At 32.5% G+C, this 121896-nt stretch overlaps 8 protein-coding genes and 3 long non-coding RNA genes across 20 annotated transcripts; 4 read left to right on the top strand and 7 right to left on the bottom strand.

The window, feature by feature from the left end:
- Nucleotides 1–289: 289 nt before the first annotated feature.
- LOC148234584 (uncharacterized) lies at nucleotides 290–5327 on the bottom strand. Its single transcript, XM_088188409.1, has 3 exons — nucleotides 3915–5327; nucleotides 2585–3841; nucleotides 290–1249 (listed from the first exon to the last, which is right to left on the bottom strand). Exons 1-3 carry the CDS (start codon nucleotides 5325–5327, stop codon nucleotides 290–292), a joined length of 3630 nt encoding a protein of 1209 aa, XP_088044535.1.
- Nucleotides 5328–6566: 1239 nt separating this feature from the next.
- Nucleotides 6567–12939, top strand: gammaSnap1 (gamma Soluble NSF attachment protein 1). The gene is made up of 6 exons (XM_088187445.1): nucleotides 6567–6629; nucleotides 10837–10904; nucleotides 10977–11287; nucleotides 11478–11548; nucleotides 12177–12555; nucleotides 12626–12939. The coding sequence occupies exons 1-6, from the start codon at nucleotides 6577–6579 to the stop codon at nucleotides 12677–12679; spliced, it is 936 nt and encodes a 311-aa protein (XP_088043571.1). The 5' UTR covers nucleotides 6567–6576; the 3' UTR covers nucleotides 12680–12939.
- A 3842-nt stretch (nucleotides 12940–16781) lies between these two features.
- Nucleotides 16782–35814, top strand: LOC148234580 (uncharacterized). The gene is made up of 8 exons (XM_088187835.1): nucleotides 16782–16907; nucleotides 30343–32524; nucleotides 32929–33092; nucleotides 33173–33309; nucleotides 34357–34674; nucleotides 34752–34888; nucleotides 34957–35131; nucleotides 35266–35814. Exons 2-8 carry the CDS (start codon nucleotides 30345–30347, stop codon nucleotides 35335–35337), a joined length of 3183 nt encoding a protein of 1060 aa, XP_088043961.1. The 5' UTR covers nucleotides 16782–16907; nucleotides 30343–30344; the 3' UTR covers nucleotides 35338–35814.
- On the bottom strand, nucleotides 17275–18050 carry LOC148234582 (uncharacterized). The gene is made up of 2 exons (XR_015810099.1): nucleotides 17916–18050; nucleotides 17275–17849 (listed from the first exon to the last, which is right to left on the bottom strand). It is a non-coding gene; the product is annotated as an uncharacterized LOC148234582 (long non-coding RNA).
- On the bottom strand, nucleotides 21108–28815 carry LOC148234581 (uncharacterized). Of its 5 annotated transcripts, none has more exons than XR_015810095.1 (5): nucleotides 28239–28813; nucleotides 25271–25391; nucleotides 21772–21988; nucleotides 21582–21712; nucleotides 21108–21501 (listed from the first exon to the last, which is right to left on the bottom strand). It is a non-coding gene; the product is annotated as an uncharacterized LOC148234581 (long non-coding RNA). The 5 variants fall into 5 exon arrangements; XR_015810094.1 differs by lacking the exon at nucleotides 28239–28813 and adding an exon at nucleotides 25473–25611; XR_015810096.1 differs by lacking the exon at nucleotides 25271–25391 and having other exon boundaries at nucleotides 28239–28815.
- A 5799-nt stretch (nucleotides 35815–41613) lies between the features above and the next one.
- LOC148234579 (uncharacterized) lies at nucleotides 41614–47785 on the top strand. Its single transcript, XM_088187840.1, has 3 exons — nucleotides 41614–41877; nucleotides 46437–47218; nucleotides 47296–47785. Exons 2-3 carry the CDS (start codon nucleotides 46439–46441, stop codon nucleotides 47365–47367), a joined length of 852 nt encoding a protein of 283 aa, XP_088043966.1. The 5' UTR covers nucleotides 41614–41877; nucleotides 46437–46438; the 3' UTR covers nucleotides 47368–47785.
- Nucleotides 47786–55160: 7375 nt separating this feature from the next.
- Nucleotides 55161–61444, bottom strand: LOC148234578 (uncharacterized). 2 transcript variants are annotated; one of them, XR_015810071.1, is made up of 4 exons: nucleotides 61386–61444; nucleotides 56616–56835; nucleotides 56427–56556; nucleotides 55161–56346 (listed from the first exon to the last, which is right to left on the bottom strand). It is a non-coding gene; the product is annotated as an uncharacterized LOC148234578 (long non-coding RNA). The 2 variants fall into 2 exon arrangements; XR_015810072.1 differs by having other exon boundaries at nucleotides 61391–61435.
- A 1154-nt stretch (nucleotides 61445–62598) lies between these two features.
- LOC148234576 (uncharacterized) lies at nucleotides 62599–80282 on the top strand. Of its 2 annotated transcripts, XM_088187893.1 has the most exons (6): nucleotides 62599–62921; nucleotides 77535–79093; nucleotides 79167–79303; nucleotides 79372–79546; nucleotides 79626–79712; nucleotides 79779–80282. In XM_088187893.1, exons 2-5 carry the CDS (start codon nucleotides 77537–77539, stop codon nucleotides 79695–79697), a joined length of 1941 nt encoding a protein of 646 aa, XP_088044019.1. In that variant the 5' UTR covers nucleotides 62599–62921; nucleotides 77535–77536; the 3' UTR covers nucleotides 79698–79712; nucleotides 79779–80282. The 2 variants fall into 2 exon arrangements, with proteins under 2 accessions (XP_088044019.1, XP_088044018.1); XM_088187892.1 differs by lacking the exon at nucleotides 62599–62921 and adding an exon at nucleotides 75257–75394 and having other exon boundaries at nucleotides 79626–80282.
- On the bottom strand, nucleotides 67156–73254 carry LOC148234577 (uncharacterized). Of its 4 annotated transcripts, none has more exons than XR_015810020.1 (4): nucleotides 73104–73232; nucleotides 71414–71788; nucleotides 71158–71341; nucleotides 67156–70616 (listed from the first exon to the last, which is right to left on the bottom strand). XR_015810020.1 is itself a non-coding variant. In XM_088187894.1 (4 exons), exons 3-4 carry the CDS (start codon nucleotides 67819–67821, stop codon nucleotides 67234–67236), a joined length of 336 nt encoding a protein of 111 aa, XP_088044020.1. In that variant the 5' UTR covers nucleotides 67822–71341; nucleotides 71414–71788; nucleotides 73104–73232; the 3' UTR covers nucleotides 67156–67233. The 4 variants fall into 4 exon arrangements, 1 of the variants encoding a protein (XP_088044020.1); XM_088187894.1 differs by having other exon boundaries at nucleotides 67156–67558; nucleotides 67811–71341; XR_015810021.1 differs by having other exon boundaries at nucleotides 67156–71341; nucleotides 73216–73254.
- Nucleotides 80283–82589: 2307 nt separating the features above from the next.
- On the bottom strand, nucleotides 82590–86461 carry Vsp37A (Vacuolar protein sorting 37A). The gene is made up of 6 exons (XM_088187592.1): nucleotides 86320–86461; nucleotides 85738–85930; nucleotides 85463–85616; nucleotides 84429–84599; nucleotides 84035–84186; nucleotides 82590–83976 (listed from the first exon to the last, which is right to left on the bottom strand). Exons 1-6 carry the CDS (start codon nucleotides 86394–86396, stop codon nucleotides 83785–83787), a joined length of 939 nt encoding a protein of 312 aa, XP_088043718.1. The 5' UTR covers nucleotides 86397–86461; the 3' UTR covers nucleotides 82590–83784.
- Nucleotides 86462–87870: 1409 nt separating this feature from the next.
- On the bottom strand, nucleotides 87871–113046 carry LOC148234574 (uncharacterized). Its single transcript, XM_088187636.1, has 6 exons — nucleotides 112895–113046; nucleotides 91909–92080; nucleotides 91596–91776; nucleotides 89134–89223; nucleotides 88245–88355; nucleotides 87871–88174 (listed from the first exon to the last, which is right to left on the bottom strand). The coding sequence occupies exons 1-6, from the start codon at nucleotides 112909–112911 to the stop codon at nucleotides 88062–88064; spliced, it is 684 nt and encodes a 227-aa protein (XP_088043762.1). The 5' UTR covers nucleotides 112912–113046; the 3' UTR covers nucleotides 87871–88061.
- Nucleotides 113047–121896: the final 8850 nt, after the last annotated feature.

Here is a 121896-nt window from a genome sequence, read left to right as displayed (position 1 = left end):
TATATTATTACTAAATACTAACTACAAGCTTTCATTCATTTTTTGACAATTATTTAAATGTAAATTAAAACGGACACGAATTATTATAGTTAAAGGTTTGATTGTTAGCTAAATTTTAATTATTTTGGTTTGCTACTTGGTTAAATTATAAACTTGGTTTGCCACATGGCTAAATTATAAATTTGGTTTGCTACATGGCTAAATTATAAATTTAATACATATAGGAAACATGATACACATTTAAATTATTAATAAACAAAACACAAAATATAAAATTGCTTGCACTGCACTAGCCTTTATTTGGCACAGCACACACTTTAGTTATTGGCCTTTTTATAGTGCCATTCTTTGTTTTAATCGTCACTACTCGAATTAGTCCATCAGCCCCTGGGTGAATCGCTTCAATGCGGCCGATCACCCATTGCAATGGTGGTAGGTTGTCCTCCTTGACAACTACCATTTCGCCGATGGCAGGTTTGCAATCCACCGCTCGTACCCAGGTTCTTCTCCCTTGAAGCTCTGCCAAGTACTCGTTAGACCATCTTGTCCAAAACTCCTGCACTAGGTCCTGCATCCGATGGTATAAATTTGTCCCCCTAGAGCTGGAAGTATCCTGTTGAGGAAGAGCTGTTAAGGGGGTGCCGATCAGGAAGTGGCCCGGGGTTAAAGGATTCAGGTCTTGTGGATCACTTGACATTGGAGTCAATGGGCGAGAGTTAAGGCATGCCTCTACTTGGGTAATTAGTGTATAAAGGTTTTCGAATGTGTACATTGATGAGCCGAGTGTGCGACGCAGGTGGTGTTTTACACTCTTTACGGCGGCTTCCCATAGTCCACCCATGTGAGGAGCTCGTGGAGGAATGAACTGCCACTGTACTCCTAGAGAGGCTAGGTGGTCTGTTATTGCAGAACAGTTGGTTTTCTTTTGGATGAAAGATGTCATTTCACGCAACTGTCTATCGGCACCAACAAAGGTGGTCCCATTGTCTGAGAGAATGTTGTGTGGTTTTCCTCGTCGAGAAACGAATCTCTTAAGTGCGTTTATAAAGTCGGCAGTAGTCAGACTACTGACTAGTTCTAAATGTACAGCTTTAGTAGAAAGACACACCATTACACAAATATATGCCTTGGTTACCTTAGCATTGCGATGCATTCCGGTTTTGATATTAACCGGGCCTGCATAGTCTATGCCGGTGTTAGTAAATGGTCTTGAAGGAGTAACCCTAGAAGACGGTAAGTTTCCCATTATCTGTATTAATGGTCGGGGACAACAGCGAAAACACACTAGACACCTGGATAGAATGCTGCAAACTACACGTCGTCCGGCCAGTGGCCAAAATTGTTGACGCATCACTGTTAGGAGTGCTTGAGCTCCCAGATGTAAATGTGTTTCATGCAAATGTCTCACAATCAATGTAGTGAGGTGATGCTTAGGAGGCAAAATCATTGGATGGATTTGGGCTGAAGGTAATTTAGACCTTTGAAGTCGGCCTCCCACCCTTAGCACACCTGCATCAAAAAATGGATTTAAGCTTAGCAGACGGCTTTTTGCATGAAGAGGTTTATTTAAACGCAGAGCTCTTATTTCTGTAGGAAATGTCTGCAGTTGAGCTAAGCCAACTAGTGTTCTCGTAGCTCCGTTCAACTCAGAAACTAACAGTGGTCCGACAGTACGGTTCACTGAGTGTTTACAGTTATATATAAATCGTTTAACGTAGGCGATCGTACGCTGCAATCGCAAAAACTTTGAAAAGCGATTCATTATGTCCCAGTCAGCCCCAACCAATGATGCAAAAACAAATGTATGTTTTACATCGGGGATCTCTTTTGGGAGCACAATTGTTGATACCGGCCATTCACATTTTGATTTCGAAAGCCATTCAGGTCCGTGCCACCATAACCGACAGGAGTGTAATTGAGATGGAGGCACACCACGTGAGATCAGGTCAGCAGGATTGTCCTTTGAAAGGACATGTTTCCAAGAGTAAGCAGCAGACTGAATTTCTGCCACCCGGTTAGCTACAAAGGTTGTCCACCGTGACGGCTGTCCGTTGAGCCAGTGTAGAACCACTGCTGAATCGGACCAACATGTAACTGTGGCTAATTTAAAATTTGTGAGTGACTTGACTGAATCTACCAATTTGGTTAGTAATACTGCTCCACAGAGCTCAAGCCGAGGAATGGAAATTTTAGCCAACGGTGCGACTCGTGACTTTGAACACAATAAATGAGAATCGGCATTACCGACCTCGTCCTTAGACAGAACATACAGACAAGCTCCATATGCAAGTTCAGAGGCGTCGCAAAATGCGTGGAGTTCGAAACTGTGCTGATTTGTCACTACGTGTCTTTGTATTTGAAGACTGTTCAAGGTAGTCAGCTCCTTCGCCTGTGATTTCCAAGCTCGCTGGATGTCAGAGGGTAATTCTGCATCCCAAGCAAGTTGTCTCTGCCATATTTGCTGCATCTGAAGTTTATTTATGACCGTAGCGGGCGCTACTAATCCTAATGGATCATAGACTCTCGAAATTGTTGACAGAAATTGCCTTTTCGTGTATGCTACTGTGGGTTGACCTAGATTTACCTTAAAAGTTAGTATGTCTAGTTGACTATTCCAAACTAAGCCTAGCGTTTTTGACGTATCTTTCACGTCGAAGTGTTGGCTAGTGGAACTAGTTGAATTGTTTCTGAGATCCTTGTGGTTGGATCTCCACTTTTGCAATGGAAAATGTGCTGCTGTTAGAGCAGTAGAGACACCGAGCATTATTCGCTTAGCTTCTGCTAATGTATTAGCTCCGGTTATAAGGTCGTCGACATAAAAATGGGAACTGATAACGGTAGCGATTTCAGGATCGGCTGATTCGAGATCTAGTGCCACCTGGCGTAAACAGCGAGTCGCTAGAAAGGGAGCTGACGAAGTGCCATAAGTGACAGTATTGAGAACATAATGTCTTAACGGTTTAGTTGCATCAGTTCTCCAAACGATTCGTTGCAGGTCAGTGTAGGGCTGACGTACTTTAATTTGTCTGTACATTTTTTCAACATCAGCAGTTATTGCATACCGAAACCCGCGAAAACTCAACAAGATTTGCACTAGTGTGGGTTGGATGGTTGGTCCGATCATTAAAATATCGTTAAGTGAGATTCCCGAAGAGGACTTTGCCGAGCCGTCGAAAACAACTCTGCACTTTGTAGTAGAACTGGCCTCTTTTATCACCGCATGATGCGGCAAGTAATGATAAGTCTTAACGTTATCTTTGCTAGGTGGGAGACACTCGGACATATGTCCTAGCTGAATATATTCCTCAAGGAAATTGACATACGAAGTACACAGATCCTTGTCTTGTTTGAGTCGTCGTTCCATTGTGTGGAAACGGCGTTCAGCGGCTGCCACTGAGCTGCCTAGACATGCAGGAGATTCTTTTAACGGCAATGTCACCGTGAATTGACCTGACTGATCTCTTTCAAAGGTCTCCTGAAAGAGTCTTTCACACTCCCTTTCCTCGTTTGAGAGATGTGCCTTAGGTTGTACTTCCTCAACCTGCCAAAACTTTTGTATCTGACTGTGAATGGCGTTCAGGGAAAGATGACAATTAGTAATGGTCGGTTGGATATCTTTCGGGTACGAAACCGTACCGGTCAACACCCAACCGAAAATGGTGTTTTGAATAATTGCCGGGCTGTCTTTACATAATAGCTGCCGCTCTGCCAGCAGGGACTGCCAAACTATGTTTGCGCCTAGCAGTACGTCGATTTCTCGACTTTTGTACCACAAAGGGTCAGCGAGAGTAATGTTTGTGGGAATCGAAGCGACGTTCGGGGACTGATCGGCATGTGGTAGCTTATCAGCGATGCGATCAAATTAGAAATTGGTCAGCAAAGCAAAATTCCTGATTGCAAGACGACAAACGTGCCTTGACTTGGTAGTCGACTTGCAACTGTTGGGCTTGGAGGCCAGAAATCGTCGCACTCGTGCGCGTTTTTTTTAATTTTAGCCTGGATGCTAGCCTATTTGTCACGTAATTTGATTGTGAGCCCGTATCTAGCAACGCACGGCACGGCACTGCCTTTCCATGCCGGTCCGAAATGTAGACGATTGCCGTTGCCAAAATAACCTCTGCTGACTGATTAAATAGTGAGGTCATTCTAGCTTGCTCGCCGCTTTCTGTTGCAGGTTTAGAATTTGCCTGCGAATAATTATGGTTGTCGCCACGTTGATGCGGATCATGCAGCATAGTATGGTGCCTTGCATTGCAGATCCTACATCGCCCAGTATGGAAACATTTGGCTTTGTTGTGACCTGCCTGTAAGCAGTTGATGCAAACGTTAACTTTTCGCGCCAGTTCCAGTCGTCTTGGGATCGACAATTGTGAGAATTGTCTGCAGAAAGCTAGAGTATGCGGCATTTTGCAGTGCGGACATAAATTGCCGTGTGATCTGTCCTTGGTATTGAGGAAGTTAGTTTTCATAGGTGGCACTGGTCTTACTGCCCGAGAAGATGTGGAGGTGCTACCTCCTAGAGATTGACCTCTTAGGGTGAGGAATTCCATGAGCTGTTTGAGGGTGGGCAAGGCAACATGAGTCTGTTGACTCTCCCATGCTTGTTTGGACAAGTCGTCTAAACGCCGTACTACCAAACTCACCACGATGGCATCCCAAGTGTTTTGGCCTAGATTTTTTAGGGCTAAGATGTTCGCCTCAACAGTGTCTACCAACTCTAACAGCGATTGCTGGGAAGCTACCTGAATTGGTTTCAGGTCTAACAGAGCAACTATGTGCACATTGACAATCAGCCTCACACTGTCGAAACGAGCCAGTACTCTTTCCCACGCCGAATTGTAGTTTTCGGCGCTCAGTTGAAACGCTTCTATCACCCTGGCTGCGCTATCCTTAAGCGCATTTTTTAAGTGATGAAACTTGTGGATGTCACTTAGTTCGTTGTTGTTATGTACAAGCTGACAATAAGTGTCGCGGAAGGCCACCCACTTTGTAAGACTGCCATCAAAACTCGGAATGCTGATTGATGGCAGCGTTAATTTTTGGTTAATTTGCTCCTGTCGCACTTCAGGTTGACGTTTTATGTATACTTTTGCCAAATTAAGGACCTCAAAGTACCTATCTTCAAAGGCCTCGACTTCCTCATCATACCCTTCGGCATCCAGCAACCTAATTTGTTGCTGGACAGCGAGGAATCTGTCCAGCAGTGTACCAAAGCTGCTGAACTTATCTCTGACCCTCTGTTCATTGACAGGATCAGCAGCTAGTAGTTTGCTAAACCTCGTTAGCTCACTTTTGAGGCACGCCCTACTGTTGGTCAACAACTCCATGTTGTCGTTGACCGATGACTATCAATTAAAGTGTGTTTAATGGAGAGGAAGTTAGGTTAGGATGATCGACACTAACCTTTCTCTCCTGCTGGATGCGACTGCTTCCTGGGACTCGGCGTCCTGGTGGTGCTCCAGGTGATTTGACGGCAGCTTCCTGGGGCTAGACGTCCTGGCGCTGAGCTTCGGGGGACCAGATCCTGGACCCGCTAGCTCTTTCCACGAGCGACTCGACGCTCCACTGCGTCACTTCGGGGACCAACTCCTGGACCCGCTGACTCGTCGCTGTGCTGTCCTAACCTGACGGCTGGGTAGCGCTGCTCGGCTCCGCGTCTGTGAGTTCGTCCACGTGGTGGACGACCTCGAGGTTAAGACGATGTTTTCGGATTAGACCTTCGCGACGTGTAGGCGTCGTCTCACGTATCCGGCTAGAAGGACCAAAATGTTGCGTGTAGGGATACGCGTGCTGGTTAGGTCTTAGGTCAATCCAAAAACACGTGTGCTGGTGTAACAGTTTTATTGAGCTCGGCGTGGTCCGACCGCTTTGTAACGACGATCGGAGCCGACTAACGTCAAAATTGGGTGCTTTCCCGAACGCCGTATGACGGCGTTCGCGAACGTGTGCAAACGGCGAAACGGGCGTCAACACCATCATCAAATGCGCAGCGTGGACAACAGAAAGTACAGCGCTAGAAAGAGTCATAGAAAGGCCTGCATCAGCAGACACTATGGCTCAATCCATGCTAGAATGCTGAAAAAACTGAGAGGCATGGACAGACTATGCGTCCGAAGTGCTCAGATTTAAAGAAGACGCTGAAAATAGCCCTAACGGGACAGAATCTCTAAACTGGACGAACCAAAGTATAATATCTGAAATATAGTACCGGTCGTGCAGTAGAGGGCTGGGGAGAGGTTTTAGCTGGTAGGTGCTGTGCCTATGACTCGCCTATGGCTGTGGCTATCCGGCTCCTTAATACACTGGCATTACACATTTACCTGTATAATGTTAGCTACGAGGAGTTGGTATAAATTATAATTATCTAAAAGTAAGTTAAATATTTGAAAGTGAATTATATTATTTATTAACAATAAATAGTAAATTTAAAGTCAAATTTAGAATTTATTCTAATTTAAAACGTAAAATATAAAATAAATATATTTGTCACGGCTCTTGGCCAAACTGGCTGTTATGGCCAAAACCTCCCAGACAGCTTCGGCGTCCGTATTGATTTTGCGGTGGTCAGTCTGCAAGATGTCGGAGAAGGTGAAAGAAGCCCAGGACCATATTCGGCTCGCCGAACGAAGGTGACGATGGCGCTCTGCCATCATTTAAGTTGTTTTGCGCGACATTTATCTATTCGCCGCGGCCAAATCGCTCCCCTTACCCAAAAAAATATATAATAATAATAGCTACAATGGCAATTGCAGCTAACTATTATCATATATAACAATCCCTTCATCGCGATATATCCTAAAACTTGCGTTCGTTTATTTTTTTGTTCTTCATAAAATTCGCCAATACCCACACAAAAAACAGTGATGATGCGACATCATCATTAGCTTTAATCATCTTCGACAAACGTTCCCCCTGACAAATACTGTTGAGTTAGGTACTGTAATACAATTAAATTGCGTCGTAATTGGCGAGTACAAAGACCTACCTATCTAAGTACCTACTGCACAAAGGGTGAATCGGTTCCGTTGTATAAAAATATTCAAGTAGCATGTACATGAATTTATTGTATTCCTCAATTAAATCAAATGACTAAAGAAGGGGCTTGCCAAGTTATTCTAAAAATGTATGTACATTTCATTCACTTAAATATCCCAAGTTTCGTATTTTAATAATAGCATGCTATATTGCCTTTTATATAAGCATATGAAACAATAATGTCGTAAAATCAATAATGGTTATAAATATATTAACTATTTATAGAATCAGATCTAAACATTAGAATGTGTCTTTAATTACTTTATTTTAACCACACAGTAATATTAATTATGGAAAACGACATGTTTCATATTATCAATGATAAATTGACCCCTTGAGCGGTATCATCGTACACGTATGGTGGTCGATCTTATATGTTTATATATATAACTGGAGAAATAATAAATGAAAACATTTATATATTTTTATCTATAGTAAATAATACTAATAAATTAAGAGTAGGAAATAAATAAATATAACAAAAAAAATATATTAATTTTATAAAAAATATTGTGAGCCTCTGAATTGATATAAAAAAAGTTTCACAAAATAATAAATAAAAATATTTAAAATAAATGAACGAATGCATTACATTAAATAAATGCATAGATTGAGAATTGATACAAAAAAATCACAAAAGCTAAAATGTAAAATAAATTAACGAAATTCAATAATAGAAAAGTATTAAAATAAATTCAGAATAATTTTTATTATCAATTTATAAAATACTTTGTTCCATGAAACTAATTGTTGATGCATAACAATAATAAGAAATGAGCATTAAATAAAGGCGTAGATTGAGCAACATTTTATTTTTAGCGTGCATTAGAATATATAAACCACATTACTAGCGTTTCATTAGCGTAGCGAACGACCGAAATTAAGTAGCATGGGGTGTGGTCAATACTTCGATAGTTGAGCACTTCTGTTTTAAAATAATGTTTAATTTGAGTTTATTATAATAAAATTCAGTACAATTTAAATGAACATTATATAAAACAATTTATGTAAATCAAAAAAATATGGCGAGTTTTCTACCGTTACCCTCTGGATTTGCGTCTGCGTTGTGTAATGTTTTGTGCTTCAGTCGAGTTAATTGCTTAAAATAATATTCACAGGGAAATTACATAACAAAGGTCGAGAGCGTTTATTTTGAACACAATAATAATTGTAAGCTATAGAAAACACATTTTCAATAGCTTACAAGCTTTTCGCGAAGAAGCGGGAACAAGAATCCATATTACTGAAGTACTTCTGAGAATAATGGTACAATGAGAACAAAAATTGGTATGAGAGTACTCCTGAAACTCCCAAATACCAATAACAATCTTGAATCCACAAATCATATAATAAGAGATGAATATATATGTAGGGAAAGATTACCACTTTCCCGGTGTTATGTGCCGATGGAAATGGTAGAATCCTTTTCTAAAAAGTACGAAATAATAGTTTTCGAACGAGGTTTTCTTCGACTTAAAAACAGACAAGCGCTCACCAGTGGGCTCGACTAAATAACATATATCTTATTCTCGCCGGAGAATACAATGAAATAAATAAAATCAACCTAGTGGGAGAATCAGACGGTAACTTTGATGAATATATAATAAAGAAAAGTTATTATTATATTATTATAATTAAACCCTTCCTATGGATGATAAAAAATGGAAAGACGGTCAATGTACTTGTCCATTAAGCGTTGCAATAAGATTTAAATTGATTCATCCGCCTCTGTAAATTATGCAAAACAAAAGGGCGAGCGACCATTGGAAGCTAAAAATGCATTGATCGTACAATTGTTCAAGCATGAAATATATTACATACCATATGTTTGTAGAAAACTAACTATATTTTATAAAATGCTTAAGATAAATGCGGATTTTATTATATATATTGCTCATTTAAATTGTATTATATTTTATTATAATGAACTCAAATTAAACATTATTTCAAAACATATGCTCAACCATCAAAGTAATGACCATACCCAATGCTGCTTTACTCCAGTCGTTCTTTATACTAACGAAACGCTAATGCACAGTTTATATATATTTGAATGCACACTACAAATAAAATGTTGCTTAATCTATGTATTTGTTTAATGCTCATTTATTATTATTGTAATGCATATTGTCTTTGTGTGTTTTTCTTCTTACATTTGCAAAAAATGTATAACTTTTTATAAATTAATAATAACATTGATTTACTACTCCTTCCAGATTGTCCGATAAATCTTGACGTTTTTTTCTTACATTTTTACAAAAATGTATAATTGTTTTATAAATCAACGATAATTTCACCATTCTTTTAGTGTTTGTTAAGAGTAGGAATATCAATGATGCTGCTTAGTAACGGGATATTTTTTGTTTCGCCTTCTTCAACCCTAAATCAATAATTGCAGTGAAGATAAAATAATCTCAGTAAAGCTGCATTATGCTTTAAAAGTTTCAACTCGGTCATAATGCAACAATAGCAGTTAAAAACACCAGTAATGCAATGGGCAGGGATGCAATTAAATTTAGAAAGTATCAAATATGGCTCTAAAAATTTTGTTCGGGGTAATTTGCCATTGAATATCTACATAAGGGCGGGTTGTTAGTGAGGATATTAGGACTGCCATCAAAGCGGGTCTGAATTTAACGATACAGACACTAACACAAAAGCTCAATCTGTCACCTACATCAGTTCAAAGACATTTAACTGCTTCTCGGGCGTTCGTACACATATGTGTGCACTAACTCGTATTGAAAAAATAATTAAATTAGGGCGTGCACACACGTGGGCGAAATTTCTAATAACATTATTTTACCAAGTTATGCCGGCGCCGTCGCAGTGGGAACACTCGTTACCGAGCGCTCCCACTGCAACAGCGCCGACACAATTTTATTGCTTTTGACGTGAATTTTTGACTTCTGAGAAGTGATAATTGTTTTTGCGCCCTCCTATTGATCAAAATTCGGTTTAAATATACTTCGACTAATACTCTCATATCTATAGTAATATTGGTAAAGATGGGTATCGTATTTTTAATACATTGTAATATTGAAGTGCAGACTAACTATAGAGCAATATGTGAGATGCGACGTCTGTCTGTACTTTTTCTCCCGCTTATTTTCCCTTAAGGGTTGAGTTGGCTTAGTTTGTTTTGGGTAATTTGTGTAGGTTAGGTTTGGGTTTGAACAGCAAATGGACGTTTCGCAACTGTCAAATTGAGTTTCATAGACATTTTAGAGCAGCATTTCATTTTAATAGTAGAAATATATATCTACTGGTTGAATGTATGTGGGCTCCACTAGTAAAATTTTCAACTTTACTGAAAAATATATATTCACTGTTAAATTTATATATATATCACATGGAAATTAATATTTTACAAAAACGAATATAAAAAACATTAAAGAAGTTATTGCTTCCAAAAATATTATTTTTCGAATCAGATTAACATACAGAGAATAATTGCATAAAAAAGATGCAGAAGATATAATTTAGTGAAAGTATTACACATTTTAATTCTTAGCTAATTTAACCTGCCCCTTTAAAAACTAACAAATTAATAATCATATTTGTCAGCTTTGTGTAAAATTGAGCGTAATATTATATCAGTGTCGAAAATAAATACTTCAATTAATCAAAGTTTTTATTTAAATCATTATTTTATTTACCGCAGTTTTGAAACTTTAAAAAATTGTTTGCCCAGGCGTTTTTGAATTTAAATTGCCATTCAGCTCTAAACTTCATTATGATTATATCTCTTTCTATGTATAAATATATATATATATATATTCAAATGTAAAAATATTTCAGCCTGAAGATTTCCTTATTGAAGTGGAAGCCTGACTATGATAGCGCAGCTGATGAGTACAACAAAGCTGGTTTGTTATTAAACCGCAGCATACATATATTATGTTGATCTCAATGTCGTTCAATGTACTGTTTCGTTTCAGCGACGTGCTATCGCGTCGCCAAGTCCATTGACGATTCCAAGAAGTGTCTGAAGAGGGCGGCGCAATGCTACAAAGAGAATAAGTCCTTGTTCCATGCGGCCAAGTGCCTCGAACAAGCGCTGCTCTTGTGCAAAGATTCCGGGTGCCCGGAAGAGATGCATAAGATGGCTACCGATGCTTGCCGACTGTATCAAGAACACGGATCTCTCGATTCCGGTGCTGCTATCTTAGACAAAGCCGCCAAGATACTCGAGCCTAACAGCCCGAAGCTTGCTTTAGAGCTGTATCAAAAGGCTGCTGATGTTGTTATGGTAATTATATACTTGTATTTACTAAAATACGAGGATGAGTCAAATTACTGCAGGTCTCTAGAATTTTCTTTTGTGCCATATGCCTAATTTGTGTTGCCAATTTATTGAGATTTTATCGCAATTTTTATGTTTTCATTCGACTCACCCTCAGATAAAAATAATCTACAATATTGCCCCATTATGTTTCTAGATTGAAGACGGAAGTCGCCAAGCAGCCGAGTATCTCAGTAAGACTGCTCGCATCATGGTCAAATTGCAAATGTAAGTATATTATAGGGGTCTATGAAAATTTACCGCCGACAATTGATCGCATAAGTAGTTTATAACATACAATTGCTCTGTACCATCTGGAAACAATGAGATGTGTTTGGTCAAATCATAAAAAGTTATTTTCTTAGGTTTCTGTCTTAACTCTTTAATTGAGTAAAGTGAAAATAAGTATTTTTACTTTTTTTTATTTAAATTCGTTTTGCTAATTTTTTTAAATATCCTAATTTTAATTTATTGATAAAACAAATTCAGTGGTTTTCAACATTTTATATTTACGTCTCACTTTTATCAACTTATGATTATTTTTATTTACATCTCACATTTATCATTGTTTTTACTTATTGTATTATATTTAATAAGTGGTTCTCAACGTTTTATTAAATAAAAAATATTATAATAAAATGCTGAGAGCCACTGAATTTACATTATCAATAAATATAATACAATAAATTAAAATTATATTTGAAAAAATAACTTTTTATTTTTTGACCAAACATATCTCATTGCTTCTAGACAGTAATATATGCTAGCAATCAATTGCCGGCGGTAAATTTACCAGACCCCATATTATAGATATAATCGACTCGAGCAGATATGCAACTCAAACGATCGTTTTAAGGTATGACCAAGCTGCTGATGCTCTGCGGCGCGAAATAGGTTGCCAGCAACAATGCGAAGCTTTTCAAGCTATAGGTCGTCTTACCGTAGCTCTAGTGCTCGTTCAGCTGGCTAGGGAGGACTGCGTGGCTGCCGAAAAAGCATTCAAAGAATGGGGTAACTATTGCGAAGCACCGGAAGTGCAAACGGTCGAGACTCTGTTGCAAGCCTTTGACGACGAGGATCCAGAAGCGGCCAAGCAAGCCTTAAACAGCCCGTTCATAAGACATATGGACATAGAATACTCTCAGCTAGCTAGGATCCTGCCACTGCCTCAGGGAATGGTCAATCCGAATGCTCCAACTGAGAAAACGGGCGGCGGAGAGACTAGCGCAGCTCCGGTAAACATATCTATTATTCACTTGTAAATCTATGAACTTATATTTATTTATAAAATGCTATTTTTTTCAGGGAGCTTCTCCGGCTTACGAAGGCGGAAAGGACTCTGAAGACGAACTGTGTTAAATCACGCAATTATATTTGTCATCTAACAACTTCGTTTAGATTTATCATTTCAATGTTTCGCTCAAAAATTAATTCTAAACGAAAAAAAATGATCAACCTTATCCCCATACCTATCATAAAGTCTAAGAGTTGACTTATTTTTTAATCCCCAGATATTCGTTTCATATCTACGAGAGTCAATAACGATGTGTTGAGATCTTGTATGTTTTTTTTATATAATTTTTTTATAATAAAAATCAATAGCATATTGCAATACGCAATTGAATCGTATCATTACTTAATTTTGAATAGAAGTATTAATGGATCGATTAAAATCTTCGTACGAGGTCTCATAAAACATTGAAATAAATAAAATGAGACTCGAGTGCAACTTTTTTATAACGACTCGATAGTTTTCGGATCAATAATTTAACTGTCACGTCCTATACCGCCCAAACTATCAATTGTCGTGAAATTATATATCAACAGTATGTTTTTAATTGTGTGTAAGTTAAGTATCATAATCGCATTTTAAATGTATCGTAAAAAGTCAACGAGTCAATTGGGCGCAGCTCAACAGTTTTAAAACCATAATGAATGCATTGAGTATTTCACAAACTACAATATATAAGCCTACGGTAAAAATGGGTTTCCTTATCACGTCGGAAATACATAAAATAAATATTTCCAATGCAGATTTAAGCAGTTTTTGAAATTACCGTTCCATTTATATTGTTACAGTTGACGTATAGAATAATTTAATAATATGCTTATCAATGTATTGTTTGCAATTTTTATATGCATAAAGAAGAGTGACTACGCCTGAAATCTTCCAAAATCTCCATTCCATTTCTCATAACATAGTAAGCTCTGACTGGCTTATAATTTTTAAGCATTTACAATTTTATGTTGTGTTATAATCATTGTACGACAAGATTCTTTTTAGTAATATTTTAAGAAAATAGGCAACACGGTTTTTTGTTAAGATAATATACATTATAGAACTCATTGAGCACAACAAAGACGATACACTTTCTTCCTAAAATGTTTCTTAACAATATAATAACCGTATAGCGTAAGAAATGTTTATTTTTCAATAAATTTTTATATTTTTAATATTACATACAGGTGAGCACAAACTTTTAGCCGCATCAAATATTTGTTGCGTAAGACCTCTATATATACAGAACGAGTAATGTATTTTTTGTGCGCATCTGTATAATACGTATACTGCTACAAAAATCTTTTTTTGCATAAGATTTATACTATTTGAATAAGATAATAATATTGGATTCTTTGAATATATGTATAATAAAATTATACATATATTTACATTGCTTCTGAAGCAATATACTTATATAATCTTGTAGTCGTAAAAAAATCATCTATTCATATATTTCTCTCTCTAATTACATTAGACTATATCCGACATGAACTCATGCTATTTAACAGCCAGTCAATCTTATAATTGATACTCGTGTAAATTATGTTTGGTATTTAATTGATTGCTGTCATTAATGGTGTAAAATAAATTGATTGAAATAAATTGAATGATGAAATAAATTTCGTCTGCTGCTTTTATATATATATGAACCATTCACCGTCCTGACCTTATCATACTATAAGTTTCAAGATATTGTTACATACATTCACAAATCACAACTGATTCGAATAATCTTTATTTTGCTCTTAACAAACAACTTCATCGACACATTAATTATAATAAATAAGAAAAATGGTGGCCATTTTACAATTACAATACAATGCTACGTCAAACAATGGTTGTTCGATGAGCTGGATCCAGAAGATTACGGCAGCAGATCGCATCAATCGATCAAAGGGGTCGGTATTCTCAAATATACACATTTTAAAAAGATTTCAGAAAATATGAGACAACTTAATATTAAAAATGGTAAGGTCCGTGCCTTAAATTTCGCATTTGTATTGATTTTATTAACTATAACATAACAGCATGTTTTCATTATTGAACAATATACAAAATATGGTCGGAATAGTGTTTTAAGTTCGTCAACTGCGAAGAGATTAATTGAAAAATTCAGAGAGACTGGATCAGTTGGAGATGTTCAAATGTCAATATCGAAGCAATGCGTAAGAGTGTTGGTGAAAATCCCGGAACATCAATTCGACGTCGTGGACAAGAATTGCAAATTTCAAAAAGCTCTTTACAGCGTATACTCACAAAAGATCCGTGTCTCCATGCTTACAAAATTCAATTAACACAACAACTGAAGCCTAATGACCATGCACAGCGAAGAGTTACGTTTAATTGAATTTCGTTCGTTAATTTTGGGACACCTATATAATCAGTGTACTAATTTAATAGACAGAAAGCAATATCGAGGACATTTAAAAATTTGAAGTTTGTAGATAAAACACTTTTATAGCATCTTAACAAAATTATTTTGACGTAATTTCACCTTTATTTTTATAAATTCTTGTATTCTGCCTGGCATCGATAAATACAGATTTTCAATTATTTTAAGATCGATCTTCTCTTTCCACACTTCCATGGTATGTTTTTTCAGCTCAGCTAAATTTTTTGATCGTTTTTTTCTTAATTGCTGTTTTATGATTGCCTATAAATTGGGTTAAGTTCGGGGTTGCTTCCTGGCCATGTTAATGATGTGATCTTTGAATTGTGTAATCTATAGATAGAGGATTGATTTAGTGAAAGTTTGAATGTAAAAAACTATAATTGGATTCACACAACGAGCTCGATGGCATGGCGCAGAATCGTCTTTCAAAATGGTTTAGTAGTATGTTGGGAAAGTTCTTCAAGGGTTGGAATAAAGTCGTTTTATACAAGCAATTTATATATTTTTGTATTCATAGAAATTTACAGAGCCCAATCCATAAGCTGTCATGCACCCCCAGATGAGTGCTTGATGAATCGTATCCAAGCATAATTTTCAGGAATAAAGAAGAAAAAAGTAACTCTTAATAATTAAAATAATAAATGAATTGTCAGCTTCACGGACTAACTAATGCGACCTGCTATTCAGTATGCGCTCCTGCTACAGTGACCTAAAACTCGGGTATTGAACCGGTTCGCGCAGAGGCGGACTATTGGGGCGGCAATTACTCTGCATGTGGGCGCCATTTAAATATATTTAACACGGTATCGATATTTCCACGATTCCTCGAAAAAAAATCGGAGATACTATTTAAACAAAATTTTCTAATTGACATATTTTTAGCTCCTACTGCAATTTATTCTCCTCAAACAAAAACTCTCTTTAGCTATTATAGTTTGTATAGAGATTCGTATCCAAGTATAATTTGCAGGAATTAAAAAAAGAGATTTCCCAATTATTAAAATAATAATTTACTAATAACTAATGCGACCATCTCACTCAGTATATGCGCTCCTGCTGCTGCGTGACTAAAAATAGAATAAATTTATACACAAAATGACTCACAGGTCGAGATCCGCTAAGAAATGTGATACCCTACGCCGCCATGCATCTGTATTGCCAGAGTGCCGTCTAGTTTTTGCCATAATGAATTAATAGTCCGCCACATTTATTTTGTTTTTGAATATATACAATATATTTTATATAAAGTAAGTCATTATTAGAAAATTTTCAATACCTAATATCTACGACTGGCTCGATTTTAATTGATCATCACGATATTCATCAGTGAGATTAGGAAAATCTAGGCGAACCTAATCTAACGATCGATTTGAATTACAATTACATAATAATTACTGTATTATATATTTACATATTATTTTATTTATCATAAAATCAATTTATTCTAAATTATTAGCACATTTTTATTTTTTGTTATTTTGAAAATAATTTTAGAAACTGTTTAAAAATAATTAATAACAAGAATATTCCGCGAAATATTTAAAACAAAATATTGTTTTAAAAAAAGTATCTATCAAATATTAAATTTATTAAAAAAATTCACTACGGCACCATAAATCAATTATGACAAATATTTTTTTCTGTGCGACAAGACACTGGAATATTTTATCTTAAGTTATTTTGCGATTTTAGTAATAAATCCTAGAATTCTAAGATTTTATTTGCATAAATAGATTTAAGTGCATTTCCAAACACACGTTTGCCAGTTGGTAGCACTGCTCGTGGCGGCAACTCGTTCGGCTCGAACTTGCCATTCGTTCCCGATATTCGGTGTGACTAGCAGGGTTTTGTGCAAGGTGGAGATTCGTTGCTGTTCCTGCCCGAGCTGATCGGCCGTGAAGCCCGAGGAACAGGTCAGTTTCAACATAATATGTTTCACATGCGGTGTTTACTGCTAGGGCTTTTGCTATGGTTAAATTAGACGCACCCGTTTGGCGCCATTTTTCAAATGGCCGTTGCACTAACGGCTTTTAGCGTCGGTTTCGGTCTGCGCTGCGAATAATCTCGGTATTTCATAATTTAGGAAGTTCGCCACATGCCGTAGAATTCAAAAATTCAGGTTCAATGTAATAACGACATTTGGCAGGAGGGCCACATTGCAGTGAGCCTCTTGCAAAGGCCCATTATGTGCGCAGTTATCGCCTCCCGAAGGAGATGCAAGCAGAGGCGTAGTCGGGATTTTGTCAAGGAAGGGTTTTGTCAAGAAAAAAGGCATACTAATTTTTGTAATTTATATTTAATTAACATAAAATCACCGGCTGCGCTCCGCCCCCGGGGGGGGGGGGAGGGGAGCAGACCTCCCTTCGCCATGCCAGTATACCATAAATCTTGCCACTTATGCATTTTATATATGTATATTAAAGGTAATTTTCCTCGAGTCTCGTCATAGTTCTCTCGCTTAAGCCATAGTGCCGAAATGACGTTTATTTCACCCTGCCACCCTCTAACCATGACGCTCGCTCCCTCTCTTAAGACTCGGCCACACAGAAAGCGGTCTGTCGCGGCAGGAAGCGATATCTGACCGATGCGGTCAGGCGGTCTGGTTGAATGATACAATGTTGCATCAGCTCTGTCAGACAGAACGCTGTCTACGGTAGATCGCCGTAGACCGCGTTCTGTCTGACAGAACTAATGCAACATCGCATCATTCACCAAAACCGCCTGACCGCATCGGTCAGATATCGCTTCCCGCCTCCACAGACCGCTTTCTGTGCTGCCGAGCCTTTAGCCATTCATCTGGGTCGCGCGTGTCATACTTTTCGCCTTGCTCCTCCGTGGTGTAACAATCGGCCATCCTGAAATAATTTATGTCCACATTAATAGAATACCTAATTGCTTCCACTTCCCAACCAAAAACTTACACTCCTATCATCAGACTGGTCTGATGTCAGAGTTCAACTTTCCAACAGATCAATCAGATCCTGTCATGCTTAACCTCCTTCTCCTGCAAAAAATTAGTAAATGCCTTGGTCAGAAACAACTGCCGCGGATAACCAGATTCTGCAAACACACATCACAAATTTTCAATCACTTCAGCTGAAGTCAGGGTGCTTGTGGGTTTCACAATGGCATATTTTGTGAAACCATCTACTATCATTAACAGATAACTATTTCGTTTCACACTTTTCACAAAGGGTTTTAAATGATCTATGTGCACTGTATCGAAAGGAACCGCTTGCTTCTCATAAGGATGCAAAAATCCTTCTCTGCGCCCATATGCACCCTTAGCATATGCACAATTTAGACAGGCTGCTGTATATTTGCACACAAACCTTCTCATCCAAGGAAACCAATAAGTTCTATTAATTAGTGATAAGCATCTCTCAAACCCCGGGTGGCCAATCTCATCATGATTGCAGGTACATACAGACGATCTCCGAAAGCGGTCTTACGATATAGTCGACCGTCTTTTACTGTAAATTCCTTCCTAATATGCGTGTCAGCTTGTGCGATGCTCTAATGCTCTGATAATCTCCTGAGCTTTTTCATCCTACAATTGTACTAATAAAAACCAATCAGCCTCAGTACCGTCGATCAGATTGACAGTTGTAGGATTCCGACTCAATGCATTCACATGTCGCATCTCCTCTCCGGGACGATATTCAACCTCTATATCGTACTCTTGAATGTCTAGCCACTATATAGCTATACGAGGCACTAAATATCTTTTCAGCAAAGTAGCCCTAACTGCCGAGCAATCAGTAATCACTTTGAAATGTACACCCTAAATCTCTATAGATTCTACCACAGCTAACGTGTCCAGTACATAGCTGTGATACGTGGAAGTCTCCGCCTATCGAATGTTCCTGATCTTGGGCGATTTATAAAAGTCCAGCCCGATCAAGAACTTCATATACAAAGAGTCCGGAGTCAAACAACAACATGCCAATGCGTTTGCTTTTAGTTCTTCTGGTATTCCGTCTATAATGCAGGACACCGCCCAACGTCCTGATAATTAGCACTGGTCACACAATGCCAATTTATCGTCGTAGTACTTGGTCATCGTCGGCCATTAACTTCTTGAGCAACACCGTTGGTTCTTCTCGTAGTTCGAAAGCCCTCTGTAGTCGAACTTTCCACTCCTCCCAGGTCAAGTCATAGCGTTGTAGGCGATTGTACCATAGCTGGGACGAGCCCCACATCGTATCCTGCAAAATACAAGTTTTATTATAGTCAGTCCAGCCATGAATCTGCCCCATTCGGTCCACAGTGATCTGCTCGAAATGTAGGGCACTGTGGATCGAATGTTTCGATGATTCCGCTCGTCTCTTGACGCTTTATGGTTACATTGCCCTGCACTTGACGCGTGTGACACCTGCTCGGTCTCCTGACGTCTACGTTTAGCCGACTCCTGTCTTACCACCCTCTTGGGGCTCCGGTGTCGGCTAGTCCGTCAGCTAAACCACGACTCAACCTGCTTCATGAATCGGGTTTTCAGCGTTTGGGCGTCTTCAGAGTCACTCGCAGCATTGCTCGAGTCACTCTATCCGTGACTTTCTTCATTGACATCCATCTCCAAGAAATCGTTTGACGCAAGCTCCTCCCCATATATGCAGCTCGAGTTGCTGCTGCCTCTCCGCTTGGCTCCAGCGATTTTGCTCTGGTTACCTTCAGCGCTCCCTCTCCGGATGGTTACAGCTCTAACTTTAGCGCTCGCACTCCAGGCTGCTTCAGCGCTCCCACTCCAGATGGTTCCAGGACTAGCTCTAGCGCTCGCACTCCGGGTAGCCCCAGCGCTCCCACTCCGGATGGTTTCAGCACTAAACTTAGCGCTCGCACTCCGGATGGCTCCAGCGCTCCCATTTCGGATGGTTTCAGCACTAACTTTAGCACTTGCACTCCGGGTGGCTCCAGCGCTCCCACTCCGGATGGTTCCAGCACTAACTCTAGCGCTCGCACTCCATGTGGCTCCAGTGCTCCCACCCCAGGTGGTTTCAGCACTAACTCTAGCGCTCGCAATCCAACTCCAACGCTTTCGGGCCGGATGCCTCGTGCTCTTCCTGCACCGTCGATGCTCCTCACGCTACTGTTACTGTATGCACTGCCGACACTCCCGCTACCGCTTTCGTTGTTGGTCGCCATCTTGTTTATTTACGCGTCCCTAGGATTACTTTTTACCAAGGAAAAATTAACTCAACGTTTACGTAAATACTTCCTCGACAGTCCTGAACGACGCGCATGTCGCCTGATCTCACTTCTGATTTATTAAAGGTACTTTTCGTCGAGTCTTGTCGTAGTTCTGTCGTTTAAGCCGAAATGACGTCCGTCTTCTATGGCGAGCGCCAGTCTATTCCACCCTCTGACCATGACGCTAGCCCCCTCCCTTAGCCAATCCTTTGGGTCACGCGCGTCATACTTTTCGCCTTGCTGTCCCGTGGTGTAACAATATTTTAAAATAAATACTACCTATTGCAGTCTCTAGGCTAATAAAACGTGACATTTTTTAAAAATAAAATACAATAAATGTAATAATATAGATAAGTATGTTACCATTTTTGATTATTCATCGGCGACAGATTCCATTCAAACGTCAAGTTGGCTGTATTCAACACTTCTCACAATGCATATTTCCTTGAGGTAAAAACAGTAGGAGAAATGAGCATTTTGCTCAAAAATAATATTCTATTTAAATACAAAATTGTATATATGATACACAAATACAAACAGTAATGTGCAAAGAAAACAAATCACCTAAAATAATACAATACATATGTATTATTTTCGAACACTTTTAATATTATTACATGCACTTCCTTCGATCTCAATTGATTATCGTATCACCGTACAAATCTCAACATTTTAGAAGCTTTACTGAATGTTTTCTATATGCTGATGAAATGTCACTTGAAATCCGATTAACACTAATTCATCTCCAGTTCTGCACAGCGAAACATTGTTATCCATTTCATCATTAAAATAAAATATGCAATGAAATGACAATTTTTAATGATAAACATGGCCATCCGCTAATCTATTAATCTATATCCTCATTGTAATCTATTTATTAAAAGGTCATCAGCAAAAAGTAAAAAATTTGTATGTAAAAAAGACAATTTTTTTATTTTTTATCTTATATAAACGTTTATTAGAAAATTAAAAATACAGAAAAAAGCACTTTTAAATTAAATACAAGTTTTATTTTCCATAAAAATTGTCGCTAGCTTTAGTTTTTAAATTTTACGCGATCAAGTATTGTTTTTTTATTATAACGTGAATATCATAGGGCAATTTATTTATAAACTTTTAAAAATTGGGCAGGAAACAGCTCTTGCTCATAATTACGTACAGACGTAGGTATGGCTGAAGCTGCAAAATATTTGTCTTGTTGCCTCTTCTTGGTCGGCTGGAAGTACACTTTCTTGCGCAGGCAATCTTTACAATTCCAGATGATCTCTTTTACACTCGATCATCGCAATCCATTTTGGAGCAGTAGAGTGTAGCCGTAAGCTTAACATATGAAACATAAAGTCACATGATTAAAATTACATTTATATCTTTTAATGGTGAACTTTGCAAAGCAGACATACCGAATTCTTACTACGAACTGGACTAAGTACAACTTGGAGTCTCCCCGTGCTTCTGTTGCGGTCATCGCCGCCTATTTAATATTGTAATGTCTTCCTTTTCTATTTTTTTATATAGTACTTGGCTCAAATGCCTAAAAAATGAGTCGGGCAAATTAGCAGCTCGCAGAGAGATCACAGATGTATGACTTACGCAGTGGAATAAATTCTTTGTCATGACAACAGTGAATTATACGTGTTTCTTCACTCGTACTTATCCTGATATTTCATGTGGCGTCCAAATATCCACACTTTCCATTTGAAGCTCTGAGACAAACCTTACTGGTCTTTCTGGTCCTATTACAGCAAGCATGGTGATATCTAATGGCGAAGATCATTGAATGCATCCAAAGAGCTAAAGTAGTATCACCCTGCAACAAATTAAATTAGAAATTCTTAATAATTTTTTTTAAATATAAGAAATAATTACAAACACCAGGATAAACCTAAAAAATATAAAACAATGTATATTCTAATAGTCCAGTCAAATAAGGATTTTTTCTCGGAATGAAAAATAAAACGCTGAAATTTTGCATAGACCTTTGTTTGATGTTTTAAAGACGGGCTGAACAGTTTTAAAGTATATCATATCCGCTAGTCACAAAAATCACTATTTATTGCAAATATCTCACTTCCTAAGCATCGCATATCATTAAATGATTCTCAAGACTTGTAGAGCATAAAATTTTCTATAAGTATGGTCAAATTTATTTCTTCGTATGATTAACCGTGTTCGAGGTATAGCGTGGAGAGCGGGAAGCGCACATCCGTTTATTAATAACGGTTTTTTAAGATACTACTTAGTTTCATTAAGCAATTGTTCTAAAGGCAAAGACGCATATGCGAGTACCACAATTAGAATGAGATGTTAAAATAGGTTAACTTCAAGTTTCCTGCGTAAAACATGTGACTGTGGCAGCACGTTACTTTATTATGACCATGTGTTATTTCTGACCATTTATTATCTATTCTGACCATGGTGCTAAATAAATTCTGACTGAGTTTTGATTTTTATTGTGACCCAAAGTTGATTTAAATTCTGTCCATTTAATTTTACGCAAATCTTATTGCCAATTTATGTAATACTACTTTTAAGTATATTTGTCAACCATTAGTTTCTGAGCGTGGCGCCGACATTCTAAACAAATACTGATGTTGTCACTAAATAGTATACCTGACTAGCTATTTACGCCCACACCGCGTTGACATAAAGCCGTAAATGTTGCTACTGTTAAAAACAAACAAGATATTCTTAAAATACTCTGGTATTAAGACATTCTTCATGACGGGATAATTAGTGATGGGGATTTTTTATGAGGAGACTAAGAAATAATAAAACAATAATATAGTAAGATAATCATTTAGTTAAGCAAGGATCAGAAAACATAATCTCAACGTATTACTTATTATTTTTAATCTATGAATATACGATAATACAAAATCGCAATACTACGGTAAGATTTTATAAATATCAAAATGGGACACTAAAAATAGAAAATATATATACGTGCAGGATAATAGAGGACAGATTTCTAAAGGATGTAAAAAAATGTCATTTAAAAATTTAAATTTTTTTAAGGAGAGTAGAAATGTTACAGTGAATGTATTTTTCAATGAAATTATATTTTCACTACTGTAGTACAAATACACTCACCAGCAGATAAATGTTTTTACTAGCGAAAATATAATTTAACTGAAATTATATGCTGCTTTAAAATGTATATGAAATTCGATTTTACAGTTGCGAAACGTTCATTTGATTTTTAAACCCAAGCTAATTAGTCAAACTCATATTGAACTAATACAATTTCTAAAAATCATAGTTTTAGAACTTTCATTAGGTCTAAAATACAAATTTGAATAACTCACCTCTCAGAAAAAAATAAACGAAAGTACAAACACAGATATTGCATATTGCTTCATAATTTGTCTGCGCTTCGATATTACACTGTTTTAAAAATATTATAGCCATCCTTAATGATATTGCTTCGGACTTATCATATAAGAGTATTTTCAAAAACAAGGCCAGGTCAGGTCATTTTAGTTGGCCAGTTTACTTTTTATAACAATATTGCGACTTACAATAAGTGAGAATCGAATGAAGCGCATCTAAACCGAATTTTGATTAATAGGAGAGCGCAAAAAACCTTCTCAGAAGTCAAAAATCCACGCCAAAGGCAATAAAATCGTGCCGTCAGCGACGGCGCCGACTCGATTTTATTGCTTTTGAAGTGAATTTTTTACGTTTTGAGAAATGATAATTGTTTTTACGCCCTCCAGTTGACCAAAATTCGTTTTGAATATACTTTGACTAACAATCTTATATCATATTCTTAAATAATATTGTAATATTGAAGTACAGACAAACTTTAATTTCGTGTGCTTAGATATACCGTCTGAAATATACGAAAAGTACATCGAAAGGATTTGCAGTAGCAAAAGGTCCAAATGCGATTATATAATTAATATTATTTGACACATTAAGCGAAATACAGCCAATGCTCGATTTTAAAAATTTAATGTTATCCTTAAATTTGCGTTTTTTTAAAGTTTAGAAACTCAAGTTGGATCACCCATTTTAAAAATAAACTAGATGAAATATTTTTTTTGGTCAGTCTTGGTTATATTTTTTATAATGCTGATATATTGAAAAACGATATTTCATTGTTATTGCTAGTAAAAAATATCAATTGCATAAAAAATATTTTTTCTGTGTGACAAGACACTGGAATATTTCATCTAAAGTTATTTTGCGATTTTAGAAATAAATCCTAGAATTCTAAGATTTTATTTGCGTAAATAGTTTTAAGCGCGTTTCCGAACACACGTTTGTTAGTTGGCAACACTGCTGCGACCGTCTGGCGGCAACGCGTTCGACTCAAACTTGTCATTCGTTTCCGATATTCGGTGTGACTAGCAGGCTCTTGTGCAAGGTGGAGATTCGTTGCTGTTCCTGCTCGAGCTGATCGGCCCGAGGAATAGGTCAGTTTCAACCGTATATGTTTCGAATGCGATGTTTACGGCCGGGGCATTCGCTGTGGTTAAATTAGACGCATGCGCGGGCGCCATTTTTAAATTGGCCATTGCACTAACGGCTTTTAGCGTCAGTTTCGGTCTGCGCTACGAATAATCTCGGTATTTCATAATTTGGGAAGTTCGCCACATGGCGCAGAATTAAAATATTCAGTTTAAATGGATTAACGACATTTGGCATGAGGGCCCCGCGGCAGTGAGCCTCTTGCCCATTATCTTCATGCTTATACTACTTATGTTATATTTTGCTATATTCATTCGTAAAAAAATCTCCTGTAGAACGAGAACGAGCTGGCTAATTTTTTTATTTTGACATTTTTGACATTTTAAATGTGTGGAGCGGTGTTTCGAATGATTTCGAATGCGGTGTTTACAACCGACGCTTTGGCTATGGTTAGGCTATATGCATTTTTTCGGACATTTTAAATGTGTGCGCTTATACACTTTTCGCCCGTCGAAGCGACGCAAGTATACCATAAATCTTGCTACTTATTATGCATTTTATACATGTATATTTTAAAATAAATACTACCTATTCCACACTCTAGGCAAATAAAACCTGACATTTTTAAAAAGAAATACAATAAATGTAATAATATAAACATATATAAGTATGTTACCATTATTCTGATTATTCATCGGCGACCGATTCCATTCAAACGTCAAATTGGCTGTATTCAACACTTCTCACACTGCATATTTCTTTGGGGTGAAAACAAGTAGGGGGAAATGAGCATTTTGCTGAAAAATAATATTCTATTTAATAACGACATTATAATAAAGTATTTAACAACCAGATCAGAGAAGTGAGTTTAAGCGTACTATGAACTAGGTGATCATGTAATGCACGTAGTTCCTTCGTGCTCCTCAACTGATTACCGTATCGCCGTAAAAACTTCAACATTTTAGAAACTTTACTGAATGTTTTCTATATGCTGATGGAATGCCGCTGAAATCCGATTGACATCAAAATCGATTTCCAGTTCTGCACATCGAAACATTGTTATCAATTTCATAATTAAAATAAAATATGTAATGAAATGACATTTTTTGATGATAAATGCTAATCTATTAGCGGATGGCCATGTCCGTATATTTTCAACAAGTTTTCTACAATCCTCAATGGAATCTATTTATTGAAAAGTCATCGGCAAAAAGTAAAAATTTTATATGTTACAAAAGACCATTTGTCTTTTATAAATGTTTATTAGAAAACTAAGAATACAGGAATAAACACTTAAAATTAAATACAAGTTTTATTTTCCAAAAAATTGTTGCTAACTTTAGTTTTTATAGTTTACGCGATCAAGAATTGTTTAACCCTTTGCACTCGTAATCGTTTTCGTACTAGGTATGTCGCCAGCTCGGGAGAAATCAAAAATGTTAAATTCTTTTTAAAAATTGAAATTATATATGTAGAGCATAAATATTAATGAACTAATACCAAAAATGAAGAAATCAGAATAAATACTTGCATTTCTCTAAATTAAATTTTAATATTTTTTGGTTCTCTCAAGTACCATTGGTTGACAACCCATAATAATAAATTAACACAATATGGCGATGACCCATTTTAAAATATTTATGGGACCAAAAAATGTTTTAACAATAAATAAACCTAAAAAAATACAAAAATATTCCCAGTCATGTCTCAGTTAACTCGAAATTTGTATTTTGTGAATTCTCATCTCAAAAATTAGCAAAATCATTTTTAAAAGAATACTGTAACTAGGAAGTTGTATGACGCAAAAACTAATTGCACAGTCCCACTCTTGCCTACGCAGCGGTATAATAATATGCAGTTCTTATAAAATATTTAAAAATCTTCATATAAATTTATTTTTAACAAAAAAAAAATGGTATGAAAATTTTCTTGAAAAATGTGCTGATTTAAAGGCTCGGCCACGCAGAGAGTGCTTTGTCGCAGACCGCGTTCTGTCTGACAGAACTGATGCAACATCGCATAATACAACCAGACCGCCAGATCGCTCTCTGTGTGGCCGAGCCTTAAGAGTTAAGATTATATAGTTTTTTTAATATAAGATTTAAAGTATTCAAAGGGGCTAAAAATATTATACAAAACGTGTCTTCGCCACAAAAACTCTATTATAAATTTAATTTTCTAGTCTTTAAAATTTAAGCTGGTTAGGTGGGAACAAGCAATTATTGTTCGGAACATTTATGATTGATTAATTATTAAAAAAAACATAATATAATTTTTAATAAAGGTTTTTCCTTTTTTTTAATACTACTTAATTTCATTAACGCCTTTAGCACACTGCAGCGAAAGCGAAACGGCACCGAACAGATATAAAACGCTAGTGGACAGCGAATCTCTGTCGATCACGCTTTTGAATGACTCATCGCACACCGCACGTGGACCGAATTTATCTCATTGGATGTTCTGCATCAAGTTCGCGTGTGTCGACAGATTTTCTCACTTTTGCTCGTGTTTAAAACAATTTAATTGAAAAGCTGATTGGAGCTGTTAGAGAAGGAGCATTTTTGTATGATATGAATCACAATGATTAAAAAAACGAGAAATCTCAAATGAAATCAGGACGTCTTTTTAAAATTGTTTTTATAATCACTGTAACTCGTATCATACAAAAATGTCCGTTCTCTTACAGCTTTTCAATTAAATTTTTAAACACAAGTGAAACTGCAAAAATCTATCAACACGCAAAAACTTGTTGTGGACATCCAGCGAAATGAATTCGGTCTGCTATTGGTCAGCGTGCGGTGTGCAATCTGTCATTCAAAAACACGATAAGACAGTTTCGCTTTCGCTGCAGTGTCCTAAAGGCGTAAACAATTGTTCATATATGAGTACCACGATTATCAGATGATTGATAACTTCAAGTTTTCTGCGTAAAATAAGTGACTGTGGCAGCGCGTTACTTTATTATGACCATGTGTTATTTTATTTCTGACCATCTATTATTTTTATTATGACCGTTCATTATGTTTATTCTGACCGTGGTGCTAATAAAATTCTGACGAGATTTGATTTTTATTCTGACTATTTTACGCGAATCTTATTGCCAATTTATATAATCCTCCTTTTAAGTATATTTGTCAGTCATTGGTTTCTGAGCATGGCGCCGACATTCTAAAATATTGCGTGTGCTCGATGAAAATCGGTATTTCGAGGGTGTCGGTTGGAAGGACTGATTGACCGTAAGGTTTGAAGTGATTGTTAGAATGCTGACGAACAAGGGACATTCCCCTATTTATATAAGTATGTTAATTAGATGTAAGAGAGGGGTGTTTCCAAAGTCTTAGTCCATAAAAAGACCCTCTGGATCAAAACTCGTATGCAAGTTCATAGATCCCACATAAACAAAGAGTTGTAATGTTTATCAATATGAATGCTGACGAAAAAAGGACATTCCCCTATTTATATAAGTATGTTAATTAGTAGGTAGTAAGAAAGGGGTGTCCTGTCGTCTTAGTCCATAAAAAGACCCTCTGGATCAAAACTCGTATGCAAGTTCGTTAATCCCACATAAACAAAGAGTTGTAATATATAAATATATAACAATATCTGACGTTGTTACTAAATAGTATACATGGCTGGCTACTTACATGCACACCGCGTTGACATTAGGCCGTGAGTGTTGCCACAGTTAAAAACAAACAAGACACTCTTCCTGACAGAATAATTAGTGATGGGTAAATAGAGAATTTATAGATAATTTTTTTTTATAAAGCTATTAAACAATAAAACAACAATATAGAAAGTTAATCAGGTAAAGGTGACGATTAGCGTTCGATATTATTAAGTTGGCAGCACTACATTGCACGCACACGCACACATGCTCATTCGCAGTTTGACGTTTGATGGAATGCTGCGCGCGCATCCATAACATGACATTTGTTTATGTCAGCTTCTGCATACCTAATAGATAAATAATGAACATGAATACAAAATAAAGTTTTGTTATTTATTTTATCGATAATTAGTAATTTAAAAAAATGTTCATCTCTGAAATGATTTCTATACGTAAATTCGTGTAGATATGACTCGAACAGATAAATAGTAAATAAGGATATATTATGAATATTGTCGTTGAGTTCTGTCGTCTTCCTGCCATCGTGGGATCAAGAAACAGTAATGCAATGCCAATCGCGCAATAATCGCCAAACGTCAAACTTTGAATGAGTAAGTGTGTGTGCATGTACGTGTAAGCTGTGCTCTGCAGTGCTGCCAACTTGACAATATCGAACGCTTTACCGTTAATCATTTAGTTCAGCAAAGATCAGTAATAAATTTGACGTATCTATGAACATCTTATTTAATTTAACCCTTTAGGTGCGGCAGGTGCTTTTTAATAAGTCTGCGAAAAATAACAATAATCCATGCAAAAAAAAGTGTTTATTTTGATTATTTTTATGATAATTTATTATTTAATACATGTTACTTAACCTATATCCATCTACATTTTATTTATTATTTGAGATAAAAGGGGGGGGGAAATATAAAATTAGTAACGTAATGACAAAAAAAAATGTTGCAATATATGTATATCCTATAATTAAGTCATGACAGAGAAATGTATTGCATATAAATAATGCTACTAACAAAGATTTTTTTAATATTTGTGAGACACTGTATACAAAAACATTACAAAAAATAGTTAATAAAAAATAATACTGATTGGTAAGGCGAGACGTTTTTTATGGCCGTGACTATATATCGTTCCGCCGCACTCAAGAGGCATAAAGTATCGGAACGATATATCGTTCCACCGCACTCAAAGGGTTAAGGTTTAATCGCATTTGTTCCATTTTAATAAATGATTTGTACGTGCCGTTGGTGGACCCTACACTATCAATGTTCAATTTGCTAAGAATTTATTATAGTTTTATAATTTTAGTATTATAGTTTTATTCATAATTTTGCTTTAAATAGGTTTAACTTTTTAATCCTCAAATAATAATTTTATTTCTTCTAGATATATTACGTAGGCTAACAAGTCCTTACAAAACAATAGAAAAACACATTATTTTGGATTGATTCATTATTATTTTTCAACAGTGACTTTATTAGCTCGATACTCTTCGCCCAGCGTTTTTCCGACTTTTTCAAGCCCATAAAACCTTTTTTCAAGTAGTCAAATGTAGATGATTCCGCTTGATTCCAAAAAATCGTGCCCATCACCCTGCCGGCCGATTTCACTGTCTTTATCTTATTTGGAGCTGGGTCGTATTCAGAAACCAACTGTTTCTACTGTTCCTTTGACTTTGGAGTGTAGTGGTGGATCCATGCGTTATCAACGATTATGTATCGATACCGTAACTCGTTAGTATTGCAACGGAAAAGTGCCAAACCAGCCATTTAATCGACCACACGATTCCGTTTATTCTACACTACATTTAAACTCATGTATTTAATCACAATACGAAACTCGTTTTTTTATTGCACAAAAATAACAGAGGTTGTTTGCTTCAATCAATTGTAAAAATGAAAGGATGTGATGCAAATGGCTGACAAGATGATGGCAATTTATTGACAGATGGTACTTTTTAAGAAATAAAATTGTTTCGATACTACAAGCGCCATTTTTTAGATTTTCTATGAACTTATTGACTTACTGTAGTATTATAAAATTTCATTTAAAAAAATGTTTGTTGAAATTTTGATACATCTACAATATTTTAAATAAAAATATGAATTTATATATTGCAGAAATGGAGTGCGATGAAGAAGATATAGAAGAAATAACTGCCGAATTTAAACAAATGCTTTTTTTGGATTATGAAGTGAATAAAGATGAAATCATGAAATCATACATGGAACCATTAATGGGAAATGAAATTAAACCAGATACATTTGTGGTAGCAGACTCAATCGAGTTACCAAAGGCACTTGAGTTACCTGACTCATATGAGTCATTTAATTTACACGATTTGCTTGAGGTGCTAGACTCGGTTCAGTTACCAAAGACGATTGAATCACGAGACTCAATTGCGATAGAAAAATCATTTGAGTTAGCAAACTCATATGACGTACCTGAATCATTTAATTCACACGGTTTGATTGAGGGGCTAGACTCAGTTCAGTTACCAAAGACGATTGAATCACAAGAATCAATTGCGATAGAAAAATCATTTGAGTTAGCAAACTCATATGACATACCTGAATCATTTAATTCACACGGTTTGATTGAGGGGCTAGACTCAGTTCAGTTACCAAAGACGATTGAATCACAAGACTCAATTGCGATAGAAAAATCATTTGAGTTAGCAAACTCATATGACGTACCTGAATCATTTAATTCACACGGTTTGATTGAGGGGCTAGACTCAGTTCAGTTACCAAAGACGATTGAATCACAAGACTCAATTGCGATAGAAAAATCATTTGAGTTAGCAAACTCATATGACGTACCTGAATCATTTAATTCACACGGTTTGATTGAGGGGCTAGACTCAGTTCAGTTACCAAAGACGATTGAATCACGAGACTCAATTGCGATAGAAAAATCATTTGAGTTAGCAAACTCATATGACGTACCTGAATCATTTAATTTATACGATTTGATTGAGGGGCTAGACTCAGTTCAGTTACCAAAGACGATTGAATCACCGGACTCATTTGCGAAAGAAAAAGCATTTGAGTTAGCAAACTCATATGTGTTAGAACAGGGATTTGAGGCACTAAAGGCATTTGAGCTACCTGACTCATATGAGGTAACAGGGTCATTTAATTTATCTGACTCGTTTGAAGTACCAGACTTGTTTCAATTACCAGAGACGATTGAAATACCTGACTCATTAGCGTTAGAAAATGCAGTAGCAGAGTTATTTGCGGAACTAAAGGCATTTGAGCTACCTGACTCATATGAGGTACAAAAGTCATTTAATTTACCTGACTCGTTTGAGGTACCGGACTCAATTGAGTTATCTGAGCCAATGGATGTACCGGACTCAATTGAGTTATCTGAGCCAATGGATGTGCCAGAATCATTTGAGCTACCAAAGACGATCGAATTACCAGATTTATTTGCAGCACAAGATACAATTTATTTAGCAAACTCAAATGTGGTAGCAGATGCACCAAAGGCATTTGAGCTACCTGACTCATGTGAGGTATTAGAGTCATTTCATTTACCTGACTCGTTTGAGGCGCCAGACTCAATTGAGTTATCTGAGCCAATGGATGTGCCAGAATCAGTTAATTTACCAAAGACGATCGAATTACCAGACTCGTTTTCGGCACAAGATGCAATTTATTTAGCAAACTCAAATGTGGTAGCAGATGCACCAAAGGCATTTGAGCTACCTGACTCATGTGAGGTATTAGAGTCATTTCATTTACCTGACTCGTTTGAGGCGCCAGACTCAATTGAGTTATCTGAGCCAATGGATGTGCCAGAATCAGTTAATTTACCAAAGACGATCGAATTACCAGACTCGTTTGCGGCACAAGATGCAATTTATTTAGCAAACTCAAATGTGGTAGCAGAGGCACCAAAGGCATTTGAGCTTCCTGACTCATGTGAGGTACCAGAGTCATCTAATTTACTTGCCTTGTTTGAGTTATCTGAGCCAATGGATGTGCAAAACTCGTTTGAGTTACCAAAGACGACCAAATTACCAGATGCAGTGTTAGCAAATGCTTTTGAGTTACCAAACTCATTTGTGCTAGCAGAGGCGTTAGAGCTACCAAAGGCATTTGTGCTACCCGAGTCATTTGAGGTACCAGCGTTATTTGAATTACCTGACACAATTGAAGTATCAGAATACTTTGTGTTACCTGACACAGTTGAGGTACCAGTGTCATTTAAGCTACCAGACACACTTGAATCACCAGTGAATGCATCGACAAAAGATGAACAACCCACGAAGAAAATGTTTGAATCGAAAAAGTTAGTATTAAATTTTATTATGTTGGTGAGCGTTAAAAAAACTGAAACAGAATTTTATATTAAAGTTTGGTCAACTATTTAATAAATATTATTTATAATTGAAGCTGTCTGCAAAAAGAGTTTATATAAAAAATAATTTATATAATAACTATTCAATTGAAGGACTCAATATTGAAATATATTGCAATATTTTTTCCATAATCGGCAAATATTCTGACTATAGTAAGGCTACTCGCTACTAACCGTTACTTAAAAATTTGAGGTATATAACGGCAAGACGTAAAATATTTTGATTTTTACATAATTATTATCCTATATTTGTTTGTACAACAATATAAATGCAATCACTCATTGTTAAGGTGAAAAAGTTAATAAAAGCCAAGCTTATTCATTTATTTTCTTAGAAACTTGCCATCGAAACAATCCAAAGTGGAGCAAGTCAAGTGCAATACATGCAACAGGGAGTTTGAAACGATGGTTGCGCTTCTAAACCACGAGAGAGTCCACAAGCCGACGCTTATAGGATCACACGAATGCCCCGTGTGCCACAGGGCATTCGAAACTCTGAGTATACTATCCTCATAATATTATATACCACAAAATATTTTTTTTAAATACTAAAACTAATCGAATCTTTTTTTTTTATAGAAAATCTCATGCGCCACACTAAGTTCGCCCATACATGCAGGAATAATTTCAAGTGTGAAATATGTGATTTCACTACTAGCGAGCGCTCAAAGCTGAAAAAACACGCCAACTCCCACTTGGTGGAGAAACCGTTAAAGGTATGCTTTAAAATTTATTCTTCGGTTGTATTCAGGCATTGGAGAATATTTGCAGACATGTATTGTTGCTGTATGAGAATTTGGTTTATGAAGATGAAACATTATTAAGTAAATTTGATAGCCCCCACATCTTGACTCAACCCCCCCCCCCTCAAATTTGGCCAGAAAAATGCATATCATTTATTAAAATACCATGAATTTTAATGAAATCGAAATATTAAAAAACCGATCACTGACTAATCAACTTTTGCACCCCCCCCCCCCCTTCCTTGAAAAAAGCTAAAATGGCGTCTCTGATTCTAAACCAGAAATTCTCTGGTTATCTCTCAAAGAAAATCTAAAGAAAACAATCTTGAATCTATCCCAGTTCACTGAAATCATATCAGAATACATTTTCACTGGTACTTTTGCATACATAGTAATATATACATTTATGATACACATCATTATTAATTTACATGTGATGTATAAATTTTACAGTGAATGTGTATTTTTCAATGAAGCTATATTTTCACTAGTGAAGTGCAAATACATTTTTACCAGCAGATATATATTTCTATTAGCGAACATAGAAATTAAAAGTAGTGAAATTATATATGAAGGCTAAATTCAAGGGAGGGGGGCAATTACCCCCACCTGCCCTTCCAAATGACGTCCCTTCTGTATAGTATTAATTCTATTAACATAAATTGAGGATATAAAAAACGATAATAAAGATCAGAATAACATTTTTTTCAATAATAATTATTTTAATCTCATACATTGTAAATATTTCATTTATTTTTAAATAATACCGCTATACCGTACGATACAGCGAATGGTTGAAGGCGAATAATTTTTGTACAGTTGACGCGTTGCTTTGGTCACTAATAATACATTATAAAACTAATATGAAATACACCTTTGACAACTGTAGACAATTCTGTGTGTATTGTTAGTATCTATGACTATACTTAAAGTTTGCTTACTTATAATATACTCACAAAGACGGGACTATGTCACATGACTCGAGCAAGTAGAAAACTAAGTTAAAAAACATTTTTTCAGTGTCCTCAATGCACGTATGCATCGCACGACAACTTCAAATTGAAGAGGCACATTATTATGCACACCGGTAAAAAGCTGTATAAATGCAATATTTGTGAAAAGAGGTTCACACAGCCATACACACTGAAGAAGCACACGCTGAATCATAACAAAAGCGAAAGGATCAGGATATCGTGCGAACAATGCCAGTACACTTGCACCCGCTTACACTATCTCAATCAGCACATCCAGAAAATGCATGGACTCAGCGAGCTTGAAAAGTGCCCAAAATGCGATTTTTACTTTAAGGATAAATTTAGCTTATCAGTACACAAAAAGGTATTATAAAATAGGATTATACCGATAATTATATAATACGCTAGCTTGTCGTTAATTACTCACTAATTACTTTGCAGCAGCATATTGGGAAGAAACTACTAAAATGTACTGAGTGCCCTTACGAAGCAGAAAGAAAGAATCGTATGACAGCACACATGCTTATTCATACTAACACGAAGCCATATAAATGTGATAAATGCATAAAAAAATTCAGGTATTCATTAATCTAATGTACACTTTTAAAATTCTATTGGTTTTGTACTCACTTTCGACATGTTTCAGGAGTATGCAAAGACTCAAAGTACACAAAAATAAATATCATGTTTCGGAATGTGTACCGTCACTATTACAAAAAAAATCTTTGAAGTGCGCCCACTGCAGCAAACAATTTAAATGGAAAAGTAATCTGATTAAGCACGTGGCTACTCATGGTGTTGATCTCTTCAAACTTCAAGCGGTAAGTGAAAAGATGTCACTATATTTATATATATATATATATATTATATATATATATATATATAATATATATATATATATATATATATATATATTTTTTTATTCATTAAATTAATTAAAATTTACATATTTTAGCTGGCAATGGAAGAAGATATGTTTGACTCGGAAGTCCAAAACGCTGTTAAAAGTCTTTTAGATGATAACTAAGAGTGTGTATAGTATGTTAGTATGTAAAGCAGTAAATACATTTCAATAACATGTTTTTATCGATTTACTTGAATTTTCAAGTGAATGCACTGTTAAGAGCTATTTTAATCTGCAAATGGCAAAAAGAGGGTAATAGTATTGAAATTGATTCAAAAATGTATAATTGTAAACATTATTGAATCATACAATTAATTTTAATTTTTTTTTAAAAGATGTAAGATTGTCAAAATTTTATTGTCAATCGAAATATCTGAGTTTTGGAATATGTGTATTGTTTTAGGCAAAAGGTATTAATATTAATTTATATAAATGCTCTTAAAAAGTTGTGATATTTTAATTTTTTTAGTCAAAATATGCATATTGTATAAGCAATATGTGACATTTTTTTATATTAAAATTTAATATACCTCCGGACAGTAGGGTATCCAAATAACTATGGAAATAAATAAAATAATTTTAACGTGCAAATGGAAAAAAGAGGGTAATAGTATTAAAATTGATTCAAAAATGTATAATTGTAAACATTATTGAATCATACAATTAATTTTAAATTTTTTTAAAAGATGTAAGATTGTCAAAATTTTATTGTCAATCGAAATATCTGAGTTTTGGAATATGTGTATTGTTTTAAGCGAAAGGTATTCATATTAATTTATATAAATGTTCCTAAAAAGTTGTGATATTTTAATTTTTTTTTAGTCTAAATATGCATATTGTTTAAAGCAATACATATATGACATTTTTTTATATTAAAATTTTTAAAATATTCAAATAGAACATTTTAAAAAGATATACGATTGTAAATATTTTATCAATCCAAATATCTGACTTCGCATTTAAAGCAAAATTTGATTATTATATTTATATAAAAAAAATTAAAATAGGTATAATATTATTGAAATGGAAGATTGACGTTATTTTGTTCAATCGATATATGTACATTTCCATATATGTACATATATTTCTTTAAGTAAAAAGTGATAATGTTAATTTATGTAGAAAATTGAAAAATAGATTTAATATTGTTCAAATAGAACATTTTATAGAGATATACGATTGTAAATGTTTTATTCAATTGAAATACGTGATTTTGCGTATTCAAAGGTAAAAGTGATATTAATCATTTATATTGCAAATTTTAAAATATTATTAAAATATAACATTTTAAAAAGATGCAGATTGACAATATTTTGTTCAATCGAAATATTTTAATTTGCGTATATGTATACTGTTTAAAGTAAATGTGATATTAATAATTTATATTGCAAATTTTAAAATTGAAAAAAAATTGTTCAAATATAACATTTTTAAAATATGTATATTGACAATATATTGTTCAATACAAATTTGCGTATATTTATATTGCTTTAAGTAAAAAGTGATTATGTTAATTTATATAGAAAGTTTTAAAATAGATTTATTTAATGAAATACGTGATTTTGCGTATTTAAAAATGTGATATTAATAATTCGTGTTGGAAATTTTGAAGTAGTTCACATAGAACATTTTAAAAAGATGTACGATTGTAAATGTTTTATTCAATTGAAATACGTGATTTTGCGTATTCAAAGTTAAAAGTGATATTAATCATTTATATTGCAAATTTTAAAATATCGTTCAAATATAACATTTTAAAAATATGCAAGATTGACAATATTTTGTTTAATCGAAATATGTAAGTTTGCGTCGATGCATATTGTTTAAAGCAATACGTTATGAAAATAATTCTCATAAAAAAATAAACAGATGTAAGATTTTGTTTTTTGTTCAGTCTAAATATGCTTATTGTTTTAAGCAAATAGTGATAGTAACATTTAAAATACATACATTTTTTCTTAAAATTATATAATATATATTTATTAAAGTTATTGTTATTGTTTTTTGTTCAGTCAAAATATTTATGTTTATTGCTTATACCAAAACGAAATTATATTTTATTTTTAAAATATTGTTCAAATAGAACATTTTAAAAATATGCAAGTATATTGTTTAAAACAATACGTGATTAATAATAATTTTCATAAAAAAATAAACATATGTAAGATTTTGTTTTTTGATCAATCTAAATCTACGTATTGTTTTAAGCAAATAGTGATAATAATACTTTACATTTAAAATTTTAAAATACGTACAATTTTGTTTAAAATTATATAATATATATATATTAAAGTTATTGTTATTGTTTTTTGTTCAGTCAAAATATGTATGTTTATTGCTTAAACCAAAACGTAATTTTATTTTATTTTTAAAATATTGTTCAAATAGAACATTTTAAAAATATGCAAGTATATTGTTTAAAGCAATATTTGATTAATAATAATTTTCATAAAAAAATAAACCGATGTAAGATTTTGTTTTTTGTTCAGTCTAAAGTTGAACAAACATTTATTTATTATAAAATATTCAATATAAATTAACATCATTACTTTTTGTTTTAAACAATATACATATTTTGATTGAACAACAATTTTTAAGTCTTACGTATTTTTAAATGTTCTATTTCAACAATATTTTAAAATAGAACATTTTAAAAATATGTAAGATTTAAAAAATTTTGTCAATCAAAATATGTTTATTGTTTAAAGCAAAAAGTAATGATGTTAATTCATATTGAACATTTTTTGCTCAATACAAATATTTGTTCAACTAAAACATTTTTTAAATATTTAAGATTGTCAATACTTTGTTGAATCGAAATATGTAAATTTGCGTATATGTATATTGTTCAAAGCAAGTGAGATTTTAAATATTTTGTTTAATCGAAATATGTAAATTCGCAAATAAATTGCTGATACATATACAACAAAATACAGATTAGAGAATACTTTGTTAGATTTTAAGAACTGATTACGTACTTAATAACATAATTTGTAATTTTTATTTCATTAAAAACATTTCACAAGATAACTACTTTTATTGTTACTACTTCAGCTCGTTTTAATAACGTCGAACCAAAGGTCTGTGCAATATTTCAGTTTTCTATCTTTCATTCCGAGGTTATTATTTTATCCTTATTTTACTGGACTAAATCTACTTAGATTAGCATTTCTTAATTGGGATCCATGTGGCTTTAAAATAATAAAGGGGGGAAATATAAAAACAATACCTTAATAATTACAAAATTATATTATGTTTTAATAACTACAATGAAAAAAAATATTTTCTATATTTTAATACTTATTCCGATTACTATGAAATGCTATTCACATGCCGACAAGCCATTAAAGGCATATTTTGGGAATGCCTTAACAAAGAACAGATTCTTTCTTCAATGATGACGCCAGAACTGTCATTTCTCAGCAAAATAACAAAAGCAGATATTCGTGTTATATAATGCTCATGATCTATATTGTTGATATATCATGCTCATGATTTAATACATATTTATAATTTAAATATTCAGGTAATGCATAAAGGAAAGGTCTTATATTAAAAAACAATTTTATTTTTTAAATATATTTATTTGCAGAAGAAACGCTAATGGTAAATATTAATTAGATACCGTAAATGTTTTGATCCCACAGTTTTTTTTTATATAATACCTATACTTATTCAACGATTTAATACAACTTTGTGATTAAAGCAGAAAAATATGATCTCTAAATATACAATTGTATATGAATACATTTATTTTAATTTATTATTATCAACAAGTTATTCACAGATACTGTGGAAATAAAACGTTTGAACTCCATTAAATTTGATTAGATAAAAAATATATTATTTATATTAAATCTCTATTTTATCTTCAATTTGTTAATTTATTATCGGAAAAGGCTCATATTATAATTATATTACTTTAATATAATTTTTACTAATGCGTTATTAAATAAATTAAAATAAAAACATGGTCAAGATAAGCATAGCTAAGACTAAGTTTAATTTTAAAAGAAAATATTTCAACGTCAAAGCCGGCAATGTAGGAGCACAGTTGTCAATATTTATTCTTAATTAATTTCTTATGCCATTTATTTACAATTATGGGCTTTATTGAAGATACTTCGATCATTTTGATATCTCAGATTTAAGCCATACTCATTCACAGATATGTACAGCTGGCTGGACTCCGCTTCACTAATACCCGGTCTCCAGGATGGAATCTCGACACTCGGCCCGCTTCCTCTCTGTGTGCTGGACTCTTTAGAGGATGTCGCCAGTCGTAAGTATGCGCCGCCGCCGCCGGAGACCCCGTCTCTGCGTTTTTTGCCGCTAGGTTGTACCAGAACACGGCCATCAGTGGGGAGATCTCACTCCTTGCCGCCGTTCTTTTGATAGTCCGATGGTTTCTGAGAAGTCAAAACGGCGTATTGTACACATGGTCACTATTCAAAGGGAATTATCGTCTAATGGATAATTTTTGCTTTTATTGGTTTTTAGTGGGCTCTTCCATCGTCCTCTTTAGCCAGTGCTTCTCGACCCTCGTCAGCACGTCCGCCCTGTTCTTGCTCGACTCGACTCGACGAACGCGATGAAAGCAGTCACCCCGTACTCGTTCATCACCTCCCGCAGAAGCGATAAACGCCTTCTCACTAGTAGTTCGGTCATCCTAGACACTTTCACTCTACAATTTCCCTGTAGGGCCGAGCTCACCCAGCTGACGACGGTGGCAGAGTCACACATGATCTGAATTTTTCGCAGACTTTTTCGATCTGAATTTTTCGCAGAATTTTTCGCCGCACCGGAAGCATGCCATCTTGGTGCCCCACCACGTGCTTTCACCACGTGGTCCCGTTGCTGCTACTGCAGCAATTTCCTCCCTCGCCGCCACTACCGCTACCGTCTCGTGGATATCACATTCAATCAGCTTCGTCGCCTTCCCGACTAGCTGCGACAAGTCTGACGATGTCTCCAGGCGCATCTGTTTTGACACACCTAACGGCAGTCCCAGCACGAACAAATGGCTGAGCAGGTGATCCTGTAGTCCGCCCGCTAACGCGCCCAGCCGCCTCAGTTCCATGAGAAAGACTTCCGGTCTTTCTCCGCTCCGGCACTTCCTCGTCATGAGCTCTTCGAACGCACGGATCGGTGTAAACCCGTGCGTCCCCCTCAGCGCCATTTTTATACTTTTTACATCGGTCTTCTCTTCGGCGCTCAGCTCGGCATATCGACGCATTGCGATCCCCGACAAAAACATCGCGAGCGTCGACGCTCGATCCGCCTCCTCGATCTTCTTGATATCACAGAGGATCTCGAACCTCTATAACCAGTCTTCGACGCAGCCCTTGCCGTCGAACCTCTCGAGGACGTCCACCAACCTGACGTCCGCCATTGCGCTGAAATAGCTTGTTGTGTTGAATTAGATCAATGTGGCCGTTATCGCCAACCAACCTCCGTTCCGCGAGTTGTTGATCCTCCGCCCTCCGTTGTCATGCCGCCCCCGTTGGCCTTAAGCCCACCTCGGTCAGCCTAGTCCTAACAAATAAGTACGACAAAAAAAATATGTAAAATCAAGCTTTTTTGATTATTACCATAAATCTCAAAGCCAGACACCGTTTATTTTGGCCGGACACGCAATCAAAAAGCCTAACTATGTCCTGCTTTATCCGGACGTCTGGCAGCCCTAAACCCATATATAGTGGAATAATAATAATATCTATTAAACTCTAGATGTTATATATGTGGCATGCAAACATAAGTAATCATCATCATCATCATCATGACGCTACAGCTACGGGGTTTGATCTCAATCACGATTATTCTTCATTTGCTCTATCCTCGGCCCCACTCGCTGACGCTGAGTGTATATTAGATCCTTTATTACATCATTTAGCCAATGTAGTCTCGGTCTGCCTTCGCTCTTTTTACGCTCAGGCTTATAAAAGGGCAGTCGCTTCGCAGATTTCAATTCGTCCATATGGGGCAAATGTTCGGCCAACCTAAGACGTTAAATTTGAATATAGTTGATGACGTTAGGCACCCGATACAACCCCATAAGCCAGATAATCTTCCTCACGATCCTTCTCTTGAAAGCCTGTAGATCAGGTCTCGGCAACTTTTTTTTTGCTATGGGTCAAAATAATTAAAATGTGACTATCTTTTAATCAAACGTCATTTAATCTGCATCGATATTGAGTTTAAGCAATTTATTTTACTATAACTGTTTATTCAGGCATTGTCTCAAAGCACTATAGTAGAAAAGTCTAAAAAAATACATAAATTATAATCTATTTTAACATACTTATAAAAATCTTCTGTAATATTGCATTATTAAAAAATCTATATGAAAATCAATATTATTAGCACTTTAATATATTTTTTTGATATAAAATTCTTAGAGTCAACATTTATTGCTTATAATTAAAATATGATAACACACGTTATCTTCATTTTTATACTAATAATTATGTTATATTTTTCTATATTCATTCGTAAAAAACGTTTGCTAGTTGGCAACACTGCTGCGAGCGCCTGGCGGCAACACGTTCGACTCAAACTTGTCATTCGTTTCCGATATTCGGTGTGACTAGCAGGCTTTTGTGCAAGGTGGAGATTCGCTGCTGTTCCTACTCGAGCTGATCGGCCGTGAGGCCCGAGGAATAGGTCAGTTTCAACCGTATATGTTTCGAATGCGATGTTTACGGCCGGGGCATTCGTTATGGTTAAATTAGACGCATGCGCGGGCGCCATTTTTAAAACGGCCATTGCGCTAACGGCTTTTAGCGTCAGTTTCGGTCTGCGCTACGAATAATCTCGGAATTTCATAATTTGAGAAGTTCGCCACATGGCGCAGAATTCAAATATTCAGTTTAAATGGATTAACGACATTTGGCATGAAGGCCCCGCGGCAGTGAGCCTCTTGCCCATTATCTTCATGTTTATACTACTTATGCTATATTTTGCTATATTCATTCGTAAAAAAATCTCTCGTAGAACGAGCCGGCTAATTTTTGCGGGGGATACGTCCTGGAAACGATCGCATTAAGCGAAATTTCGCGATCACAGGTTCGGGGACGTTATTTTCTAGGGACGTAAGGCAGTCCGTTTCCTGCAGTTCTTCAATAGTCAAGTCCATAAATAAGTTTTACGTCATCCAAATCTTACGGTTGCTTCGCCAAAAAACTGGTAAATTTTTTTTAGAGTAACCTGTAATGGCACGAAGATTTTCTGATTGGTTTCAATTTTAATTCTCCGGATGCATTTCCACCGAGAAGAAGAGTTAGACGGTCCATGGATGCTTTAAATCCAGAACCAGTCTTCTCTATGAAAATAAACGTACGTGTTGTCATTCGTTTCCAATAAAGTCCAGTCTCATCCACATAAAAATTAATTTGGTGAATAATTTCCCCTTTCAACAATTTTACGGAACTCCATTGGATATTTTTCAGCTGATTCTACGTCTGCACTAGGCGATTCACCTTTCATTTTAATGTTAAGCAAACCGATCAAACCAACCTTTGCTTGCTTTAAATACTTCTTCTCCTCCATGTTGAGATATTAAATGATTCCAAAGACCAAGTGATTTATTGAGGGCCCCGCGGCAGTGAGCCTCTTGCCCATTATCTTCATGTTTATACTAATTATGTTATATTTTGCTATATTCATTCGTAAAAAAATCTCCTGTAGAACGAGCCGTCTAATTTTTTTATTTTTTTTTCGGACATTTTAAATGTGTGGAGCGGCATTTCGAATAATTTCGCATGCGGAATTTACAACCGGGGCTTTTGCTATGGTTATGTTATATGCATTTTTTTCGGACATTTTAAATGTGTGCGTTTATACACTTTTAGCCTGCCGAATATACCATAAATCTTGCGACTTATTATGCATTTTATATATGTATATTTTAAAATAAATACTATCTATTACACACTCTAGGCCAATGATTCCCAAACTCTTTTGGCCCACGGACCCCTTTTCATACTCAAAACTTGCCCACGGACCCCCGGTGAAAAACTACAAAAATGCATAATAGAAAAATTACAAATTTAACATTCATGTCTTGAATGGTAAATGGTGACGTAAAAATAAAATATAAATAAAACATTTTGTTAAAGAAGTATTTATTAAAAATATAATTTTTGTTTTAAAATACTAAAAAAAAATTAAATGTCTTGGATGAACCTGATAAGATGTAAATGTAATGAGTGTATTTATGTCCGGCTCAATGTTTGTGAGTAGCAACCTCAAATCCCCACGAGTACTAATTTCTAGTCGGTTTCTTTTTTTGTGATGAGAATCCACATTCTACCAAATAGGAAGACTGAAAATCAACCAACAGCTTCTGTACAATAACCCATAATGCTGGATATAAAATTAGGATCTGTTTTCGTAACCAGAACGTTGTCGTATCCTTGTTTAAACATTGGTTTCAGCTCCTAATTTGTAGATAATTCAATAAGTTGCTCTTGTATTAGTATGTATTCATCTGTATTTGTGCTCTGAGTTTAACTACTTGCAAAAGGGTTCAACACCCAGTTGGGAATATCCAAGTGAAGATTATCTTTGGTTAAGGTCCGGATGAAGCGATGTTAAGTGTTGACAATAAGCAAACAAATCTTCATCTCTATTTTGCAATTTTGAAAGATTGGAAACTGAGAATATTCTCCTCTTCCCTAGTTTTCTTTGTACAGCAAAAGTTTTGCAACAAACGCAGATATTACACTTTTAGTTTTGATTAAATTTAATGTGTCACCTTGTGGTTTCAAATTAGTCTCGTTAAATCTGGCAAATAAATCAGTCATATAAGCGATGTCATTTTTTGAGATATTTAAATTGTGACGCAAATCATTGCCTTTACTCTTCAGGAATTCCAACACTGTATCAAAGAGTGAATAGAAGGGATCCAAACATGCACCTTTAGATAACCAACGTACTTCTGTGTTAAGTAGTAAACGATTATAGTCATAAGTCATCATCATTTTTAAAACAAAGTTGAGCAAATAATCTCTTATTTAAGGCAATCCTTTTGATTTTATTAACTGCACTAATGACATAATGTAGTGATTTATGCAAACGTTCACTAAGGATTTTGTGACCAAATGATGTAGATGAATAACACAATGTACCGATAATACATTTGGTATAGCTTGTAAGTAGCAACGGAGATGATATTAGTCAAGGGTATAGCTTTTACATCGAAAAATCTTTTTAATTCAGTAAATAACGTTTCACCTTTCGTATCAGTTTCCAAACATATAGCAAATAACAATTCTTGTGAATTTTTTATTCATTGTTATTTATTTTAACTTCCATATTAATAAAAATGTGTCACAATTTTTTAATTTTATGTTAAACCTTGCGCGGACTCCCTAATGTTGTTCAGGGTCCCCCAAATCAATTTTAATTTTCCATGGACCCCCTGAATGATCCCGGGGACCCCTGGGGGTCCGTAGGGACCACTTTGGGAATCACTGCTCTAGGCAAATAAAACCTGACATTTTTAAAAATAAATACAATAAATGTAATAATATAAACATATATAAGTATGTTACCATTATTCTGATTATTCATCGGCGACAGATTCCATTCAAACGTCAAGTTGGCTGTATTCAACACTTCTCACACTGCATATTTCTTTGGGGTGAAAACAAGTAGGGGAAATGAGCATTTTGCTGAAAAATAATATTCTATTTAAATACAAAATTGTATATATTATACATCTTCTATATGTATTATTATATTAAACTCTTTTAATATCATTACATATAATAATTAAAATAAGAATTTAGTATATAATAAGCAAAGACATTATAATCAAGTATTTAACAACCAGATCAGAGAAGTGAGTTTAAGCGTACTATGAACTAGGACCTAGTTCATAGTACGCTTAAACGTGCATTATATGATCACCTAGTTACTAGGTGATCATATAATGCACGTAGTTCCTTCGAGCTTTTCATGTTAAAATAGACAATTTTTTCTTTTATAAATGTTTATTAGAAAACTAAGAATACTGGAATAAACACTTTAAAATTAAATACAAGTTTTATTTTCCATAAAAATTGTCGCTAGATTTACTTTTTATAGTTGACGCGATGAAGTATTGTTTTTTATTTTAACGTGAATATCATAGGGCAATTTATTTATAAACTTAATTAGTTTGAGTTAACTCGAAATTTGTATTTTGTGAATTCTCATCTCAAAAATTAGCAAAACCATTTTTAAAAGAGTACTGTAACTAGTAAGTTGCATGACGCAAAAACTAATTGCACAGTCCCACTCTTGCCTATGCAGCGGTATAATAATATACAGTTCTTTAAAACATTTAAAAATATTCACATAAATTTATTTTTAACAAAAAAATGCTATGAAAGTTTTCTTGAAAAAATGTGCTGATTTAAAGGCTCGGCTACGCAGAGAGCGGTTTGTTGCAGACCGCATTCTGTCTGACAACTGATGCAACATCACATAATACAACCAGACCGCCTGTCGCTGCGACAGATCGCTCTCTGTGTGGCCGAGCCTTTAGAGTTAAGATTATATAGTTTTTTTAATATAAGATTTAAAGTATTCAAAGGAGCTAAAAACGTGTCTGTGCCACAAAAACTATTGTAAATTAAATTTTCTTGTCTTTAAAATTTAAGCTGGTTAGGTGTGAACGAGCGATCATTGTTCGGAACATTTAAATTATTTATGTAAGAAATCTAATTGTCTCGCATTTCTCGGCTCATACCCAATTTTTCGTGAAAAATTGACACTATTGAGCCATGGCATCAACAAGGTCGCGCACTTTGACCCGTCGATCACTTAAGACCATATCGTAGAATTTGTCGATCAAATTTGGTGTAGTCATCTCAAGTGGACGTCCCGGACGATGTTCATCACCCGTGGGTGTACAACTACATTTAAACTCATGTATTTAATCACAATATGAAATTCGTTTTTATATTGTACGAAAATAACAGAGGTTGTTTGCTTCAATCGATTGTAAAAATGAAAGGATGTGATGCAAATGGCTGACAAGTTGACAGCAGTTTATTGACAGATGGTACTTTTTCAGAAACAAACTTGTTTCGATACTACTAGCGCCATTTTTTAGATTTTCTAATATTTTCTATGGACTTACTGTAGTATTTTAAAATTTTATTTAAAAAATTGTTTGTTGAAATTTTAATACATCTACAATATTTTAAATAAAAATATGAATTTATTTATTGCAGAAATGGAGTGCGATGAAGAAGATATAGTAGAAATAACTGCCGAAATTAAACAAATGCTTTTTTTGGATAATGAAGTGGATGAAGATGAAACCATGAAATCATACATGGAACCATTACTGGGAAATAAAATGAAACCAAATACAAAGGCATTTGAGCTACCTGACTCATATGAGGTACCAAAGTCGTTAATTTTACCTGAATCGTTTGTGGTACCAGAGACGATTGAAATACCAAACTCATTTGCATTAGAAGATGTAATAGAGTTAGCAGAGGCACCAAAGGCATTTGAGCTACCAGACTCATATGAGGTACCATACTCTGAATTATCTGAGCCAATGGATGTGCCAGAAGCATTTAAGTTACCAAAGAAGATCGAATTACCAGACTCATTTGCGGCACAAGATGCAATTTATTTAGCAAACTCAAGTGTGGTAGCAGAGGCACCAAAAGCATTTGAGCTACCTGACTCATATAAGTTACACGAGACATTTTATTTATCTGACTCGTTTGAGGTACCAGAATTATATCGGTTACCAGAGACGATTGATTGCAATATTTGTGAAAAGAGGTTCACACAGCCATACACGCTGAAGAAGCACCCGTTGAATCATAACAAAAGCGAAAAGATCAGGATATCGTGCAAACAATGCCAGTACACTTGCACCTGCTTACACTATCTCAATCAACACATCCAGGAAATGCATGGACTCTGCGAGCTGGAAAAATGCCCAAAATGCGATTTTTACTGTATGGATAAATTTAGCTTATCAGTACACAAAAAGGTATTATAAAATAGGATTATACCGATAATTATATAACACGCTAGCTTGTCGTTAATTACTCATAAATTACTTTGCAGCAACATATTGGGAAGAAACTACTGAAATGTACCGAGTGCCCTTACGAAACAGAAAGAAAGAAGTGTGTATAGTATGTTAGTATGTAAAGCAGTAAATACATTTCAATAACATGTTTTTATTGATTTACTTGAATTTTCAAGTGAATGCACTGTTAAGAGCTATTTTAATCTGCAAATGGAAAAAAGAGGGTAATAGTATTAAAATTGATTAAAAAATGTATAATTGTAAACATTATTGAATCATACAATTAATTTTAATTTTTTTTAAAAGATGTAAGATTGTCAAAATTTTATTGTCAATCGAAATATCTGAGTTTTGGAATATGTGTATTGTTTTAAGCGAAAGGTATTAATATTAATTAATATAAATGTTCTTAAAAAGTTGTGATATTTTAATTTTTTAGTCAAAATATGCATATTGTATAAGCAATATGTGACATTTTTTTACATTAAAATTTTTAAAATATTCAAATAGAACATTTTAAAAAGATATACGATTGTAAATATTTTATCAATCGAAATATCTGACTGCGCATTTAAAGCAAAATTTGATTATTATATTTATATAAAAAAAATTAAAATAGGTATAATATTATTGAAATGGAAGATTGACAATATTTTGTTCAATCGAAATATGTACATTTCCATATATATACATATATTTCTTTAAGTAAAAAGTGATAATGTTAATTTATGTAGAAAATTTAAAAATAGATTTAATATTGTTCAAATAGAACATTTTATAGAGATATACGATTGTAAATGTTTTATTCAATTGAAATACGTGATTTTGCGTATTCAAAGTTAAAAGTGATATTAATCATTTATATTGCAAATTTTATAATATTATTAAAATATAACATTTTAAAAAGATGTAGATTGACAATATTTTGTTCAATCGAAATATTTTAATCTGCGTATATGTATACTGTTTAAAGTAAATGTGATATTAATAAATTATATTGCAAATTTTAAAATTGAAAAATAATTGTTCAAATAAAACATTTTTAAAATATGTAGATTGACAATATTTTGTTCAATACAAATTTGCGTATATTTATATTGCTTTAAGTAAAAAGTGATAATGTTAATTTATATAGAAAGTTTTAAAATAGATTTATTTAATGAAATACGTGATTTTGCGTATTTAAAAAAGTGATATTAATAATTCGTGTTGGATATTTTGAAGTAGTTCACATAGAACATTTTAAAAAGATGTACGATTGTAAATGTTTTATTCAATTGAAATACGTGATTTTGCGTATTCAAAGTTAAAAGTGATATTAATCATTTATATTGCAAATTTTAAAATATCGTTCAAATATAACATTTTAAAAATATGAAAGATTGACAATATTTTGTTTAATCGAAATATGTAAGTTTGCGTCGATGCATATTGTTTAAAGCAATACGTTATGAAAATAATTCTCATAAAAAAATAAACAGATGTAAGATTTTGTTTTTTGTTCAGTCTAAATATGCTTATTGTTTTAAGCAAATAGTGATAGTAACATTTAAAATACATACATTTTTGCTTAAAATTATATAATATATATTTATTAAAGTTATTGTTATTGTTTTTTGTTCAGTCAAAATATTTATGTTTATTGCTTATACCAAAACGAAATTATATTTTATTTTTAAAATATTGTTCAAATAGAACATTTTAAAAATATGCAAGTAAATTGTTTAAAACAATACGTGATTAATAATAATTTTCATTAAAAAATAAACATGTAAGATTTTGTTTTTTGATCAATCTAAATCTACGTATTGTTTTAAGCAAATAGTGATAATAATACTTTACATTTAAAATTTTAAAATACGTACAATTTTGTTTAAAATTATATAATATATATATATATATATATATATATATATATATATATATATATATATATATATATATATATATATATATATATATATATATATATATATATATATATATATATATATATATATATATATATATATATATATATATATATATATATATATATATTAAAGTTATTGTTATTGTTTTTTGTTCAGTCAAAATATGTATGTTTATTGCTTAAACCAAAACGTAATTTTATTTTATTTTTAAAATATTGTTCAAATAGAACATTTTAAAAATATGCAAGTATATTGTTTAAAGCAATATTTGATTAATAATAATTTTCATAAAAAAATAAACCGATGTAAGATTTTGTTTTTTGTTCAGTCTAAAGTTGAACAAACATTTATTTATTATAAAATATTCAATATAAATTAACATCATTACTTTTTGTTTTAAACAATATACATATTTTGATTGAACAACAATTTTTAAATCTTACGTATTTTTAAATGTTCTATTTCAACAATATTTTAAAATAGAACATTTTAAAAATATGTAAGATTTAAAAAATTTTGTCAATCAAAATATGTTTATTGTTTAAAGCAAAAAGTAATGATGTTAATTCATATTGAACATTTTTTGCTCAATACAAATATTTGTTCAACTAAAACATTTTTTAAATATTTAAGATTGTCAATACTTTGTTGAATCGAAATATGTAAATTTGCCTATATGTATATTGTTCAAAGCAAGTGAGATTTTAAATATTTTGTTTAATCGAAATATGTAAATTCGCAAATAAATTGCTGATACATATACAACAAAATACAGATTAGAGAATACTTTGTTAGATTTTAAGAACTGATTACGTACTTAATAACATAATTTGTAATTTTTTATATCATTAAAAACATTTCACAAAATAACTACTTTTATTGTTACTACTTCAGCTCGTTTTAATAACGTCGAACCAAAGGTCTGTGCAATATTTCAGTTTTCTATCTTTCATTCCGAGGTTATTATTTAACCTTATTTTACTGGACTAAATCTACTTAGAGTAGCATTTCTTAATTGGGATCCATGTGGCTTTAAAATAATAAAGGGGGGAAATATAAAAACAATACCTTAATATTTACAAAAATATATTATGTTTTAATAACTACAATGAAAAAAAAAATTTTCTATATTTTAATACTTATTCCGATTACTATGAAATGCTATTCACATGCCGACAAGCCATTAAAGGCATATTTTGGGAATGCCTTAACAAAGAACAGATTCTTTCTTCAATGATGACGCCAGAACTGTCATTTCTCAGCAAAATAACAAAAGCAGATATTCATGTTATATAATGCTCATGATCTATATTGTTGATATATCATGCTCATGATTTAATACATATTTATAATTTAAATATTCAGGTAATGCATAAAGGAAAGGTCTTATATTAAAAAACAATTTTATTTTTTAAATATATTTATTTGCAGAAGAAACGCTAATGGTAAATATTAATTAGATACCGTAAATGTTTTGATCCCACAGTTTTTTTTTATATAATACCTATACTTATTCAACGATTTAATACAACTTTGTGATTAAAGCAGAAAAATATGATCTCTAAATATACAATTGTATATGAATACATTTATTTTAATTTATTATTATCAACAAGTTATTCACAGATACTGTGGAAATAAAACATTTGAACTCCATTAAATTTGATTAGATAAAAAATATATTATTTATATTAAATCTCTATTTTATCTTCAATTTGTTAATTTATTATCGGAAAAGGCTCATATTATAATTATATTACTTTAATATAATTTTTACTAATGCGTTATTAAATAAATTAAAATAAAAACATGGTCAACATAAGCATAGCTAAGACTAAGTTTAATTTTAAAAGAAAATATTTCAAGGCCAAAGCCGGCAATGTAGGAGCACAGTTGTCAATATTTATTCTTAATTAATTTCTTATGCAATTTATTTACAATTATGTGCTTTATTGAAGATACTTCGATCATTTTGATATCTCAGATTTAAGCCATACTCATTCACAGATATGTACAGCTGGCTGGACTCCGCTTCACTAATACCCGGTCTCCAGGATGGAATCTCGACACTCGGCCCGCTTCCTCTCTGTGTGCTGGACTCTTTAGAGGATGTCGCCAGTCGTAAGTACGCGCCGCCGCCGCCGGAGACCCCGTCTCTGCGTTTTTTGCCGCTAGGTTGTACCAGAACACGGCCATCAGTGGGGAGATCTCACTCCTTGCCGCCGTTCTTTTGATAGTCCGATGGTTTCTGAGAAGTCAAAACGGCGTATTGTACACATGGTCACTATTCAAAGGGAATTATCGTCTAATGGATAATTTTTGCTTTTATTGGTTTTTAGTGGGCTCTTCCATCGTCCTCTTTAGCCAGTGCTTCTCGACCCTCGTCATCACGTCCGCCCTGTTCTTGCTCGACTCGACGAACGCGATGAAAGCAGTCACCCCGTACTCGTTCATCACCTCCCGCAGAAGCGATAAGCGCCTTCTCACTAGTAGTTCGGTCATCCCAGACACTTTCACTCTACAATTTCCCTGTAGGGCCGAGCTCACCCAGCTGACGACGGTGGCAGAGTCACACATGATCTGAATTTTTCGCAGACCCCACTTCAAAGCCAAATTCACCCCTTTTACGACAGTGTCGAGCTCTGCGAGGTTGATGTGTCCCGCATCGTCCATCTTCCTCAGCCATGAGGCATCTTCCACTGGTTGGCCGGCTATCTCCACGAGCACCCCCAGCGCGAAAGTACTCACATCGCACCAGACCCTGCCTTCGTTCGTGCCCGGCACCGTCCACTGACCATTGATGGGATCTTCTCTCGTCACCCTTTCTAAGATCTTTACAACAATCTCCTGGGCCCTTCGATCGATCCGATCATCCCAGGTGCGACCCAGCGCCTCTCTCTATGTGAATCTGGAGGTAGGCGTCTTTTAGGTCGACCATCTTCGTCGGGTTGGACACCTTTCTCCATCTCCTGATGGCTTCGTCGCAAGCTGTAGCCTCGTATCCCGGTCCGCACATGACGTGGTCGTTTAGCTTTCTGAAGTCGAGCACGGGCCCCACCTTAGATTTGATCGGTTGAACGACTCACCCCAGCCAGGAGTAGCTTTGACTAGCCATCCCTTGTCCAGCCACTTGCTGATTTCTTCGTGGAATCCCTCCTTCGCGGCCGGACGGTTCACACTGTCGTAATGTGTTTTGCTATTTCTTAGAGTCGGCACTCCAGCCTTCCACCTCCACCGCGCCGTCCACTTCTTCCCATCGAAAATCGCAGCGAAATCGTCATCCTCGACCACCGCGCTCGCAACCTCCTCACTGGCCTCGGCTCCCGCTACTACACATCCACTCGGTAGGCCAGCTTCTACGCCTCCTCGATCTTCTTGATATCACAGAGGATCTCGAACCTCTATAACCAGTCTTCGACGCAGCCCTTGCCGTCGAACCTCTCGAGGACGTCCACCAACCTGACGTCCGCCATTGCGCTGAAATAGCTTGTGTTGAATTAGATCAATGTGGCCGTTATCGCCAACCAACCTCCGTTCCGCGAGTTGTTGATCCTCCGCCCTCCGTTGTCATGCCGCCCCCGTTGGCCTTAAGCCCACCTCGGTCAGCCTAGTCCTTACAAATAAGTACGACAAAAAAAATATGTAGAATCAAGCTTTTTTGATTATTACCATAAATCTCAAAGCCGGACAAGCCAGACACCGTTTATTTTGGCCGGACACGCAATCAAAAAGCCTAACTATGTCCTGCTTTATCCGGACGTCTGGCAGCCCTAAACCCATATATAGTGGAATAATAATAATATCTATTAAACTCTAGATGTTATATATGTGGCATGCAAACATAAGTAATCATCATCATCATCATCATGACGCTACAGCTACGGGGTTTGATCTCAATCACGATTATTCTTCATTTGCTCTATCCTCGGCCCCACTCGCTGACGCTGAGTGTATATAAGATCCTTTATTACATCATTTAGCCAATGTAGTCTCGGTCTGCCTTCGCTCTTTTTACGCTCAGGCTTATAAAAGGGCATCTCCCGATACAACCCCATAAGCCAGATAATCTTCCTCACGATCCTTCTCTTGAAAGCCTGTAGATCAGGTCTCGGCAACTTTTTTTTTGCTATGGGTCAAAATAATTAAAATGTGACTATCTTTTAATCAAACGTCATTTAATCTGTTTATTCAGGCATTGTCTCAAAGCACTATAGTAGAAAAGTCTAAAAAAATACATAAATTATAATCTATTTTAACATACTTATAAAAATCTTCTGTAATATTTCATTATTAAAAAATCTATATGAAAATCAATATTATTAGCACTTTAATATATTTTTTTGATATAAAATTCTTAGAGTCAACATTTATTGCTTATAATTAAAATATGATAACACGTTATCTTCATTTTTATACTAATAATTATGTTATATTTTTCTATATTCATTCGTAAAAAACGTTTGCTAGTTGGCAACACTGCTGCGAGCGCCTGGCGGCAACACGTTCGACTCAAACTTGTCATTCGTTTCCGATATTCGGTGTGACTAGCAGGCTTTTGTGCAAGGTGGAGATTCGCTGCTGTTCCTACTCGAGCTGATCGGCCGTGAGGCCCGAGGAATAGGTCAGTTTCAACCGTATATGTTTCGAATGCGATGTTTACGGCCGGGGCATTCGTTATGGTTAAATTAGACGCATGCGCGGGCGCCATTTTTAAAACGGCCATTGCGCTAACGGCTTTTAGCGTCAGTTTCGGTCTGCGCTACGAATAATCTCGGAATTTCATAATTTGAGAAGTTCGCCACATGGCGCAGAATTCAAATATTCAGTTTAAATGGATTAACGACATTTGGCATGAAGGCCCCGCGGCAGTGAGCCTCTTGCCCATTATCTTCATGTTTATACTACTTATGCTATATTTTGCTATATTCATTCGTAAAAAAATCTCTCGTAGAACGAGCCGGCTAATTTTTGCGGGGGATACGTCCTGGAAACGATCGCATTAAGCGAAATTTCGCGATCACAGGTTCGGGGACGTTATTTTCTAGGGACGTAAGGCAGTCCGTTTCCTGCAGTTCTCCAATAGTCAAGTTCATAAATAAGTTTTGTGTCATCCAAATCTTACGGTTGCTTCGCCAAAAAACTGGTAAATTTTTTTTAGAGTAACCTGTAATGGCACGAAGATTTTCTGATTGGTTTCAATTTTAATTCTCCGGATGCATTTCCACCGAGAAGAAAAGTTAGACGGTCCATGGATGCTTTAAATCCAGAACCAGTCTTCTCTATGAAAATAAACGTACGTGTTGTCATTCGTTTCCAATAAAGTCCAGTCTCATCCACATAAAAATTAATTTGGTGAATAATTTCCCCTTTCAACAATTTTACGGAACTCCATTGGATATTTTTCAGCTGATTCTACGTCTGCACTAGGCGATTCACCTTTCATTTTAATGTTAAGCAAACCGATCAAACCAACCTTTGCTTGCTTTAAATACTTCTTCTCCTCCATCTTGAGATATTAAATGATTCCAAAGACTAAGTGATTTATTCATTCATTCAAAATATTCAATTTTTTTTAATTGTCAGTAGCGATATAACAATCCGCGCTCACCGGAGTCGTGATGAACGGTTACCTGTATTTCTTTGGGGAAAAACAATCAGGGGAATTGGGCATTTTGCTCAAACACAATATTCTATTTAAATACAAAATTGTATATATAATACATGAATTCAAACAATAGTGTGCAAAGAAAACGCATCACCTATATGTATCATTTCCGAACTCTTTTAATATTATTACATATAATAATTAAAATAAGAATCTATTGTATAAAGCAAAGACAATAAACCCATACCTCGCTTTACGGCCTAGATACGTTCCATGAAACTTGGCCGCAAAGCGAAAAGCCATATAACGAATCAATTATTCTAATACAAATTCATACAAATTCAATGGGATCGGTTCCAAATTTGTTAAATATGTAACATGGTTTATCATTTCAAATGCATTTTATCTTTTTATTTCATTTAAATCAAAAATACATACATAGCAAGTACATACATTTGTATATAAAATAATAACAGACTCAAAAAACCAACAATAATCCATAAACAAAAATGAAACAACTTCATGTTACATAAAATATGTGTATGAAAACATACATAATTTTTTTTAAAATGGCTTTAATCTTAAGACGATGAAGAAATGGTAACCTGCAGATCACTGTCATTCTCATTTTTCGCTGGTAAGGATGGGCCTGGCTTAAAAAAATTGTCCAACGTTGTTTGTCTTGCCTTTTTGTCTCTTTCGTTCTTCAGTGATTAATAATAGCTAATAGCTGAGTTAATTCCTCGAGAAACTTTAGCGCTACGTTCGACGTCAGGATCGTTTTCAAGGAAGATGTTTATTTCTTGTTCGAAATAGGAAAAAGCTTTTGACAATTTTTTTGATGTTAGCTGTTTGGATACAACAGGCTCTGTCTCTTCATCAAATGCCGGTTCCGCTTGCAACTGAATGAGTTCCTTATATGAAAGGGGTTCCCTATCAGCTTCAAGTAGATCAAGCACATCACATTCGTTCAAACCTTCAAAGCCGAGATCATGTGCTAGATCCAAAATGTTTTGCCTAATTTCAGGAAGGCAATTAACTTCTGCACCAGTACTTTTTACACATTCTGGCCATATTTTTTTCCAAACATGGTTCATTGTTGTTAATTTTAATTCCTTCCATGATTCACTGATGTTGTTAACAGCATCCTTGATGTTATAGTTTTTCCAAAATGTTTTAATTGAAGATTTACCATCGATTTCCCTTATAAGTTGTCGGAAAGTTCGGCGTAGGTAATATGTCTTAAAAGTGGCTATTGCACCCTGATCCATTGGTTGGATCAGAGCTGTTGTATTTTTCGGAAGGTACTCAATCATGACATCTTCAAAAAATTGCCGCTAGATTTAGTTTTTAAAGTTTACGCAATCAAGTATTGTTTTTTATTATAACGTGAATATCATAAGGCAATTTATTTATAAACTTTTAAAAATTGGGCAGGAAACAGCTCTTGCTGATAATTACGTACAGACGTATGCATGGCTAAAGCTGCAAAATATTTGTCTTTTGCACTCGATACGTTTGGTGGGTGGCTCGCAATCCATTTTGGAGCAGTAGAGTGTAGCCGTAAGCTTAGCATATGAAACATTAAGTCACATGATTATAATTACATTTATATCTTTTAATGGTGAACTTTGCAAAGCAAACATACCGGATTCTTACTACGAACTGGACTAAGTACAACTTTGAATCTCACTGTGTTTCTGTTGCGGTCATCGCCGCCTATTTAATATCGTAATGTCTTCCTTTTCTATTTTTTATATAGTACTTGGCTCAAATGCCTAAAAAATGAGTCGAGCGAATTAGCAGCTCGCAGAGAGATCGCAGACGTATGACTTACACAGTGGAATAAATTCTTTGTCATGACAACAGTGAATTATACGTGATTCTTCACTCGTACTTATTATCCTGATAGTTCATGTGGCGTCCAAATATCCACACTTTCCATTTGAAGCTCTGAGACAAACCTTACTGGTCTTTCTGGTCCTATTACAGCAGGCATGGTGATATCTAACAGCGAAGATCATTGGATGCATCCAAAGAGCTAAAGTAGTATCACCCTGCAACAAATTAAATTATAAATTCTTAATAATTTTTTTTAAGAAATAATTTCTAACACCAGGATAAACCTAAAAAATATATAATCAATATATACTCTATATAAAAAAATATTTAACTCTTTCCAGGTCATGTCCGAGTTAGCTTGTAATTTGTATTTTGTGAATTCTCTTCTCAAAAATCAGCAAAATTTTCATAAAATTTATCATAGCACTTTTTTTTGATAGATATTAAATTTGTACGAATATGTTGAAATGAAATGAAACAACAGCTGCATATTTTTACACCAATACATAGGTTCGTGCAAGGCGTTATGGAGTCATTTTTAAAAAAGTACTGTGACCAGGAAATGGTATGATGCAAAAACTTCTTGCATGGTCCCATCTTTCCTATGAAGCGGTATAACGTGTCTGCGCACAGAAACTTATGAATGTGCATATCTAAATTAGATTTTCTTATCATTTAAATTTAAACTGGTTAAGCGAGCATTGTTCGGAACATTTAAAATATTTTGTGAGGTATATCTAATTGTCTCGCATTTCTTGAGTCAGAATTTTAATATGGTTGCAGTCAGAATTTATATTACATGGGTCAGAATTTGTATTAAAAGGTCAGAATAAATATTAGATGGTCAAATTTATATTAATTGGTAAGACTTAAGTTGACACATGGTCAGATTCACCACCAGCGGCTAAACAGATAGGGGTGAGAAGACAAAGAGGGAGGCCAAAGTTGGCAACTAAGACGCTTAACGGGTCTTCTTTTTTTAACCCTTTGCACTCGTAATCGTTTTTGTACTATGTAGGTAGCCAACTCTGGAAAAATGTTAAATTCTATAATATATTATTTTAATTTTTAATATTTATAAATTTTATAGGAAAAAGGGCTTAATAATATGTGGGAAGTTAATTTATTGTAAATAAAACAAATAATTATGTACAAATATTAATTTTTATTTTTCTTAAATCCGCAAGTTATATTAGTATTGACAGAAAGAATTGCAAAGAAAACTGTCAAACGTCTTATAAAGAACATTAAAATATTATTATTTCTTGAATACGAATCCCGAGTGATCAATTTCATGTCTTCGCGTAATAAAAAGAACAGCCAGAAAATGTATTACACTTAAAATAGTATAGTATACACTCAAATATCAATTTAAACTTGCGTAGTAAATGACCTTCCAAGTGTTTTCTTCTTTTCACTTACATAATTTTGAGATAAATTTAGGTTTTGCTAATTAATTCAGGCGATAAAGCCATTTTGTTTTTACAGCATATTATTATTATATTTATTGCTTAAGTTTTTTCACTGTATGATATTACATAAAACACTCTGGATGAAGTCCGGGCTTGCTATCGCACATATTACAAATATTCACTGTTTGTTTTCGACTTCTAGGAATACTTATATCAGAACATACAACACAATCCTTGCATTTTTTATCGTCCAATTTCATGATTTCATGAAATTTTCCATCCATTCGGTGCTGCTGATCAAGGTTGTCTACTGGTCGTATTCTCTTTTGAGATGAGCTTCCTCTAAAATTTCCAACCAATTGATCCACAAGTAGTCTTCTGAACTGTATATTTTGTATTGATTTTTTATTTTTCTTCATCGTGTCTTTTTATATAAAATGTAAGTGTTAACCGCATTTGCTTCCAAACCCCAAAAAATTAATTTCCGTTCATAATTCCTTTGCCATTAAGAGTATAAACTATTATTGCTACAGATTTTTTGTCTGTTTCGGCCAAACCTCCTCGAATAAATCGTTAAGTGACTTGCGTATCATTAGTGTGCCAGCTATTTAGAATAGTCACAACTCGTTTATTCATTCACACTAAAACCATTGTCTCTTGATTTCTACCAGAAATGCTTTCTCCTTATTTTTTTTTTTTTTATAAACTAGATTCCCTTTTTTATTTGGCATAATAGTCCCAGTAGAATGACTTTTCAAGAGATATAATTCTCTCGAAAGGTCTAAATTATTGTAGTACCTATCGGTGCACACGTGAAGTCCCTCTACACCCGATAATGAATGTCTTAAATTATTAAATAATTTTAAAACTATATTGGTTGTGAAAGGATATTTTGAATTATTAAAATTTTCTGATGTAATGAATCCAAAATAAGGCAAAAGGTTAATAAATAACCTTTATGCCTGCACTACACTCTCTGGAAGTTGTCCGAACCGAAGTTACAACTGAAGTCAGCCGAGATCTGCGACTTCGAGTAAGCGACCACACTGTCGCAAATTTAATATGCCGTCCGAAAGGCGGCCATGAATGACGTCCGGACGGCAGCTTCTGTCACGTACAGCCGGCATATTTGCGCGCGATCGAAAAATGTGCCAAATAATCGCAATTTTTAAATTGTCATATTATTAAACTTACACTACTGATAAGTATAAAAGTTTGTGTGGGCACTCACCAATACAATATCAATGAAAACTTTTCGGTCGTAAATATTCAATTTACGCAAAATCTTTGTCGGCTTTTGCAAAATGCCATAAGGCATAAAAATGATACTTCAGAATATGAACATCACATGTGTGACTATTTTAGAATTTGTCGCCATCGATTCTAAATGAGAATTCGTTATGGTGTGACATTTATAATATATAAACCGATCTAGGAAAATACATAAGGATATTCGAAACGATTTTTTTAACAAAATCAAGTACCACTAATTATTTTTTAATTATTTAATTTTATATGAAAAAAAATATAATAACGGTATAAGTTAGAAGAATATACTATCAAAATATAATTAATCCCTTTTGGTGCCCTAAAATATTCAAAGATGTCAGTAAGAGTCTGTTGAAGACCCCGATAAGTATGTGGTATTATAACTTGACACGTGACCACGATGCAGCGCTCATCATGCGTGTTGACGCTTACGCCCATACTGAAATTGAAGTGAGTTACTCGTTCTATCTCAGTTTGCAAAAAAACATATTATTATCTCTCTCACTCTCGTCACTTAACACGCGAGAGAGCGAAAGGGGAAGTATCTCACCGCTTGCGCTCGAAAGAGCAGCTCCGACTTCGGTTCCTTTGACTTCAGTCTGTTTGTCGACAATGTTCGGAAGCGCTTGAAGCTGGCCAAGTCGACTGAATTACCCCCACTTTACCACCCGTTCTCGGTAACCTCGGACAACTTCTGAGAGATTTTAGAGCTGGCAGAACCGAACTTGACCGAAGTAACCCACTATATTCTCTGTCCTTGGCCAACTTTGGCCAACTTCCAGAGAGTGTAGTGCAGGCAGTAGATAATATTTTTTTTGAAATTCTAAATATGGATTGACTTTCTCAATTCTATGCAAAATAGCATTCAAAATATTTGAAAGAATCCATGTCTTTTAAAAATTTCTCGAGAAAATTGCAGTTATGTCGTGGAAAAATAATCTTGCATACATTTTGCAGGCCACAATCCCATATTAAATATTACTCCAAGAAACGCATTCATTTCATCTAAGTTAATATCTAACCAATTATGCCATGTAGATATTGACGATAAAGTCATATTTGAAATCTGTATACTTGCATATCTATTGGTTTCTAAAATAATTTTGCTAACCAACTCAGTGTAAAAGAATTTAAAATAATCAATTGGTTGTGCACAGACCAAGGACATTTATCACTTGGTGGCAAATATTGGTATTGATTTGGCACACTATCATTACCAGTTATTATTCTCCAATTTTTTTATTTGGTGCTTCTGATTGTTTGAGGTACCGCTTCTTCATCGCTATTATTTAAATTCGATTCACACCAACAAGCCTAATTTCGACGTCACTTTCTTCACTATCATCATTAGAAGATGAAAATGAAATCATCCCCATCACTATAATTACAAAAAATATCATCACAGTCACCATATATAGTTTCACTTAGACACAAATTACGGACAACGGAGAACTATCGAAAACACAATAGGCAAATAAAAACGCCACCGACGCATGTCAACCTTTGGGAGAAGTTTCGGCAAATTTGCCTTTAAATTTAGTCATCGAAAAACCCCCCGACTTAACCCGATAAATAAGCTCTCCCCGGCTTGATTTAAGTAAAAATGATATTCTTATTCTTGACTCTTAAAACTTATCTATAATGCAAAAACACCATTTAAAATATGTACAGGAAATACCCAAAAATCGATGTTATATTTCATTAATTGAAGCGCTCTGACGCACCATCTGAGTAATATAAAGCCAAACGCTGGCGAGTCCCACGCACCTTACGAGCGGAAAGGATTAATGTTACTTAATTTCATTACGCAGTTGTTCTAAAGGCAAAGATATATGAGTACCACGGTTGAAATGAGATGATAAAATATGTGACTGGCAGCACGTTACTTTATTATGACCATGTGTTATTTTTATTGCTGACCATTTACTAACAAAATTCTGACCGAGATTTGATTTTTATTCTGACTCAAAGTTGATTCAAATTCTGACTATTTAATTTTACGCGAATCTTATTGTCAATTTATATAATCCTCCTTTTAAATAATTTCTAAACAAATATCTGATGTCTCTAAATAGTATGTATACCTTACTGGCTATTTGCGCGCACTCCGCGTTGACATCAGGCCGTAAATGTTGCTACGCTTAAAAACAGAAAAGTCATTCTTCATGCTGGGATAATTAGTAATGTAGTTTTTTTTTTGAAGAGACTAAGAAATAATAAAACAATAATATAGTAAGATAATTAGTAATGTAGTTTTTTTTTTTGAAGAGACTAAGAAATAATAAAACAATAATATAGCAAGATAATCATTTAGTTCAGCAAGGAACGAAAAACTTAAATTCAACGTATTAAACACAGAGGAATATTCTCCATCTTCATTTCGATTCGCCATTAAATTTAATATTATGAAAAGAATACCTCATTTTAAAATTGTAAAACCAACCGTTACTTGCTTGAAAAACCGTGTTAAAATCTTTTTTATAATCTATCCTTCCAATCTTTGTGCAAACTAAGAACTTTTGCTTGAATAATTGAAATACTCAGAGGGACATCTTCTTGATGTTAGTCATCGATCCATGATGACAAAGATTTTTTCATTTCATCCATGTCTTTTTTGCCGTGGTTTTTTGGAAACATATCTTTAAAGATTGTGGAAATATGTATTTTGAACGTATTCCTTAATTATATTTTGATTTTGCAAAATTGAACATATCGTTGACCTGTTTGTATCACACGAATGTCTGATTGAAGCAAAATATTCACCGCTATCAGAACGTTCAATAATTTCTAACTTCGTCTCGAATAGTGTGAAGTTTATGAGTCCTTGATTTCTTTTTGTTCGTATCAACACTAAAGTTTTTCCGTTTCACACTCATGTTTATAATTTATTTTTAAAAAAAAATTAAATTTAAAAAATAATGTTTTTTTTTTTAAATGTGCGAAATAGCAAATTGTGCGAAAGTCGAGGGCGGCCTGTATTATTATCCAACTTACATATATATAAATACTAAAATAATTATCTTAAATTTTTCTTGAACATCTAATTATATCAATGTTCATACTTAAAATATTTCTTATCCTAGATAAAATACATTTAATATGTAATTTCAATATTTATTTTTTATTCTATAATTACTCATAAATATTTTATAATAGTTATTTATAAATATCTTTATTATGCCCTCGCCCCCCCCCCCTTTCCGGAAAAAAGCAAAAATAACGTCTTCGATTCTAAACCAGAAATTTCGGAGGATCACTTTAAAAAATCTAAAAAAAACAATCCCAAATCTATTCCAAAAATATTAATGGTGAAAAAAATATTTTTTCTGTGCTATAATATACTGGAATATTTTATCTAAATTTATTTTGCGATTTTAGAAATAAATCCTAAAATTTTAAGATTTTATTTGCGTAAATAGATTTAAGTGCGTTTCCGAACACACGTTCGCGAGCTGGCAACACTGCTACGAATGTTTTGTATTCCGGTGGCGGCTCGCACTTGCGGCGTCTCGAGCTTACATTCGTTTCCGATATTCGGTGTGACTAGCAGGCTTTTGTGCAAGGTGGAGATTCGTTGCTGTTCCTACTCGAGCTGATCGGCCGTGAGGTCCGATGAATAGGTCAGTTTCAACCGTATATGTTTCGAATGCGGTTTTTGCTATAGTTAGGTATACGCACGTGTTGGGCGCCATTTTGTAAATGGCCGTTACGATAACGGCTTTTAGCGCAATGTGCGGTGCGAACAATCTCGGTATTCCATAATCTAGAAAGTTCGCCACATGGCGCAGAATTAAAAAGTTATTGTTAAATGGAATAACGACATTTGGCACGAGGTCCACATGGCAGTGAGCCTCTTGCAAAGGCCCATTATCTTCATGTCCATACTACTTATGTTATATTTTGCTACATTCGTTTCTTAAAAAGCTCCCGTAGAACGAATCAGCTGATTTTATTTTTCATATGGACATTTTAAATATGCACATTTCGCCTACCGAAGCGGCGCAAGTATACCATAAATCTTGCTACTTATGCATTTTATATATGTATATTTTAAAATAAATACTACCTATTCCACTCTCTAGGCCAGGAATGGCGAACCTTTTCCCCAAGTGGGTCAAATTTGATCAAAAAAAATTATTAAATCCATGTGGCGGGTCACAGGTTGAGTAATTAAAACTTATAAATAACGGCTTACAAGTTTTATTGACATTAAAATTTACAAGCATAATTTCAATGAACTCTATAAATAAAATAAAGAAAGGAAGAATAAATCATTTAATGGGAAATCTGTTCTTGTTTATTTGACCACAATTTTTCTATGCGAGGCGCATAGTTAGTGATTTTTAATCTTACGCATGCAGCGGTCCATATTTTTACTAAGGTCCACTGTGAGACGTCGCTGCATAGACGCGTATTCATCATTGTACGCTTGTACGCCTGCTTGCTGCGTACATATAAACTAATGAAACACTGTCGACGGAGCTGTAACGTCACGCTCACGTCGCTGCATGCAAGCTTCATGACGACAGTCATCAAGCATGTCAGACGCCTGAGGGTATCGAACTGCGTGAACGTGTAGATAACAATGGCAATTTCAGCTGCTAAATTTTTTCAGATCGTCGAAAAGCACCAGTGTCTTTATAATAGTAATCTTGCAGATTATGCAAGAAAGGATATTACTGAGAAAGCTTGGAGTGAGGTGGGAAATCAAATAATGTTTCGTTAGTTTATATGTACTCGGCAAGCAGACGTACAACAAGCGAACAATGACGAATACGCGTCTATGCAGCGACGCATTCGTGGACAGTGGGCCTTAGTCGATTTCGTAGTCCTGATTAAAAAATTCATTGATGAAAATAACTGCATACGTTGATCCGAACATAATTAAAAGCACAGTAGCTAACCTTTTCATTCCTTCAAATGAGCTTGGTAAAGACTTGTATGACCATTCTTGTAATATTCTTAATTTCATAGGCGTTTAATTCTATAAATTTATTTCTCCATATATAACTGTTTTGGTATTCTACTAATTCCATTTCTTAATTATCAATATTTAGCCAATTAAAGAAACTCAACTCTAAATATTTATATTCAATTATGTGTGGGGATATCTAATAATTGTTTCCAGTTGTTTAACTTGATTAAACTTTTCTGAAAAACGTGTCTTTATTTCTTCTAAACACGATAAATACTGTTTAATTGCTTTATCATTTTGAATTTAAATCATTAATGAATATATCGATTTTTATCATAAACGATTTCATATTTTCATACATTGTTACTGCAATTTGACCACGTCCTTGAAGTTTCTTATTTATTTCATTAAAATGTGTGATCACACAAGAACATTAGGTTATTTAACCATTCCTCATTTGCTCATTCTGGATATATTTTTCCTGTTTATGTAAAAAGATTTTTATTTCATCGAGCAAATTAACAAAGCGATTTAAAACTTGTCCATAACTAAGCCATCAAACGTTATTGTACATTAGAAGTCTTGAATATTGAAAATCTACCTCTTCTAATAATTTTGAAAATTCTTACTTATTTAAAGCGTGTGCAGATATATAATTTACAACACCTGTTACAATTGATATCACATTATCAAATGATTTTAACCCCTTTTTTGCACATAGTACTTCCTGGTGGATGATGCAATGAAATTCAATTAAAGGATGTTCAATTTTTGGCTTCAGTAGGTTTATAAATCATATGTTTTTTCCAACTATGCTTGGGGTACCACAGTCTTCTTCCTTTATAATATTTCCAGATTTAAATCTAATAATAGCTGCAAGAAGTGCTTGACCTATCTGTACTCTCGTCCAAAGAAATCGAATACATGTCGGCGCTGTTTGAGTCGAAGTATCTTCGTCCAAAGCTAATATACGATCTCTAACTGTGTTTCGACTGGCTTGTAATTCTTTTATTCTTTTAATAATGCGATCTTTTTCCTCAAAATCAGCCAATAAAGATTCGCTACATTCCAATAACCCTGTTTTAAAAAATTCCTTCAGAAGATTTTTTCTATGTCGTGCAATACAAAAGCTAGCACATGTGATGTTGTTTTTAGACACTAAAAAATATTTAAAAGCACTTGTTTGGGATTTATATTGCTTTAATTGTTGTGAAAAATATTCTTTCTTCTTTGCTTCTTTTAATGAAATGAGATTTTTATGCATCGTTTCAAAATGTCGCTTTACGTTGTAACTACAAACAGTAATACTTTCTTTGCATATGAAACAGATGCTCTTATTGCCTGTTTCAATAACTCCATACTTGAAAAGCCATTCTTCATTGTATAATCTTGCTTTCTTAGCTGTTAACATGGTGATCTTGAGGATTAATATATTTATAATTACTATCTATTTACTATATATTATATATAAAATAATTTAACTGTTTGAAATTATTCACCTGATCTTTTATTATGACAATCTAATAAACAATTTGTTTTGGCCGACGATGTTCGCGAACTCCGGTGAAAGCCGCGGTAGCCCGCTGTTTGGCCATAACAAGATTTGTAATGGCCATACACAGAATAGGTTGAGTAAATCATACCTAATAGTTCAAGCGGGTTCGATAATTTAACATGCGGGTAACTCGTTCGCCATCTATCATTTTTTAGCTCTAGGCTAATAAAACGTGACATTTTTAAAAAGAAATACAATAAATGTAATAATATAAACATATATAAGTATGTTTATATCCCCTAACACCCTTAAGCGAAATAATCTGATATCTATCATTACCTAGCTCCTTGAAAATTTTGTAAGGACCATCGTATTTATTTGCCACCTTCCGATTGATACCTTTCTCACCAGGAGCTGTAGCAGCTTGGCGCCATAGGACTAGATCTCCGACCTTATGTTTAGTAGCTACCTTTCGTCGTTTATCAAACCTAGCCTTCATTTGTGCTGCTATGCGCTGTAGTGTTTCAGCTGCTTTCCTCCGTCTCGTTTGCAACCGATCTCGCCCCACCTCGGCAGTATGATCCCCTGTGGACAACTCTGCCATCCGCTTTGATAAGAGAACATAAAATCCGCCGGTGAAAACCAAGTGCTAGAATTAGTGGTATGATTAATACCCCATACTATCTCAGGAAGTTGCTCGTCCCATCTCGCCTCAGCAACCGCACTTGCTGTAATTGCCTCGATTATTGTGCGATTGGGTCGTTGGCTCTCGGGGTCGCTACTGCATTCATGACATGCTTAATCCCTTTGTCCTGTAAGAAAACAGTAAATGCCCTACTAGTGAATGCCAAACCTCCATATCGTACTCCTGTATGGTGAGCCACCACCGTGCTATACGAGGTACTAAATCTCGTTTCAGCAATGTTGCCCTAACTGCTGAGCAATCAGTTACAACTTTAAAATGAACTCCCAACAGATATAATCGAAATCTCTTCACCGATTCGACCACAGCTAATGTCTCTAACTCATAGCTATGATACATTGACTCCGCTTTTGTTATCGCTCGGCTGAAATATGAAATTACTTTCAATTCGCCCGTTGCCTGCGCCTGTAGAAGAATACCGCCTAGACCCAATTTACTTGCATCTGTATGTAACTCAGTTACAGTCTGTCTGCTAACTGGCGTTTCAGCTCATCGAATGCATTCTGTTGAACCTCGCTCCATTGCCAGTTGACATCCTTGACTGTGAGTTGAGTAAGAGGAGGCCTCGCTATAATCGCAAAGTTCTTAACAAATTTGCGAAAGTAACTCGCCAAGCCGATAAATTGTCTCACCGTGTGAACATTGGTCGGAGTAGGAAAATCAGAAACTGCTTTGGTTTTCCTCTCGCCAGGTCTTATTCCCTCACTTTTCAGGAAAGAACATTTTGCTATGTTCAGCTTGTTTGTTTTAAATCGTTTATTACAGTCATATTTACAGTTGTTAAATCAATAAAATATAAAATATAACACATGTTACTGGTTATCTTTTAACCATTATCATGTTTACAACAAGAGAAATAAATACAATATGTGAATGAAAGGGGATGGCTACTGAGGATCTGCCGTCTTCGAACACTTTCGCGCTCATCTCGTAATCTTCGCCGGGCTGAGCCCCATCGATGATGACGTTTACTATTTCGGTCACTCCGTTCGGTATCGTCACATCTTCTGACAAGAGGACCCTGCGTTCATGTCCTCCGGCTCCAGCGAGATGTTCTTCAGCATGTTCGAGACATCCTCCTTGAGCAGCAGCGCCTTGCCGCCCTGTACCACCAGTGATACTCCTTCCCCAAGCACCGGTTGACCTAGAATCAGATATGCATTAGAAATATTGCATTGCGTCACCAACGCCTCAATGCTCAAGTCTATATCGTCAATTGTTAAAGTAAATGTAGATACGCCGTCAGCTTTCCCAATTCCGCCACCAAATCCTCTGAGGAGAGTCAGCTGTGGTACCATTTGCAAATATGCTGACATCCAGTATCTATATAAACTTTGACTTCGTTCCCATTCACGCATCCCTTCTTTCTGTATATCAGGTCTAAGTCAGTACTCACCAGTTTAACATCGACGGTGCGCCTCTCCTTAGGGTCTCGTCGCCGTTTAGTTAAAAGGTTCCTTACCCTACATTGTCGATGGGTGTGTCCGCCTTTGCCGCACAGCATGCACCGTTGCATCCTAGGTTTTGGGCAGTCTCAGCTGAAGTGATTGCCATACTTCTGGCAATTTTAACACCTGACCAGTCGCTTTTCAGTCGTCGCCTCGACTTCCTCAGCTGTGGGCTCCTCCCTTCCTCGCCCTGATGGTCCTCGCCTTAGTAAGTTTCCTCTCTCCGGAAGAACTGGACGACTGTGATGCATAAGTGGCCACAAACTTCGGCGACTTATAGTCGTTGAGACCACTCAGCAGCCTGTTGTACAAATCTTCTGGATCCTCTCTGACGCAGGCATAGGCATTAGCGTGCAGCTCATCAGGTAGTCCAAATATGATGCATGACACTGCCTTGACGCCAGTCAAGTCGCAGCGCTTGCACATCGCCAGCTTCTCCCTATAATACGTCATCATCGACTTGTCATCCTTCTTCTTTGTCGTTATCATTTGCTACAACGTCGCCGCGAAGCCACCTCTTCTTGGGAAAGTACGCCGCAAGCTGGTCTTCCATTCTTCCCAAGTGAGGTTATACTTCGTGAGATGACAATACCACTCTTCGGCCGCCCCTTTCAACTTCATCTGCATTAAGCAGGATTTTTCATAATCCGTCCAATTATGCGCCAGGGCCATCTGCTCGACCATCGCTATCCACTGGTCCACCTGCAGGCTTTTGTTGTCCGGGTAGAATGGCTTCACAATGTCGATAGGCGCTCGGAAACTTGCGATACCGGGCCCCGCGATTGGGGAGGCCTGAATAACTTCCTGCGCCGGACTGCTAACGGGCACCGCCGGCTCGACATTTCCCTCTGCACCTGGGATTCCGGACCGCTGAATGATAGCTTCGAGGCCTCTCTTCCTCCCAGGCCGCTACTTCCGTCGGCGGCGGCGTTGTTTACGTTTCCTTTGTTGGCGGCCATTTTGTTTGTTGTGGCGTCGTTAGCAACAAAGCACATGAGATTCAAAATGCGCTGTTAGACTTCCGCAGCCGGTTCTCAGCACACGCGAGTAGCACGATCCCACTTCTGAATTGTTATAGAGTTTTCTGATTATATGTGTATGAATAGTAGTCGTGTCGCTTGTCAGGTTGGCTTGAGCTCCGGTCACACGTCTGTTTGGAATGGCGGGCGCCGTTGGATCTCCCATCCGCTAACCCACGATCGCAATGCACGCCCGCCAAGTGTTGCCACTCTGCATTGCGGATTAAGGGGTTTAACAAAATATTATTTTAATAAAACATATTTATATATAATATAACTTATTATTGTTAAATATAATAATTGCACAAGAAATAAAAATAATTCACTTTTTTTTTTTAACTAATGTATTTATAATATAAAATACAAAATAACATATTTATAATTAGGATAATAATATAAATATTTCATTTACTCTACGCATGAACCTTTCAACAATTTGGACATGACAATATTTTTAACTGGTGCTTGTGAACCATACATATCGCTTTTAAGCAGGTGGTACAAAAAATCGAGTCTTTCTGTTCTTAATTGTGCCCTGATAAGACAAAAGCTGCACCTACTTCTAATCTCTTCAACGCGATTTTCAGAGATTATTGTCAGTGGAGTAACAGTTTCAGTTTGGTTGCTTGATCATAAAGTGTGAAACCATATTGAATATGTTTATGAAACGATATCCCACTATTTTTTCGCAACTTTTTGTTCTCCTTGTCAAGTTCCATGGCTAATTCTTTAACAAAAAATTGATGTTTACTACGATCATTCTTCCGCCAATCTGGATACTTTGTTATCCAAACTAGCCATATCCATTATCTCCATTAAAAATCTGAACGGCCATCTTCTCGAAGCCCTGACACACAAATATAGTGCCGTCATTCTGTTACCTGTATCTACGCCTCCTTTGGTTCGATTATAATGCACAATTATTTCTGGTCTTTTCCTCGCATTTGCTTCTACCCTTGTATTGTGGAACTCTGTTGACAACAGTGTGACTGATTTATTCCATATCTCCTGGGCTTACTTTTGATTAAAACGCGAAATGGACACCTCCCTCGATACGTAGCCAGTCAATTATTATTCAAACAGGCTGCTTTAAATTTATTGAATATTGAGCGTAGTGGTTCAAATTTATCTTGCGATTGTTAAAATCGTAATTGTCTGGTGTTTCTATCATCAAAGCGAATTTTACTGAATCTGTCCCTTGAAATGACCGTAGAAAAAAAGAATTGCTTGAAAAGCTAGTTAGATGTCCATATTTCCTTTTGTGGTAGTCTACGGCCATTGCATCTTCCAGATGCTATCAATACGCTGATGAATGCTTCTATTTCCGGTTGGTTGATGTGGTCTTGATTGTCATTTCTAGAGACCCAATTAGTCTCCACTATTTCTTGAATCATCACTGCAGTCATGAAGAGAGCGAAGGTTTCTTTGATTGTAGTCACACTGCTAGCCTCTGTTCCAAGTCCTGACAAAGAAGTGACGATGTTCTGGATTCGCATTCTGGAATTATACTGTAGAGTCGAATGCCCTTCTAGACCAAATCTTGGTATTAATTCATCATCTTCTGATGAAGATTCGTCAGCTTCATTATCGATTACATCATCTACATCGGTGGCATCTGAATCTCTTCAAAGTCGATATCACTCTCAAAAGATTCATTGACATCATCTTCATATTCGTCTAAGTCTTTCTGTATCTTGCCTGGACGACATATCTCGATATTTTATCACAATTTATACTGCAAAAAATCGCCAAATACATATAATATAATATACAACAATAACAAAGTGTATAATAATACTCCCTATCTGAAATAAAAGCTATGAGATGATGGAATTCCAAAAATAAAAGTAATAAATCAGCTTTGCAAACACGGCAAAAGTTCGGGAGACACTGATTCCCCAGCATATGGCTTTCTCCAGACAATGATTCGTTCTAAAAAGGTGATGGTATACGAACAGCATAAAGCTTTTTCGTTCTAACTCGTTATGGAAACTGATTTTCGATATATTCATAACATTCGAGTGTGAATGAGCCCAAATGTTATCTTCTACCTGCCCTTCATGGAATTGCAAAACTGATGGTCAACTCACAAGTAATAGAATACACTTTAAAATTAAATACAAGTTTAATTTTCCATACAAATTGTCCCTAGATTTAGTTTTTAAAGTTTACGAGATCAAGTATTGTTTTTTTTATTTTAACGTGAATATCATAGGGCAATTTATTTATAAGTTTTTAATTGGACAGGAAACAGCTCTTGCTTCATAATTACGTACAGACGTAGGCATGGCTGAAGCTGCAAAAGATTTGCCTTGTTGCCTCTCCGTGTTCAGCTCGAAGTACACTTTATTGCGCAGGCAATCTTTACAATTCCAGATAATTTCCTCTGCACTCGGTACATTTGATGGGTGGCTCGCAATCCTTTCTGGAACAGTAGAGTGTAGCCGTAAAGCTTAGCACCTGAAACATTAAGTCACATGATTATTATAACGTTTATATCTTTTAATGGTGAACTTTGCAAAGCAGACATACCGGATTCTTACTACGAACTGGACCAAGTATAACTTGAAGTCTTCATGTGCTTCTGCCGCGGTCATCGGCGCCTATTTAATATCGTAATGTCTTCCTCTTTATTTTTTATATAGTACGTGGCTCAAATGCATAAAAAACGAAAAAAAGCAGCACGCTGAGAGATCACAGACGTACGAGTATGACTCACGCAATGGAATAAATTCTTTGTCATGACAACAGTGAATTATACGTGTCTCCATTTGTACTTATTTTCCTGATAGTTCATACGGCGTTCAAATATCCATCCTTTCCATTTGAAGTCCTATTACAGCAGGCATGGTGAAATCTAACGGTGAATATCATGGGATGCATCCAAAGAGCTAAAGTAGTATCACCCTACAACAAATTAAATTAGAAATTCTTAATAAGAAATAATTTTAAACACCAGGATAAACCTAAAAAATATATAAAACAATATATATTCTATATAAAAATATATTTAACCCTTTCCAGGTCATGTACGAGTTATCTTGTAATTTGTGTTTTGTGAATTCTCTTCTCAAAAATCAGTAGAATTTTCATAAAATCTATCATAGCACTTTTTTTTTTTTTGATGAATATTAAATTTGTATGAATATTTTGAAATGTTTTACAACAGCTGCATATTTTTATACCAATACACGGATTCGTGCAAAGTAATTTTTAAAAAAGTACTGTGACCAGAAAGTGGTAAGACGCAACAACTTCTTGCACGGTACCATCTTTCCTATGCAGCGGTACGTGTCTGCGCCACAGAAACTCATGAATGTGTTAAAAGATAGATTTTCTTATCTATAAAATTTAAACTTGTTAGGCGAGCCTTGTTCGGAACATTTAAAATATTTATGTAAGGTAAATCATTGGTTAGCCTGTCTTGTCAGAATATATAGTACATGGATCAGAATTTGTATTAAAAGATCAGAATACTAGCGGTCAGAATTTATATAAATTAGTTTGGCACATGGTCAGATACAATTCTTTTGACCTCCACCAGCGGCTAAAGACAAAGAGGGAAGCCAAAGATGGCAACTAAGGCGCTTATAATTGATTTTAAAAAATGCATCTTGAAAATGAATAAAAATTGTATTGATTAATTAATAAAAAATATAATATAATTATTAATAACTTTTTTTTTAATATTATTTAATTTCTTTAAACAATTGGAACGAGATGATAAAATAGGTTAAGTTTCTTGCGTAAAATATGTGACTGTTGCAGCACGTACTTTATTATGACCATTATTATTTTTAATCTGAAAGTAGATTTATTGTAAAATAATATGTATAATTACATTATTTCTTGATTTAAATTAATTTTATTACCAGAATACAGATACATTTATAATTGCATTTGGGAAACAAAAAGCGGAAGTTTAATGAAAAATATAACATAACTCATAATACATTATTGACAGCAAAAACCTGTTTCTACTATGAGTCAAGGGATTAACAGAAACTAATGAATTTATATTTCATAAGGGTAAATTAAATATTATATTGAAATAAAAATAGTCGGGTACCCGTTAAAGATAAAAGTGCCCTAGTAAAAAGTGATGTTAATAACTGCAACAAAGGATGCACTAAATTTACTTTTATTATTAAATTTATTCTGTTTAAAATTAGTATTGCTATTTCTTCGACGTACATTCTGCATGAATATACTACTAAAGTACCTAGCCTCGTTGCCTATATTTTCGAGTCGCCTGGTTTAGTGTAAGTAAACTATTTAGGCCTATTGCGACAGTGCGTAATAGACATAAACAGTATTCTTGACTGGCTACTTACGCGCACACCGCGTCGACAGCAGGCCGTAAGTGTTGCCACAGCTAAAAACAAGCAAGACATTCTTCCTGACGAGATAATTAGTGATGGGTAAAATTGAGAATATTGAGCGGGACGGAAAAACCGGGATCTTTAAGAATTTATAGGTAATAATAAAACAATGATATAAAAAGTTAATCATTTAGTTCAGCAAGACACTAAAAATAAAGTATTCGATTAGAACATATTGATGTGGGGTGTAAAAAATGGCATTTCAGACATTTTAAATTTTTGTTTGAGGAGAACAAATTGCTATGGGGAACTAAAAAGAAAAAGGTTATTTCGGATATTAGCAAAAGGAAGACAATTTTTTGCATGTCAATTAATTAATTTATTTAGCTAATTAGTTATACACTAATCAAATATATTTAAATATACATATAAGATATTATATACACAAAAAAATATTAAAATTTATTTTTTAATAGACGAATTTATATACACTAAACAAATTTAATCAAAACATAATATAAAAAAAATAGTTTATTTTATAATTTATTTCTTACTGCACGAAGGTTTTTTTTTTATTTTAATAAGGAAACTACAAATTTATTTCTTATAGATTGTCCTAATAATATTATTTACAAATTCACTCCTCCGTCGAATATTCCTCTGACCATACTCGTTACCTTACATCTAACTATCTTTAAATTGTCTTATTTCGAGTATAAAATCTATGTACATCTTATTAAAAAACTCTGGTAACAATTATTTTCTAACTTACATATATATAAATACTCAAACATTTATCTTCAATATTTCTTGAACATCTAATTATATCAATCATACTTCAACAACTAGTAAATCTATTTCTATTTAAAATTACACCCATTGACCAATTTTGTTATTTTTGCAACATCGTTTTATCTAATCTATTAGACACATCATATTTTTGCACTATAAATAAATAAGGAAATAAGTATTTTTTATCTATAATTACTCCTAAATATTGTATATTACCAACTATTTTTATAAAAGAGTGGTTTATAAATATTTTTATTTGTCTTAGTAAAATCGAAATATTAAAAAAATAAAAATTGATAGGCCAACATTTGCCCCCTTGGTCCCCCACTTCATTGCTTCACAATTTGTCTGCGCTTCGATACTACAATGCTTTAAAAATATTATAGCCATCCTTAATGATATTGCTTCGGACTTATCATATACGAGTATTTTCAATAACAAGGCCAGGTCAGGTCATTTTAGTTGGCCAGTTTACTTTTTATAACAATATTACGATTTACAATAAGTGAGAATCTAATGAAGCGCATTTAAACCGAATTTTGACCAATAGAAGAGCGCAAAAAAACTATTATCCCTTCTCAGAAGTCAAAAATCCACGCCAAAAGCAAGAAAATCGTGCCGACTCGATTTTATTGCGTTTGACGTGAATTTTTGACTTTTGAGAAGTGATAATTGTTTTTACGCCCTCCAGCTGACCAACATTAGTTTTGAATATACTTTGACTAACAATCTTATATCATATTTTTAAATAATATTGTAATATTAAAGTACAGACAAACTGTAATTTCGTGTGCTTATATATACCGTCTGAAATATACGAAAAGTACATCGAAAGGATTTGCAGTAGCAAAAGGTCCAAATGCAATTATAGAATTTATATAATTTTTTACATTAAGCGAAATACAGCAAATGCTCGATTAAAAAAATTCATGTTATCCTTAAATTTGCGTATTTTTAAAGTTTGGAAACTCAAGTTAGATCGTCCATTTTAAAAATAAACTAGGTGAAATATTATTTTTGCTGTCTTGATTATATATTTTTAATATGCTGATATATTGAAAAACGATATTTCATTGTTATTGATAGTAAAAAATGTCAATTGAATTAAAAATATTGTTTCTGTGTGACAAGACACTGGAATATTTTATCTAAAGTTATTTTGCGATTTTATAAATAAATCTTAGAATTCTAAGATTTTATTTGCGTAAATAGATTTAAGCGCGTTTCCGAACACACGTTTGTTAGTTGGCAACACTGCTGCGAGCGTATGGCGGCAACACGTTCGACTCAAACTTGTCATTCGTTTCCGATACTCGGTGTGACTAGCAGGCTTTTGTGCAAGGTGGAGATTCGCTGCTGTTCCTACTCGAGCTGATCGGCCGTGAGGCCCGAGGAATAGGTCAGTTTCAACCGTATATGTTTCGAATGCGATGTTTACGGCCGGGGCATTCTTTATGGTTAAATTAGACGCATGCGCGGGCGCCATTTTTAAAACGGCCATTGCGCTAACGGCTTTTAGCGTCAGTTTCGGTCTGCGCTACGAATAATCTAGGTATTTCATAATTTGAGAAGTTCGCCACATGGCGCAGAATTCAAATATTCAGTTTAAATGGATTAACGACATTTGGCATGAGGGCCCCGCGGCAGTGAGCCTCTTGCCCATTATCTTCATGCTTATACTACTTATGTTATATTTTGCTATATTCATTCGTAAAAAAATCTCTCGTAGAACGAGCCGGCTAATTTTTGCGGGGGATACGTCCTGGAAACGATCGCATTAAGCGAAATTTCGCGATCACAGGTTCGGGGACGTTATTTTCTAGGGACGTAAGGCAGTCCGTTTCCTGCAGTTCTTCAATAGTCAAGTCCATAAATAAGTTTTGTGTCATCCAAATCTTACGGTTGCTTCGCCAAAAAACTGGTAAATTTTTTTTAGAGTAACCTGTAATGGCACGAAGATTTTCTGATTGGTTTCAATTTTAATTCTCCGGATGCATTTCCACCGAGAAGAAGAGTTAGACGGTCCATGGATGCTTTAAATCCAGAACCAGTCTTCTCTATGAAAATAAACGTACGTGTTGTCATTCGTTTCCAATAAAGTCCAGTCTCATCCACATAAAAATTAATTTGGTGAATAATTTCCCCTTTCAACAATTTTACGGAACTCCATTGGATATTTTTCAGCTGATTCTACGTCTGCACTAGGCGATTCACCTTTCATTTTAATGTTAAGCAAACCGATCAAACCAACCTTTGCTTGCTTTAAATACTTCTTCTCCTCCATGTTGAGATATTAAATGATTCCAAAGACCAAGTGATTTATTGAGGGCCCCGCGGCAGTGAGCCTCTTGCCCATTATCTTCATGTTTATACTAATTATGTTATATTTTGCTATATTCATTCGTAAAAAAATCTCCTGTAGAACGAGCCGTCTAATTTTTTTATTTTTTTTTCGGACATTTTAAATGTGTGGAGCGGCATTTCGAATAATTTCGCATGCGGTATTTACAACCGGGGCTTTTGCTATGGTTATGTTATATACATTTTTTCGGACATTTTAAATGTGTGCGTTTATACACTTTTAGCCTGCCGAATATACCATAAATCTTGCGACTTATTATGCATTTTATATATGTATATTTTAAAATAAATACTATCTATTACACACTCTAGGCCAATGATTCCCAAACTCTTTTGGCCCACGGACCCCCGGTGAAAAACTACAAAAATGCATAATAGAAAAATTACAAATTAACTTTCATGTCTTGAATGGTAAATGGTGATGTAAAAATAAAATATAAATAAAACATTTTGTTTAAGAAGTATTTATTAAAATTATAATTTTTGTTTTAAAATACTAAAAAAAAATTAAATGTGTTGGATGAACCTATTCAAAGGAGCTAAAAACGTGTCTGTGCCACAAAAACTATTGTAAATTAAATTTTCTTGTCTTTAAAATTTAAGCTGGTTAGGTGTGAACGAGCGATCATTGTTCGGAACATTTAAATTATTTATGTAAGAAATCTAATTGTCTCGCATTTCTCGGCTCATACCCAATTTTTCGTGAAAAATTGAAACCATTGAGCCATGGCATCAACAAGGTCGCGCACTTTGACCCGCGATCACTTAAGACCATATCGTAGAATTTGTCGATCAAATTTGGTGTAGTCATCTCAAGTGGACGTCCCGGACGATGTTCATCACCCGTGGGTGTACAACTACATTTAAACTCATGTATTTAATCACAATACGAAATTCGTTTTTTTATTGTACGAAAATAACAGAGGTTGTTTGCTTCAATCGATTGTAAAAATGAAAGGATGTGATGCAAATGGCTGACAAGTTGACAGCAGTTTATTGACAGATGGTACTTTTTCAGAAACAAACTTGTTTCGATACTACTAGCGCCATTTTTTAGATTTTCTAATATTTTCTATTGACTTACTGTAGTATTTTAAAATTTCATTTAAAAAAATTTTTGTTGAAATTTTAATACATCTACAATATTTTAAATAAAAATATGAATTTATTTATTGCAGAAATGGAGTGCGATGAAGAAGATATAGTAGAAATAACTGCCGAAATTAAACAAATGCTTTTTTTGGATAATGAAGTGGATGAAGATGAAACCATGAAATCATACATGGAACCATTACTGGGAAATAAAATGAAACCAAATACAGAGGCATTTGAGCTACCTGACTCATATGAGGTACCAAAGTCGTTAATTTTACCTGAATCGTTTGTGGTACCAGAGACGATTGAAATACCAAACTCATTTGCATTAGAAGATGTAATAGAGTTAGCAGAGGCACCAAAGGCATTTGAGCTACCAGACTCATATGAGGTACCATACTCTGAATTATCTGAGCCAATGGATGTGCCAGAATCATTTAAATTACCAAAGAAGATCGAATTATCAGACTCATTTGCGGCACAAGATGCAATTTATTTAGCAAACTCAAGTGTGGTAGCAGAGGCACCAAAAGCATTTGAGCTACCTGACTCATATGAGGTACCAGAGTCATTTTATATATCTGACTCGTTTGAGGTACCAGCATTGTATCATTTACCAGAGACGATTGAAATACCATACTCGTCTATGTTAGAAGATGAGATGGCAGAGGTATTTGAGGAACTAATGGCATTTGTGCTACCTGACTCATATGAGGTACCAGAGTCATTTTTTTTATCTGACTCGTTCGAGTTACCAGAGACTATTGAAATACCATACTCATCTATGCTAGAAGATGAGATAGCAGAGGTATTTGAGGAACTAATGGCTTTTGTGCTACCTGATTCATATGAGGTACCAGAGTCATTTTTTTTATCTGACTCGTTCGAGTTACCAGAGACTATTGAAATACCATACTCATCTATGCTAGAAGATGAGATAGCAGAGGTATTTGAGGAACTAATGGCATTTGTGCTACCTGACTCATATGAGGTACCAGAGTCATTTTTTTTATCTGACTCGTTCGAGTTACCAGAGACGATTGAAATACCATACTCATCTATGCTAGAAGATGAGATAGCAGAGGTATTTGAGGAACTAATGGCATTTGTGCTACCTGACTCATATGAGGTACCAGAGTCATATCATTTACCCGACTTGTTTGAGGTACTAGACTCAATTGAATTATCTGAGCCAATGGATGTGCCAGAATCATTTAAGTTACCAAAGACGGTCGAATTACCTGACTCATTTGCGGCACAAGATGCAATTTATTTAGCAAACTCAAGTGTGGTAGCAGAGGCACCAAAAGCATTTGAGCTACCTGACTCATTTGATGTACCAGAGTCATTTTATATATCTGACTCGCTTGAGGTACCAGAATTGTACCTGTTACCAGAGACGATTGATTGCAATATTTGTGAAAAGAGGTTCACACAGCCATACACGCTGAAGAAGCACCCGTTGAATCATAACAAAAGCGAAAAGATCAGGATATCGTGCAAACAATGCCAGTACACTTGCACCTGCTTACACTATCTCAATCAACACATCCAGGAAATGCATGGACTCTGCGAGCTGGAAAAGTGCCCAAAATGCGATTTTTACTGTATGGATAAATTTAGCTTATCAGTACACAAAAAGGTAAAAATAGGATTATACCGATAATTATATAACACGCTAGCTTGTCGTTAATTACTCACTAATTACTTTGCAGCAACATATTGGGAAGAAACTACTGAAATGTACCGAGTGCCCTTACGAAGCAGAAAGAGAGAATCGTATGACTGCACACATGCTTATTCATACTGACACTAAGCCATATAAATGTGATAAATGCATAAAAAAATTCAGGTATTCATTAATCTAATGTACACTTTTAAAATTCTATTGGTTTTGTACTCACTTTCGACATGTTTCAGGAGTATGCAAGGACGCAAAGTACACAAAAATAAATATCATGTTTCGGAATGTGTACCGTCACTATTACAAAAAAAATCTTTGAAGTGCGCCCACTGCACCGAACAATTTAAATGGAAAAGTAATCTCATTAAGCACATGGCTACTCATGGTGTCGATTTCTCCAAACTTCAAGCGGTAAGTGAAAAGATGTCAGTATATTTATTTATATATATACATTTTATTCATTAAATTAATTAAAATTTACATATTTTAGCTGACAATGGAAGAAGATATGATTGACTCGGTAGTCCAAAACGCTGTTATGAGTGTTAAAGATGATAACTAAGAGTGTGTATAGTAGGTTAGTATGTAAAGCAGTAAATACATTTCAATAGTATGTTTTTATTGATTTACTTGCAATTTTTAGTGAATAAGAGTTATTTCAAAGTAAACTCAGCACTTACCAAATTATTATTATAATTAATATATTTTTAAACCTTTGTTATATACCTCCGGACAATAGGGTATCCAAATAACTATGGAAATAAATAAAATAATTTTAATGTGCAAATGGAAAAAGAGGGTATTAGTATTAAAATTGATTCAAAAATGTATAATTGTAAACATTATTGAATCATACAATTAATTTTAATTTTTTTTTAAAAGATGTAAGATTGTCAATATTTTATTGTCAATCGAAATATCTGAGTTTTGGAATATGTGTATTGTTTTAAGCGAAAGGTATTCATATTAATTTATATAAATGTTCCTAAAAAGTTGTGATAGTTTAATTTTTTTTAGTCTAAATATGCATATTGTTTAAAGCAATACATATGTGACATTTTTTTATATTAAAATTTTTAAAATATTCAAATAGAACATTTTAAAAAGATGTACGATTGTAAATATTTTATCAATCGAAATATCTGATTACGCACTTAAAGCAAAATTTGATTATTATATTTATATAAAAAATTTAAAATAGGTATAATATTATTGAAATGGAAGAGTGACAATATTTTGTTCAATCGAAATATGTACATTTCCATATATGTACATATATTGCTTTAAGTAAAAAGTGATAATGTTAATTTATGTTGAAAATTTAAAAATAGATTTAATATTGTTCAAATAGAACATTTTATAGAGATATACGATTGTAAATCTTTTATTCAATTGAAATACGTGATATTGCGTATTCAAAGTTGAAAGTGATATTAATCATTTATATTGCAAATTTTAAAATATTGTTCAAATATAACATTTTAAAAAGATGTAGATTGACAATATTTTATTTAATCGAAATATTGTAATTTGCGTATATGTAATATGTAAATGTGATATTAATAATTTATATTGCAAATTTTAAAATTGAAAAAATATTGTTCAAATAAAACTTTTTTTAAATATGTAGATTGACAATATTTTGTTCAATACAAATTTGCGTATATTTATATTGCTTTAAGTAAAAAGTGATAATGTTAATTTATATAGAAAGTTTTAAAATAGATTTAATGAAATACGTGATTTTGCGTATTTAAAAAAGTGATATTAATAATTCCTGTTGGAAATTTTGAAGTAGTTCACATAGAACATTTTAAAAAGATGTACGATTGTAAATGTTTTATTCAATTGAAATACGTGATTTTGCGTATTCAAAGTTTAAAGTGATATTAATAATTTATATTGCAAATTTTAAAATATTGTTAAAATATAACATTTTAAAAATATGCAAGGTTGGCAATATTTTGTTTAATCGAATTATGTAAGTTTGCGTCGATGCATATTGTTTAAAGCAATACGTTATGAAAATAATTTTCATAAAAAAATAAAGATGTAAGATTTTGTTTTTTGTTCAGTCTAAATCTACGTATTGTTTTAAGCAAATAGTGATAATAATCCTTTACATTTAAAATTTTAAAATACGTACAATTTTGTTATAATAATATATATATTAAAGTTATTGTTATTGTTTTTTGTTCAGTCAAAATATGTATGTTTATTGCTTAAACCAAAACGTAATTTTATTTTATTTTTAAAATATTGTTCAAATAGAACATTTTAAAAATATGCAAGTATATTGTTTAAAGCAATACTTTATTAATAATAATTTTCATAAAAAAATAAACAGATGTAAGATTTTGTTTTTTGTTCAGTCTAAAGTTGAACAAACATTTATTTATTATAAAATGTTCAATATAAATTAACATCATTACTTTTTGTTTTAAACAATAAACATATTTTGATTGAACAACAATTTTTAAATCTTACATAATTTTAAAATGTTCTATTTTAAAATATTGTTGGAATAGAACATTTAAAAATACGTAAGATTTAAAAATTGTTGTTCAATCAAAATATGTTTATTGCTTAAAACAAAAAGTAATGATGTTGATTTATATTGAACATTTTATAATAAATAAATGTTTGTTCACCTAAAACATTTTTTAAATATTTAAGATTGTCAATACTTTGTTGAATCGAAATATGTAAATTTGTGTATATGTATATTGTTCAAAACAAGTGAGATTTTAAATATTTTGTTTAATCGAAATATGTAAATTCGCAAATAAATTGCTGATACATATACAATAAAATACAGATTAGAGAATACTTTGTTAGATTTTAAGAACTGATTACATACTTAATAACATAATTTGTAACTTTTTATTTCATTAAAACCATTTCACAAAATAACTACTTTTATTGTTACTACTACAGCTCGTTTTAATAACGTCGAACCAAAGGTCTGTGCAATATTTCAGTTTTCTATCTTTCATTCCGAGGTTATTATTTTATCCTTATTTTACTGGACTAAATCTACTTAAAGTAGCATTTCTTAATTGGGATCCATGTGGCTTTAAAATAATAAAGGGGGAAATATAAAAACAATACCTTAATAATTACAAAAATATATTATGTTCCAATAACTAACATGAAAAAAAATATTTTTTATATTTTAATACTTATTCCGATTACTATGAAATACTATTCACATGCCGACAAGCCATTAAAAGCATATGTTGGGATTGCCTTAACAAAGAACAGCTTCTTTCAGATTCTTTCTTCAATGATGACTCCAGCACTGACATTTCTTACAAAATAACAAAAGCAGATATTCATGTTATATAATGTTCATGATCTATATTGTTGATATATCATGCTCATGATTTAATACATATTTATAATTTAAATATTCAGGTAATACATAAAGGAAAGGTCTTATATTAAAACACAGTTTTATTTTTTAAATATCTTTATTTGCAAAAGAAACACAAATGGTAAATATGAATTAAATACAATAAATGTTTTGATCACGCAATTTTTTTTTTATATAATATACTTATTCAACGATTTATTACAACTTTGTGATTAAAGCAGAAAAATATGATCTCTAAATATACAATTGTATATGAATACATATATTTTAATTTATTATTATCAACAAGTTATTCACAGATACTGTGGAAATAAAACGTTTGAACTCCATTAAATTTGATTAGATAAAAAATATATTATTTATATTAAATCTCTATTTTATCTTCAATTTGTTAATTTATTATCGCAAAAGGCTCATATTATAATTAAACTACTTTAACGGGTCTCTTTTAATCAAACGTCATCTAATCTGAATCGATATTGAGTTTAAGCAATTTATTTTACTATAACTATTTATTCAGGCATTGTCTCAAAGCACTAAAGTAGAAAAGTCTAAAAAAATACATAAAGTATAATCTATTTAAACAGACTTATAAAAATCTTCTGTAATATTTCATTATTAAAAAATCTATATGAAAATCTATATCATTGGCACTTTCATATATTTTTTTGATATAAAATTCTTAGAGTCAACATTTATTGCTTTTAATTAAAATATGCGAACACACAAATTCCAATGGATGATGAATACATCATATACTTCAACATTTTTATAACTGTTATTTTGCAAGAGATAAATAAGTTTTATTGCCATTTTTAAACATTATTTTGTAAAATTTATCTAAATCTTATAATTTATCTTTGTAGTAATATTTATTGCTGATATTAGTAGAGTGAATTTTAAATAATATTTAAGTATATTAATATTATTTTTTTGGTTTCTAAAATGTACTCAAATCACAAAAATCAATCACATTATAATAAAACATTAACTTAATAACATTATTTTTTTAAATATAAGTGGAATAACTATTAAGTTAACAATGAGATAAAATTAAAGTAAATAACAATTAGGACTGAATAAATTCACCATAAAAAATAATATAATTAATGAAGTTAACTTATACAAGTTTATATTTTTTCTATATAGTTAACAGCACATTTAAAAATCCATTTCAGGGTCATCTGTATATGTAAATGTATATATTTTAAATACAAATATTAGGAAATTTTAAAGAGTTTAAAATATTTGTATAATCACTGATTGTATATATTTAAGTTGCTTTATCAAACTGCGAAAGTTGATGAGATAATATCTCTTGCATAGTCCTTCTGGTATGTCCTAGCTTACGTTTGGTTTTGTACTCCGTCAGGAACGAGTCGCAATCTATTTCGCCCCTGAGAAAAGCCTCCGCCAAAGATTCTGCCTCTTCATCAGCTTTTCCAGTTGCGTTCACGAGTGCCATCTATAAAAATGCAATAAAAAAATAATCTATCCAAGATATTTACAATATTAACACCTACTTTAATAGCGCGCGGCGTGTACTTGCTAGAAAGTTGGGAATGTTTACTTTTCAATGATTCGTAACTATTTTTTATCTCTGACATTGAATCCACGCGGTCCAGAACGCTCTTCTTTAAAGTCATCAGTGTTTCGCGCTTTGACTTGTTATCTTCTATAAATTTTAAAAGACAGTGTAATTATGGCGGCCGGTCAATGGGCGCCGTCAAATGAGCGCTTACTAAAGTAGCGCTGTGACAAAATAGCGTACGTCAAGAGCACGTCATCATGACTGTCTGCGCATTTGACGTACGCTATTTTGTTACAGCTCTCTTAGGACATGATTCAGCGCTCATTTGTGACGGTGCAATAATTATATATTTGCAATATTATAATACAAGAAATGTCATATCTTACTAGCTATGAATTCAATATCTTCCATCATTTTTTCAATTGCATTGTTCATCTCGACCATCGGGGGCAGCTTTTCAATGAACTTGTTTTGGAGGTCTATGTTATCGTTTAACTGCATTAGTTCTTCCAATGACATGTTTTGCAGCTCGGGAAAAGAAGATACTGGAGAATTTTCTTTAAACAAATAAAACAATGATATTAGCGAATAATTTTTATTTAACCTATCCTGGAAGAAGGGGGTAATTAAGAACCCCATATTCGATGGTTTATGTCATATATTTTTAATTAATAATATTATTCAATTTATATTTATGTTGTGAATACAAAGAAAATCAGGTAAAGCACAAAACTTTTTAGTCCGTTCGCACATATGATACAAATGCTGCAACGCTCGTTACCGAGCGTTCCCACTGCAACGGCGCCGACACGATTTTATTGCTTTTGACGTGAATTTTTGCCTTCTGAGAAGTGATAATTGTTTTTGCGTCCTCCTATTGACCAAAATTCGGTTTGAATATACTTTTATCAACCCTCTTATATTAGAAATCCACAGTAATATCGGTAAGGATAGCTATCATATTTTTAAAACAGTGTAATATCGAAATGCAGACAAACTATGGAGCAATATGCGAGATGCGATGTATGTCTATATTTATTCTTCCGCTTATTTACCTAGTTTGTATTTTGGACTTAAACAAACTTTCGTTGGGTTAGGTTTGGGTTTGAACAGCAAATGGACGTTTCACAACTGTCAAATTGAGTTTCATATTTTTTTAAATAAATAATGGAAGTGTTTTAATAAAAATATTTATTATGTCGAAGCAATAGATGGGCGGGGGGGGGGGGGGTATTCAAATGCTTTAGTTTTACTAATTAATAAGCATGGTAAATTATGCAAGCGGAAGTCGGATTATTTTTTTCTGTCAATTAATTAAAATAATAATATTATTGCAATTCCTAATTATAACATCTTATTTTGTGAACTTTGTATCCTTACTATTCGAATATTCCTAAAATAAATTATAAAAACTGTATACCTGTATAAGTAGGAGACATTACGTTGTTTGGTTGTAAAGACACATTCTGGTTTACATTCTGTTCGATGCACTCGTCCAGTAGTTTCGGAGGCTTTTGTTCAAACTCCCTAATGATCGCTTGAACAATCCGTCCAAGGTCAGAGTGAACCGTATACTATATGAAAAAATGAAAATATTCACACACAAAACAGTATTATAATAGCTGGCTAAAACATTGATTAAGTCGCTCAGTAAATTTTATAAATAACATGTAAACAGAAGAAAGCTATTCGTACATTAATTAACCCCGGAGCGCCGACGATGCTCGTGGAATCTTCGGCCACCCAAGGATGTAAAACTGGAGGGAATATTTGTAAGATCGGCTTTTCGTAAGGAAACTCTTGACTCAGTTTCACGTCTATATGCATATTGTTCTTTCCGACGATGAATTCCAATCTGTATTCTGAGTTTTCGGTTATTTCGGTAACACTGCAATTACACATAAAATATTAATTATATTAGGTATTTAAAAAAAATATTACATACAATATTTTTATCTGAAATGTTTCTTATTCTGTTACATCAAAGACAATTTTAAATCAAATATTAACTTTTTCATATGATTTTATCAGATCAACTCAAATTTTCGATTATTAGAAATACTTAAATTTACTTTCGAATTATAGAGAAAGTGTATTAGGTCATATACGTTTCTTCGTAATAAAATAAAAATTAATTATGCAACTTTCGAGAAGACAATGCTATACGTTTTTTTAGTTAGCTCTGTTTATCTAATCATCGTGAACGATATTTTAAGGTTATATCTACATACGATTTAAATTCTCTGAAAATAATATTTATATATAAATATCGCTCACTTATCATTGAATATCTTTAATGTGTCTATCTGCCTTTTTCTTTTCTCAGATTCTGTGATGTAATTCCTTGGCAACATCGCTAATGACAACCAACTGTCACCCGTATCCAAACATCACCGAGATTGTCTCGATACTCGAGTGTTGCCAGTATAACAAATATTTTAATTTGACGTTTACATTGAATATTAGTAAAAATTATTAAGTAATTATTTTATTCTGCTCGTATTATTGTTAAATATACTAAAAAAATAATATATATTTATGTAATTTATTCTTAATTCAATAATTAATAAAATTAATAAATTAAATTAATAAAACATTACAAAAATTAATAAAAAAAATGTTTATTTAGTGATACAAATTACAAACATATATTATATATAAATTTACATACATAGAAAATATATTTACAGACAATTTACGTGGAAAATGTACATATTTTAAAATACAATTAATTACATTTTAATATAAAATTACAGTAAAGTTATAAGTAAAAAGATTATTTTTTAAGTAATATTTTTATGAAAATATACAAAAAAATATTACACAAACAATTAAAGCGTTCTGGTCGTGGGTAGTAGCTTCGATGTTTTCGATTGCGTTAGTTGATGATTTGTGGAAGATGTTTGTATAGCGAACTGTACAAAGTGATCCTTATGAATATCTCCTTCTGGAAGGCGTCAGTGCTTGTCTTTGAGTGCGTGTCTTGGAGATGATTGGTCGTACAGGAAGCAAGACGTAAGTCCGACTTCGAAGGAGTCCGTTCAGCGAAGATGTTCTTAGAGTGAAAAGGTCGAAGTTGACCTTACTTATAGCACTTAGCGGACCTAGACCCAAACACAATCCCCAACAAGCTGTCCTAACCCCCCATCTACCAATCACGTCCTCATCCATTACCTCAAATCCAGTCCAACCACAAGTTTAATTTAACAACCATCAATAATTAAACAGCTAAAAAAATCATCAAGGATCAAGGCGGGACCTCAGATTCGTGTCTGATGCATAGGAGTCGCTACACAATTATCTTTCTTTTGTACAGAATCGATCAATATACTCTTCACACATCAGATGCATTATTTTATCATTATTACTCGAACCACAAGTTTTTGTTATTAATTAAGCATTATGGCAGCCTGATGGTTTTAATTAAATTTGAATAAATAAATATTGTTTTATTCACCAAAACTTATGTAAAACCCTACGGTAATATATATTACATATTACGAACTGTTGGTCTCTTAAACTTAAACTTAAAGGAGTCCCGATATTTATTAAGAAATCTCAGAAACGCAAGCAATAATTAACCAGTATGTTAAATAGCTTAGAAACTAACGCAATTCAAATAAAAAAATATAACAATTGTCGCTGAATATAATTATCTGGGATACGAGTTTGGTTTGAAGCGATCTTGATTCCGTGTTTGGACTTGGAATCTCTGTAATTTTATTCACCCTTCTGAGAGCACGACACTATTATTATTATAAAGCAAGTAAAACAATAAAGTAAATATGTATATAGAATAAAAAACGTGGGAGTAGAGAGAATAAAACAATTTTAATTTAATTAAATAATGTTTTTTTTATTGTTGTAATATTTTATATATATATATATTATATATAAATGTAATATTATACATGTACTGAGTTTAAAAACTTAATAAAAAAATATTTATAATTACAAAAATTTAATTTAATTATTATACCGAACATCACTAACACAATTTTTCACAACATCAAGTGACATTAAAACCTTCTTTGGCCCGTCTTGTATGCCCTCGGCTTAACTTCCACGCTTTGCTGGTTCGACTCCAGACCGGCGATCTCGGTGTTGTCTGCAGCGTTTGCCTTGTACAGAGCTGAATTGGTAAATATGAAAAAAAGACAAATTAAAATTAGGCACAAATTAATATAAGCGTTTTAACTCACCCCTTCCGCTAAACCTATTCCTGTTCCTATTTACATCCTTTGCAGCTTCTTCTACCGGTGCTGAAACTGGTTCGCTCTTGGCTGGTAAGTTGAATCGTCGTCGTCCTGAAACTATTTTAAAAATTATTAATAAAATAATATTTGATTATTTGAGTCAATTTATTTTTATCTTCTTTGATGGGATTTGATATAAATAATATCATTTTTTATTTAATCTTCTGATGTAACCTGACAGGCGTAAGCCCAATGTGTTACAACGGACAAATCTGTACTAACTGAGTATAAGTCAATCAGATATAATAAATACCTACAAGTAAATATTAACCGCCAGACTGAAAGTCTAGGAATTGGTGCCATCTATATTTTAAATGTAAATTATTAGGTTATGTATATTTTTTAATAATAGCGCATTTTTATAAATAAAAATTCGAGTGCCAATTTCCATCATGTCTGGGGGATCAGATTTAGTGACTATTATATAATTACAATTTTGATCAATCATCACATTTTAGGTGTTCCAAGATTTTTCTAATCTCACGGATGAATAATTAAAATAAATCGAGCTAGGTCGTGCATACTGTAAGTTGTAATAATAATTAATAATTAATAAAATATATGTCATTGATTTACAGATTTTGAATTCAGTCTGGTGTCCCACTGCTTACTTAGTAGTTGTAAATTGTGTTTACTTCATTGTATTATATTTGGCTAACGTCTTTGACTAACGTTGATGCGAAAGAATAATAAGTAAAGCTTATAGCAGTAAATATAAAAACATTTCATTTGATAGAAGCAAAATAAGACAGTTGTAAGATAATAAAAATATATAAGAATATTATTTTCGAAGAGAATTAAATCAGTTGTTTATAATATATTTTATAGAACTTACCAGCATTGTTGTTCTTGCTGTAAGTTTTGCCTTCTGTGGATGCTTCAGATTGTGGTGCACTCGTAGGTTCAGATTGATGGTGAGATTTTCCTATTAAATGTTAAAAATTGTGTTAATAAACATTTGTAATAAAAGGGATTACACATAATAAAATCATATCTACAAATAAAATATTTATTAATAGCCTGAAGCTTTAAAAAGTGATTTTTTCATAGAAATTAATTATATATAAAACTAAATCTTTAATATAAATATATTTTTTTTTGCAATTGGATAAATTTGTTAAATTTCAGTGATTATTTTTTTAAGAATGCTAAAAAAATAATGAAATTACTATGATATATAATTTATTTATTAAAATTATGATCATCGGGACCTGACAGGTTAACCTAATGCGTCACGATTGCCAAAAGTATAAAATATATTACAATTTTAAAGTACATACTAAGTCATAGACGCACACATACATACACATATAAGTAATAGACGAAAATAACATAAAAGAACAGACTCAAATCACTTCAACAGGTGTGCATTATCCCACGCGAATTGAACCAAAAGCACATATGTGCACCAGAAAATGTCAATATCTCTATGCACAGTATTGAGCAGACGAACGGTCTTTGCCAGAGAAGAGCTGCCAAGTGCTCCAGTTCTAGACTTTACAGGCAAGAACAGTGGACGCGACCGAGAACTATAACCACCTTCCGGAGCCCACATTTGGAGCTGCTCAAGCACCGAAGAGTTGTCTACGATGCCTTTGAGCAATTTCCAGAAGTGTTTAATTATATAAGCACTTCTGCGAGTTGACAAAGAAACGTATCCCAGCGCTCCCAGAATAAAAGTAAACCCGCAAACCCGTATTCCTTCAGGTATAAATATCGAAGGAATGTACGCTGTACTTTTTCCAGCTTCAATTCATTACATTGACTCATTACGCCTGGAATCCAAATAATAGAGCTAGTTTATAGTATGCTGCGGACTAGAGCATCATAAAGAGTGCGCAATACAATAGTATTCTTGAAGTAGCGCGCATTTTTAAAGATAAAACCGAGCATTTTTAATGATCTGCTGTGCTAAATTTCCAACGTTCTTTGAAAGTCATACCTAAATCCTTAGTAAAAAAAAGACATGTCTAGAATATATCCGCCGAGATGGAAGGAATATTTTGTCGGCTTCGACGACCTTGAAACTGAAACTGTGTGACATTTCATTACACTGAAAGCAATACCTTCTATAAAGAATTGAGATCCTCCTACAGGTCGAGGGAATCCAAAATCGACTGCACTTCCTTGAAAAATTTCAAATCATCTGCATATAATAAAAAAATGAATAATGCATTGCTGTTTCTATGTCATTAATGAACAATAGAAACGCAATGGACACAAGTTGGATCCTTGAGGTACTCCAATAGAGGTTTTATATCATTCTGAAACAGAGTTTTTGTACTCGATGAACCATTGAATCCACTGGTCAAGTAATTTGAGAATAGATTTATAAGACCTTCAGAATAATGATACACATCACACGTTAAATTCGTTTAGAACTCTAGTTTTAAAATATGGACTGTCAAAGTATATTTTTTCAGTATTTTCAGTCACTATAAAAATTATATAATACTATTGTTATCAAATGAGGTTCTTGATAGAATTGTTTTTATTTTATTTTATAGTGTTTTAGTTAATTCTATAATTTTAATAATCTAAATTTGTGGTTACAAGCGATTCATGTACAATAAACTGTACTACAAAAAATTAGATGCAAAGATACAATAAACTAATTTATAAACAATGTTTTGTGCTGATTTAAATGTTTTGCATAAGCAATAAAAAATAATACTTATACCATTGTGACAAAAATCTTATAGAATATAAATAAAGTAAAAGCAATATTAATATGCCATAAAATAAAACGGTTTAAGGCTTTTACTAAAATATATAAATTGCAAATGTTACTTTTGCCATTTTACTCCTTGAACACGTTCAGAAGGAGAATGCCTTTAAAATCTGAACTAAACCCACGTTAACCATTAACAAATGGTGAATGACCACATTAACTTTCACTAAGTAAGATTGCATTGAGTAAATTAATAAACGCTTTGCCTAAAATGAAATAATATAAATGATCTTAGAGTCCAAAACATAAAAACTTAGGGTCAAATGTAAAATGCAATAAGCTTGAGATTTAGTTCCAATTGTTGATTTGTTATAAATATATAAAAATGCTTTAAATATATTATTGGGATAATAATTAATAAGATACTAAACTATTTTAATTCACAGTAATTTATATAACAATGAGTTGGTCCATTAAAATCAATTTTAAAAATATATCGCAGCTTATCATCATCATGAGATTTATTGAAGCAAACATCTCACCTATTCATCTGTATTAAAATTAAAACATTAGTCCTACATATTTTTGTGCCGCATCATAAACACGGCTATGGTCATTTAATTTACCATTTGCGACTTCAGCGCGTCTCCTCTTCAAAGCTGCCAAAAGATCGTCGTTGCTTCTGAAAGGTCTCACTACTCCGCTCTTCAATTTCCTACTGGCTTGAGTCGTGGTAGGCGCTTCTTGCTCATCTTCTTCCAGAGGAATCTCGTCATCCAACTGCTCCTCCTCATCGGATACATCCTCCTGAAGAAAACACATAATGATAGTTCATCCGATTGAAATAAATAACAAGCAGAGACGCAATAAAACAGATTCAAAACCGCCATGCAAAAAAATCGCTGAGCAAAAAAAAATTTAGACCAGTTTTTCTAGTACCTTCGGCGGTGGTGTCGTGGTGGTGGTTGTAGTAGGTTTTCCCCTTTGGCCAATGATGGGACGCCTGAGGATACTAGGTCTGGTGACTGGTTTCTGTGGTTCCTCTTCGTCGGAATAGTCATTCTGCGCCAAAACACTGGCCACTAAGGCCAAAACACCTACCGTTAAGAGTCTGGAAAAAAATTAAGAAAATCCTAAAAATCAATTTACAACATCGCAATTAAGCAATCATTTACAAAACATTAGTTCTACATAACTTATAAACGTATATTTATAAACATATTAAAAACGCAAGCAAAATTTTTAAATAAAATTGCGCTGCACGGCCAAATTTTAATAAATAAAATCACAATTTATGAGCAATATAAGTAAAAAAAAGAATATTTTATGGCTGGATGTAGCCCAAATTAAAAAAAAATTAAAGTGTGTAAATTAAATGATAACGTAATACTTACTTTTTTACTAAAATATGTTAAAGAGTCATATTCTATGCGCATCTAAATAAACAGTGTTTTAGCAGCTTGCACAAAAGGAACGAAAGACTAATATATCGTGAACGAAACAAAGATTTAAAGAATGTATGCGCTTTCAAATTGTACTGACCTTTTTTAATACAATATTGAGATACTGTTACTTTGATCAGATAATAATACTACGAATCCATTGTTGCCGGATTTATGCAACCCAGAATAAAACCCAAATTTCTATGGGTTTTGTTTTACATTTTTAATTACTAATTTATATTATGTATATGTGTTGTAATAGTTTTTAGTTGATTCTGGCCAAAAATAATGATTTAAAAATAAAAAAATTGCGCGTATTTTAAAATACAAATAATATCAGTTATAGCACAAAACTTTTTAGTGCTTTCACAGAGTTGTTTTATAATTATATAGATACACATACAATGTTTATCATATAATTTATAGCAAAAGAGATGTTCATTTAAAATAATACTTTAGGATCCAGTCGTACCCCTGTTCGAATAGCATTTAATTTATCTACCTTTCGTCCGATAATGCAGAGGTAGGTAATTTTTTTTATTCTTTGCGTCTTTACTGAATTTAAGTTTCTCGAAGTATTTTATACAAGTACACTTCGCAAAATAGTAATTAAAATTATATATTTTTTGTAATCGCTGCGTGTGTGTAATGATAATGATTACACCAGTTAGAAATAATAATAAAATATGTAAAAAATATATTCACATCTGTTTTTATACAAAAAATATATTCACATCTGTTTTTCATGACTCATTTTATTACTTAAGTAAAATAATATTTCAGTCATAATTACAACCATTAAATTGTATTTTTAATACTTTAATATTACTGTAAAATAAATTATATATAAAAACAATTATAATACAAGCATTCACCATTTCATAATAAATTCGATACCCTCAGTTTTTTTCAAATAGCTTATAAATATCCTTACTTTTCTGCTAATTTAATTTAATTGAAATAACTGCACAAATAACTTCTTTCCGGTTCTGTCAATTGATTCTAAAATTATGCATGACATTTAATTTTCATTATATGTATTATCACACACGAGAGAGTGAAATATATGTATATTATCACATACAGAAAAAAACCGATTCGTTAATCGGTAATTTCATAACATTTGTTGTAACTAGTGTCGCATTTCTTGCATATTAGATTTTTGTTTCATCACTGCATTCATACAATAACGCAAAACAGATATATATTATTAATTTAAACACTTATTAAAATTTTATTTATAACTATTTGACTATTTAAAATATATGTGTTTGTATCAATGGTGAGTAAACTTAAAATCAACTTTATTGCATAAATATTATAAAAAAAATAAATGTAAATTACTTGGTTATAATAATATTGTTGTATTTTAATATATCATAATGTTACTCATTATAAACTTAATTGGATTCAACTGAGATGTAAATATATACAACTTAATGAACAAATACAAAAAGTGCTATAACGCAAACCTTTAAAATAATTTATTATTGACTAAAATTATTATTTAAAAATATAATAAATCGTATTGCAAATCTTTCTTTGTAATATATTAGGCGTTAGTCCAATGCGTTACAACGTGATAACACAATCAAGTAAGTAGTGAGTCACCAGACTGAAATCAGATTAGCTTACAATAAATATATGTAAATAAATTTTATTTCAATTTTTCCGTAGAATCAGAAAAATCTGGGAAAACCTAATCTGTAATAATCGATCCGAATTATATATTATATATAATAACAATAAAAAAAAACACTAGGATCCATATAGGATATTCTTTGAGGAATTTGTCACTCAAGTCTATCTTGCAGATAAAAATAATCAAATTCATAGTAAAACACAGGTTAGAGATTGATATAAAAAAATGCCTCTGACTTTCAACGGATGATGCAATCGCTTCCGTGACGGATTTTCGTCACGGGTCGGATAAAACGCAATATTATATCACTTGTATATGTAAATAGAGAAATGTAAGTCATGGTCTAGAATTTTACATCTGGAACGCGACTTAAAAGTAAGCCGAGATGATCTTCGGCCAAGTAGGATATGGAATAGCGCCTTGGGGCATTTCATGAATTGCGCAACTGACACAGACACAAGTCGTGGGGCAAAATGTCCGCAGTTTACTTTCGCCATGTTATTGGGCAAGGCCGTTGCGTATTTTTTGACGAATTCGATGTCTCGTTCCTAATCGAGATCTTGTCCATCTTAGCCGATCGCTTATTTATTGTAAATCTGACAAGCCTTAGATATAATGCGGAACAATGAAGTTAACACAATTTAGTAAGTAGGGAGAATACGGACGAAATCAAAGTTTGTTAATTTTTGACATATTGTATGTATTAAAAATTATTACAGCTTACAACACTATTCACAACCTAGCTACATATTTTTCTGTAAGATTAAAAATGTAGGAAAATCTAATCCGAAATTAAATTTTATAATAATTTATAGCTAGCAGCTTCACTCATGGAGATGTATCTGATAAATGCTCGCAATTGAATGAAGAGATCCAATAAAATAAAAAGCTTCTATGTAACTCAAACCAACAATTAAAAGACGAAGTGGTAAGGCCTTTCCAATGTATCGTTGATTTTTATTCCAAATCATAATAATATTTTTTACAATATAAAAATATATTTTTTCTTCCTTATATTATTTTATCTACACAGTTGAGAAACAACAGTAATAGACAGTAAACGAGTTTCATATTTTAAATATTTCATAGCGATTCTTACTCAAAATATGTAAGTGAAGCAGTCATTATGATTTAATGATATTAATACCTTCAACTTTAATCTATATGATCAAGACCATAATTGGGCAATATTGTCAAGTTGTAGAAAATATATGATCTATTCTATAATTATTTTTTTACAGTATTGTATTTTTTAATAAAGGATATTATCTATGTGGATTTGTACTAATTAATGTGAAAGTCGATAAAAATCTATTCTAACCCTTTGACCGCGAATGACACTTATAGAAATCATCATATATTGGGCACCTAAATGTGTCATGAATTTACGAGCCTCCTAATATGTTTTTTTTTATATATAATTTAAGGTGAAAAAACATTTTATTTTATTGAAATAATATTTAGATGACTTGTGGAATAAATACGTGCACCCTCACGTATTATGCCAGTTGTATACTAGAACCGATTTATAAGATAATTAAGCTCGGAATAGCGTAGTCCGTAACGCCTCAGAAAAAAGTATCGCAGACATCGTTTACGCGTAGAGAGAATCCCCACTTGATCTCAAAGCTGATTCTGAGATCTTTAGTGGAAGTTTTAAAGCCAAAACGTTTCCGTTAAGATCGTAGGAATAATCTGATGATGAATGGAATTGAGAAAATGACAAAGTATGGCATTTTTGACACTAAATGGAAGAGAATCTAAATTACTCCACAATAGATTGAATGCATTTAAATCATCTGCATACAGAAGAAAACTTGAATATGTAACTGCTGTATTTGTCATTAATAAATAATGTGTAGAGCAGAGGTCCTAGAATGGACCTTTTAGTTTTTACCTCTGAATAAATTAAATGTATATAGTTGTAATTTAGAATATATTTTTATTTCGAATAAAAAAAGAGCTCAATCTGAATATTATTTTTAACTTAAAAGAGCATTTAAAATATATATATGGTAAAATGCTGTATATAGGGATAAAAAGCTATTAAATATGTACATAAATAATAAAATAAACATCAGATTGAAAACGTCTGAATTTTTTTTCAAAACAAGGTCAGAACTGGGTCGACGATATTATGCATGCATATATGTAAGATTGTTGCTATTGTAATGCCGGTGTCTTTTTTTCGCCACAAAAATGTCACGATTGGCAACGTTTCGATAAAAGGTCATCTAAATGGCTTTGCCGGTTTCGAAACTGTATTGCATCTGCAACGAGATCCCTCAGACGAGATGAGCTCAACCGAATCATCCCCGGTCTATCACGACTCCTATACATTTTGACATACTTTCACTTCTCGGTTGGTTCTTCTCGGCGTTGGTTGAGCACGTTAATAAAAAACCCGACAGCAATCGATTCTGCTGCTCTTTGATAATAATAAATCGATTGCGAATTAATTTTATGGCTAAGCTATCGATGAGTATAGACCAATGATGATATAATTCAAGGCTATAGAAAAGAAGACAATTTGTGCAAATAATATAATATAAATTGTATTAAATTGCTCACTCTAATCCTACAACAAAATAGTTATATAGAAATAGTTTTAAATTAATTTTAATTTATTTTTTTAATATTTACAGGACAAAAAATCAAAGTTTTTTCCTTCAAAAATGTTCAAACAATGTTGCTAAAATAATCTTAAATTATAATATGGTAGAATTATAGACCACTATGAATTAAAAAACACTCAAAATGGTTTCGTAGAGCCAGCGGATGATATTTGACAATAACTTTATAAATCACTTAAGCTTAAAAACACCTACTTTTTTATGTTGAACTTACTTATAAATTATTTCTGACAACATGTCAATTGCGCTGAGAATCCAAAAACGCCGTTCTATTAATATTTAAACTGCAAAATATATTCTAATATTTTTTGAAATATATAGATTATAATTTTACATTCATTAAATAGCACAGAAATTGACGATAATCTCACGACCACACGCTGGACTTCCCAATTCCCAAACTCTTGAGAGGAAGTAAACTCTAAGACTACCCATCCTATGTAGCGCTCTTTGGACTACCAATGACGATTGCATTTCAACGCAAGCTGGTCAAAGGGCCCTGCCCTTAGAGAACCGAGGGCTATAGCTGAAACTGAGGCAACACAAATGTCCCTCAAAGCAAGGATGAAGCGCACCGAAATGCAATGCAGGCAGTCATGAGAACGTTTCCCAGCGCACAAGAAAAATAACTACTACGGGGGATGGATCACGCTCATCTGGCCGTCAAAGTTAGATGCCGCCCATTGGGTTGCACTCGTAGGGTCCAAGTACAGCAGTGATTTGCGCAATGGATGCCAAAGTAGTCACTCGCTGGTAATCATATGTTTTACTCTGCACCTCGTCGTTTTTCAATGCATACTTTGGTTCGCTACGATTATATTCTTTGTTCTGTGGTTACCATACAGTTGTATTGATGTTCTTGATTTAAGGTCCTAATATTTATAATACAATAAACAACCGCAATTTGTTATTTTGATTTACAAATTTTTTTTAACTGCTTGTAGTTTATTTGCATTATGATTATTCGCGACTATTATAAAAAATGAGAGTAGTTTTAAATAAAAATTTACTAATTGTAAAAATATGAGTGATGGATTGGAATATTCAAGAAATGTTTAAAATTAATATTTTAGTATTTATATATAAGTTATAAAATAATAGCGGATCTCGACCGATGAGTCATTTTGTGTATTAATTTATTCTGTTTTTAGTCTCGCGGTAGCAGGAGCACAGATACTGAGTGAGATGGTTGCATTAGTCAGCTCGTGAAGCTGATAATTAAATTATTATCTTATTTATTGAGTGAGCTCTTTTTTTGGTTTCCTGTAAATTATGCTTGGATATGAATCTCTAGCTAAATAAAGTAATAAAATAATAAATAATCTCAGGGTTTTGGTTTGAGGAGAATAAATTGCAGCAGGAGCTAAAAAGGGAGCAATTAGACAATTTTGTTTAAATAGTATCTGAAGATATCGATATCGTGTTAAATTTATTTTAATGGTGCCCCAAGCGACCGCCTCTGCACGAACCGGCTCAATGACCGAGTTTTAGGTCACTGTAGCAGGAGCGCATACTGAATAGCAGGTCGCCTTAGTCAGTCCGTGAAGCTGACAATTAAATTATTATTTTAATTATTGAGAGTTATTTTTTTCCTTTTTATTCCTGAAAATTATGCTTGGATACAAATCTTAAGAGTCACGTTAAAGTATGTATTAAAATAGCACCGCTTCAAACTAGCATTTTGAGTACAAATTTATTAACACAATCTGGTTTAGTGGGCGTTTTTAAGCATTAGCCAGTAAATTAATTATTTAAATTATGAAGCGTATGCTAAAAAGCACTGCTTTTGTATAAAATATTATATTTACCCCCTTTTTCCATTTTATAAATATTTGCTTAAAAACTATCTTAAAGAGCAAAATCCTGAGAAAGTTAAATAAAGTCGTTGTATAATTTATTATCAGAGTATTTTAATAAATATTTAATACGAAATAAAGTTGTACATAATTTAACATTTAATACTATAAATAGAGACAATTTAAGAATGTATAATAAAACGAGTACGGCCAGGGGAATATTATACGGAGCTGTGAATTAAGAAATATGGAATAGAATTTAGAAATAAAGAAACATTATATGAATTAAAAAATAAACGTTTGGTGTATAAAAATAAATATTATATATTAGCTAAATAAATTAATAAAATAAAATTATTAATAGATTTCGATTATAAAAATACCATTCAGAAAATCTAAATAAACAAATCTTTGACGAACGATATATAATAATTACTAACTCTGGTCCTCCAAACAACACTAGGGTCTATATGGGATATATATGGGTAAGCAACTAAACATATGTTTTACTTCCATCGTTTTTCTATGCATAATTTGTTAAGCTATTATTATATTCTTTGTTCTGTGGTTACTGTACAGTTGTTTTCGCCGTTGTTTTTCTGCGTTGATCCTTTATTTATTAGTTTTTAAAATCAAAAATTTATTAAATATTTATACTACGAAAAACAACGACTATGTACTTAATATTATTTGCTAAAAAATTAGTTAAGTTGAATTACTATAAATTTTAATATTATTTGTGAAAGATAATTTATTGTAAAGTAAAATTGGTCTATGATATTTGAATGTATGTTTCAAAAGTAATGTGTTATAAAAAAAAAACAGTACGACAGACCAACGTTATAAAAAGGAGAATACTACCTGTAATGGAATTCCATATAGACCCTAGGGTTTTTCAATTTCTATCTATCGTATTTGGAAGTACGAAATTTATTAATTTATTTACGTAATCACGCATGATTAAGATATAACTCATTCTGTCTTACAATTTGCTACATTAAAATTATAAATATAATACGTATACATTTAGAACAATATAATAAGTACACTTAAAATATTTATAATTTAATTTTGAAAGAACAAATAAAAAAAATTAAAATTATATAATAATATATATGATATATGTATTATTTATTGACTTAGTTTTAATTGATTAAAGTTGCAGGTATTCATTAAAAAAATATTTTTAAATTACTGCAATTATTCCTAGTTGATTTTGGTAAATCATTATGGGTTTTAAATACCATATATAATATTTCAAAGAATTTATGCCAAACTTTGCAGATCTAATTTTATAATTTTGTTGCTGTTTTCTAAATTTAATTTTTTTTTTACGATTATTAATTCATATTTTGGTAGAATAGTTATAAACAAAATTTTAATATATGTATATGTATACATATGTCATTCGTGTGAGCATCGAATGGCAATTTACTGAAGTGATTTTAATTTAAATTTACTTATAAATCATAACAAATATTTAATCTAGCTTTATACGATAATACATTTTGAAACCTGTATAAAATTTTTGCCATTACAATTTTATTTTTATAATTAATATGGATTTAAAAATGTTTTTTTTTTCATCTAAAAATAAACCTAAGTATTTTATATTATCACTTTTTCTAATTATAAAATTATTTGCATAGATTGTGATATCAAATTAGCATTAAATATCATATATAATGTCGGCCGTCGTGTTTCGTACGTTTTAAAATATTTTTGATAAATTGCAGTCTTTCGACAAAAATCATGCGGCGCATTCAAATATTATTTATTTATTCTATAAAAATTAAATATTAAAAAAAAACACAATAAAATTGTTTTAAATAAAATATATATATATAAATTACCTTAGGTTTTTCTAGCTTAGCCTAATCTCATAGATGAATATCAATGTGAAAAATCAAAATAGGAAGAACTGTTTCAAACACATTATTTCTTTATCAATAAAAAAATATTATATAGTAAAGTAAGCATTTTTCTGTTTATCGACAAGCACTAGTGAACGTCGATCGTTAATAATAGTTTATGTCCCTGAAATTGTATCGCTCACGACATAATAATGCACAATGATAACCAAAATCATGATAGTCTTAGTGTCGATTATTGCCATATTTTAATAATCGCAAGGGGCGTCCACGTTGCGAAAATCACGACGCATTTAACTGACTAAAATGGTAGGTTGCTTACTTTTCCGTACTATCTATGTATTGTATATATATAGTATATCCATACACATAAATTATAAAAGTGTTTGTGATTTATAATTGAAGTGATAGTGGCGTCAGTTATACAAAAAAAAAGCGTCACGTCCTTGAAATTAACATTTTACAAATACGAGCGGATCGATTTACATAATGGATATCCGCCATATTTTAACGATCTAATAATTTTATTTCAATATCAAAATATTTAACATTTAGAGGATAATTAGGATATAAATGTTTCCTTATTGATGATTATCCTTTGACATACACTCTACTCGTTTTACATGGTTAAGAAAAAACATTTTTTTTAAATACTACAAATAAAACATATTTGATTCTACGCGCGATGATGTACAAACTTGCACTTGACCTACATCTGGAACATCTCCCACTGCCCATGCAGTATTTTATGAAGTGCACGCGTGTCACTCAATATCTTTCTCGTATACTTTTTAATTCAAATAAAAATATATTAAAAATGTAATTTCATCAAATCTGCGAGAATAAATTTATATATATATATTATTTTAGTAGCGCTATTTTTTATTTGTGGCCTGCCTTTTATAGGTCCATGTTCTGACATTCACCACCAAAAATTTTATCGTGATAGCTCTTTTGGTACAACCAGAATATTGAGCTCAAAATAGTTGCTCGTTGTTGCATGATATTGCACCAGCGCACAATGCGAAAATGCCCAATAAAAACATGGTAGTGCTAAGCCACCCTCTTTATTCCCTGTGACTTCAGGCTATTCTCAAAAATTTAGTTGGCGTTGAAAGGAAAACGTTTTGACGTCATTAATGACCGAGACCTTAAAGACACTTCTGGAAAATTTCTACAAAATATATTCACGCGGATTTGGGATGGACAGTGTATGTCTCGATTTATGCAATATTTTATGGAACGAATCTACGATGAGTATCATATATATATATATTTTCTTTCTCCATAAAAAACCACATATCCTCTAAAGCAGTGATTTCTATGAAAGACACCGGGGAGTACTGGATCAATCTAGGGAGTAGTAACAAGTTTAGAAGCAAAGCATTAAAGTCATTGTGATTCCCAAACAAACAGCATGCATCGACAGGAATATATGCATATGAAATGACTCAAGATGTGACTATATAATGCAGCTTGATGAGTCAACTTTGCAAGGTTTTATTTTTCGCAATTAAGATTTATAGTTTTCACGTATAAAATTGACTACAAGCATTATGAAAATTATAGTAAATCAAAATAGTTGTCGTTTCTTGTATCATAATAATTTAATGAATTAACGCATTTAAGACGTAACAGATAAACGCTAAAAAACAGCCACGAAAACAACTGTATGGTGACCACAGAACAAAGAATATAATAGTAGCTCACCAAAGTGTGCATAGAAGAGCGACGAGGTGCAGAGTGTAAAATATATGTTTACAATGATACTATAATCGAGTCGTTCTACTATAAGGGGAGCTAAAAATATTTTTTAACCCTTTGCTATGCTCAAATTAAAAGTATACAATAAAATTTTAGTGCAGTTTATCTTACATTATTATCTATATATTTTTTTTTAAATATTAGCATATATTTTGTGGTGTTAAATATTAAAAAAATGTGATTTTAAAATCCCGTACATTGACATGACAGCAAGCAATTTTATACCCTTTTTTTAGTACAATCTTTTTATAAAAATAAATTAAAGAACTATAGCTCCTAAATTGTTCGCAATAATTGGGTTCCGGAAAATTTATCGCCCGCATTTCACCGCCAGCAATTAATCGCTAGCGATTTACCGCCGCGTCAATTGATCGCATAAATAAATTATAGCCTACACATGATCGCTAGCATATTTTATCATGAGGCAAAACACATATTTCATATAAATTTATTGGTCATTTTAAATTAAAATGCCTATGTAAGTATATTTGACATTTTGCTTAAAGATCATAACCGACTGTAAAACTAAATTTCACACAATGCCATTTAGTGAGTACTCGCTGATGATTTTCATATATTATTATTCAAAAATCGAACGTACTTTAATATATGTGATTTAATCTGCCCAATGGAAGGTTACGAACCAGTTTCAAAGATTCCGTTCACCGGAATAATTGGTATAATGGTGCAACAATATGATATTTCTAAACGTTGTTACGTTAAGCTTTCGATTGATACAAAATTCATATAGAACAGAGTCGTATTTTGTGCAGTATAAAGTAGTAGTAGTGATTCATTCTACACATTAAATAAGACGAGTTGTGAAACACTCAATTCTCCATTATTCACGATTCTAAACTTTGAACTTATTTTTGCAATATCCATAAAAAAGCGGCAAGAAGACTGACCGACGCCAACTGACCTTTCACTGCTTTCTTCAGAATGTGCATGAATTATTCAACGTCGTAGAATTTCTTGTTGCATGGCTTGTTTTAATAGACAAGAGGCTCTCAAACTTTTAAGTTACATTATAATATAATTGCATAACATCTATTTTACAATATAATCATATAAAGCACTCTTAAGCTGCGCCCAAAATGGGAGTATAATAAATTAAATACAAAATAGTTAATGCGTCAAGTGTTAAATATATTTCTCAGTATAATTCGGAAAGGTTAAAGAACCAGATATGCAGATTTTAGTGCAATGTTGTCGCAATTATAACTTAGATGTTTACTTATGTTTCATCGACTTTTAAAAGCCATTTGCCAAAGTCAAACATGAGAGAATGTTGACTACTTTAAAAACTAAGAGAAGGATCTCCGAATAATTGCCAAACTATACTAGCAATAAAAAGTTTTTTGGATGATATCAAAATAGCGAATCAGCGAGGAGTGAGACAATGATATATTCTATATCCTATGATGCTAAATATCTATTCAATTTTTTTTTGACGAAGCACAGTTAAAATGATAATAATAAATGGAATCTCACTCAAAACTTTTGCTCATGCAAAAATTGAATCGCAAAAAACGTATGAGCGTGTAAAGAAGGCAGGTTGCTTATTAAAATAGAAGCGTAATATTTCCTTAAAAAAAATTAAAATAAAATTGCTAAAACTTCTAAGACTACTTGCTGAGAGTTGGCGGATAATATTTAAAAATTGTCTTTACGTATTTAACCATATAAATGCTCTTACAAACGTACTTTTTTGTGATGTATTTAATTAAAAATTATTTCTGACAGCATATCAATTGCATTGAAATAGAAATAAAGTCCAGGGTTTTCAATTATTCGCAATTTACAACTATTCAAATATTATTTTAATAATTAATTTCTTGTAATAATTATTTAATTAAAATATATTCACTGATTAATAATATATTTTTTTAATTTTATGTAATTACTGATTAGTGAGATCATAAAAAAAACGCTAAATTTAATACATAATTATATCGAATTTATTGTATATACAATAGCTAATAATGATATGTATTTGCATATAAATAAATCGAATTATTGCACTGATTGAAATAAAATATTTGCGTATTAAAACAACCGACACGAACGAAACAAAAAAATAAAAAGAAGTAGGCCTGTTCAACATTTTGTTTCGTTTAACGAACGAATTCTGCGAATTTCGGTCATAGTAGTGACGGCCGATGAACAATTAATTCATAAAAGGCGTAAAAGCTGTTTTTACGTTGAAAAGAAGCGTTTCATTATCTTGAATTTCGAAACAAAATGGAGCAGCACTGTTCATTTATATTTTTTTTGTGTATTGAAATAATACAATGTACTGTTTTCGACCATCGTGACGCATTGGCGGTAACCTGTTAGGTCATGATGATCTTAATTTAATTTAAATAAATAAATTGCAAAAAAAATGTGTTGCTCAAGTAATCAATTTTTTTAAATCCAAGATTTTTTAATGATAGTATAAATTAATATTCATATAGTTTAAAAACAGGTGAATAATTCTAATAATTGAATATTTGAATATTCGATTGAGAACCCTAAGCCACACACTAAAGATAAATTGGCAAATCGAAAAAGCAAGGACAACATTCTCCCGAATGAGGAAGCTTTTTGTGGGAATGAATTGAGTTTTTTTTTAATTTGTGTAAAAATAATATATAGCAAAGTAACTGATTCAGCATTGATTTAAAAAAATGCCTCTGACTTATATTATTATATTATTTAAAGTCAGAAGTAAATAAATCTAACGTCACATATGTTCGATTTTTTTTGTTATCATGAGTGATAATTAATTTTTATTACGACAGGCACGGAATAAATTTGTTTTAATCTGCTTTCGAAACTCAGCGACTTGTGTCCCTTTTACCAGTTTGAAAGCCACAATAAAATTTCACTACACACAATTAATTCCAATTCATAGGATGGCCCGTCCGCTTTTACTCTGCGCATTGAGAATTGTGAAGATGTTTCTCGGCGTGCCGGAACTGCAGTATGACATCGTCTGTAAAACCGAGTAGAAAGTGAAGACGGTCTCCGCATGCAATAAATAATGACTATTGCATATGTCGATTTGCCTCGGCGGACTGTCCAGCACCTTCCAAACGGCAAACGTATACCCCGTTGGGAGCTTAACAGGTTAACATTCTCGGCAAGGACTTTCCGCATTGTGCGACGGACAACTTTCGATTAAAACCAGCGTGTTACATAAAGTCATTTTCAGATGACGACAAAAAATATGGCATTTCCTTTTTTAACTCGCCGATTGGCGACCTTGACCGAATTTTTCCTGTGCATGTTATAAAACTTTTGAGACAAATTAACCGATCAAGAAAGTTCCTTCGATAAAAAAATAAGCGTATGCTCTAAAGTAGTTTTAATTATGGTTTAAGGTAATGTATATCAATATTCAGCCAATTAGTTTTACACAATAATTTAATTCATTGTGATTTCGACATCAGTAAACTTCAGGTAATGTATTATTTAAGGTGATATGTATACAAATAATATATTTAAATTTTGTACTAAAAATATCTGAAACACTAAATGATATATACTGTAAAGAGAAGATCATATTCATAAACTTTAGTAAAAAATATTTTGGACAGGCTGCAAATCAAAATAAAGGCGTAACGTATCCTTAAAAAAACGTTCTTAAAAAAATTATGAAGCTTTAAATTTTTTTTAAATTATTTCCAACAACATGACAATTGCACTAAGGTTCTGAAAACGCCTTTCTATTAATGTTTAAAACTGAAAAATGTATTCTAATATTTAAAATATATATATATATATATATATATATATATATATATATATATATATATATATATATATATATATATATATATATATATATATATATATATATATATAGATAATAATTTTACATTCACAAAAAAATTATTGAACTGAAATTAAATGATGTATTTTTAATAATAGCATAGCTCAAGGTAAAAAAATTTGTTTCCGTTATATAATAGTAAAGAAAAAAACGTATATATTTTACTTTTTCCAAAAAATACATTATTAAAAATGAGTTTCACTGAAATTTAACGGTAGTTAAGGGTTAAAAAATATTTTTTTAGCTCCCTATAAATTGTAGCAGAGCGACAAACTGATAATAAACATACATTTTACTCTCTGCACTTCGTCACTCTTCCTTGCACACTTTGACTAGCTACTATTATATTCTTTGTTCTGTGGTTACCATACAGTTGTTTTCGCTGCTGTTTTTCAACGTTGATACACTATCTTTAAGGTCTTTAAAAATCACTATTTGTTATTTTGATTTACTAAAAAATTAAAATGCGTATAGTTTATTTGAATTAATATAATTTTTGAATTATTTGCGAAAAAATTTTGCATTAATATTATAAGAAAATGAGAGTAGCTTTAAATAAAAATAGATTTACTAAGTCTAAAAATATGATTGATAGATTGGAATGGTTGGATATTCAAGAAATATTTAAAATTAATATTTCACTATTTATATATAAGTTATAAAATATGTGAGTCATTTTGTGTATTAATTTATTCTATTTTTAGTCCGTGAAACTGACAATTAAAATATTATTTTAATTATTGGGAAAGCTCTTTTTTAATTCTTACAAATTATGCTTGTATACGAATCTCAAGAGTAGCGTCGAAGCGTATGCTAAAAAAGCACTGCTTTTGTGTAAACAAATATATTTATCCCCACTTTTTGGAAATGTTAAAAATTATCATTGATTTTTTTATGAGAAAGTTTAAAAAAAGTCGTCGCATGATATCAGAGTATTATAATAAATATTTAATAATATTTAATAGATTTAATACTATACATTTAAGAATGTATAAGAAAACGAGTACAACCAGGGGAATATTATACGGATGTGTGAATTTAGAAATAAAGAATAGAATTTATGAATAAAGAAACGTTATCTGCATTAAAAATATTTAGGATAATGTTTTAATATTTTTATATTAGTTAGAAAATAATATGTTACCATAATATTTTGATTAAAATTTAATAAGAAAAATAATTACATAAATTTAATACTAGAAATAAAAATGAGTAAGGCCAGGGGAATATGAATTTATATAATAATATTCCTAGGACAATAATAAAGAATAAAGAAACATTAGGAAATAAATTATAATTATAATATTGGGAAGAATAATTAAAATAAAATCGAACTAAGACTCAATAGATAAAAGTATTAGGCTAACGCCTATCAATTTACAATAAATATATAATTGGATTATGATGAAACAATACATCTATATCCTTAATGACATATTGTTACTTTGCTCCCATAATTTTATGCGTATGTTATGAAATAGCAATTAAATATATAAAAGTATCAGGAAAAAAATGACAACTCTACTGTCATTAAAAGCAACATTGCAAAATGTCTGAGAATAACTCCACGATTTTCGCCTCACCTGTGAAGTAAGAAAGTGTACGTGGATTAACTGATGAAATCAGATTAAAATATTACTGTATTTTAATAAATTAAAATCAGCTCAATCTCAACTTACTAACAATTAACGCTTAATATGATGTTTTTTTTGTAACATAATAACAGTATTTATCCAATGTTTGCGAAACCCCGCGACTCATCAAGATATGTACGAATTTAATAAATTCTTCAACGCTCACAAATTGTACTCGTCAATTAATTCAAAGGTCGTACAGTAAACGTTCGATCCGAATAAATTATTACTATTACCGGCAAAACGACTACCGTATTCGTGATCGTGAATAATTGGGTTATTGATATATAGTGGATAACGGTAACGAGTCCTTGTAACGGTATTTTTTTCGATTTAACAAGTTAAGGTCGTCATACTGAACGTGCAGGGTTATTCACAATTCCGAAGACGCTCGAACCGCATATATGGAAAACGTGACTGTTTACTTGGAAAATTGTGTATGCGCATAATTTATTAAATTTAAAATCCTAATACGTCCTTATAAATAATAGTGCTATAAAAATATTGCGTTTGATTATATAAAATATATTTATAAAAGACGTAGATTATTTTATTGAAGAAAAAACTGACTTAATAATACTTCAGAGAAATATAACCATTTTACAGAGTAAATAGTAAATATGATATAGGAAGTTTAGATATAAAATATAATATTGTGAATCTCTTTAATGGTTGTGAAAAGTGCATAAGTAAAATATTGTAGTAATAAAATCAGCAAAAAGACAAAAGCATTAAATAATTATTTAAAAATCATATTTTAATAAAAAGGACAATATCAAACGTGCTTAATCAAACATCAGTGATACTCAATGAAATCTGGTCGACCTCCGATATGTTTTAATATGCCTATGTATATATTATATTATTATTATTATTATGCATTTAAATTTATAAAATAATAAAAAATAGATAAATAGGAAATTGAATACAAATGTTGATTCAATTTCCTATTTATATGTATATTGTTATAAACAGATTTTTTTATGACTTAAGCTGTAAATTGGCTGTGATTGGCAAATTTAATACAATACCTATTCTTAGTCTTATAAAATACAATTAAAATTAAGAGATATAAATATATATATTGGATATATATTTATGATCAATATTGGCTAAGGATGCCATCGCAATTTTGCTTGAATGTGAGAGTCTGACGTTTCGAAGAGACTGTCACTTTTCATCTTCGGAGTAATCTCACGCATAATCGCGATTACATCCGAAGCCAATATTGATAATATATATATATATATATATATATATATATATATATATATATATATATATATATATATATATATATATATATATATATATATATATATATATTCACGAGATTCCAATAATATTAATACACACATCCCCCGAATTACGCGGTTCACTTTAACGCTGTCAAGAAAAATGTATTTTTTTCAATATATTTTTTTAGATATGGAGTAAGTGATACATTACATCTAGAAATAATAATTTGTTAATATCATGGGGAGGAGAAGGGCTTGAAGACTTAAATATTAATATTATCAAACTATTGTTTACTGATGAGGTAATAACCGGAGATGAATTAGTTAGGCATATTTTAATATCTGAATCAGATCATGAAAGTGAAATCGAATCCCTTAGTAAATTTGTCAGACCATCATTATTTACTAAAAAAAAATTTAGATGAAGCACAAACTAGCCAGAAAATTGGAAAACGTTGTGTAAAAAATTGATCCAATTATGGAACATGCTCTCAAATTCCAAAAAGATCAGCAAAATAATTGTGCATAGTATGAAGAAATATACAAAGAATTTACGAAAAATAAAAAACAATCAAATATCTCGGATTTTTCAAGAAAAAACTACTCAAGATAACTGACCAGTTCTTGAGATTTCGAACCAGGTATAAAGAAATGGTTAGAATGTTAGAAGACAGTAGCGAAAATGAGGATGAATACATTTTAGTTTTAAAAGTTGTTTTATAAAAAAAATATATTAAAAATATTCATGACGTATTACATGAACCTACTACAATTTTAAATAAATATTTTTAATATAATGAACTGTATTTTTTGCTCGAATTTTTTGAAACGCATTTTTAATTTAATATTAAATCAAAGTCTTCATTTACGCGATTTTTTTTATATAATGGAATATATCTTATGATTTTGTATCATGAATTTTTTGTATGTGTATATGGATTTTTAGAGGTTCGCGAGTATTAATATTACGACTGTGACAACCATGGTCAAGAATTTTTGTGACCATGGCTGGAGTATCATGCCGAAATATAGAAAGAAAGTAAGCAAAAATCGCGATGAATCCCGAGATTCCAATAAAATATGTATATATATATATATATATATATATATATATATATATATATATATATATATATATATATATATATATGTATATATATATATATATATATATATATATATATATATATATATATATATATATATATATATATATATATATTATTATCATGGCCGGAAAATCACGGCCGAAATATAGAATACAAAAAGTAAGCATAAATCGCGATGAATCCCGAGATTTAAAAAATAATTATAGTCGCGAAAATCTAAAAATCCATATATATATATATATATATTATTAAATTGTTTATATTTTTTACGCGTTTTTATATTTAAAAAAAAAATTGTATTTACTTGTTTTCTCGCGTTATCTTTTTTTGGATGTCTCTTAATATTTCGCTGAAGATTTTCTCAGCATCATCAGGATGGTTTTCACATTCTTTTTATATAGTACATTTTTTTTACCTCGCGCAGATCAGGATTTTTGATTCGCACTTTTTTAATTGGTTTTAAATGTTAAAAACACTAAAGTTTGAATGATATTACCTTCACTGCTCCACGGATAGGAGGAGAAGTACTCTATAAAAATAATGTGAAAACCCTCCTGATGATCCTGAGAAAATCTTCGGCGAAATATTGAGAGACATCAAAAAAAAAAATAACGCGAAAATACACGTAAATACAATTTTTTTTTTAAAATATAAAACCGCGTAAAAAATATAAACAATTTAATAATAATATCAGAAACGTGCTGTATATCGGTTTAAACGATTGAACATTTGTAACAATAATACAATCGATCGAATAAAATTTTTTTCAGTATGCTCCTATCCGTGGAGTAGTGAAGGTAATATGATCACGAATTATTTGCAACTCAAATTTGCAGTTGCAAATAATTCGTGATCAAGGCCGGAAAATCACGGCCGAAATATAGAATACAAGTAAGCAAAAATCGCGATGAATCCCTAGATTTCAAAAAAAAAAAATATATATATATATACATTTAAATTTTGAACGGAATTCAAATCGCTGCTTAGCTTTTTAAGATGTGCTTGCGTATCACGGCTTTTCTTTTTCATATATGTATCGCCAACGTTTCGACCTCCGACGTTGGGGTCATCGTCTTGAGCATAGTCTGGACCTTATCTTGGCCACCGCAAACTTTTATGATCGTCTTTGATTCAAATCACAAGATCGACACAGCTGACACTACGCCCAAGAAGATGACCCCAACATTGAAAATCGAATCTCAAAAAAATTCCGTTAAAAATTGAAATAAAAACATATCAAGCTTATTTATAGCCATTGATATGCGGTATTACGGTTTTTATAGACACAAATATAAGCAAAAATGATAATAATACTCAACTGCTGCTATATTTAATATAAAGTTGAATTATCAGTAGAATGTTACAATTTTTTTTGGAACTGCCTCAAATTTTTAACATGATCTAAAATTTAATATTTTTTGTGTCATAAATAAATCATAGTTTAAGGATTGATTATTATGAAGTATGAGTAACTGAGTTCTAATATAGACATTACATAACAATATATGACATTCTCTTTGAATCGCTGACCGTGGAACGACTAGGAAGATATTATATTCGCACCATACATATGCATTATGAGTATTGTACTTAAAATACAATAATAATTGTATTTATTAAACGCATGTATATTATAATAAAACGCACAGCTGCTAGTAACGTTGGTTAAGTTAAAATTACTTGCGAAATATTCAGCGCTCGCGCGCCATAAGTTGCTTAACCCAATATCGGATAACTGCATAATGTACAATTTAACTATATAATTATGTAAGTTTTATAATATTATATCCGTATCTGGGCTCGAAGCGCGGTGAATGGTCGTGTTTGATTATGCATGAATTTGTGTCGTTCGGACTACTTATAAATGCGCCGCCGAATTAAAAATGTTGTTATAATAAATCATTAACAACTCTAAAATTGGCCAATCAAATACACATTGCACATGCCATTAAACATCTAAGGGTTTATTTAATTGTACAAACGTTAGCAATCAAGAGAGAGAATTGACGATTAGTGGTTTTCTTATATTAATTTTGCATAAGATTCAATTAAGAAGTAGTATCAAGGTCGTTACGGATTTTTTATTTCATTTTCGATATATCACGGTACATTTATTAAATATTTCTTATGTAAACATATTTTCTCTCTTATATAAAACTCTATCTTATGTAAATAATTTTTCAGCATTTAATTAATAATAAGTATGCCACAAAATATAAACATATATGTAGTCCAGAAATTTCAACTTTTACTATATATGCTTTTGCTTTAATATTTTCAATTAAAGATAACTGTAATTAAAATGTACTGTATTTTATAATTTATTAAAATGATAATTAAATAACATTTATATTTAAATAAAATATGATTTTACACTGACTGTGATTTAGCTTATTGCTATTTCTATAGCTTCAACATACACTTAATATTCACTCTAAATTATAAGAATAAGAGCAAAATATTTAACCTATTTTTAAATTTCTAAGTGTATAGCTTTTTTTTAAAATAATCATTTTTTGCAGATAATAGATAGTAACATATATAGAAAAACTGAATACTTTTCTTCGAAAAATTCACACAATTAGAACTTTTTTCAATAAACAGCTTTTAACAAAAAAAATCGTAAAATTTTTCGCTACGCGACTTAATTTATTATGCCTAATGCTAAATCCTAATATATTTTAAATAATATTTTATGTCACAAAAATAAAAAAAAATTGATAAATGCAATTTTTTTTATAAAACTGCATTGCTAAATCAATACAATTTTATACAAAACTATAAAGTGAGTTTTTACATATAGTTAAAAAAATCTAATTTATAAAATATTTGATGATGATAAGTACATATTAATAATAAATAAAAAAAAGAGCTTTTTATAAGCTTTTTTTGGGATTGAATGAGAGCTTTCAGTTAAGTGGCAATATTTGCAAGAATATGTATAGCATATATTAAGTATCTGTTCGTCGGACTTACATATGCTTGAAGTTCATTTTTGGCGGAGTTTTTCGTTGACAGTAAAGTTAGCTCAGGGAAGGCGAGCGTGCGGTGCGCGAACCAAACGGTGACAGAGAGCGAATTCGCTGGTGCTGTTTGGTAGGGCGCACTAGGTGGGGCCGTCGTCTCGGTCGGACACCAACTTAGAAAGTGGACTCGGTCTACACATCTATATATAATTTCTTTCGGCTGAGTTGCAAAAACGCGGCAAAGACGAATTGCAAGCGAAGCGAAGACCTGCACTTTCATGGTCAGGCCGAATTGCATTAGCCCACGGCCGAAGGGGTTGAGCGCACGAAGACCAGTCCAACCCGAAAATCTTAAGCTGTCTCTACACATCTTTATGAATGAGTGACAGAATCAAAACCAACATTTTGTAATTTTGCATAAAGCTAGCTAAGTGGCACAACATCAAAACATATAATATTAAAAAAAAAATTAAGGGCAAACTCAACAAGGTATCACTTTTTTATTTAATATTTTTCGGTAATCATGCAGTGGTATAATAAAGACCTAGAACTCGGTCGAAGATTATGCTTTTGTCGACCGACCTCTAGTGTCAGCACATACGTTCTCTACCGAATATACCAAAACTATGCTAACATACGCCGTTCACTGACTTCACAATGATATTTTGAATCGAAAACGTATTGATACGTCGACGGCAAAAGATAATCTTGACTTTGAGATAGTTGCTACTTCCGAAGGACACTGCCTCTCACTGATATCGGCACAGAAATATTAGCATCAGCTTGTGAGAGGACATCACAAACCATCAATTCGTTTATCGAGCAAAAAAATATTTGAGTAAAAATCACCTTTTCGTATATTTCCTGAAATGAGATTTATATCAGTTAAATACTTCTGATTTTTTGAATTTCCTTCTTATTAGAAAGACCATAAGAATTATATAGATTTTTGTGTAAATCAATTTTTTATATGACACTTTAACGTTTCTTTAACTTATAAAGTAAATAAGAAAAAGCAACTTAAAATACACTGCATGTGCAGTAGAAGAGGATCCAAATGTAATACAATCATTAAAATTAATATCTTTTATTTTATTAAATATTTTATAAATTGTAGCAACCACGCATAGTTTGGAAGTGTCTTTATCACAAAACTTGCGTTAATTTACTGTGACAAAAATTATCGTCCATCAACAAGGAAACAAGACAATAGCGTAAAGTATTTAGACCACACAAAAGCCCTCGTTGTGGCCACATAAATAATATTTCACTGTTGCGAAGTAGTCCCGGATATAATAAATCTCCAGATCCATAAGATTCCCGTTGCAATGCAATGCCCATATCAAGCGATGATCGCTGCATAATTGCAATTAGTCCGCAAGATTTGCATCCCTGGATACCTAAGCCTGGATTTTGATCGAAGAGACAACATACATGCCAGTTATACTTGGAGAATATACTGTCGCTGCCATACCAATCGGAACTCTGAGGGTCGTACACTGACATCATCCCTCCGCCAGCTTCACCACCACCGCTTGGAGAAAGCATCTCGCCATTTATCGTCTGGCGCAACATATGTAAATATGATGTAATAAAACTCTAACTAGATTTCACTGAAAAAAATAGGGTTCTCAACACCTACTTTTTTTAAATAAATTATTATTTTAAAACAAGATAATGAATTAGACTAAATTTAGTTTTTAAAAAAAGTTTAATGACAGTAACTAAAAAAATCTTTTTCTCTGATTTTTTTTAATTGCCACCATTAAAATTTAAATATCGGATCAGACTAACTAACAAACTTAGTAAAACTTACAAGATCTATTTATAGAATAAGTTTCATATTTAAAAAAAACTTAATTATCACCTTAGCTAACTTAAATATATGACTAAAAATTTAAAGATTCTCTACTTTTATCACTAGGATTTTATTAAAAAATTTCAATCTAACCTAAATATTTGTATTATATTAGACATTTATGTCCTATTTTTTCTGTCTTAGAATTTTTTAAATAGAGAGGACAGTATGGCGCAGCAAAATGACTCACTAACTTATTTTTGATAATAAAAGCTTTATTTTTAAAAATATTTGCATAGTAATTTGGTTAAAATTACGGCAGTACATAAATAAAAAAATAAAAATATTTTATTTTTACTTTAATAACGTAGTTACGATTTTTTAATTTTTTTAAAGCCGTTTTATTAAAATAATAATTATTTTACTAGATCTATGATAAAATCAACGGCAGTTATCGTGTCATAAAATTTCTACTTAAAATAAATTAATAATGTTTAATATTTATATAAATTACTTTTAAAGGAAAAACATAAATATACGATTCTAATAACATGATGTACATTCAGAAAAAAAATCACAAATTAAAGAGTCACTTTGAATGATAAAGAAGTAATGATTTACATAAATATATAGCAATGTAAAAAGTTTGAGAACCATAGGGGTATGACTTCTAGCCAGTGAGACGCTTGGTGGTATCTAGTTAGAGTTTTATTAAATTATATTACAGTTGCGGCAGACGATAAATGGCGTGTTGTTTTCGTGAGCGATGGTGGACTAGCTAGCGCAGGGATGATGTCCGTGGGAGGTCATTAAAAGTCTTGTAGGTGGCGCGGCAGCGAAATAAATAAATCCTTAAATGTTGAAAAAATCTGTAGTAATGATACAGATAACAATGGCATTTATTAAAGTATTTTACTAAATAAAACTTTTTGTGCGTTGTCTATTAATACATAATAAATAACATCACCATAAATATGATCAAGAACATAATTAAAGATAAGTAAATTGTGCATGGGTTATATTAGATGGATATGAACCGACCGTCTCAAACCTGTTTAGATGAGAGGTTGCTATTAATTATGAAAAAACTAGCGCATCAATCATACAAATGGCAGCAATTGGGCGAGCACTAAGTCTCCCTCACGGAAAAGCAAGGATCATTTCATGTTTAGAATGTTATCCCAGAAACCTGTGGTACTCTAGAATAATTAATATTATCACCAGAGCGACGATTGCAATAGATTGTTTAAAGTAAAAAAAAAATAGAAATTAACATTAATAATTAAAAAAATTTTTTTTTTTTAATATTATTAATAAATAATGAGTATTTTGACACACATTAACAAAATTTAAGTCATTAAGAGTCTGAAATAATACTATATGTTTACAACTGTATGAATAGCTTGTTTAATGACTAGATTAATATGCACTTAAAATATAATAGTATACTCCACTTTATATAATTATTTATTATGACATTCAATGTTAAAACAAGCTTATATTGCGTTTATTGAACGCCTAATAACGGGGATAAATTTATGTTTTAACTCTGAGTGATATGAAACATGCATCCGGTTCATATGCAACCAAGCGAAAACATGTAGATTCTACTCAGCGAAATTGAGAACGTGTTTAAAAAACTTTTTAATTCACCCGGATTTAAGTGGACTGCACTAAAGCATGGCTTATAAAAACTTTCGTTGTATAGTTCTCGAAAAAAATGTCAAATCTAGAATTTTCATTTCGATTATTACGATTATTTTAAAAAGATTTACAACCACTGCCCTTTTACGATTAATTTACATCACCGCATAAGTAAAGGCGGATTTATGCCTGATATGCATACTTTTTTAAATGTTTTAATTAGGGTCTGGGAATGAAAAAAAATGCTTACAATTTTTTAACATTCGAACTTTTTTGATTTTTGCTTAAATAATAAAAGAAGACACTCAGATAATAAACCATTCCAAAGGTGTTCGTGACAGATGTTTGATAATATGCATACTTTCTCAGAAGATCGAAAGTATTTTAATGACTAACTTTTTTTGCGATTTTATATTACTCTAACCGGCCGGCGGTTTTATCTTTGCGTTGGTGATCTAAGATCCCGATCCGATAGAAGAAATTACGCATGGGAATCGGCAGAGTGCAAAACAATTTAGAGCTATTTTTTTTCGATAATCCAGAAAGGTTTTTTTATATTGTTTTTGTAAACTAGCATCAGCTGTTATTGACAATTGTCCCATGAATTTTACAATTGTTTATTAAAACCATTATAAAATATCAATTCTGAGATAACCTCGAAATTTCAACGGGCAATTGAAGCGAAATTATATAATCGAAGAAACGAGACATTGATGTCATTAATAACATATTTGCAAACTCCAGAATCTGAATAACTTTATTTATTCTTCAAAAGCAGAAATATGTAAAATGGGGAAAAAAGATTATTTAATGGTTCGATGAATTCTAAAAGCAAAAATATAATTTAAGACTAATGAAATTATATGCCGCTCTAAAATGTTTATGAAACTCAAATTTACAGTTGCGAAACGTATATTTTCTGTTCAAACCCATACTTAACCTACACAAATTAACGAAACCCAACTTGATCTAATGAAAGTTCTTAAACTCTACGCCAACTCATCTTTCAGGAAAAAATACGCTTAAAAACAAAAATAGACAGACGTCGCAACTCACATATTGCTCCATAGTTAGTCTGCACTTCGATATTAAAAAGTTTTAAAAATATGATGGTTATTCTTATTGATATTACTACGGACTTTTGATATTAGAGTATTGGTTAAAGTGTATTCAAACCAAATATTTGTCAATAGAAGCGCTTCTGAAGTGAAAAGAATGTAGCGCAAGTTAACGAGAGTCTGTAAGAGAAGATCCGGGCTTGTAGATTCGCAAGCGTTTTGCTGCTATAGCGATACTGAGATCAACTTTGCGTCGAATTTTGCAACTGCATTTAATGCTACACCCACATAAAATTAAATTGGTGCAATTTTAAGCAACCTACCATATGTATAATGTGACTATACCGGTGATGAAAGAAATGTTTCCTAATAAAATTATATCGCCTAACAAGGTAACATCCCGTAGCCCAGATTTTGATTTTTTTATGGGTTATTTCAAAACAATACCAGCTACAATAACCCAAAGAGCTAACATTACACGCGTTTTTGTGTCATAGTGTTTCAAAACCTAAGTGCCAGATTTAAGGAAAGCCAGCGGCGAGATGATGGACATTTTGGGGATATTATTTTCATGATATGATTTTCGCAAGTGTGTTCTTTCATTGTAAGAAACATGCATTATAATACGACATATAGTTGTTTTTTTTTTAATTTTTAAAGATACAAAAATTTATGGCTCACCTTGTATAAACAATATTTTAAGTTCTCAATTGCCGCATTGCTGTCTTTGGTGAAGGGAAAGGAAGAGCAGATTCCCAGAGCGAGTGAAGAGTACCATGGATCACCTAAGTAAATTGACAATACTGTTGCTTAATTTCAAAAATCATTATAAAGTGCTTTCGGAATAGACTATTCTGTATACTATTGTAATAAGCAATAATAAAGCATGTTGATGATTATTGGTACCTTATCAGGAGTTTCTTAACGGTCCAAATTGGGCCCTCTGTTCTTCACGTGATGAATCAAAAGAAAATTCACTTGTTTGTCACAATAAACAATATCATCTCCAAGATACGATTTATTAGTTTCAGTTACCATCGATATTTTTAGTCAACAAATATAACGTCAATACCGGTGAATTCTAAATGTTTAATAATTTGCATAATACAGTTGATAAACTTGGAATATTATAATATTCTACATCCATTGAAGGAGTTAATTAGTGAGGGTATGTCTTTGAACTCACCTTAGCATGTGTAACTGAGTTACATACGTTTGCAAAATATATTAAATAAATGTTTTTTTCTGTAATAATAAAAATTATATTATTTAGGATGAGAAATATGTTATGTACAAATACAAAAAATTACAAAATAGGGCAATGAGAGTAGTTTTAAGGATAGGATAAGGATATCAATTTAAGTTATTTTAGTTAGGTACTAAAAAGCGAGACGGCCAAGGGTGAATTTGTATATTAATATTCCTAGGACAATTTGCATAAATAAAAATGTAGCGGCTTTCCTCAATGAATTAAAGAAACACCTTCATGCATTTAGAAATAAATTATAATATTAAAAAATATATATAATATGTATGTTTTGATTATTTTTTACTATATATACCATTAGCTATATTAACTATATAAAATAAAGAAATAATTGGGAGCAATACTAAAATCATATATTGCCTAAAAATATTTTAACATATTAATTTTCACGTCAAACGATCATAATATTAATGTAGATATTTTTAATTGCTTTTTAATTAATAAGTATTAGCATATATGTGTAACTAAAATAATTAAATAACATGTAAAAGTTGGATTTTATTGTCATTCAATAATCACATTTATGCCGCATTAATCGAAAGTTTCTCAATCTTCTTATAAGCAAGATTTTCGGCATATGTCACGTTTTAAAAATATACAGTTTTAAAGATATTATAATAAATTGCCAAAGAATTGCGTTGAATCAGATATACGTAACCATTCCTTGCAAAAAAAGTAGCATAAAATAATAATAATTTATTATATCCAATACAATTTATATGGAAAAACCGTAATGCAATTAAAATTCATTAAAAAATAAAACAATATTACTAGTTATTATAATTTGACACCTATAATAAAACATATACATACATACATTCTTTTTTAATTTTTATTTTATTTTTTATTGCAAATTTGACCATTAAGACTTAACAGGTTTTCTTCATTCGTCATGATGGCCATTATATTGTATTATACAAACAATAATTAAACAGTTAAAAATAAATAAATCAAGAAACAGTTATGGTACACATTTAAAATACGGCATGACACCTACATGACGGCAAGAATAAAGGTCGCGATCGCGACTCTCTAAACCACTCTATAACTCGCCGAACATTGAAGAATCTTTCTTTATTGATTTAGACGTGAATTTTTTACTTCTGAGAAGTGATTACTGTTTTTGTAATTACTCCTATTGACCAAAATTCGATTTGAATACACATTGACCAATACTCTCATATCAAAAACTGTAATAATTGAGTTGGATTATTTTTTATTTTGGAATAAAGTCAACTTAGGTTGGGTAATTCGTGTAGGTTAGGTGTGGGTTTAAACAGAATATGTACGTATCGCAACTGTCAAATTGAGTTTTTTCAGTTAAATTATATTTTCGGTAGAAGATATATATATATATATATATATATATATATATATATATATATATATATATATATATATATATATATATATATATATATATATATGCACTGGTAAAAATATATTTGAACTTAAGTAGTGAAAACATAACTGCATTGAAAAATACATATTCCCTCTAACATTTATACATCGCATGTAAATAAGTAAGAACTGTTTTAAACAAAATATGGTTTTCTCCCCCCGTGAAACGATCCATTGCGACTAAATTTTCAACGACCAAACTAACGCGTGGTGTCACTGTATATATTACTACATATATAAATCTACCTGTAAAAAATTATTCCGATTCAATTTAAAAAAATATTCTCGGAATTAATTCGATACTGTTTTTTTTCAGATTTCGAGAGATAACCCGAGAATTTCTGGTTTAGAATCAGTGACGTCATTATTGCTTCTTCAAGAAGGTGGGATAAAAGTTGCAAGTCAGTGATTTTTTTATTATTAACTCGCCCAAATACTAGAGAGGGAGGGGGCAAATGCCACCCAGCCTGCTCCTCATAAATGACGTCCCTGTACTGGGTCATCAGTATATAATAAAAAGTTTGAGATATTAATTAAACATTTAAACTGATCTTTATGATCAACAACTAATTTTACTCTGTAATCCGTTTTTTAAATTATTTTGTGTCGCATATGTCAATGAGAATGGATGGGGGGGGCATATATTATTTTTTCCCCGTAATCCTGAATATTTTTTTGTATTGTCTTTAACCTATTTGACAAATACAATAATATCGATTTTTTAATCAAACTTAATTGCAGACAATTTTTTTAAATTTATAATTATTTTTACTGCGAAAGTTGATATAGTCACTCAAAAACAATATATATGTATAAACACCCCTAAATGAGTGATAAACAGTTCTGTTAAAAATGGTATATATATCTTTTTAATTATTTTGAGAAATATATATTTATATTGAAATTTTTTAAGTTCATTAACATCAGAATCTAATTAATTTTTTTATATTTAATTATTAATGCTTTAAACACAGTTGCCCTACAAAAGTTTTCTGATCTACACTATGATAATAGACCAGTTCGAAAGAGTTAGTCCTCTTTAGTCATCTTTTCAAGTTGCCTATATTGAGGAGTTTGTTGCCTCGATATTGTCGTGCTGTTGGAGCCTAATTTCATGCTTATCAGCAAAACGTTTTATAGCACAGGCGATGTTTACGAAATAAATAGACTAACGACGATTCTCATAGTTAACAAGACCGTTAGAACAGGTCCTTTAGCACTTGATGCACCTAAAGTATATATAATAAAAAAATCTATTTATTTTATTGAAATATTTAACTCTATATAATTGATATGCATAGATTTAATACTAGAAATAGAGATAATTTAAGGATAGTTGGTTATAAGAAAATGGGTATAGCCAGGGAAATAACGTACGGAGGTGTGAATTTGTATAATAATATTCCTAGGACAATCCGCAGAAATAAAAATGTATGGATTTCCTTAATGGAATAAAGAAACACCTAATTAAAATATTTTTTTTAGTGTATAAACAAATAGCTATATTACCTAAATAAATTAATAAAATAAATATAATAAATTGTACACACTCTGGCACAACAACCTTCTCCGGTTCTGTTTCCTCAATATGCACGTTGAAATAGCTGACTTCTATTGGTCCATCGTTCTACTCCATTAAATTATATACATCTATATTGTATAAGAGTATTATCACATAAGAAAAATAACGTATTTACCATTTATAAATTAAATTAAAATTTATAATGTCCTCCTCTTTTTTTTGTGATATAGTTATAAAAACAGACATCAAATTATTTTCAAAGATCTCATCGTGTGACATTATCCTTATGATGGAAACTATTCAACCCTTCTATGTTCCCAAT

The sequence above is a fragment of the Plectrocnemia conspersa genome, unplaced genomic scaffold (assembly GCF_051122295.1).
Source record: "Plectrocnemia conspersa isolate PC_06_02 unplaced genomic scaffold, ASM5112229v1 ptg000006l, whole genome shotgun sequence".
NCBI lineage: Eukaryota > Metazoa > Arthropoda > Insecta > Trichoptera > Polycentropodidae > Plectrocnemia > Plectrocnemia conspersa.
The sequence above is the reverse complement of the archived record's forward strand: the minus strand, read 5'-3'. Positions and strand labels throughout refer to the sequence as shown.

What these genes read in the sequence shown, in the direction of transcription:
- LOC148234580 (XM_088187835.1), top strand. Translation starts at nt 30,345, where the DNA reads ATGGAGTGCGATGAAGAAGATATAGAAGAAATAACTGCCGAATTTAAA. An exon ending in AAAATGTTTGAATCGAAAAA is followed by an intron (nt 32,525 to 32,928) that starts GTTAGTATTAAA and finishes TTATTTTCTTAG; the next exon opens with AAACTTGCCATCGAAACAAT. An exon ending in GCTTATCAGTACACAAAAAG is followed by an intron (nt 34,675 to 34,751) that starts GTATTATAAAAT and finishes ATTACTTTGCAG; the next exon opens with CAGCATATTGGGAAGAAACT.
- LOC148234576 (XM_088187893.1), top strand. Translation starts at nt 77,537, where the DNA reads ATGGAGTGCGATGAAGAAGATATAGTAGAAATAACTGCCGAAATTAAA. An exon ending in GCTTATCAGTACACAAAAAG is followed by an intron (nt 79,094 to 79,166) that starts GTAAAAATAGGA and finishes ATTACTTTGCAG; the next exon opens with CAACATATTGGGAAGAAACT. An exon ending in ATTTCTCCAAACTTCAAGCG is followed by an intron (nt 79,547 to 79,625) that starts GTAAGTGAAAAG and finishes TACATATTTTAG; the next exon opens with CTGACAATGGAAGAAGATAT.
- LOC148234579 (XM_088187840.1), top strand. Translation starts at nt 46,439, where the DNA reads ATGGAGTGCGATGAAGAAGATATAGTAGAAATAACTGCCGAAATTAAA. An exon ending in GCTTATCAGTACACAAAAAG is followed by an intron (nt 47,219 to 47,295) that starts GTATTATAAAAT and finishes ATTACTTTGCAG; the next exon opens with CAACATATTGGGAAGAAACT.
- LOC148234574 (XM_088187636.1), bottom strand. An exon ending in CAGCAAGAACAACAATGCTG is followed by an intron (nt 88,356 to 89,133) that starts GTAAGTTCTATA and finishes TTTTTAAAATAG; the next exon opens with TTTCAGGACGACGACGATTC. An exon ending in GAATAGGTTTAGCGGAAGGG is followed by an intron (nt 88,175 to 88,244) that starts GTGAGTTAAAAC and finishes TTACCAATTCAG; the next exon opens with CTCTGTACAAGGCAAACGCT.
- Vsp37A (XM_088187592.1), bottom strand. Translation starts at nt 86,396, where the DNA reads ATGTTGCCAAGGAATTACATCACAGAATCTGAGAAAAGAAAAAGGCAG. An exon ending in AGATATTGAATTCATAGCTA is followed by an intron (nt 84,187 to 84,428) that starts GTAAGATATGAC and finishes TAAAATTTATAG; the next exon opens with AAGATAACAAGTCAAAGCGC. An exon ending in ACACGCCGCGCGCTATTAAA is followed by an intron (nt 83,977 to 84,034) that starts GTAGGTGTTAAT and finishes GCATTTTTATAG; the next exon opens with ATGGCACTCGTGAACGCAAC.
- gammaSnap1 (XM_088187445.1), top strand. Translation starts at nt 6,577, where the DNA reads ATGTCGGAGAAGGTGAAAGAAGCCCAGGACCATATTCGGCTCGCCGAA. An exon ending in TGATGAGTACAACAAAGCTG is followed by an intron (nt 10,905 to 10,976) that starts GTTTGTTATTAA and finishes GTTTCGTTTCAG; the next exon opens with CGACGTGCTATCGCGTCGCC. An exon ending in AGGCTGCTGATGTTGTTATG is followed by an intron (nt 11,288 to 11,477) that starts GTAATTATATAC and finishes TTATGTTTCTAG; the next exon opens with ATTGAAGACGGAAGTCGCCA.
- LOC148234584 (XM_088188409.1), bottom strand. Translation starts at nt 5,327, where the DNA reads ATGGAGTTGTTGACCAACAGTAGGGCGTGCCTCAAAAGTGAGCTAACG. An exon ending in AAGTCGACTACCAAGTCAAG is followed by an intron (nt 3,842 to 3,914) that starts GCACGTTTGTCG and finishes ATCGCTGATAAG; the next exon opens with CTACCACATGCCGATCAGTC. An exon ending in TAGACATACTAACTTTTAAG is followed by an intron (nt 1,250 to 2,584) that starts GTAAATCTAGGT and finishes CCATTAATACAG; the next exon opens with ATAATGGGAAACTTACCGTC.